This window comes from Aquarana catesbeiana, linkage group LG13 (genome assembly GCF_042186555.1).
Source record: "Aquarana catesbeiana isolate 2022-GZ linkage group LG13, ASM4218655v1, whole genome shotgun sequence".
Classification (NCBI taxonomy): domain Eukaryota; kingdom Metazoa; phylum Chordata; class Amphibia; order Anura; family Ranidae; genus Aquarana; species Aquarana catesbeiana.
Genome location: NC_133336.1, coordinates 127,032,233 through 127,176,411, shown reverse-complemented (window position 1 = coordinate 127,176,411; position 144,179 = coordinate 127,032,233). Strand labels below are relative to the sequence as shown.

General features: G+C 43.8%; 1 protein-coding gene across 1 annotated transcript; it reads right to left on the bottom strand.

The window, feature by feature from the left end:
• Window positions 1-40,748: 40,748 nt before the first annotated feature.
• Window positions 40,749-136,082, bottom strand: IVD (isovaleryl-CoA dehydrogenase). Its single transcript, XM_073609970.1, has 12 exons — window positions 135,882-136,082; window positions 108,205-108,294; window positions 105,462-105,513; window positions 104,238-104,407; window positions 100,722-100,815; window positions 87,145-87,281; window positions 86,756-86,852; window positions 82,111-82,204; window positions 81,668-81,749; window positions 74,900-75,004; window positions 58,275-58,347; window positions 40,749-41,156 (listed from the first exon to the last, which is right to left on the bottom strand). The coding sequence occupies exons 1-12, from the start codon at window positions 136,017-136,019 to the stop codon at window positions 41,023-41,025; spliced, it is 1,266 nt and encodes a 421-aa protein (XP_073466071.1). The 5' UTR covers window positions 136,020-136,082; the 3' UTR covers window positions 40,749-41,022.
• Window positions 136,083-144,179: the final 8,097 nt, after the last annotated feature.

The following is a 144,179-nucleotide window of genomic DNA, read 5'->3' as shown; positions in this document are numbered from 1 at the left end:
TTACCGGAGGTCTGCTGTTTGGTCGGAGGAAGAAGCATCTGCAGCTTTCAAGACACAGCATGGGCTCTCTGAGAAGCATGAGATGGTGAGTGCTCAATATAGCCCCCAGTGGTGACACACAGGCATGACAGTATTTACTAAATTAAAGGAGACATTCATAAGAAACATTTTTAAAAATCTCTTAGAAAACTCCACTTACCTTTCCCGCAGGGTTTTCTCTGGTAAACCAACAGACCCAATCTTCACCCTTCACGGTGGGTTCCATTAAACCTTCAGGAGCTGGGGATCGTCAAGGAAACCCACAATCATGGACCTGTAATAGCACCACTGCCAGAAAAAACTTTATGGCCTTAATACCAAAAAGTACTGGATCCCGGGGTGAAGAGAAGTGTTACAGGCACACCTCGTTTCTTTGGATACTAGGCCTGGGTACCATTCAATTCAGCCAAAAAGACACTTTGAATGGATCCGGCTGCATGGCTAGCCCCAGCAAGGATTGCTCCAGAGGAGCTCAGCACAGCACACCTTTACTCGTGACCAACACCTTAGACACTGGCGAAAAAACGGAGGTACTCCCACCAGTGAGAGGGGTTATAGAGGGAGTGCACTTTTTAATTTAGGGCGTGCCAGTGTCCATCACCTGAAGGTGGCCTATAACCCACATAGTAACTACTATGGCTCTGTGTCCCGTGATGTACGATAAGAAATACATGATACAAGCATATGGTCCACGCAGGGAGTATTTTATCACCTCCTAAAAGACAGACACCTCAAAACTTTAGATTCACTTAGAGAAGAATTTACAATTCAAAACCGAATGTTTATTAGATTTTTACAACTCTGCCACACGACACAATTGCAATTTCCTGACTCCGTCCCACACCCTACACCCAATGTCATTATGGCAGTAATTAAGAGCATGGACCCCCACAAACTAATCTCAGCATTTTACAATATGCTCTCCACCCCCATCTCTACCAAAATAGCATACGATCTGAAACCCAGATGGGAGAGAGAGATGGGACCAATAGAGGATGAGGAGTGTGAGGAGGCACTGGAGTCCTGTGAGGCTGTATCCCCCAAACTATCTGATCAACTATCACAACTTTATATTCTACACAGGGCATACCTCACACCCCTCAGAGTGGCAAGATACAAACGCACCCAATCTACAACATGCCTGATGTGTAGACAAGAGACAGGCAAATTTTTCCACCTGATCTGGACATGCCCCAAGATACAAGGCTTGTGGAGGCAAATCGTGACATTTCTACATGATACAATGGGCTCACCCCTAGCATTAGACCCAAAACAATGCCTTCTTGGTATATTACCAGACACAATTGATAAGTATACAAAAATATTTCTTCATGAGATGCTGGAAAATTATAGCTAAAAAATGGATGAGACAAACACCTCCCAAGATAGTAGAATGGAAAATAGAAGTGAATAATACCCTGCCATACAACAAACGTATATATATTAACAGAGGTTTCCCCAATAAATATAACAAGATGTGGGACCGCTGGCTACAAGAGTCTGATACCTGTGTATAACAAAACCATGTCAGTTTGGAATGAATATTTAGACACGTCTCACTATGTAGTCTTTATGTGTAAAATGTGTACTCACTGAACATACCCACATGGCAAAAAACAATGTACCTGTTATCCTACCTACAAAATGTATAACATTCAATGTATCAGTTACCAAGTTTATATGCAAAGCAAACATAACATGTATGCACCATTTGATCAATAAAACCTTTGTTCAACGTTTAAAAAGGTCAAGGAAAAAGGTGTTTAAGGGCCATGTCCTGTTTGGATGATGTCACTTGCAAGCTTTGATAACAATAATATGACATCACTTCTGGTTTCAGGAAATGGTATTTCCCAGACAATATCTTGTTAAGGCTGAAATCAACCCATATTTTATCCCTCTTGTCATTCCTTGATAAAACGAAGCTTCAACGGGTAAAAAAATTAAAAAAAAAAATTTGGGGCGGTTTCTGGTGGTTGTGTCCCTATAAATTTACACGGTTTTACACAAATTCTTAGGGAGGATGAAAAGGTATTAAAAAAAGGCTCAAATGTCCCCAAAATAGATTCAAAAAGGCTTAAAATGCAAAAGGGTAAGGGAGAAAGTTATTTAACCTCTTGACCACTGGGCACTTAAACCCCCTTAATAACCAGACCAATTTTCAGCTTTCGGTGCTCTCACATTTTGAATGACAATTACTCAGTCATGCAACACTGTACCTATATGAAAAATTTGTCCTTTTTTTCACACAAATAGAGCTTTCTTTTGGTAGTGTTTAATCACCGATGGGTTCTTTATTTTTTGCGCTATAAAAGAAAAAAAGACCGAAAATTCTGTAAAAAAATGCATTTTTCTTCCTTTCTTTTAAAAATTTTGGAAATTAGTAATTTTTCTTCATATATTTTGGCCAAAATTTATACCGCTACATATCTTTGGTAAAAATAATCCAAATTGGTGGATATTATTTGGTCTTTGTGAAAGTTATAGAGTCCAAAAGCTATGGTGCCAATATCTGAAAATTGATCACACCTGAAGTACTGACGGCCTATCTAATTTCTTGAGACCCTAACATGCCAGAAAAGTACAAATACCCCCCAAATGACCCCTTTTTGGAAAGAAGACGTTCCAAGGTACTTAGAAAGATGCATGATGAGTTTTTTGAAGTTGTCATTTTTTCCCACAATTCTTTGGAAAATCAAGATTTTTTTTTTTTTTTTTTCACAAAATTGTCATATTAGCAGGTTATTTCTCACACACAACATATGCATACCACAAATTACACCCCAAAACACATTCTGCTATTACTCCGATACCACATATGTGGTACCACATTACAGATACACATACCACATTACAGCGATACCACATGTGTGAGACTTTTACACAGCGTGGCCACATACAGAGGCCCAACATTATTATTATTATTATTATACAGGATTTATATAGCGCCGACAGTTTACGCAGCGCTTTACAACAACATTAGGGCAGACAGTACAAGTACAGTACAATTCAATACAGGAGGAATCAGAGGGCCCTGCTCGTTAGAGCTTACAATCTAGGAGGGAGGGTCAAATTATACAAAAGGGTAATAGCTGTGGGGGATGAGCTAATGGAGAAAATAATGCAGTTGTTAGATGGAGGCAGGATAGGCTTCTCTGAAGAGGAAAGTCTTCAGGGATCGCCTAAAAGTGGATAAATTTGGAGACAGTCTGACAGATTGGGGTAGGGAATTCCAGAGGATGGGTGAGGCTCGGGAGAAGTCCTGGAGGCGGATATGGGAGGAGGTGATGAGGGAGCTAGAGAGCAGGAGATCTTGGGAGGAACGGAGATGGCGTTTAGGTTGGTATTTTGAGACTAGGTTAGTGATGTAGCTGGGGGCACAGTTGTGGATGGCTTTGTAACTTATTGTTAGTATTTTGAATTTAATTCGTTGGGCGAGTGGTAGCCAATGGAGGGATTGGCAGAGAGGGGTAGCAGACACTGATCGGTTTGTAAGGTGGATGAGTCTGGCAGCAGCATTCATGATGGACTGAAGGGGGGATAGTCTATTTAAAGGTAAGCCAATGAGGAGTGAGTTGCAGTAGTCAAGGCGAGAGATAACCAGGGAGTGAATCAGGAGCTTTGTAGTTTCACTGGTTAGAAAGGGACGTAGTTTAGAGATGTTGCGGAGGTTGAGGCGGCAAGCTTTGGAAAGTGATTGGATGTGGGGCTGAAAGGAGAGTTCAGAATCTAGGATAACACCTAGCACCCTGACATGTGGGGACGGGTGGATGGTTTTGCCATTGCTCTTCACAGAGAAGTCAGGGGAAGAGGCACGTGGGGGAGGAAATATTATAAGCTCGGTTTTGGACAAGTTGAGTTTGAGGAAGTGGTGTGACATCCATACAGATATGTCGGTTAGTAAGTTAGTGATGCGTGAGGAGACTGATGGAGTGAGTTGAGGGGTGGAGAGATAGATTTGTGTGTCATCAGCATAGAAATGATATTGAAAGCCATGAGAGGCTATCAGCTGACCCAGGGAAGAGGTGTAGATTGAAAATAAAAGAGGTCCAAGAACAGAACCTTGGGGGACCCCGACAGAGAAGGGAAGAGGAGTGGAGGAAGTAGAATTGTAAGTGACACTGAAGGTGTGTTGGGATAGGTAGGATGAGAGCCACTGAAGAGCACAGTCACGGAGACCGATGGAGTGAAGTTTTTTGAGGAGGAGGGGGTGGTCAACCGTGTCAAAGGCAGCTGAAAGATCCAGAAGTAGGAGTACAGAATAGTGTCCGTTGGTTTTTGCAGTTAGTAGGTCATTTGTGAGTTTTAAAAGAGCAGATTCTGTGGAGTGTTGAGGGCGAAATCCAGATTGAAGAGGATCAAGAAGGTTGTTTTTAATGAGGTGGTCACTCAGTTGGTTGTAAACCAGGCGTTCAAGGAGTTTAGAGGAAAAGGGGAGCAAGGAGATGGGGCGTAGGTTATTAAGATTGGTAGGGTCCAAGGATGTTTTTTTGAGTATGGGAGTGACCAGTGCATGTTTTAGAGCATCGGGGAAGACGCCAGAGGTGAGGGAGAGATTGAAGATGTGGGTTAGAGAGTGTAGGATGGGGTCAGAGGGTGACCGTAGCATTTGAGAGGGAACAGGGTCCAGGGGACAGGTAGTTAGGTGGGCGATAGAAAGGAGTTTAGCAACTTCGTCTGGAGTAGTAGATTTGAATAGAGGTAGTGTCAGTTGTATCTGTTGACATGGGGTCTTAGCTGGGGGAGATACCTGTAGAGTGGAGATTTCATCACGGATTGTATCAATCTTGTTTTTGAAGTGATTAGCGATTTCCTGGGCAGTGAGTAAATCAGTGGGGGGAGGCGGTGGAGGACAAAGTAGAGAGTTGAAGGTAGAGAAGAGTTTACGGGGATTGGATGAGAAGGTATTAATAAGAGTTGTAAAATAGGTTTGCTTGGCAGTGTGGAGGAAAGAATAGTATTTTTGGAGGGCAGATTTGTATTGGTTGAAGTCTTTGAGAGACTTAGTCTTGTGCCACAGACGCTCAAGAGCGCGACTACGCTTTTTGAGAATTTTAGTGTCATCTGTTTGCCAGGGTTGTAGGGGTCGAGGCCTGATTCTGCGTGTAGTGAGGGGAGCGAGCTTGTCCAGGGTGGAGGACAGAGATTTATTGTAGATGGATATGGCTTGGTTGGGGCAGGACAGGGGGGAGATTTTGTCATAGAGGTGGTCGGTAGCAGAGTAGAGGAGAGAGGAGTTGAAGTTGCGAAAGTTTCTACGGGTGACGGTTAGGCGATTGGAGGGAAAGGTGGTGGAAGACAGGGGGAGAGAGAAGCTAATAAGGTGGTGGTCGGAGAGAGGAAAAGGATTGTTTGAGAAGTTGCACGGAGTGCATAGGTAAGAGAATACAAGGTCAAGGGTGTTGCCATCAGAGTGAGTAGAAGCCTGTACCCATTGCTTCAGGTCAAATGAAGAGGTTAGACTAAGAAGTTTAGAAGTAGCAGGAATGTTTGTATTAGCAGGGATGTTGAAATCACCGAGAAGGATTGTGGGAATTTCCGAAGAGAGAAAGTAGGGTACCCAGGCAGAAAACTCATCAAGGAAAGTCGATAATGGTCCAGGGGGCCGGTAGATCACAGCAATTCTTAGGGAAGTGGGAGAGGATAGACGTATACAGTGGGCTTCGAATGATGAGAGTGAAAAAGAGGGAGGAGGGTGAATAACCTGGAAGGTGCTCTGGGGGGATAGGAGGAATCCCACTCCACCTCCCTTGCGTCCATTAGGCCTGGGAGAGTGAGTCCAGTGAAGGCCACCCTGGGAGAGGGAAGCAGGAGAAGGGGTGTCATATTCGTGGAGCCAGGTTTCTGTGAGAGCAAGTAGATTAAAGGAATTAGTGACAAAGAGGTCATGAACAGCAGTGAGTTTGTTGCAGACAGAGCGGGCGTTCCAGAGGGCGCAGGAGAGAGTGAGGCTGGTGTTGGCAAGAAGAGGAATGGAGACTAGATTGTGTAGATTGCGACTACTGCCAGAGGGTGTAGGGTGATGGTGATGGGTGTGTTGGGCACAGTTAAATAAAGTGGGCCCAGGGTTTGGGGAAATATCTCCAGCGATTAGGAGAAGCAGAAGAGTGAGGGAGGTAATATGAGAATATGATTTGTATGAGGGGACATGCTTCAGTATCCTGGGGGGTATGTTAGCAAGTGGGCTTAGAGTTAGAAAGAGGTGATGAGTGCAGTAATAGGGGGAGGGGAGAAGTGAGGGTGATATGTACAGGTTGTGGGGTGGAGCAGAGGGATGTAGAAAAGAGAGTTTGAGGAGAGAGGCAGCAATTGTGAAAAGGAGGAGAGGTAAAGAGTGCATGTTTCAGAGAGGAAGATGATAAAATTAGGAAATGGGGTCACCTGCAGTCTTTTATAGTTTGCTTTGTGCAAATCACTGAAGTGCAAGAGCAGAAGTGCCACTTATTTTAAGAACGCCACTTCTTTGGAAGAACCCCCTGTATGTGCAGCCCCCTGTATGTGTTCCCCCGTAAGGAAGGCCTTGTTTTTATACTGTGTGTTGGGTGTGGGTTGAATCTGGCAATTAATCAATTAGGAGGGCATATTAGCAACACAGCTAGCAGGGCATAACTTTCACACCACAATCAAACTGCAAGGGGACTAAAAGGCCAAAATTGTAAAGATAAGGAAACCCATAATTTAGGTAAGACTTAATGGCTAAATAAACATTGAAATAATGTGAGCATGGCTACAGATGGAGTTGAAACAGTGGTGACAAACAGATTTACCCAATAAGCTTTTTTGCAGTCATGCAATGTTCAGTTTTAAGGTATGTGGAGATATAAACGCAGGTTTACCCAATAAGCTTTTTTGCAGTCATGCAATGTTCAGTTTTAAGGTATGTGGAGATATAAACGCAGGTTTACCCAATAAGCTTTTTTGCAGTCATGCAATGTTCAGTTTTAAGGTATGTGGAGATATAAACGCAGGTTTACCCAATAAGCTTTTTTGCAGTCATGCAATGTTCAGTTTTAAGGTATGTGGAGATATAAACGCATGGCATGGAGCACCTTCAGGCGTTCTGGAGTGCCCAGGCCAATTCTGACATTTCTCTCCTACATGTAAAAATCATCATTTACAGTGGCTTGCGAAAGTATTCGGCCCCCTTGAACTTTTCAACCTTTTGCCATATTTCAGGCTTCAAACATAAAGATATAAAATTTTTATTTTTTGTGAAGAATCACCAACAAGTAGGACACAATTGTGAAGTGGAACGAAATCTTTTGGATTTTTGAAACTTTTTTAACTAATAAAAAAATGAAAAGTGGGGCGTGCAAAATTATTCGGCCCCCTTGCGTTAATACTTTGTAGAGCCACCTTTTGCTGCGATTACAGCTGCAAGTCGCTTGGGGTATGTCTCTATCAGTTTTGCACATCGAGAGACTGAAATTCTTGCCCATTCTTCCTTGCAAAACAGCTCGAGCTCAGTGAGGTTGGATAGAGAGCGTTTGTGAACAGCAGTTTTCAGCTCTTTCCACAGATTCTCGATTGGATTCAGGTCTGGACTTTGACTTGGCCATTCTAACACCTGCATACGTTTATTTGTGAACCATTCCTTTGTAGATTTTGCTGTATGTTTGGGATCATTGTCTTGTTGGAAGATAAATCTCCGTCCCAGTTTCAGGTCTTTTGCAGACTCCAACAGGTTTTCATCTAGAATGGTCCTGTATTTGGCTGCATCCATCTTCCCCTCAATTTTAACCATCTTCCCTGTCCCTGCTGAAGAAAAGCAGGCCCAAACCATGATGCTGCCACCACCATGTTTGACAGTGGCAGTGGAAAAGCCGCTATGATCATTCTTATGGTGTAGAGAATCGCCAGCTGAAAAGGCTGATATCTGAATGATGCCTGAAGCTGCAGGCATCATTCAGATATCCCCGCACAAAGTCAAGGACGTCATATGACGGCCGGCGGGAAGTGGTTAAAACGCATTTTTTTAACACAAAGTTCTCCATTTATACAATATTTCTAACACGTAGCATGTTCATACCAAAAATGTCATCCCAAAATAGATTCTCCTACTCCTCCTGAGTACGGCGATACCACATGTGTGAGACTTCCACAGTCTGGCCACATACAGAGGCCGAGTACAGCCGAGTACGGCTGAGCATGGCAGAGTATGGCTGAGCATGGCAAAGTATGGCTGGGTATCACCGAGTATTGCAGAGTATAGCTGGGTATGGCAGAGTATGGCTGGGTATGGCAGAGTATGGCTGGGTTTTGCAGAGTATGGCAGGGTATGGCAGATTATTGCAGGGTATTGCGGGGTATTGCAGAGTATTGCGGGGTATTGCGGAGTATTGCGGGGTATTGCAGAGTATTGCAGGGTATTGCAGGGCATTGCAGGGCATTGCAGGGCATTGCAGGGCATTGCAGGGTATTGCAGAGTATTGCAGGGTATTGCAGAGTATTGCGGAGTATGGCAGGGTATTGCAGAGTATTGCAGAGTATTGTGGGGTATTGCGGGGTATTGCAGGGTATTGCAGAGTATTGCAGAGTATTGCAGAGTATTGCGGGGTATTGCAGAGTATTGCAGGGTATTGCGGGGTATTGCAGGGTATTGCAGAGTACTGCACAGGAAATTGCAGAGTATTGCACAGGGAATTGCAGAGTAGTGCAGGGCAATGCTGAGCATGGAGGGATGGCTGGGAATGGATGGATGGCTCCATGGCTGTGACTGCACATGTCACTGAGCAGCGCTGTGGGCACTATACATCCAGCCCACAGCGCTGCTGCCATCCGATTCCTCCCCCTCTGTACCGATCATTACAGAGAGGGGAGGGAGGGTTTGTTTACATGTGATCGCTCCGTCGCTCCGTCATTTAACGCTTTAAAATTTTTTACTGGTTACATGTTTTGAGTTACAGAGAAGGTCTAGGGCCAAAATTATTGATCTCGCTCTATCGATCGTAGCGATACCTCACATGTGTGGTTTGAACACCATTTTCATTTGTGGGGGCGGGACTTACGTATGCGTTTGCTTCTGCATGCGAGCACACGGGGGAAATTTTTTTTTTTTTATTGTTCATTTTACTTTATTTATATTAGTTTGATGCTTTTGTCCAAAAAATACATTTTTTGATCACTTTTATCACTTTTATTCCTATTACAAGGAATGTAAATCCTTGTAATAGGAATGTGGCATGACAGGTCCTCTTTACAGTGAGATATGGGGTCAGCAAGACCCCACATCTCACCTCTAGGCTGGGAAGCCTGAAATTAAAAAAAACAAAAAAAAACAAACAATCCTGGCTTCGATCGTAGCAGTGAGTCGATAGAAGCACCTGAGGGCGGCGGGAGGGGAGGAGTCCCCTCTCGCCTCCCGTAAGAACGATCAAGCAGTGGAAAAAACGCTATGATCATTCTTATGGTGTAGAGAATCGCCGGCTGAAAAAGCTGATATCTGAATGATGCCTGAAGCTGCAGGCATCATTCAGATATCCCCGCACAAAGTCAAGGACGTCATATGACGGCCGGCGGGAAGTGGTTAAAACGCATTTTTTTAACACAAAGTTGTCCATTTATACAATATTTCTAACACGTAGCATGTACATACCAAAAATGTCATCCCAAAATAGATTCTCCTACTCCTCCTGAGTACGGCGATACCACATGTGTGAGACTTCCACAGTCTGGCCACATACAGAGGCCGAGTACAGCCGAGTACGGCTGAGCATGGCAGAGTATGGCTGAGCATGGCAAAGTATGGCTGGGTATCACCGAGTATTGCAGAGTATGGCTGGGTATGGCAGAGTATGGCTGGGTATGGCAGAGTATGGCTGGGTTTTGCAGAGTATGGCAGGGTATGGCAGATTATTGCGGGGTATTGCGGGGTATTGCAGAGTATTGCGGGGTATTGCGGAGTATTGCGGGGTATTGCAGAGTATTGCAGGGTATTGCAGGGCATTGCAGGGCATTGCAGGGTATTGCGGGGTATTGCAGAGTATTGCGGGGTATTGCAGAGTATTGCGGGGTATTGCAGGGTATTGCAGAGTATTGCAGGGTATTGCAGAGTATTGCGGGGTATTGCAGAGTATTGCAGAGTATTGCGGGGTATTGCAGGGTATTGCAGAGTATTGCACAGGAAATTGCAGAGTATTGCACAGGGAATTGCAGAGTAGTGCAGGGCAATGCTGAGCATGGAGGGATGGTTGAGCATGGATGGATGGCTCCATGGCTGTGACTGCACATGTCACTGAGCAGCGCTGTGGGCACTATACATCCAGCCCACAGCGCTGCTGCCATCCGATTCCTCCCCCTCTGTACCGATCAGTACAGAGAGGGGAGGGAGGGTTTGTTTACATGTGATCGCTCCATCATTTAACGGAGCGATCACAGGGTAAACGTCCGCGATCAGCGGCCGTTAACCATGATCCGTGATGCGCCGGGTCCACGGATGTTCCCATGTGTGCGCCCCAGGCGGCGCGCGGGAGCAGTTTTCTGGGATCACGTCATAGTACATAATCCCAGAGTTATCCAACCGCCCTGCAGCCATCATTTGGCTATGGGCCGGTTGGTAACTGGTTAAGGTCCACTTCCTGTTTTGATGTTGTCTCTTCCAATTATGTCACTCCCGGTTTTGATGAAGTCACCTCAAGTTTCAGGAAATTGCCATTTTCCAGCCAATTTCTTGACTTTTTAGCTCTGGTTCAAACCGGTGTGGCTTTGAAATCACGCTACATCAGCGTGATTTCAAAGCCGCAGATCAGTGCGATCTTGATGTGCGATTTCATTACAGCTTGCGACTTCATTTAACTAAAGTCAATGCAAGTCACAATGAAATCACAGAAAAGTCCCCAAAACAGATGCATCAAGGCTTAAAATGCAAAAAGGTCATGGAGAAAGGTGTTTAAGGGCCACTTCCTGTTTTGGTGACATTGGTCACATTGATGTCACTTCCGGTTTCAGGAAGCGGCAGTTTCCCTGTCAATTTCTTGGCTGTAACTCATATTTCATTCCCCTGGTCATTCCTTGGTAAAAGGAAGCCGCAGTGGGTAAAAAGGCAGAAAATGCTTTTCATCAGTTTTGGGGTGTGCCCCTGTGAAAACAGATGCAACAAGGCTTAAAATACAAAAAGGTCAAGGAGAAAGGAGTTTAACCCCTTCACCCCGACCGTGCACAAATATGTGGCCTCGGCTTGAAGGGGTTGTACCGGGGTGATGCATGCAGCTGCTCGCTTTAATAATTGTTTACATTCCTTGTGACAGCAATAAAAATGACCAGACATTTTTTAAAGAAACAGTTTAAAAATAAAAAAGCGTCGCCTATGGAGAATTTTAATTACCATAGTTTGTCGCCATTCCACGAGTGTGCGTAATTTCAAAGCATGACATGTTGGGTATCTATTTACTGGGCATAACATAATCTTTCACATACAAACTGGGCTAACTTTTTACAGTTTTGTTTTTTTTTTTTAAATAGGATTTTTTTAACAGCTTACCTGTAAAATCCTTTTCTTAGAGTACATCACGGGACACAGAGCCATAGTAGTAACTATATGGGACGTCCCATAGTGATGCTATTTGAGGGGAGGGAGACACAACCCATCGGGCAATCCCCAGACTTGAGGACCTATACTGCTGCCTGCAGCACACTGCACCCAAAGGCGATATCTTCATGCATTCCACCTGATAAAACCTGGTGAATGTATGTACTGAAGACCAAGTACTACAGTACATACATTCAGTACACACAGTCGCAACCTTACAGATCTGAGCCATGGAGGCCTGGTGATGCACTGCCCATGAAGCACTAACTGCTCTGGTAGAGTGCGCTTTGACTTGAAAAGGTGGAATCTTACCTTTTAAACCATAAGCCTGAATTATAACTTGCCAAAACCACTTAGCGACAGTGGATTTCGATGCTGCCTGGCCTTTCCTAGGACCTTCTGGCAGCACAAATAAGACATCAGTCTTCCGGATCTGAGCAGTCATCTTTAAATAGACTTTGACCGCTCTCACCACATCAAGACAATGTAGTGACTTCTCTTCCCTAGAACATGGTTTTGGAAAAAACGATGGCAGGATAATATCTTGGTTCAGGTGAAAACCTGAGACCACTTTTGGCAGAAAACTTGGAGGATACAACACAACTCTGTCCTCATAAATAATCAAATATGGCTCTTTACAAGAAAGAGCAGCCAATTCCGAAACACTCCTTGCTGAGGATATAGCAACCAAGAACACTAACTTCCTTGTCAGAAGGACTAAGGGAGTATGCTGTATTGGTTCAAATGGCTGTTTTTGTAACACTGACAAAACAAAGTTCAAGTCCCAAGGGTTCAAAGGAGGTCTAACTGGCCGATTAAGCTGCATCACCCCATGCATAAAAACCCGGACCAAAGAATGCGAAGCAAGCGGTCTTTGAAATAAGACCAATAAAGCTGAGACCTGGCCTTTAACAGTACTCAAGCCCAGCTTCATCTCTACCCCTAATTGTAGAAAGGCAAGAATCCTACCTATGTTATACTTCCGAGGGTGCCAACCCTTGGACTCACACCAGGAGATAAGCCCTCCAGACTCTATAATATATAGTTCTGGAAGCTGGCTTCCTTGCATTAATCAAGGTAGAGATAACTGACCCGGAAAGCCCACGCTTCTTCAGAATAGCAATAGCCAAGCCGTTAAATTTAGAGTTTGTAAGGTAGGATGGAATATCGGCCCCTGTGAGAGTAGGTCTGGAAGGGACCATGGATCCCACACCGCCATCTTTACGATTTCTGCATACCAGGACCTTCTGGGCCATGCTGGGGCTACAATTACTGGCTTTCTTTACAGCTTGATCCTGCAAAGAAGTCGTGGCAGCCACTGAATGGGGGGATCCCATGGGGTCACCAACGCATCCGTTCTGCATGCGAATGGATCCCTCGTCCTGGACACAAAGTTGACCAACTTCATGCTAAACCTGGATGCCAGAAGATCTATGTCCGGAGTCCCCCATTTCTGGCAAACAGCCCAAAAAATGTTGGGGTGAAGGGACCATTCCCCCCAGGAGCAACTGCTGGTGGCTCAAGAAGTCTGCCTGCCAATTCTCTTCTCCCGGAATGAAAATTGCTGATAGGCACGGAACATTCCTCTCTGCCCAAGTTAGGATATGGTTCACCTCCCTCTGTGCTGCGAGACTCTTGGTGCCCCCTTGGTGATTGATGCAAGCCACAGCTGTGGCATTGTCAGATTGGATCCTGACAGGATAACCCCTTAACCTGAATGTCCAGGCCTTCAAAGCCAGACCCGCTGCCCTAATCTCTAGGATGTTGATGGGCAAGGTCCTTTTGGTTCTTGACCACTGTCCCTGGACAGTTATCTTTTCTAGTACTACTCCCCAACATGAACGACTGGCATCTATCTTTACCACCTTCCAGATAAGGTCTGAAGGATTTTCCTTTCAGCAGATTCCGGGTTACCAACCACCAAATGAGGCTCTGGGACACCCTTGGGGACAGCCGGATTGGCAAGTCTAAAGCTTGAACGGTTTTGTTCCAAGCCGACAGGATACTGTTTTGTGGTCTTGAACGCCCAGTTCCATTTGAACGGTCTCAAATGGAACTGGGCATAGGGAACCGCTTTGAAATGAAGCCACCATCTTTCCTAACAATCTCATGCAAAGGCGAATGGAGGGATCTCTTTTCGACCTGACCATCTGCGCCAGCTCTCTTAAGGCGTTGATCTTTACCTGAGGCAAGAACACCTTTTTCTGGGCTTTGTCTATGATCAGAGCCAAGTACCCCAGTCTTTTTGGTGGTTTTAAGGAAGACTTCTCTAGGTTGAGAATCCAACCCAGATTTTCCAGGTATTTGGTTGTAATGCGTATGCTTTGCTCCAAACGGCCACCGACTCACCGACTGGTCTATTAGCAATAGAACGTCTAGGTACGCCAAGACCGTTATGTCCTGTGCCCTTAACCTAGATAGAGGTGGAGCCAGAACTTTTGTAAACACCCGGGGTGCTTTAGCTAGCCCGAAAGGCAGGGCTACAAACTGATAATGATGCTGTTCTATCTCAAACTGCAGAAACCTTTGGTGAGCGGGAAATATAGGGACATGCAGATATGCATCCCTGATGTCGATAGACGCCAGAAGTTCTCCTCCTTGTAGGATAGAAACCACTGACCTGATCGTCTCCATGTGAAAGGAGCGGATCTTCAGGAACCGATTTAGATTCTTTAGATCTAGAATGGGTCTGACATCTCCATTCTGTTTTGGTACTGTAAAGTGGTTTGAATAAAACCCCAAACCTTGCTCTTCTGTTGGGGATTTGTATGATCATCCCCTGAGCCAGTAATCGGTCTAGTGCCCGAAACAGAGATGGTCTTTTCCCTGGATCTTTGGGAACGTTTGACCTCAGAAAACGAGACGCTATCATGCTTCCTATCCCTTGTATGGAGGATGTGATTACAGTCGCTAATCTTCCCTGTAGCCCCAACAGGGCGGAGGAAAAGGCATCTTCAGTCACATATACAGGGATTGGTTCCAATGACTCGCCCTGGCTTGCTACCTCTGGTATTTCAGGAGAGGATGACAGTGTGGAGGTACGACTGGAGTTCCCAGTGCCTGGGGGTGAAGTTTTTGGTACCTTTTTTGAGGTCTTCGTGGTGTCTTTTTTGGGAGGCATAGTCCTAAGCACAAAAGCAGAGGCACTAAGTAAATGCACTACTTGCTGGGCAATAGTCTAGCAATACAATGCCACTAATAAAGTTCAGCTTGGTGCTGAGTAAAATGTATTTCTTCTACTGGAAATGCCTGTATGCATTGCCTTATGTGCCCTCACCGCTCCTGTGTTCTGTGTGACCAGACAGCCATACTCTCCAGCTCCTAGCTGAGGAAAGTATGTTTTCTCTGCTGGGCGTCCCCAGCACCTGCACCGTGTGTCCTCGTTGACGCTATGTCCCACACGGCGCTGCGCCTAAGCCACGCTCCCTCCACTCATTAACCTGCCCCCCCTCTTGTTTAAAACTACCAGCAGTCTGTGCGCTCAGACGGCATTTGGGTCTGCCAGTCGGCAGACCCAGCGAGAGGGGAGGAAAGGGAAGGCTGGTGAGGCGGGATCAAGCTCCCTCATGACGCTTTCTGGCTTCTGTGGGGAACATAAAAATCAGCATAGGGAAGCTGCCACACCCCCCGGGGGGGATAGGGGGGAGTACAAACTACTGTTGTACCTTCCGGCCCCTTAGTTCCCCCACTTCACTCGTGACCAACACCTTAGACACTGGCGAAAAAGCTGAGGTACTCCTGGTAGGAGGAGGGGTCATATAGGGAGTGAATTTCCTGTACTGGGTGTGCCAGTGTCCATCACCTGAAGGTGCCTATATACCCATGAAGTTACTACTACTACTCTGTGTCCTGTGATGTACGATAAAGAAAATTGCATTTGAAAGACCACTGCGCAAATACTGTGTGACATAAAATAACGATCGCTATTTTATTCTCTAGGGTCTCTGCTAAAAATATATATATAATGTTTGGGGGTTCTAAATTTCTAGCAAAAAATATAGATTTTAACTTGTAAGCAACAAATGTAAAAAAAAAAGCCTTAGGCATGAATGGGGTTAAGGGCCACTTCCTGTTTTAGTGATGTCACATTGATGACATAATTTCCGGTTTCAGGAAGTGGCAGTTTCCCAGCTAATTTATTGGCTGTTTAAGGCTGAAATCAACTCATATTTCGCCCCTCTAGTCATTCTTGGTAAAAGGAAGCCACAATGGGTAAAAAGATGCAAGAACATTTTTTATTGCCTTTGACCAACTGCTAAGAGGCAAAAAGGGTGTCAGATGCAACAAATCTTCAAATGCATAAAGGTCAAAGTGAAATGTGTTTAAGGAATACTTTCTGTTTTGATGATGTCACTTCCTGTTTCAGGAAATGGCAATTTCCCACCTAATTGCTGATTAAGGCTGAAATCAACTCATTTTTTTTTCCTCTAGTCTTGGTAAAAAGAAGCCACAATGGGTAAAAAGGCATAATACATTTTTTTGCCAGTTTGAGGGTTTGGCTCAAAAGTCTCCAAAACTGATGCAACAAGGATTAATATGGAAAAGTTGCAATGAGAAAGGTGTTTAATGTCCATTTTCTGTTTTGGTGACTTCACTTCCGATTTTCTTAGCTGTTAAAGGCTGAAATTAACTAATATTTTATCCCTCTGATCATTCCTTAATAAAAGAAAGCAGCAATGGGTAAAGAGGCGCAAACATTTTTTTGGGCAGGTGTACCATTTTAAATTTTCACACTTGTGACCAACTGCTCAGGGAGGCAAGACAAGGTGTAAATATGGGCTCAAAAGTCTCTAAAACAGATGCAACAAGGCTTAAAACGCAAAAAGGTCAAGGGGACAGGTGTTTAAGGCCACTTCCTGTTTTGATAATACTTTAGATTTTGAGGACATGACTATGATGTCACTTCCTGTTTCAGGAAATAACAGTTTCCTAACTCATTTTTGGCTGTTTAAGGGTGAAATCAAATAATATTTAATTTATCTTGACATTCATTCAAAAAAGTTCTCGCATTGAAGAAAATTCCCACATGTCAGTACCGACTTCTAGGGCGATTTCAGAGACATCTGTGTGGGTTTCTGCACAGATGTCTAGTGAAATCGCACCCTGAAATCGACAAAAGTAGTACAGAAACTACTTTTGGGAATTGCTGCGGCGTTGCACCAATTCGGACAGTGCCATAGCCAGCAATAGCCGTTGATTTGGTGCCATTGCAGGCAATAGCCACCAATTTGGCATGCGATTGGACATGTCCAATCGCATACCAAATCGATACGATGTGAACCAGGGCTTAACCAACTTCTCAGGGAGGCAAAAAAGGTATAAAAACTAGCTCAAATTCCCCAAAACAGAAGCAACAAGGCTTAAAACTCAAAAAGATCAAATAGGTGTTTAAGGGCCAATTCCTGTTTTGGTGACGCCACACTGATGAGATGTCACGTCCAATTTAAGAAAATGGCAGTTTCCCAGCTAATTTCTTGGCTGCTTAAGGCTAAAATAAACTCATATTTTATCCCTCTAGTCATTCCTTGGCAAATGTAAGCTACGACAGGTAAAAAGGTGCAGTTTTTGGGGTTATGCCCCTTTAGGTTTTTACACCTTTGACCAACTGCTCAGGGAGGCAGAAAAATTTTAAAAATGCAAGGTCAAGGAGAAAGGTTTAAGGGCCACGTCCTGTTTTGGTGATGTCACATTAATGACATCACTTCCAGTTTCAGGAAATGGCAGTTTCCTAACAAATTTTTGGCCATTTAAAAGGGATAAGTTCATCTTTGGGAATATGTTACATGTTCCACCTGTTTTTAGGGTGGAACATGTAACATGTTCCCAATGCTGCAGCTGCTGCCCGATTAATCCCCCCCCAATAACAGCAGTTCCCCATACTAGCTGTCACTTTTTGAAATCAGTGTGGCTGTGCGTGGCTCCACCCACATGGCCACGTCATTAATTCAGTCAGCTCTGTGTGTGACTGAGCAACATCCTTTGTGGCTGTCAGCTTGTAGTTCTCAGTTAACTACCACGGCGCTGTGGATCGCCGAGGTAGTATATTGATTCTTCCTGTCAGTGTATCTGCTTACAGATACACTAACAGATCTGCAGGAAACCTGCATGGCACCAGCATTCTGCTGATCGGCTGATCGCTGGTGCAATGCTTTACAGCCTTCAAAAAAAATAAAAAATAAAAAAAAAGTGAATTTATTATTTTTTTCTAAAAAGTGAACTTATCCTTTAAGGCTGAAGTCAACCCATATTTAATCCTTCTGGTCATTCCTGGGTAAAAGTTAGCTGCAACAGGAAAAAAAGTGCAGAATTGTTTTTTTTTTGTTTTTTTTTAGCAGTCTTTGGCGGGTGTGCCCCTTTACATTTTCCTGCCTTTGACCAACTGTCCAGGGAAGCAAAAAAGGTGTCAAAATGGGTTCAAAACTCCCCAAAATTCACGCAACAAGCTAAAAATGCAGGAAGTCCAGGAGAAAGGGGCTTAAGGAGCACTTTCTGTTTTAATAGCATGCAATGCCAAGCTGCAGTTTCCAAAGCGAGCAAAGTCCTTTCTTGTATTAAGAGAGGTATGGACTCCAGAGAGAGAGATATAATTTTGCCCCTGTTCAAATCATTAGTAAGACCTTATCTGGAATATGCAGTTCAGTTTTGGGCACCAGTTCTCAAAAAGGATATTGGGGAACTAGAGAAAATGCAGAGAAGGGCAACCAAACTGATAAGATGCATGGAGGAGCTCAGCTATGAGGAAAGATTAGAGGAACTGAATTTATTCACTCTTGAGAAGAGGAGAATAAGGGGGGATATGATCAACATGTTCAAATATATAAGGAATCCATATAGTGAAATTGGTGTCGAGTTATTCTCTTTACGGTCAACCCAGAGGACACAGGGCAAACTCTACATCTTGAGGAACAGAGATTTCATCTCCAAATACGGAAAAGTTTAGCTGTGAAAATGTGGAATAGACTCCCGCCAGAGGTGGTTCTGGCCAGCTCAGTAGATTGCTTTAAGAAAGGCCTGGATACTTTCCTAAATGTACATAATATAACTGGGTACTAACATTTATAGGTAAACTTTATGCAGGGAAAATCTGATTGCCTCTTAGGGGATCAAGAAGGAATTTTTTCCCCTGCTGTAGCAAATTGGAGCATTCTCTGCTTGGGTTTTTTGCCTTCCTCTGGATCAACTGTGGGTATAAAATTGGGTATATTGGATTGTACGATATTTTTTATTTTATTTATTTATTGTTTTTAAGGTTGAACTGGATGGACTTGTGTCTTTTTCCTACCTGACTAACTATGTAACTATAGTGACGTCACATTGATGATGCCACTTCCAGTTTCAGGAAATGGTAGTTATCAAACTAATTTCTTGGCTGGATTAAGGCTGAAATCAACTCATATCTCATTTCACTAGTCTTTGGTTGGGAGAAGGAAACCGCAATGAATAAAAAGGCGCAAGAAATTTTTTGGGCAGTTTTCGTGGGTGTGACCCTTTGAATTTTCACAAGTTTGAGCAACTGCTTAGGGAGTTAAAAACTTTTTTAAAAAGTGGCTCAAAAGTCCCTAAAACAGATGCAACAAGGCTTAAAAACACACAGGTCAAGGAGAAAGGTGCTTAGGGCCATTGAAGTCATTTCAGATTTTAGGAAATGGCAGTTTCCTAACTCATTTCTTGGTTGTTTAAGGTTTATATCAACTTCTATTTCATCCCTCTAGTCATTCTTTGGTAAAAGGAAGCTGCAATGTGTATAAAGGCTCAAGAAAATGTTGAAGTTTTTTGGGGGTGCGACCCTTTAAATCTTCATTACTTTGACCAACTGCTCAGGGAGGCAAAAGAGGTATCAAAACGGGATCAAAAGTCCCTAAAATGGATGCAACATGGCTTAAAATTCAAAAAGGGAAGGAGAAAGGTGTTAAAGAGCCACTTCCTGTTTTGATAACGTCACTGCCGGAGCTCTACAGAGCACAACTTCACTCGTGACCAACACCTTAAACACTGGCGAAAAAGCTGAGGTACTCCTGGTAGGTGGAGGGGTTATATAGGGAATGAACTTCCTGTATTGGGTGTGCCAGTGTCCATCACCTGAAGGTGCCTATATACCCATATAGTTACTACTACTTTTCTGTGTCCTGTGATGTATGATAAAGAAAATTGCGTTTGAAATGCCACTGCGCAAATACTGTGTGACATAAAATAACGATCGCTATTTTATTCTCTAGGGTCTCTGCTAAAAAAATATATATAATGTTTGGGGGTTCTAAATTTCTAGCAAAAAATATAGATTTTAACTTGTAAGCAACAAATGTCAGAAAAAAAAGCCTTAGGTATGAAGGGGTTAAGGGCCACTTCCTGTTTTAGTGACGTCACATTGATGACATAATTTCCGGTTTCAGGAAGTGGCAGTTTCCCTGCCAATTTGTTGGCTGTTTAAGGCTGAAATCAACTCATATTTCATCCCTCTGGTCATTGCTTGGTAAAAGGAAGCTACAAGGGGTAAAGGTGCAAAAAAAGTTACCTTTGTTCAATTAACCACTTCCCGCCCGCCGGCCGTCATATGACATCCTTGACTTTGTGCGAGTATATCTGAATGATGCCTGCAGCTACAGGCATCATTCATATATTGTCTTTTTCAGCCGGCGATTTGATAAACATCATAGGAATGATCATAGCGGCTGGTCAGCTGCGTGATCATTCTTATGGGCGGCGAGAGGGGAACCCCCCTCTCGCCGCCCTCAGCTGCTTCTACCGACTCACTGCTGCCATTAGTGAGTCGGAGAACGGATCCGCTGGCCCCGGATGTTTACCATAGAGATTTCTGGTGGACCAGATGGTCGCCGAAGCCTCTATGATCGCTCGGATGCCGGGCGCAATGTTATGACGTCACACCCGGCCTCTGCATTAAGACCCCTTTCACACTGAGGCGCTTTGCAGGTGCTATAGCATTAAAAATAGCGCCTGCAAAGCGCCCTGAAACAGCGGCTCCATTCACTCCAGTGTGAAAGCCCGAGGGCTTTCACACTGGAGCGGTGCGCTGGCAGGGCGTCAGAAACAGTCCTGCCCAGCAGCTTCTTTGGAGCGCATTAGGAGCGGTGAACTCACCGCTCCTAAAGCACCTCTGCCCATTGAAAACAATGGGCCAACGCTGCTATACCGCCGGCAAAGTGCCGCTGCAGCGGCGTTTTGCAGGCGGATTTAACCCCTTTTCGGCCACTAGTGGGGGTTAAAACCACCCCGCTAGTGGCCGAATAGCGCCGCTAAAACGACGGTAAAGCGGTGCTAAAAATAGCGCCGCTCTTCCGCTGACGCCCGGGGCGGCTCAGTGTGAAAGGGGTCTAAAACAAACGGCAGCGCCTCGGCTGTTTTTTTTTCTTTTTTTGTTTTTTTTTAATTTCAGCTCTCCCAGCCTAGAGGTGAGGTGTGGGGCTTTATTGACCCCACATCTCATTGTAAAGAGGACCGATCATGCCATATTCCTATTGCAAGGAATGTTTACACTCCTTGTAATAGGAATAAAAGTGATCAAAATTTTTATTTTTTTTAAAAGTGTCAAGCTAAAAAATTTTAAGTAAAATTAACAATAAAAAAAATTAAAGTGCCCTTGTCCCCATGTACTCGCATGCAGAAGCGAATGCATACGCAAGTCCCGCCCACATATGAAAACGGTGTTCAAACTACACATGTGAGGTGTCGCCACGAATGTTAGAGCGAGAGAAATAATTCTAGCCCTAGACCTCGCCTGTAACTCAAAACATGTAACCAGTAAAAAAATTTTAAAGCGTCGCCTATGGGGATTTTTAAGTACTGAAGTTTGGCGCCATTCCACGAGCGTGTGCAATTTTGAAGCGTGACATGTTAGGTATCTGTTTACTCAGCGTAACTTCATCTTTCAGATTTTGCAACAAAAATTAGGCTAACTTTACTGTTTTTTTTTTGTTTTTTTAAATGCTTGAAACTGTTTTTTTTCCAAAAAAAAGCATTAAAAAATTGCTGCACAAATACCGTGTGAGATAAAAAGTTGCAATGACCGCCATTGTATTCTCTGGGGTCTCTGCTAAAAAAACATATATCATGTTTGGGGGTTCTATGTAATTTTCGAGCAACAAAATTATGATTTTTACATGTAGGAGAGAAATGTCAGAATTGGCCTAGGTGGCAAGTGGTTAAAGCCAAGTACACACAGGCTGAATGTCGGATGACATTGGCTGGTTCAATAGAAACTGTCAGGGACCGGTGTGACCAGAAATGTATGGACTGCAACAGAGTGTACCAGACACAGGTAAAGTGTAAATAATATGATTTATTAAAAGATAAGTGAACAACAAAGAAAACGCCCCTCCAATACAGTAAATAGTGTAACCCAACCAGTGAACCAACAACCAGTGAACACAAAACAAATGACAGTCTAAATCCAATATGTACAGAGCATGGGATAACCAATCGGAATTGTACCAGAGCCAGGGTCAAACACGGGAGATCAAGCAGAGGGGAGCTGGGAACAAGACAGGTCAATTTTGTTTGGGAGCCACGTTGCACGACCGCGCAATTGTCAGTTAAAGCGACGCAGTGCCGAATCGCAAAAAGTGCTCTGGTCAGGAAGGGGGTAAATTCTTCCGGGGCTGAAGTGGTTAAATACCTCCTTTGGCTCTAGGTATACAAAGGAGCATAGAGGAACTCATGTCAATAATGGGGATTGTATTGACACAGCCCCAGATGATTCACAATGGCTCAAAATTGATATGGTCCAGAATTATTTAGACAGAATAAAGGTAAATAAAGCACCTGGACAAGATAGCATACACCAACGGGTCCTAAAAGAACTGAGCTTTGCTTCAATTTGTTCTTTCAAAGCCATTTTTTCTAATTTTTAAGGTCTCTTTAATGACTGGTATATTACCCACTGGATTGGCGTAAGGCCAACCTGGTGCAAATATTTAAAAAAAATGGGTCAAAGTCTTTACCAAAGAACTATAGGATTTGTTAGTTCAACTTCTATAGTTGGGAAGATACTGCTGAGTTTAACCTTTGTGGTGCCAGGCCCTGTGCTCCATTTTTAAACTTAGATGGTCAGACCATTTTTGCAATTTTTCCATTTTTTTTTTTTTATTTTTCCCTTACAATTTTCTAAAAGCACATGACCTATAGAATAAAAAAAATGTGCCACTGATTGTATAGGCTCTGTGATATTTGCGTGAATGTTTATCAAATAGCTATTTTCATTAAAAATACACTACAATCATTATTAGTGGAAACATACATAGCACAATTTACAAAATTCCTGCTAAATAAAGAAATTAAAACTGTATTGAGTTAATAAATATTTGAAGTTTTTAAATTGTGCCTTTTTGTGAAGTGGTGAAAACTGAAGGTGTGTCAAAACTATAAATAAAAACAAAATTACAGTAAAACCTTGGTTTGAGAGTAACTTGGTTTGAGAGTGTTTTGCAAGACAAGCAACATTTTAAAATACATTTTGACTTGATAATACAAGTGACGTCTTAATATATAAGTAGCGTCACATCAAAACTGAGTATAAAAGAGAAGAGTAGCGCCTCCAAGTGTAGCAATATGGTTACATTTAGTGAAGGTACAACATATAGCAACTCACATGGTTGATGATTAAAACAGGCACATCCAAGTATGCAGGCATCCGGGGTAAAGCTGTCCACATAGACCAGGGATATGCAATTAGCGGACCTCCAGCTGTTGCAGAACTAAAAGTCCCATGAGGCATAGCAAGACTCTGTCAGCCACAAGCATGACACCCAGAGGCAGAGGCATGATGGGACTTGTCCCGACATAGACCATCCTCTGCACCACCAACAACGTCATCCCTTCCACGCTGCACTCCATGAGCACTTCAAGTCTCGCTGTCAGGGTAGTCATGATTGCAGACGGACAGCGGTGAGAGCCGGCGGTGCGGAGGATGGTCTATGCGGACAGCTTTACCCTGGATGCCTGCATAATTAGATGTGCCTCTTCTAACCATCAACCATGTGAGTTGCTAAATGTTGTACCTTCATTAAATGTAACCGCATTGCTACACTTAGACGCGCCTCTCTTCTCTTTTATACTCTGTAGCTCCTGCTGGATTTTGTTTTATTATAATATTTTTATATGGACTATAAACGGAAGGACTTATGAATAAATGGTTGTGGAATGAATCACCTGAGTTTCCATTATTTCTTATGGGGAAATTTGGTTTGATATACAATCGCTTTGGATTACAAGCAAATTATGCTCGCAATCCAAGGTTTTACTGTACTCTAAAATTCTGAAGTTATAATTTTTCACTTACAGCTTTCAGAATTTGTAAAAGACGTCCCCCACATCTGGAATTCAGTTTCGGGCACCAGTTCACAAAAAGTATATTGGGGAACTGGAGAAAGTGTAGAGAAGAGCAACCAAACTGATAAGAGGCATGGAGGAGCTCAGGTATGAGGAAAGATTAGAGGAACTGACTTTATTCTATTTATAAGAGGCGATATGATCAACATGTATAAATACATCAGTAGTCCATATAGTGAACTTGGTGTAGAGTTATTCACCTTAACCACTTCCCGACCACCGCACGCTAATATACGTCGGCAGAATGGCACGGGTGGGCAAATGGGTGTACCTGAGCGTCCCTCCCTCGGGTCCCCCCCCAGGCCCACGGTGGTCGGGTTCGTTGGGGGAGCGATCAGTCCCCAAGGCCAGACCAATGATTTATCGTCTGGACCTGGTGATCGCTCTTGATGAATGAAAACCTTCCCCTGTCTGTGTAAGTGTAAACACAGACAGGAGGAAGTGATGTCATCTCTCCTCGTGGAGTCTTTTCGATTCCAGTGAGAGTGAGAGAGGACACCTAACCGTGAGTTGCACCAACAGTACACTGACATCAGCACACATAGGTACACTTTCCACCCCTTGATCACCCCCTGATCGGCCCCCCAATTAACCCTTTCACTCCCTGTCACTGTGTCACCAATTGCAGTTTTCAGATTTTTCACTGATCACTGCATTGGTGTCATTTGTGACTGAAATAAGTGTTAGGGCAGTTAGTATTAGCCCCCGTTAGGTCTAGGTTACCCCCTAAATCCCCCTAATAAAGGTTTAACCCCTTGATCGCCCCCCAGTTAACCCTTACACCCCCTGTCGCTAGTGTCACTAATCAATCGCCGTATTTGTGTCACTGGTGACGCTAGTTAGCCAGTTAGGTGATTAGTTTCACCGTCAGGTACCCCATATATACTACCTAATGGTTTTAACCCCCTGGTTAACCCTTTTACCCCCTGTCGCCAGTGTCACTAATCGATCGCCGTATCTGTGTCACTGGTGACACTCGTTAGCCAGTTAGTTTCACCGTCAGGTTTTATAGCATCAGGTACCCCCATATATTACCTAATAAAGGTTTTAACTCCCTGATTGCCCCCTAGTTAACCCTTTCACCAGTGATCACCATATTAGTGTTACGGGTGACGCTAGTTAGTTTGTTTTTTATAGCATTAGGGCACCCGCCGTATATTACCCAATAAAGGTTTAACCCCTGATCACCAGGCGGATGATATAAGTTAGGTTTTAGCATCAGTCAGGGTCTGCGTCACCTCAGGCAGCGTCAAATTAGTGCCAGTAGTTCTAACACACACCATACCCCTCCCTTAGTAGTATAGTGTCTGAACGGATCGATATCTGATTTGATCAGATCTATACTAGCGTCCCCAGCAGTTTAGGGTTTCCAAAAAGCAGTGTTAGCGGGATCAGCCCAGATACCTGCGTTTAGCCCCTCCGCCCAGCCCAGCCCAGCCCATCCCACCCAAGTGCAGTATCAATCGATCACTGTCACTTACAAAAACACAAAACACATAACTGCAGCTTTCGCAGAGTCAGGCCTGATCCCTGCGAACGCTAACAGTTTTTTGGTAGTGTTTGAATCAGTCGCTGACAGTCAGGAGCTCTTTTTCCTGTGAGTCTCACTAGTGTACCAGTAAATTTAGAGACCAAAATGTCAGATCGAAAGTACACTAATGAAGAGGCCTACACGTTTCTGAGCATGACAGATAGTGAAGAGGAAGTCACTCATCTGTCAGATTCAGGCTCAGAATAAGATCCTGTAGACAGCAGCGGCACCCTGACAGATAGCTCTGATGACGGAGTTGTGGTCCCTGCCAAGGTCAGGTGTACTGACCCCGTTCTGCTGTTGTTGAGGTGCAAGAACCGCAGGGCTCTCGTATGGAGCAGAGAGCCAGTACTAGTGCCGCTCATCCTTTTGGTGAACTGGCAAGCACCAGCGGCCTAGTACACCCTGGTCGTAGTCAAACACTGCAGTAACACGTGGTGACGTGGCGAGTCCCATAAGTGCAGTTCAAGCTGGTGCGGTGGCTAGCACAACTAGTGTCCTGCAGTCACCAAGAAGACAAACACAGGCCCGTCAAGCCCATAGCGCCCTTCCTGCTGCATTCGCCACCGCTTCGGTGGATGATCTTAAAAGAGAAATTTGGGGGGCTAAAAGAGGCTAAAAGAGTGTCTCTCCTCCGCCAGGACATTCAAAAAAAATCAGAGAGAGAACCACAGATGTGGAGGGGAGAGTGAGTGACATAGAGGACCAGATGCCCCATCTTACATAGTTACATAGTTACATAGTAGGTGAGGTTGAAAAAAGACACAAGTCCATCAAGTCCAACCTATGTGTGTGATTATGTGTCAGTATTACATTATATATCCCTGTATGTTGCGGTCATTCAGGTGATTATCTAATAGTTTCTTGAAGCTATCAATGCTCCCCGCTGAGACCACTGCCTGTGGAAGGGAATTCCACATCCTTGCCCCTCTTACAGTAAAGAACCCTCTACGTAGTTTAAGGTTAAACCTCTTTTCTTCTAATTGTAATGAGTGGCCACGAGTCTTATTAAACTCTCTTCTGCGAAAAAGTTTTATCCCTATTTTGGGGTCACCAGTACAGTATTTGTAAATTAAAATCATATCCCCTCTCAAGCGTCTCTTCTCCAGAGAGAATAAGTTCAGTGCTTGTAACCTTTCCTCATAACTAAGATCCTCCAGACCCTTTATTAGCTTTGTTGCCCTTCTTTGTACTCGCTCCATTTCCAGCACATCCTTCCTGAGGACTGGTGCCCAGAACTGGACAGCATACTCCAGGTGCGGCCGGACCAGAGCCTTGTAGAGTGGGAGAATTATTGTTTTATCTCTTGCATTGATCCCCCTTTTAATGCATGCCAATATTCTGTTTGCTTTATTAGCAGCAGCTTGGCATTGCATGCCATTGCTGAGCCTATCATCTACTAGGACCCCCAGGTCCTTTTCCATCCTAGATTCCCCCAGAGGTTCTCCCCCCCAGTGTATAGATTGCATTCATATTTTTGCCACCCAAATGCATTATTTTACATTTTTCTACATTGAACCTCATTTGCCATGTAGTCGCCCACCCCATTAATTTGTTCAGGTCTTTTTGCAAGGTTTCCACATCTGAACCGGGACGTGAGGGTGGCCGCTCAGCAAGCACACCAGGCGTTTGATAAAACCAATGACATTGAGAATCGCCTGAGACGCAACAATGTCCGCAGAGTGGGGCTCCCAGAGAAAGTGGAGGGCAGGGACCCTACTGCATTCATTGAAAGCTGGCTGCAAGAAGTGTTTGGTAAGGAGGCCTTCTCCTCCCTGTACACGGTGGAGCGGGCACACCGAGTTCCGCCACAACCTCTCCCGCCTAGCAGCCCCCCCCCGAGATCGGTGCTAGCCAGACTCCTAAATTACAGGGATCGTGAAGTAGTGCTACGACTGGCCAGAGAAAAGGGTGCTGTGCAACTCAATGGCACCAGAATATCCTTTTACTCAGATTTTTCAGCAGAAGTACAACGCAGAAGATCCAAGTTTGCCGACATAAAAAAAAGGCTACAATGGCTGCAGCTAAAATACGCAATGCTATTCCCAGCCAAGTTACGAATCACAGCCGGAGACCAAAATCACTTTTTTGAAAATGCACAAGACGCCGCAGGATGGCTGGACCACAATGAGCAAGGCCTTCGCCGCTGAGGGCCCAAAAATGGAGAAGGATGACAACGCTTTAACAGTTCCTACCGGGCATGATGGGCGCCCCATTACCTTTGCAGCTCCCACATGGTCTAAAGAGGACCTTTACAAGACACCCACTATCAGCGAGTGAAATTCCATCTAATATTTGTTTTCTACTGTTTTCAAGTTCATCCACTCAGACGGAATGCGATTATGCACATCACCTGAACTACACCTGATATGATATGGCACTTGTCTCTATGCCCTGTTGGCAAAATGTTGGCTGACAAAGATCATGCCTCGGACTCTTTGTAAATCCCCTGTTCTGCCCTGTTGGCAGGGAAGGGGCCACAGACTAAGTGCCAGTACTATACTTACTGTGAGGATGTTAGCTTGGCAGCGGGTGTGTGGGACCCCCTGGATGGGTTCACCACACAAAATTAGGCACAGCAGACAGCGTTATAGGTGAAAAAAACAAAGGTGCAGTTTATTTATACTATATGCATAGTTGCCAACAGTCCCGATTTTCCCGGGAAAATCCCAATTTTGGGACCCTCGTCCTGATCGGAGGCTGTCCTGAATCGGGATTTGCCCAGGGAAATCGTGAATGTTTGCATTTTACCATTTTTGAACAAGCAGGCTTCAGAAAGCAGGCTTCAGTCCCGCCGCCGCTACAACGCTCCCCCTTGTGTTCAGTAGAGAGGGGAAGGGGGCTCGATCTGTACAGCCAATGAACCGGCTTCTCCTCTCGCACGGATCGGCCCCTCCCCTCTCCACTGAACACACGGCGCTGTAATGGACATGTGCTGGGGCCTGGGGGGCGGTAATGGACATGTGCTGGGGCCTGGGGGGCGGTAATGGACATGTGCTGGGGCCTGGGGGGCGGTAATGGACATGATGTGCTGGGGCCTGGGTAGCGGTAATGGACATGTGCTGGGGCCTGGGGGGTGGTAATGGACATGATGTGCTGGGGCCTCGGGGCGGTAATGGACATGTGCTGGGGCCTGGGGGGCAGTAATGGACATGTGCTGGGGCCTGGGGGGCGGTAATGGACATGTGCTGGGGCCTGGGGGGCAGTAATGGACATGTGCTGGGGCCTGAGGGGGCGGTAATGGACATGTGCTGGGGCCTGGGGGGCGTTAAGAGAGGGGGGGTCTGCATTGAGGGGGGTCTGCTGAGGGCGTCTGCACTGATGGAGGGGGGTCTGCATTGATGGAGGGGGGTCTGCACTGAGGGCATCTGCACTGATGGAGGGGGGTCTGCATTGATGGAGGGGGGTCTGCATTGATGGAGGGGGGTCTGCACTGAGGGTGTCTGCACTGATAGAGGGGACCTGCATTGATGGAGGGGGGTCTGCATTGATGGAGGGGGTCTGTACTGATGGAGGGGGGTCTGCACTGATGGACGGGGGTCTGCATTGATGGAGGGGGTCTGCACTGATGGAGGGGTGTCTGCACTGATGGAGGGGGGTCTACATTGATGGAGGGGGGTCTGCATTGATGGAGGGGGGTCTGCACTGAGGGGGTCTGCACTGATGGAGGGGGGTCTGCACTGAGGGGGTCTGCATTGATGGAGGGGGTCTGCACTGAGGGCGTCTGCATTGATGGAGGGGGGGTCTGCATTGATGGAGGGGGTCTGCATTGATGGAGGGGGGTCTGCACTGAGGGCGTCTGCATTGATGGAGGGGGGTCTGCACTGAGGGGGTCTGCATTGATGGAGGGGGGTCTGCACTGAGGGGGTATGCATTGATGGAGGGGGGTCTGCATTGATGGAGAGGGTCTGCATTGATGGAGGGGGGTCTGCACTGAGGGGGTCTGCATTGATGGAGGGGGTCTGCACTGAGGGGGTCTGCATTGATGGAGGGGGGTCTGCATTAATGGAGGGGGGTCTGCACTGAGGGGGTCTGCATTGATGGAGGGGGGTCTGCACTGATGGAGGGGGGTCTGCATTGATGGAGGGGGTCTGCATTGATTGAGGGGGTCTGCACAGAGGGCGTCTGCATTGATGGAGGGGGGTCTGCACTGAGGGGGTCTGCATTGATGGAGGGGGGTCTGCATTGATGGAGGGGGTCTGTACTGATGGAGGGGGGTCTGCACTGATGGAGGGGGGTCTGCATTGATGGGGTCTGTATTGATGGAGGGGGTCTGCACTGAGGGCGTCTGCATTGATGGAGGGGGGTCTGCATTGATGGAGAGGGGTCTGCATTGATGGAGGGGGGTCTGCATTGATGGAGGGGGGTCTGCACTGAGGGGGTCTGCATTGATGGAGGGGGTCTGCATTGATGGAGGGGGTCTGCACTGAGGGCATCTGCATTGATGGAGGGTGGTCTGCACTGAGGGGGTCTGCATTGATGGAGGGGGTCTGCATTAATGGAGGGGGGTCTGCACTGAGGGGGTCTGCATTGATGGAGGGGGGTCTGCCTTGAGGGGGTCTGCATTGATGGAGGGGGTCTGCACTGAGGGGGTCTGCATTGATGGAGGGGGGTCTGCACTGAGGGGGTCTGCATTGATGGAGAGGGTCTGCATTTATGGAGGGGGTCTGCACTGAGGGCGTCTGCATTGATAGAGGGGGGTCTGCACTGAGAGGGTCTGCATTGATGGAAGGGGGTCTGCACTGATGGAGGGGGGTCTGCACTGATGGAGGGGGTCTGCATTGATGGAGGGGGTCTGCATTGATGGAGGGGGGTCTGCATTGATGGAGGGGGGTCTGCACTGAGGGGGTCTGTACTGATGGAGGGGGATCTGCACTGAGGGGGTCTGTACTGACTCTGCTGGGGGCACCTGATGCGAGGACGGACTCTGCTGGGGGCACCTGATACGAGGACAGACTCTGCTGGGGACACCTGATGCAAGGACGGACTCTGCTGGGGGCACCTGATGCAAGGACGGACTCTGCTGGGGGCACCTGATGCAAGGAAGGACTCTGCTGGGGGCACCTGATGCAAGGATGGACTCCGCTGGTGGCAGGCGACACGCTCAGGGATCCCACTGATTCGGCATTATGGTGAGTTGAATGATTTAATTTTATATTACAATGTAATAATAGAAATAATGCACTTCAATCATCCTGACACATAACAATCATGGTGTCGGTATGATTGAAGCGCTAACACCAGGTGTTTGGAGTATCTTCATCTGCTGATTGTTAAACTTTCTAGAATACAGATATTTCTATTGTTGTGTAGGATCTGGGGCTGCTGTCCCTTCATTCCTCTCTCCCCCTTTCCCTCTCCATCCCTCATTCATCTCAAACTCTAACCACACCCCCTTTGAGCCACGCCCATTTAAGCCACGCCCACTAAACCACGCCCACTTTTGCCGCGCTTCGCACGCCGCAGTTTTATTTATTTTTTGCTAAGTCACACCTACAAACGCATGTCCCACCCCCTAATTATTATAAGGCTCCGCCTACAGCCAAAAAAGTGTCCCACATATTTTTTTGCAATGTTGGCAACTATGCTATATGTAGTGAATAATATAACAGCAAAACAAAAAAGAAATATGAAAAGAAATCCTGGTCAGCTTGACCGCTTACTACACACGTAGATTCCCTATCTAACAACTAGGTGCAGCCTTGTGCTGCCCCAGTCCCTATCTCCCTGTTTTAGAAGTTTGCCACACAGGCGTTAACTCACAGGACAGGACGGGACAGGACAGGACAGGACAGGACAGGACAGGACAGGACAGGACAGGACAGGACAGGACAGGACAGGACAGGACAGGACAGGACAGGACAGATACCATACTCCCCAGTCTACACAAACACAGAACTGGTTCCAGGGTGGAGCATCTCCCTAAGCATACTGGGGTTTTTTATACAGGTCTTAATGAGCCCACTTACTTCAGCTGGGCTCATTAACTCTTCCCCTGCAGGACTCCCAGTACTCCCCCTAGTGGTATAAGTCTGCATAAAACCTGAATCTAGGGCATACATATTTTCCATCCTGGATGCAACCAGGTGATTTTACCTGCCTGCTGTCACATTACCTATTTGTTTACCTAGTTGAGTAGCTGTGCGAGTTGCCCCACATCAGTTTTTTGATGCATCTCCATTGCAACCCAGTATGGGCTATATTATATGCTAACTCCCTCAGACTGCTCACAGGCCACCTGCGGATGGTATGCGGGAACATTATCCAGACCAGCAGGACTCCCATATAAATATAGGTTGATATATAAATGTTTGGCATGTCTTCTACACCCATAGTGTATGGAATGTACGGGAGTGAATGACCCATTGAAGAGAACTATGATATCTGCGGGTAGGCGGAAGTTCCACCTGGCCATAATTGGCCTGCAGGAGACTCACCTGCAGGAAAATACAGTCAGCTTCTTGCAGTATGCTTGGGTTGGGAAGGCCTATCATTCCATTTGCTCCGCCTTTTCCCGTGGAGTGAGTGTACTGATACATAAAGCGCTAGCCTACCAGGAGCTGGACTCCCTTATAGATATATCTGGTAGATTTGTTTTTCTATATTGTAAACTGTACACCATTACAGTGATCTTAGCTTTAGTATACATACCACCCCCCGTTCTCGTGGGAGGTGCTGCAGTTGTTATTGTCTTACCTGGCTAACAAACCAGATATTCCGGTCCTAATTATGGGGGATTTTAACTGCTATCTAGACCCTAGACTAGACAGACATCCCCCTATATCACCCCCTAGGGGTGGTCAGGGCACTGCTCTTAGCCGCCTAATGGCGGAAGTGGGATGGACTGACATATGGCACATTTGCAATCCAGACAATAAACAGTTCTCGTGTTTTTCCAAAACGCACGGCTCACTGTCCCATATAGATACCCCGAACATGGTCGGCTACACCCCTAAAGTGGAATATTTCCCACGGGGAGTATCGGATCATTCCACGCTAGCTCTATGGCTGATCACTCAACCCCCCAGCTCATTATCCAGGGCCCCGTGGAAGCTGAACACCTTTTGGCTTAAGCTGTTCACCTCACAGGAACGGATAACATCTCATGTTCAGGACTGTTTTCGGTCACACCGGAAGTGCACTGATAACCTGCAGAAATGGGAAACCTTTAAAGCATATCTTAGGGGTGTATTTATACAGGAAATACAAATGGTTAAACGGAACACCTCGGCTCTGCTAGAGCATGGGGGACCTGGTGAGACAGCTAGCCACTGGAGCAGAGACCATCCCTATGGGTCTGGAGGTGCAAATGTTCACAAAATCCAACAAATAAACTCCAATGCTCTCACTAGTACAAAAAATATGGAATAAGGGCAGGCAAATCCAAGGATTGCAGGGATTTACAGATTTCAGTCCAATATGGGGTAATTGTACCTATGTGGAGCTGGCCAAGTTACAGTGGGAGCCCACATGGCGTACTTATTGTGTGATTATGCTATCTCACATATTCAGTGGCAATAAATTGATGTCCTTTACAGATCTACAAGCCAAATTTAACCTCCCCGATACCATGTTCTACTCATACCTTCAGCTTCGGCACGCTGTTGCTGCATAGGGGGACGCTGGAGAGTGGGAAGTATCGCCCACTCCGGTGTTTCATGTGCTGCAATCCAACAATGTAACAAAGGAGATTATATCCCAATGCTACCAAATGTTACTTACAAGACACCTAAGAGCATATCTCTGTAAGGCGGTGTCAGCGTGGGAGAGGGACCTGGGCCACGTTAGAGGGGATCAGTGGGAGGAAGCTTTACAATCCATATCCACATGTTCCCTAAATGTAGCACAAAAAGTCTCCCAACATTATATAATACTTGGAGTGCACTACACCCCAATAAAACTACACAGGATGGGCAGATTAGCAGACCCTTTGTGCTGCCGATGTCGGCAGCACAACGGGGACCTCATCCATATGTTGCGGCGCTGCCCGAAACTCCACAGGTACTGGCACGAGGTAGTTGGTACACTCAACGGGGGCTTTCAAACGAAGGTATCTATAGACCCTATGTGTTGCTTGCTGGGGGTTCTGGAGGATGTAATCCCTGAAGAATTGATCAGGGTCGCATTCTCCAGGGCACTGTTCCAGACTGTTCCGCCTACTAGTAGCGCCTGGATAACACACATGGGAAAAACCCTTATTATGGAAAAATACATATACCAACACAGAGGATGCCCGAACAGGTTTGAACGTTAATGGACACAGTGGTTAGATACACCAGGGTTAAGCCCTGGAGAACTGGTAATGACTAGGCTCCTACAGTGTCCCTAGAAGACACGACAAATATAGCATAAGCTGGCGGTAATTTCTATCTGTGGAGAGAGGGAGTAGGGAAAAACTGAATGTTTGGAGTAATGCTATGTGTAATACCACCAGAGGGAACCGCTATGTATATTTGCATATGGATGAAAAAGCCTTGTATATAAGTGTGCATTGGAAGATGTTGTTTATACAAATGTTCAATAAAAAACCTTTTTGATTTAAAAAAAGATGTATAAGCTCTGTGACAGTGCCACAGGCTATACATATAGTATTATGGTTTACGAGGGAAGAGATAGTCAAGTAGAGCCGGAGAACTGCCCAGATTACATAGGGAGCGCTGGTAAGATTGTGTGGGACTTGGTGTCACCTTTATTCGCAAAGGGGTACCATTTGTATGTGGACAATTATTAGACGAGCGTGCCACTTTTTAGTCACTTGTTTGATCATGGAATTGGCGCATGTGGCACCGTGCGCTCTAATCGCCGGGGCTTACCCCAGCGGCTTGTAGATTCCCGTCTTAGGCTGGGGGAGAGAGCCTGCTTGAAGTGTAATAACTTGCTTGCTGTGAAGTGGAGGGATAATCGGAATGTTTTTGCTCTGTCCTCCCTTCACGCAGACATGACAGTCCAAATTCCTATGGTGACTGGTGTTGTGGAGAAACCCCTCTGTGTCCACGAATATAACCTTAATATGGGAGGGGTGGACCTCAAAGACCAGTTGTTGGCGCCATACATAATTGTCCGTAAGGCCAGACACTGGTGCAAAAAAGTGTCTGTATACTTATTTCAATTGGCTCTGCTGAATGCTTATGTGCTATACAAAGCTTCAGGACGAACTGGATCCTTCCTTAAATTCCAGGAAGAGATCACAGCCCTTCTGTTTCCAGACGGTGCTGTGGCCTAACTTCCCAATCCAAATGCAGTAAGCTGGTTGCATGGGAGGCATTTTCCTTATGTCCTTCCTGGTACCCCTACCCAACGAGCCCCCCAAAGAAAATGTTGCGTCTGTAGAAAACGCGGATATAGGCGTGACACCCACTATTATTGTCCCTCCTGTCTGACCATCCTGGTCTTTGCATTGGTGAATGGTTTGAACGCTACCACACACTAGTGAAGTATTAGCGTAGGCTACAGCACTGCACAGACTAGGACACACATTCACAGGGTCTCCAAAGATGCCATCACATTTTGGGAGACCCCAACGTGGAACCGAACCGTTACAATTACAAATAAAAGTGTAACCCCCCCCCCCCAAAAAAAATAGAAAATAGAAAAAACAAAAATAGTTGTCGTTTCATTGTTCTCTTTCTCTCAATTCTCTCTGTATTGTTCTGCTCTTTTTTACTGTATTCTACAATGTAATGTGTTATTGTTACTATGTTTTATCATGTTTGCTTTTCAGGTATGTCATTCTTTTATACTTTACTGTGTTTTATTGTTAACCATTTTTTTGTTTTCAGGTATGCCATTCAGCTGCAGCACAGGTTTATTTATCTTGACAGCAACAGTGTTTGCTCCCACGATATGTAAAGCCGTGACTCCAGCGCTGTCAGAGGTGATTTCACCACCACAGTTAAAAAAAAGAGCATATATGCCGAAGCATGGGGGCAGGGGTGGAGGAGCGATTTGCTCCTAACATTAGGGGCAGATGCCCCCATGCGTTGGCATATATTTTAGGCACAGATTGTGTTAAAAAATGTTTTATTTTTACTATGTTTTATTGTATTTGCTTTGCAGGTATGGTAAGTCCTACTGTTATACTGTAATGTTACTTTGTTTTATCGTTAAACATCATTTGCTTAGCAGGTACGCCATTCAACTGCAGCATTGATTTATTTATCTTGACAGCAACAGAGTTTGCTCCCACGATACGTAAAAGCGGCTCCAGCGCTGTAGGAAGTGATTTCACCATCACAGTTAAAAAAAGAATGGTGCATGTATGCTCATCATTAGAAGTGGGAGGATGAAGGGCGGTATTCTAATGGTGGGCATACCCACCAATCAATCTCTTTTTTTTATTCAGCCCACAGACTGCATGAAAAAAAAAGAACATTACAATGTATGCCCAACAAGGACCAGCAACGTACTGGTGGTATGTTGCTGGACTTTGAGTGGTTATACCAGAATGATGCCTGCAGGTTAGGTATCATCTTGGTTTCATTCTTTTCACCCATTTGGTCGGCTTTCATGAAAAAGCAATCTTAGGGGCTAATTAGCCTCTAACCGGCTTTTATAAGCAGTGGGAGGGAACGTCCCCCCCTCCCACCGTCTTCCATGGTTTTCTTGAGCTCTCCTGTCCCAACAGGGAACCCGAGAATGCAGCCGGTGGCTCCGCCAGCTGACCATAGAGCTGATCAGAGACCAGAACGGCTCCAATCATCTCTATGGCTTAAGAAACCGGAAGCTACGAACATTTCATGACTTGGGTTTCGCCGGATATAAACAGCGCCAATGGGAAACTGGCACAGCATTTTATCACACCGATCTTAGTGTGGTCAGATGCTTTGAGGGCAGAGGAGAGATCTATTTTTTCCAATAAAGAGTACCTGTCACTACCTATTGCTATCATAAGTGATATTTACATTCCCTGAGATAATAATAAAAATTATTAAAAAAACAAAAAAACCAAAAGGGACAGTTTGAAAATATAATAAAAAAGCATAATATATATATATATATATATATAAAAAAAAAAAAAAAAAAAAAAAAAAAAAAAAAAAAAAAAAGCACCCCTGTCCCCCCGTGCTCACGCGCAAGGCGAACGCAAGCGTTGGTCTGGTGTGATATGTAAACAGCAATTGCACCATGCATGTGAGGTATCACCGCAAAGGTCAGATCGAGGGCAGTAATTTTAGCAGTAGCCCTCTTCTGTAAATCTAAAATGGTTACCTGTAAAGGCTTTTAAAAATGTATGTAGCTTGTCACCGCTGCACCATTTGTGCGCAATTTTAAAGCATGTCGTGTTTGGTATCCATGTACTCGGGTTAAGATCATGTTTTTTATTTCATCAAACATTTGGGTAATATAGTGCGTTTTAGTGCATTCAAATTAAAAAAAAGTATTTTTTTTTCCAAAAAACTGCGTTTGAAAAATCGCTGCGCAAATACTGTGTGAAAAAAAAATTGCAACACCCACCATTTTAATCTGTAGGGCCTTTGCTTTAAAAAAAATATATACTGTTTGGGGATTCAAAGTCATTTTTTATTATATAGTAATTATAGTTTTTCATGTAAACAAAAAGTGTCAGAAAGGGCTTTGTCTTCAAGTGGTTAGAAGAGTGGGTGATGCGTGACATAAGATTTTAAATGTTGTGCATAAAACGCCAGGACAGTTCAAAACCCCCACAAATGACCCCTTTTTGGAAAGTAGACACCCCAAGCTATTTGCTGATAGCCATGTTGAGTCCATGGAATATTTTATATTTTGCTACAAGTTTTGGGAAAATTATACTTTTTTTTTGCACAAAGTTGTCACTAAATGATATATTGTTCAAACATGGCATGGTTATATGTGGAATTACACCCCAAAATACATTCTGCTTCTTCTCCTGAGTACGGGGATACCACATGTGTGAGACTGTTTTGGAGCCTAGCCGCGTACAGGACCACAAAAACCAAGCACCGCCTTCAGGATTTCTAAGGGCGTTAAATTGTGATTTTACTTATCACTACCTATCACAGTTACGGAGGCCCTGAAATGTCCAGATAGCACAGAACCCCCCCCCCAAATGACCCCATTTTGGAAAGTGGACACCCCAAGGTATTTGCTAAGAAGCATGGCGAGTATTTTGCCGATCTTATTTTTTCAAATTTCAAAACTTTGTGACAAAAAGCGAGATCTTAACATGCCTCTCAGCAGATAGCTCGGGGTGTCTACTTTCCAAAATGGGGTCATTTTGGGGGGCTTTGTGCTATCTGGGAATTTCATGGCCTCCGAAATTGTGATAGGCAGTGAGGAGTGAAATCAAAAATGTACACCTTTAGAAAGCCTGAAGGCTGAAGTTCCACACATGTGGTATCCCCATACTCAGGAGAAGCAGCAGAATGTATTTTGGGGTGTAATTCCACATATAACCATGCCAAGTTTGAACAATATATCATTTAGTGACAATGTTGTGTAAAATAAAAAAATGTAATTTTCCCGAAACTTGTGGCAAAATATAAAATATTCCATGGACTCAGCATGCATATAAGGGAAATAGCTTGGGGTGTCTACTTTCCAAAATGGGGTCATTTGGGTTTTTTTTGTGCTATCTTGTCATTTCATGGCCTCCGAAACTGTGATAGGTAGTGAAGAAGTGAAATCACCATTTTACGCCCTTAGAAAGCCTGAAGGCAGTGCTTGGTTTTCGGGGTCCTGTACATGACTAGGCTCCCAAAAAGTCTCACACATGTGGTATACCCATACTCAGGAGAAGCAGCAGAATGTATTTTGGGGTGTAATTTCACATATGCCCATGGCATGTTTGAACAATAGATCATTTAGTGACAACTTTGTGCAAAAAAAAATTTTAATTTTCCTTGTGGCAAAATATAAAATATTCCATGGGCTCAACATGCCTCTCAGCAAATAGCTTGGGGTGTCTACTTTCCAAAATGGGGTCATTTGGGGGGGGGGGGGGTTGCCATCTTGGCATTTTATGGCCTTCAAAACTGTGATAGGTAGTGAGGAGTGAAATCAAAAATTTAGAAATGTAGAAATCCTGAAGGCGGTGGTTGGTTTTTTGGGGTTCTGTATGCGGCTAGGCTCCCAAAAAATCTCACACATGAGGTATCCCCATACTCAAGAGAAGCAGCAGAATGTATTTTGGGGTGCAATTCCACATATAACTATGGCATGTGTATGAGCAATATATCATTTAGTGACAACTTTATGTAATTGTTTTTTTTTTTTTGGTCATTTTTCAATCCCTTGTGACAAAAAAATAAAATATTCAATGGGCTCAACATTCTTCTTAGCAATTTCCTTGGGATGTCTACTTTCCAAAATGGGGTCATTTTAGGGGGAGTTTGTACTGCCCTGCCATTTTAGCACCTCAAGAAATGAGATAGGTAGTCAAACTAAAAACTGTGTAAATTCCAGAAAATGTACCCTAGTTTGTAGACGCTATAACTTTTGCGCAAACCAATAAATATATGCTTATTGACATTTATTTTACCAAAGACATGTGGATGAATACATTTTGGCCTAAATGTATGACTAAAATTGAGTTTATTACATTTTTTTAATAAAAAAAAAGTACATTTTTCAAAATTTTCTGTCTTTTTCCGTTGATATCGCAAAAAATTAAAATCGCAGAGGCAATTAAATACCATCAAAAGAAAGCTCTATTTGTGGGGAAAAAAAGGACGCAAATTTTGTTTGGGTATAGCATTGCATGACAGCGCAATTACCAGTTAAAGCAGCACAGTGCCAAATTATAAAAAGTGCTCTGGTCATTGAGCAGCCAAATCCCCCGAAGCTGAAGTAGTTAAAAGTTCACATTTTCCAAAAAATAATAAATGCACATTTTTATTGCAGGTAAAAAAACAAAAAAATGTGCATTTATTACTCTTTGTTTTAGGAGCCTGTAAAGCATTGCACTAGCGATCAGACCTATCAGTGTCCGATACATACTGTCAGGAAGACTCTAACTACCGCAGTGGTAGTTCATTAAAAACTACAAACCGACAGCCGCAAAGGCTGCCGAAGCTTGTAGTTTTCTATTTACATTACAATGTAAATGAGTGACGCGGCCGGCGGCTAGTGGGAAAGCAAGAATCCCCATTAGCTGTCAGATCAGGGAGATGGGGCCAGTCCATTCGTAACATGTTACACCCTGAATATGGGTGTAACAGGTTACGAAAGGTGAACTTTAAGGCAGTGGCCCGGGGGACTACATGTGGCCCAAGGAACCTTCTGATGTGGCCCGTGACCTCCTGCTCTGGGATGGTGGGCTGGCAAGCCCAGATCGCGGAGTTGCTGACCCCAGAGCATTAGTGTTGTGAACGAAGCCGGTGGTAGAGGAAGCAAGCGGCGGTGGTAGAGGAAGCAAAGCCGCATAAGCCGATGCTTCCTGCACAACGCTCCTGTCACAGGCGGAGTGATACCAAATGCACTCTGCCTGAGACAGCAACAGCTGGTGATACCTTAATGGAAAAATGGTTATTAAAGGTATGTTTATTACTAAAACCACAGTGTATATACGGGCATATTTCTTCTGCAGGTGTTACCGGGCTGCTTTCAAACTGATCTGCAGGTATAGCGCAGTGCACCTGTGGGTTACCTGCATCTGGGCAGATCAGATCGGAGGGCCCATAGTAGAGTGGGCTGCGTCCGTGTCTGCTCTGCATATGCAGAGTGGACATGGACCTGTCATCCGCCCGCTCTGCTCATTGTGGCCCATGACCGGTTACTAAGTCGCTTAAGTGGCCCTCTCTGGTTGATACATTAGCCTGCACACAGAAGCAAATGGTGTTAACCATACAGCTGCTCTGTACAACCAGTGCATTCTGGGATACCACTGAACTAGGAACCTCCAATGCCTCTCTCCCAATGCCCAGGTAACACTTCATAAATGCTTCACTAACACACCACAAATGTTATAGGTGCTGTTAAAGTGTGGTTACAGAGCATTACCACTGAAATCAATGGAGAAAGCAAAAAAAAAAAAAAAAGTGTTGATTCCTCATGAAAGTGACACGCCACTTAAATTTTCAACACAGCACTGTGCGATGCCATTCAAATAGTCGTGGCAGGCATTGAAGGGCCTTTATGAGGCTTAAAAAATGCAAAGTAAATGCCACAAACACGTGGTATTGACACACGTGTGAACGAGCCCATAGAGACAGCTCTTCTCACTTTCTGTTCTAGGGACATTCTTTTAACAGACAGGGAGTGAGGGAAAATCTAAACAAACAAAAATCCATCTATCTAGAACCATAAAAAAAAAAAAAAAAAAAACACATGCAACTTCCTAAAACAGACTATTTTGACAATCTCACAAACACAGATGTTAAAATATTCTTTATTTCAAAATTTTACAATCTTTTCCATGAGATTACATGTCTGTATGATTTTTGTGCATCCACAGTAGGAACCTCATTCACTCCTGGTAAGGGAAAAAAATTAGCAACAGCTTCTCTTTGTAGGGTCTTCTTGAATCTGTGTGTAGAGGGAGTGCACTGGATTCATTCTTGACAGATTCATGATTTTTACAGTGTTCGGTTTAAAGGGTCTTTTCTGCCACCAGAAGACAGCTTAGAAGCTTCACAGAGGTATCTGTTTATTTGTAAAGTGCATTGAAGGCTCTGCCTATGACAAGTCTCCGTACCTCACTAGTACCGGCACCTATCTCATACAGTTTGGCATCACGAAGGAAGCGTCCCATTGGGTAATCATTTATATAACCATTTCCTCCTGGGAAAAAAAAAATACAGGATTATGGGTTGAAGACCTGTAAGTGACTTATTTGAGTATTGAAAATCACTTAGAACCCCCTAACACATACACACAAAAAAATTGCACTTTTTTTGCCATCAATAGAAATTTAACCATCCCTTGTGATATCAATAAAGCATGACAGGTCCTCCTTATGGAGACATCTGGAGATCTCTCCTCTACCCTTGAAAGCATCAGATCAAAAAATTAAAACCCCACCTGCTGCTCTTAAAAATTGATCGAGCAGCTAATTAGCCGCTCAGATCGCTTTTAGTGAAAAGAGAATTGCCAGCTAAAACTTTTAATACCGGGGTCATGGCTGACAGCTGCAGCCATAGCCACTGTAGACCGCTTCAAAACCACAACATATACATACACACACTATATATATATATATATATATATATATATATATATATATATATATATATATACATACACACATACATACATACATACATACACACACATATATACATACATACGTATTTTTCTTCTTGAAGTGGTTAAAACAAAAGTTCCTGCTACTGAACCAGTGCTATACTGATGTTTTAATCAGGCCAGCCTCATTACCACAAATACCTCAGATCCAGGGGCACCAATTCGTTAATTCAACAGGTCAGTGCTATAATTAGATGCAAAGTTCAGTAACAGTGGAAGTCAATCAGAATTCCTTATTTTACTGATTTACCACAAAAAATAGGATTTTTATAACAGCTTACCTGTAAAATCCTTCTTGGAGTACATCATGAGACACAGAGCCATACTTATTAACTTAATGCGTATATAGGCACCTTCAGGTGATGGACAATGGTATACCCGATACAGGAAGTTCATTCCCTCCTCCTTCCAGGAGTACCTCAGTTTTTGTAGCAAAGCAATATATCTAAACCCCAAAAGAGGGGAGGGACCTCTGTGTCCCATGATGTACCCAAGAAAAGGATTTTACAGGTAAGCTGTTATAAAATCCTATTTTCTTTATCGTAAATCGTAAATCATGGGACACAGAGCCATAGTTATTAACTTAATGGGACGTCCCATAGCAAAGCTATTTGAGGGGAGGGAGAGACAACACGCAGGGTACCCCCAGACTTGAGGACTTATACTACTGCCTGCAACACACTGTGCCCAAAGGCCATATCCTCATGCCTCCTTACATCCACCTGATAAAATTTGGTGAATGTATGTACTGAAGACCAAGTTGCGGCCTTACAGATCTGAGCCATGGAGGCCTGGTGACGCACTGCCCAAGAAGCATTAACCGACCTGGTAGAGTGCGCTTTGACTTGAAAAGGGGGAATTTTACCCCTTAAATCATAAGTCTGAATTATAACTTGCCGAATCCACTTAGCGACAGTGGATTTCGACGCTGCCTGTCCTTTCTTAGGACCCTCTGGCAGAATAAATAAGACATCAGTCTTCCGAATCTAAGCAGTTATCTTTAAATAGACTTTGACTGCTCTCACCACATCAAGACAATGTAGTGACTTTTCTTCCCTGGAACATGGTTTTGGAAAAAACAATGGCAGGACAATATCTTGGTTCAGGTGAAAACATGAAATCTGGACGAGGGCATAACACCACTCTGTCCTCATGAATAATCAAATAGGGCTCTTTTGTAACACAGACAAAACTAAATTCAAGTCCCAAGGGTTCAAAGGTGATCTAACTGGCGGATTAATCCGCATCACCCCTTGCATAAAACCCCGGACTAAAGAATGTGTAGCAAGCGGTCTTTGAAATAAGACTGATAAAGCTGAGACTTGGCCTTTAATAGTACTCAAGGCCAACTTCATCTCTACCCCTAATTGTAGAAAGGCAAGAATTCTGCCTATGATATATCTCTGAGGGTGCCAACCCTTGGATTCACACCAGGAAACATAAGCCCTCCAGACTCTATATTATATAGTTCTGGAAGCTGGCTTCTTTGCAATAAAGTGGAGATAACTGACCCGGAAAGCCCACACTTCTTCAGAATGTGGGTTTCAATAGCCAAGCTGTTAAATTTAGCGTTTGTAAGGTAGGATGGAATATCGGCCCCTGTGAGAGTAGGTCTGGCCGTAGTGGAAGGGACCACGGATCCTCCACTGCCATCTTTACGATTTCTGCATACCATGACCTTCTGGGCCATGCTGGTGCTACCAGAATTACCGGCTTTCTTTCAAGCTTGATTCTGCAAAGAAGTTGAGGTAGCAACTGAATAGGGGGAAATGCATAGATCAGTGAGAACTTATCCCACGGGGTCACCAACGCATCTGTTCTGTATGCAAGTGGATCCCTTGTCCTGGACACAAAGTTGACTAACTTCATGTTGAATCTGGACGCTAGAAGATTTACGTACGGAGATCCCGGAGATCTTTGGCAAACAGCCCGAAAAATGTCGGGGAGAAGAGACCATTCCCCTGGGAATAACTGCTGGCGACTCAAGTAGTCTGCTTGCCAATTCTCTATTCCCGGAATGAAGACTGCCGGAATATTCTTTTCTGCCCAAGTTAGAATATGATTCACCTCTGTCTGCGCTGCAAGACTCTTGGTGCCCCCTAGGTGATTGATATAGGCCACCGCTGTGGCATTGTCGGATTGGATCCTGATAAGACAATCCCGTAACCTGGAAGTCCAGGCCTTCAGAGCCAGACGCACTGCCCAAATCTCTAGGATATGATGGGCAAGGCTCTTTCGGTTCTTGACCGCTGTCCCTGGACAGTTGTCTTCTCAAGTACTGCTCCCCAGCCTGAAAGGCTGGCGTCAGTCGTTAACCGCTTTCCAGATAACTGGTCTGAAGGCTTTTCCTTTCTGCAGATTCTGGGTTAGTAACCACCAATTGAGGCTTTGGGACACCCTTTGGGACAGCCGCATTGGCAAGTCTAAAGCTTGGATCGTTTTGTTCCAAGCAGATAGAATACTGTTTTGCAACATTCTCATAGGGAACTGCTTCCAATGAAGCCACCATCTTTCCCAACAACCTCATGCAAAGGCGAATGGAGGGATCTCCTTTTGACCTGACCACCAGCTCTCTTATGGAGTTGATTTTTGCCTGAGGCAAGAACACCTTTTTCTGGGCTGTATCTATGATCAGACTCAATCACTCTAGTTTTTTAGCAGTTTTAAGGAAGACTTCTCTAGGTTGAGAATCCAACCCAGACTTTTCAGGTAATTGGTTGTAATGCACTTTGCTCCAAACGAGCCACCGATTAGTCTATTAGCAATAGATTGTCTATGTACACCAAGACTGTTAGCCCTGTTTCACACTTGTGCGGTGCGAATTGAAGCTCAGGTTTCACTGGTGAGATAAAAATCTCCTGTTCAAAGGATTCATTGCGTTTTTGCTCAGGATTAGAGAACAGGGAGAGGGGGAGGGAGGAGGGGGGGAGAGGGGGAGGTGTAGTGAGGAGAAGTAGAAATTCCTTGTTCAGAACGCAATGCATCTGCGAATCAGATGCGTTCCCATAGGAGATAATAGGCTTGTAGTTCGCACCGCAATGCCCAAAAAACGCACACGTTTTTTGTGCAATGCGCAGTGCGAATGCAACGCACATATGTGAACCAGATGCATTCATATGAATGTATTTTAAAATGTCCTGCGAATTAGATGCAGTGTAAGCCGCATCTAATTCGCATAGGTGTGAACCCGGGCTTATGCCCTGTGCCCTTAACCTGGCTAGAGGTGGGGCCAGTACCTTTGTGAACACCTGGGGTGCTGTAGCTAGCCCAAAGGGCAAGGCTACAAACTGGAAGTGCTGCTGTTCTACTTCGAATCGCAGAAACCTTTGGTGAGCAGGGAAATATAGGGACATGCAGATATGCATCCCTGATGTCGATAGGCGCCAAAAGTTCTCCTCCTTGTAGGATAGAAACTACTGATCCGATCGACTCCATGCAAAAGGAGCGGATCTTCAGGAACTGATTTAGATTCTTTAGATCTAGAATGGGTCTGACATCTCCATACGGTTTTGGTACCGTAAATAGGTTTGAATAAAACCCCAAACCTTGCTCTTCTGTGAGGATCTGTATGATCACCCCCTGAGCTAGTAATCGATCTAATGCCCGAAACAGATTGCCTTTTCCCTGGATCTTTGGGAACGTTTGATCTCAGAAAACAAGACGGTGGAAACTCCTGAAATTCAGGTTTGAATCTTAGAGACACCATAGAGCTGACCCATCTGTCCCGATTTCCTCTTGCCAGACTTCTAAGTATTGCAGAAGTCTCCCCCCCCCCACTCTGGTGAGGGGGGCGCCTCTTCATAATGAGGCTTTAGAATTCTGCTTTGCAGATTTCCAGCCCCAGGTCTTCTGTGCCTGACCCTGAGGCTTTTCCTCTAGAGTCTGATGGTGGAGGCCGTCGCCACTGCCTAGAATAAATTTAGTTCCTCTAATCTTTCTGCATAACGGAGTTCCACCATGCCTCTTATCACTTTGGTTGCCCTTCTTTGCACTTTCTCCAGTTCCCCAACATCCTTTTTGAGAATTGGTGCCCAAAACTGAACTGCATATTCCAGATGAGGTCTTACTAATGATTTGTACAGGGGCAAAATAATCTCTCTCTCTCTCTCTCTCTCTGGAGTCCATACTTTCCTTAATACAAGAAAGGACTTTGCTCACTTTGTAAACCGTAGCTTGGCATTGCATGCTATTATTAAGCTTATGATCTACCAAAACTCCCAGATCCTTCTCCACCATTGATTTCCCCAGTTGTATTCCCCCTAGTATGTATGATGCAAGCATATTCTTAGCCCCCAAGTCCATAACTTTACATTTATCAACATTAAACCTCATTTGCCACACAGTTGCCTAATTAAACAGTGCATTGAGGTCAGCTTGTAAGTTGGAGACATCCTGTACGAATGTTATTTCAGTGCATAGCTTGGTGTCATCTGCAAACACTGAAATTATACTTTTAATCTCACACCCTATATCAATGATAAAGGTATTAAAAAGTAGGGGTCCCAACACTGAACCCTGGGGTACACCACTGATAACCTTAGACCATTCAGAGTAAGAATCATTAACCACTACTCTCTGAATTCTGTCTTTTAGCCAGTTTTCTATCCATTTACAAATTGATATACCACGTCCACAGCCACCCCTTTGTCCAAGGTTTAACTTACCTCCTCATAAAAAGAAATCATGTTTGTTTGACAACTTCTGTCTTTCATGAATCCATGCTGTCTGTTGCTTAATTTTTTTATTTTCAGTAAGAGCTCATCTATGTGGTCTTTTATTAAACTCTCCCATATCTTCCAAACTATAGAAGTTAAACTAACAGGTCTATAGTTACTTGGTAAAGACTTTGATTCCTTTTTAAATATGGCCACCACATTGGCTCTACGCCAATCCAGTGGTACCATTCCAGTCATTAAGGAGCATCAATACCATCCCCCATATATTTGAAGATTTTTTGGGGGTTTGTCTTACTACATTTTGCAATCTGTCATTCGTTCTGAATTTTTTAGGCTTGATTTCATTTTTTACATATTCTATTATATTCTTTGTAACATTAAAAACAATGATAATGTTCCTTCATTTTTATATTTTTTTAAAAGCCTTTTTCTTATTATTTATAACTTTTTTAATGTTATGTCATGAGCCACATTATTTTTAGCCCTTTAACCACTTCAGATCTGGGCCATTGCCAAATGACGGCAACAGCGCGGATCTACATTACCCGGACTACGTCTATTGACGTCGTCCCCTTTCCTCGTTCCCAGCGCGCTCTCATGAGCGCGCCTCGGGGAAAAGCTGTTGGCCGTGTCCCTTGGACACAGCCAATCACAGATCGCTGTAAACGGCCAATCACAGCAGCCGTTTACAGCACGATCGCCGCCTCCAATGAGAGATGATCTGAAATGTAAACAATTGAGATCATCTCTCATTGCCGGCTCTCTCTCCTCACACAAAGACAGCGTGTGAGGAGAGAGAGCTTCTGTGAGTAAATTTGTGACAGTATTAAAGTGAAGTGTGCCCAAAAAGTGCCCAACAGTGCCCACAGTGACATCTAGTGCCATCTGTGCGCATCAGTGTCCACTTGTGCCATCAGTGCCCGTCTGTGCCCATCAGAGCCCATCTGCAATCAGTGTGCATCTGTGCAATCAGTGCCCATCTGTGCCACCTCATCAGTGCCCATCTGTGCCACCTCATCAGTGCCCATCTGTGCCACCTCATCAGTGCCCATCTGTGCCACCTCAGTGCACACCTGTGCAATCAGTGCCCATCTGTGCAATCAGTGCCCATCTGTGCCGCCTCATCAGTGCCCATCTGTGCCACATCAGTGCATATCTGTGCCCACCTGTGCCGCCTCATTAGTGTAAATCTGTGCAATCAGTGCACATCTGTGCTGCTTCCTCAGTGCCCATCTGTGCTGCCTCAGTTCCCATCTGTGCTGCCTCATCAGTGCCCATTTGTGCCGCCTCATCAGTGCCCATCTGTGCGTTCAGTGCCCATCTGTGCCGCCTCATCAGTGCACATCTGTGCCATCAATCAGTGCCACCTCAGCACACACCTGTGCAATCTCATAACCAACAGCAGCCATGTCCAAAAAAAGCTTTTCTGTCGAGGAGGCATACCAAATTCTTTCTACGGCCGACGAGAGCAACGGGGAGCTCTCTTTTTCAGAATCCCTTTCCAATTCGGATTCTGATGTAAATTACGAGCCAGTCCTCAGTAGTGGAACACTAACAGACTCAGAGGAGGAAGAAACTCGGCCCCCCAAACGAAGGCGTTCTGGTGGGAAGGCAGTGGCATCCACCAGCAACGCAGTGGCATCCACCAGCACCGCAGTACCTCGGCAAGAAAGGCCAAGTACCAGTGGGGTGTCACCTCAGCCCCAAAGGGTAAGGTCCCATGCCAGCCTTCCCTATGCCCTCCAGAACCCCTTGTGGCTTCCTCCTAATTCAGGAGAAGCTAGCGTTCCCCCTTTCACTGCCCAGCCAGGAGTCCAGGTGGATACAGAGAACTTTACCCCAATTAATTTTTTTTATTTAATTTTTACAGAGAACATGTTGGAGTCAATTGTTACCCAGTGCAACCTGTATGCACAGCAATTTATTTTGCAAAATCCCACATCATATTACGCCCGTCCCTATGAGTGGAGAGACCTGACAGTGGAGGAGTTCAAGGTTTTTTTGGGCCTCACATTTAATATGGGGCTCACCAAAAAAAACGAACTCTGTTCCTATTGGTCAACCCACCCCCTCCACCACATGCCGCTCTTCTCCGCGGTAATGCCCAGAACCAGGTATCTGATGATAATGAGGTTCCTACATTTCAGCGACAATACCCAGTGCCCTCCCCGAAATGATCCAAATTATGACAAGCTTTACAAAATTCGGCCAATATTAAATTTTTTTTCTGAATTATTCCCCCAGCTGTTCACCCCGGACCAACACATATGTGTGCATGAGTCCCTTGTTAAATTTAGCGGCAGGCTTAAAATTAAGCAATTTATCCCCAGCAAAAGGGCCCGCTATGGGGTGAAGGTGTACAAACTATGTGACCGAGCCACAGGTACACATATTCCTTCACAGTGCACGAAGGGAAGGACACACAGCTGCAGCCCCCTAATTGCCTGGACTACTTGGGATCCAGCAGGAAAGTTGTTTGGGACCTCATATACCCCCTACTTGACAAAGGATACCACCTGTATGTAGACAACTTCTACACTTCTCTGCCCCTGTTCCACAACCTTCATCGGAAGAAGACGCCAGCATGTGGCACCGTAAAAAAGAATGGGAAGAGCTTTCCTCAAAGTCTTGTTAATAAGAAGTTGAGAAAAGGAGAAACGGCAAATCTGCGTAACAAAGAGATTCTGGAAGTGGAGGGACAGAAGGGATGTGTACATGTTGTCTTCCATCCACAATAACACCTATGTGGAAATCCCCAGAAGGAATGGCCCCATCCAGAAACCCACATGCATCCATGAATACAATTCGTTTATGGGGGGAATCGACTTCAACGATCAAATGTTGGAACCATACCTTGCCACAAGACGGACATACCATTGGTACAAAAAAGTAGCAATTGATTTTTTTCAATTGGCCATATTCAATTCCTATCATTTACCGCAACTCCACCCAAAACCCCCAACCCTTCCTTGGCTACCAGGAGGAAATTTACACTGCCCTTATATTCCCGAACGGCCCACCAGAAAACATCCGATCAGATGTTCTTAGTCGACTCTCCGAACGCCACTTTCCAGATAAACTCCTTCCCAAACCAACAGGCCAAAGACGTCAAAAAAGATGTAAGGTGTGTACCAGAGCAGGAGTCAGAAGAGACACATCTTATTATTGTGTCCTTCCCAACCAGGCCTCTGCATAGGTGAATGTTTCCGCCGTTACCATACTTCACTAAATTATTAGTGAAGTATGGTAAACGTAATCCTCAGTTCCTGCCTTCATACCCATTATGCCACTGCCTGCTCTAACTGACCCTGGCTTGTTATTCGACCACGCTTCTGCCTGCCGATTTTGTACATACCGCTGCCTCATCTGGAACTGACCCTGGACTGTTATTCAACCATGCTTCTGCCTAACGATTCTGTACATACCTCTGCCTGATCTGGAACTGACCTTGGACTGTTTGACCATGCCTCTTGGACTGATCTTGTACCCTGCAACTGGACTAGTGGGATTCAACACAGGGGTCTCACATATGTGAGGGGCTCCAGAATAGTTTTTCTGGATGAAGAAAACAATTTTATTTGTTTTCTCATTCCTAGATTAGGGTCTGGAGACTCGGAGGCTTCAAAGAGATTTGGGTGGGAGAAGCCTCTACCCCTGTCCCCATTCTGTCCTCAACGAGGCCCTACTTCTGCCTACTGCCTGTAGGACTTACTGCTGTCATGCCTCTGTTTGTTGCACTGGCCACAGCACATGGACCATGTTCCTGCCTGCTACCAAGACCAATATTTTGGCACTGCTGACAATCTCTGCCTGCACTGACCCTGCACTGCACTGACCTATGGACAGTATTTCTGCCTGCTGCCTGAAAAATTGTGTTCGCTGTTGCTGACCAAGTCCCTGCCTGCTGCCTGGACCAGTGCTATCCTCCTGTGGACAACTGTACTACTAAAACCACAGGTAATCTTTTGTTTCTCTTTGCTCAGCATAATGTATTTTGGGGTGTAATTCTTGGTATGTGCATGCTATGTGTCCCTGGAACACCTGATGGTGTTCCTTGCATGTTGGATCTCTGGATGTGGTCCGGCTGTGTAAAAGTCTTACACATGTGGTATCGTTTTACTCAGGAGGAGTAGCAGAATGTATTTCGGGGTGTTATTTTTGCTATGTAAATGCTATGTGTTGGAAATATCTTATAAACGGACAACTTTGTGTAAAAAAAAAAAAAAAAAATGCGTTTTAATTTTTTTATTTTTTTTTTTTTACACATTTTCCAAAAACTTCTGGAAAAAAATGAACCGTTCAAAAGACTCATTATGCCTCATAGATTATACATTGGGGTGTTAGCTTTCCAAAATGGGGTCATTTTGTGGGCGTTTCCATTGTCCTGGTGCTCTAGGGCCTTCAAAAGTGTAATAGGTAGTCAACAAGTTAGATGGGTAATTTATGCTCCTTGAACACCTGATGATGCTCCCTGCATGTTGGGCCTCTGTATGTGGCCAGTTAGTGAAAAAGTCCCACATATGTGGTATTGTAATACTCAGGAGGAGTAGCCGAATGTATTTTGGGGTGTCATTTGTGGTATGCACATTCCATGTGAGAGAAATAAGCTATTACAATGACAATTTTCTGAAAAAAATATAAAAAATATAAAAAAACCTTAATTTGCAAAGAATTGTGGGAAAAAATGACAACTTCAAATAACTCACCATGCCTCTTACTAAATACCCTGGAATGTCTACTTTCCAAAAAGGGGTCATTTGTACTTTCCTGGCTTGTTAGGGTCTCAAGAAATGAGATGGGCCTCAGTACATCAGGTGTGATCAGATGTGATCATTTTTTTATGATTTGCACCATAGCTTGTAGACTCTATAAATTTCACACAGACCACATAATATCCACTAATTTGGGTTATTTTTACCAAAGATATGTAGCAGTATAAATTATGGCCATTTATGAAGAAAAATTGCTAATTTGCAAAATTTTATCACAGAAACAAAGAAAAAAGCATTTTTTTTCAAAATTTTCGGTCTTTTTTCATTTATAGCGCAAAAATTAAAAAACCCAGAGGTGATCAAATACCACCAAATGAAAGCTCTATTTGTATGAAAAAAAGGACAAAAAAATCATTTGGGTACAGTGTTGCATGACTGAGTAATTGTCATTCAAAGTGTGAGAGCACTGAAAGCTGAAAATTGGTCTGGGCAGGAGGGGGGTTTAAGTGCCCAGTAAGCAAGTGGTTAAACTTATTGCCCATGGGAATATGCTTTGCAGTGAGTTCACATACAGTCTGTTTGAAGAATTACCATTTTGGTTCTGTGTTCATCGATGTCAATATCCCCTCCTAGTCTAAGTCTTAGAGAGCTGCTCTCATCCTTGGAAAATTTGCTCTCTTAAAGCGGAGTTTCGCTATAATTTTTTTTTAGATGTCAGCAGCTGCAAATACTGCAGCTGCTGACTTTTAAAATAAGGACACTTACCTGTCCCGGGGTCCAGTGATGTCGGCACCCGAGGCCGAACCGTCCCTCGATCCTCGGATGCTGCCGCCGCCATTCTCACTGAGGGAATCGGGAAGTGAAGCGTTGCGGCTTCACTGCCCGGTTCCCTACTGCGCATGCGCGAGTCGCGCTGCGCGTCTACACTGGTCCCCGTTGTATTGTGGGAACTGTGTATTTCCCACAACACAACGGGGGTGGGCGGGGACTCTGCGGCTAGCTATACCCGGAAGTGGGTGCAGATACCTGTATTATACAGGTATCTGCACCCCCCTCCCCCCTGAAAGGTGCCAATTATGACACCGGAGGGGGGGAGGAATTCGATGAGCGGAAGTTCCACTTTAGGGTGGAACTCCGCTTTAAAGTGTTTTTATCTTTCCCGTATATGTTTCTTGCTTACAGCTAACATTAAATGAAATCATGTTATGGTCACTGCTACCCAGATGTTCTTTTATATGAATATTGGTAATAAGCTCTGCATGGTTTGAGATTACCAGGTCTAACAGAGCATCATTCCTAGTCGGGGCCTCAAACTGGACCATAAAGTTGTCTTGTAATAGGTTTATACATTTTTGCCCTTTAACTGTCCCAGCAGTGCCATTACTCCAGTCAGTTTTTGGGTAGTTAAAATCTCCCATTATTATCACCGTCACAGCCCTTGCAGCCCTTTCCATGTGCAAGGAGCTCAGTCTCCACCTTCTCATTAACACTGGGAGGTCTATAACAAACTCCAATGATACATGAAAGAAAGATGTGGGGGAGGGGAGATGGGAATGTGCAAGTTATTCACTGATAGGTGGTCAAATGTAATAGGTGACCAACCACTGATCATTCACCTAGGTTGGTGTTGTTGCTGTAACCACTGAACATATAATAGAACACAGGGAAAAGAATTACCTGGTTGGGAAAGGCCAGATAACAAAAGAGGGTTACTATTAGCAACAGAAATTGATCAAAACTGAAGTATCAAAAAGTATCAAATTTATTGATTAAAATCAAGTTATCATTAAGTTATTTGGTTGAACAAATCATTCAAGTGCATTGATGTATTCTATAAATACAAACGTCCGAGATTAAACTAACTAGAGCAGTGTACACTACCAGTGAAGTCGCAGCGTGCTGGAGGTGAAAGTGAATTTCCACAGCTAAAGAGCTATGTTAACCATGCCGCTGACTGCACTTAAATGGACCTTTGGAGCTGACTTCTCCCCAATAGGGTGGTAATGTACAGATTTACTGTGTATTATACCAGCATAAATGATTGTATTGCTAGCCTGCACTTTGAGCTATATAATCTGTAGTTACCCAATTCAAATACTGCAGTGACATAAACTACTCACATAAGGGCCAGGATATCTATAACCAGCTATAGCTAGTGATCCAATTTATGCAATCCATGCTGCTATGAACTATCTCCCTTATGAGTGATTAGCTGCCTATGAAATCCAAGGAAGATTTAACCACCAGATTGAAAGTTAATCTGCCATCTGCAAGGCCCACTACAATCCACACTCACCTGACCCATATGGGACTATTTTTGCAGTTCCTCATCTTTTATAAGGTTACCAAGTGTACCTGCATGACGATTCTCCCTTGGAACATCCCCTGGCACCCCAATTCTGCAGTCTCCCCCCCCCCCCCCAACAGCTTTTCTATCTATTCTGTCGCCCCTTCATTTGTGCTGATCAGTGCCAGTTATCATATAAAAAAATAAAACATTTTTTTGAGATTTATGTGATCAATTATGATCCTCTCAGGTGATAATTTTCACCTCAACTGATGTAGATACTGGATCGCTGACCACCACAAAGCGTCCGGACTGTGTTCAGCGTTGTCTTGTATTTTGTGTGTGTTGTCTCGTTTGTTTACTATTGCCTTTTGATTACTTGCCTAATACCATACTGTTATTGTTTTCATGGAATACAGCAATGCACGTGAATGATTTGTTCAACCAAATAACTTAATGATTTGATTAATTTTAATCAATAAATTTGATACTTTAGTTTTGATCAATTTCTGTTGCTAATAGTAACCCTCTTGTTACCCGGCCTTTCCCAACCGGGTAATTCTTTTCCCTCTGTTCTATTAAACTCCAATAAACCAGAGAAAGATACCCCCCTTTTTTTGGGACTTTAACAGACCACCAACTCTTAAGTTAAAAAATATATTTTAATGGTATACAATAAAAAAGACACACAAATGTCTTGACTTGAAGATGTTTTACAAATGTACAGGTTCAATCTATATTGGGCGAGTATAATTAGGGCAGACCATTGTTGGAGCCTGTGTGATAAAGGCTTTACAACGGGCGGATGAATATCCAACCATCCCCCTGTGAGTGTGGGTGCCCTCTGTGTATATATATATATATATATATATATATATATATATATATATATATATATATATATATATATATATATATATATATATACATACACACACACACATACATACACACATATATACACACATATATACATATTATATATATATATATATATACACATACATACATATATATATATATATATATATATATATATATATATATATATATATATATATATATATATATATATATATATATATATATATATATATATATATATATATATATAGCACATATACACGGAGGGCACTCACGCATCGGACTTCCTGAGGATACACTCACAGGGGGATGGTTGGATATTCATCCGCCCGTTGTAAAGCCTTTATCACACAGGCTCCAACGATCGTCTGCCCTAATTATGCTCGCCCAATATGGATTGAACCTGTACATTTGTAAAACATCTTCAACTCTCAAACACCTGATGAAGGTATCAGAATACTGGAAACGTGTCGGGTACTAGGGTACACCTACCCTTGGAGAGTATTTTTAACACGATTATTGTTCATTTGTAGATCTGCGTTCTGTTTCTATATGGAATGTACATTTTTCATATGTTGTAGACATTTGTATGTCTTTTTTATTTTATACCATTAAAATATATTTTTTAACTTAAGAGTTGGTGGTCTGTTAAAGTCCCAAAAAAAGGGGGGTATCTTTCTGTGGTTTATCACATTAGGGATGGGACCACCATACTCTTCATTTGGTATGATGGAAGCCTCTTTTTTTCCTTATATTAAACTCCAATGATAACCTTTGTAGGACGCACACCCATGTACAGTTCCATAATGCTTCAGACTCATCACACAACTAGGTCCTCTTTCACATTCGCTTTCAGATCACTTCTCACATAAAGACAGACACCACCACCCCTCCATTTTACCCTGTCTTTCCGAAAGAGCATAGTTAGGAATATTAATAGCACAGTCATGTGAAGCATGAAGCTAAGATTCAGCAATACCAATTAAATCATAGTTCTCCTTGTGCACCAGAACTTCCAACTCACCTATTATTCTTGGCACGCTGCTGGCATTGGTGAATAAACACTTTAATTCATTGTCACATTTTGCACACATGTTGCATATTTTTTGAGTACAAACAGTAACATTTCCAATGATTGTTTGTAACATAGGAACCGTCATATTATCTGCTATAGCCCTCCCCCCATCCTTCTCCATTCCACCCACCAATAGGGGCTGACCCCTGTTTGACCTGTCTGCCCTATTATAATCTAATTCACCCTTCCCCCCAATCCTAGTTTAAAGCGGAGTTCCACCCATAAAAATAATTTTACATAAATGTGCAGCAAATAACATAACAAATGAGATTTGGAGAACATTTTTTCTCTTTTTTACTTACCTTTTAATCCCTGTTGCTATGTGGTCCCTTCTAAGCTTACCCTTCCTCACCGTGGCTCCTGACGTCACTTCCTTCGGCTCCTCTGCTCGCTACTGCTCCTGGGAGATGTGTGTCATCATTTCCCAGTAGTCAGTGGGCAGTGCCGAGGGCTAGGTTGCCATAACAACGGTGCAGGCACTTCTGATGACGCCGCCTGTTGTGATGGCAACCTGTTTAGTTTACAGCGCCGCTACGTGCTATTACTGCGCATGCACGAGAACGGGCGGTGCATGCTGGGAATACAGCAGCGCCGTATCCAGGAAGAATATGCTTGTGGGCTTCTCCTGCCCACAAGCAAGATGGGAATCCACAAGAAGGAAAAAATCTAAGGTATTTTTGAAGATAAATATAGAATAAAGGCAGCGCTAATGACAAGAATAAGAATAGCTTGACATGCATTATGCAAGATTAATAGTAATTAAAAAAAAAAAAATACATCAAAGATATGGGTAGAACTCCTCCTTAAATGCTCCTCCAGCCCACATACCTCTCCCCCAGCACAGCAGACCCTTTTCAATTTAGGTGCAAACCATCCTTAGCATAAAGGTTGTACACCCCCATGAAAAGTCGATGCAGTGCTCTAAAAACCCAAATTCCTCCTCCTTACACCAGGTCTTTAGCCATGCATTCAGGTCTCTATTCTCCCCCTACCTTTCCTGTGTTGCGCATGGCACAGGCAATATTTCAGAGAATATCACCTTGTGGTCCTTCCCTTCAACTTGCAGCCTAGTTCTTTAAATTATCAGTCCTTCTGATTACAGAATCCCCTATTACCACCAACTGTCTAGGCCTACCTGCACTACCCTCACCACCCCCACTAGACGGGCTGCTCTCCCAGCTGTTAGGGGTAGCAGTGACATGTAGGGATGCCACCTCTTAGCTTGCCACCCACACATCTTCACCCAACTTGGCAAAGTTGATGGGCTTTTGTTCATGTCATAACTGCATTTGTCTATGGGAAAAGCCTCCCAAAGCAGATCAAATGCAGGTCAGGTCAACTCCAGGTCAAATGCACCAGACAAATTGTGAATGATCTCAAAACTGATGACAAAAGCATCCCTATTGACATAAGGCTGTTATAAAGCCTGATGAGAAATATCAACTCAAGGAAAAACTCCACACACAAAGAAGAAATTCACCACCCCCCCTCTATTTTTCAGAGTTGTCTAGTATCAGCCACTGCTCCATTTCCACAGTGCAGCAGATATTGCCCCATCTATTTGCAGTGCGGCAGAGAATGACCTCAGTTTCTCAGGAGGCTATGGGTGCTAGGTGCAGGTTTTAAAGTCCTACGATGTTACAGCAAGTTCAGCCATTTTATTTATAACTCCAAACAATGAACTTTTCTCCTAATAAAAAATCTACCATTAAAAAAGTTTTGCTATATCTTTTTGGTAAGTGCAAATAATTTCATGCTGCCAGAAGAAATGCAGTGAGCCAATATCGAAGCAACGCTAAGTGTTCTCTACCTGTGCTGCACCATCAGCTCCATCAGTTATTAGACCCGCCCATTTGAATTCTGTGGACCACAGAACACCTCCTTCCTCCATGTTATGGAAATCAGAAGAGGGATGCTCTAGAGCAGGGGTCTCCAAACTGCAGCCCGAGGGCCAGATATGGCCCTTTGCTAGCCTTTATCCGGCCCTTGGGGCACTATTCCTTCCACCGATTTGAGGCACTATTCCTCCCACAGATTTGAGGCACTATTCCTCCCACTGACACCAACAAGGGGGCACTATTTCTTCCACTGATACCAATGATGCAATACTATTCCTCAATCTGGCCCTCCTAAAGTCTGCAGGACAATAAACTGGCCCTTTATTTGAAAAGTTTGGAGACCCCTGCTCTAGAGTCCTGTCCCAGGGCGATAACACTGCTCCTCCACAGATACAGTACAGAAGGTGTGAGGCGCGCTACTGGTAGAATAACCAGGTGAATATAAAGGAAAAGGGAATGAAAAAATAAAAATAAAAAAATGAATACAGTCACAGAATCTATGGACTGGTAAGCTGCAATACATTCTACTTTTCTTTGGTTTAGATACATAGAACCCAATAATAACTTTGTGGGATTTAGGTTGAGTAGACATTTTAAAAGAAACTGGCAGTGAGTATTGTATAGGCTGACATTAATGACCTCTCCTTTTTTAAGTGCCAGTTTCCTGGCTGTCATGCTGATTTAGTGATTTCAGTACTTTCCAAGTCGTTATCTGAAGCATAGGTCGGCAGAAGTTCTGACTTCACTATACTTTTCTAATCTTGATGCATATTCTAAGTTAGCATTTCAGAGTTGGGCAGGAAAATACGTCTAATAGCAGTAGCCAAGATGCAAAGGCAGCTGAGGAAAGTATTTTTCTGGCAGAATATATGAAAAGAAGGCTTATCCCGGGAGATCTCTAAATAGCCATTCCTGCCTGTACAGAAAAGTATTACGTGACTCCGTAAACCTCTGCTATAAAATAATGTTCCGTTTTCCCTTGTGCTGGCAGTCAGCTGGTGACAACAGACTATCTATACCATTCTGTCTCATCAAACCTCTATGTATGAATGCTTATAACATATGCCTGACAGTTCTGTTATTTCAGCACAAAAACAGGTGTATTTTTGTACCTCAATGTACACATCAGAAATCAAATCAAAAATTGTTTCTGGAAATAAAATTAGGAACAAACTTAATCTGGGCCTGTCAATAAAAGCCGTACCTAAACACTGGATGCCATCAAGAGCCACCTGTGTAGCACATTCAGCAGAATAAAGGATTACTCCAGCACAGTCCTGTAAAACAAATTAAACAATACAATTACAGAGAGCAAACAAATGCATACTTTTATAAAAAAGAGCTAGCTTTACCCAATTCACTACTGGCCAATACTCCCATGAACGGCTGTGATCTGAACAGTCATTAGAGGGCTCAGATCACAGACGCAATGCACAGAGCCAATTGGAGTGGCTCTGTACCTTGTGTTCACTGTGATGCCCACTCATAAATGATCATAAATGTAAAAAACACTCTAGTATTTACATTTGAGAGGCCTTACCTCCTCTCACAACTGAGGAAAAAAGGTAGAAGTGAGAATTTATCAATAAAAGGGAAACAAAAGAAGGGATCTTAGATAGCAGCAGATTAATGGCGAGGAATTTTAATTAGGGCTGCTAAAAAAAAACAACTTTTTTTAATTATAAGTCAAGAAAAGAGGGTAAAGGGATTTTATCGGTGCAGATAAACAAAACATAGAAGATTTTTTGTTTTAAAAATACAAAATTTTTTAATTCAAACATTTTAAAAGAACCATACAATTTATACACAATTCATGAAATTTCAATGTTGATAAAAATACGGTGGTCAAGTGGGATATGAGTGTGCATATCATTTAGGAGATGATATATTTGCATACTAGCCCGACATGTTTCACAGTGTTGCTTTTTCAAGGGATATGCAAACTGAAGATGATATCAACCAACACTCTTAATGATTCTAAAAAATAAAGAAATACAAAATAGTATTCATTGTGGTATACATAAGAAAACAAAGTTATACAAAAACTTTACAAATACTGGCGCAATGTCTTCACTGAGACAGCACTGATAGGTGCTTACCCCCGTAATGACCCAAAGCCCCGTCACTCCCCACATGCACCAACCGAAACCGGACTAACGATGAGGCCAATGTGCAACCACAGGGGACAGAAAGGTGGAGCTATATTTGGGAGATATAAATGCATTGTATCAAAAATGGGCTGTTTAATAATGTTGGACAAATTGTATGTAATTAAATATTTGGATGTCAATACAGTGAAATATTATTTTCACTTATGGAGATTCTGATAGACTGTTGCAGAGGGTGTGTATAAGGAAAGTTATTAAACTCAATAATAGAACGCTATCAGACACTTATTCTATTAATTGATCAGAGCAACACCTGTGGGGTGGAGGCAGTCGTCAACACTTGTTAGGTTGTAGTTACAAGGGGTGATTGTATAGTGCTAATAAATAAAACAAAAATAAAGAAATAAGCACATGAAATTGGAATTTTACTGGGGATGATAGATTTTGAAAAACTAGGAAATGTAAGCAGGAATAGAGTATAGTATACACATCAAATTGATGAAGATTTAGGTATAAATCATCCAGTAAAACAGCTGGATAGTAGTGGACACAATGTCTCAATAATTACAAATTAAAACAAGAAAGTCAGCAATTTGAGTGCTTACAACACTAGGGTAGGATATTAAGTGGTAAAAAGTAAGTGAAAAGGTATACATGTCACAAATTCAATATGTATAATAGCTGTATTCTGTAATCATAAATCTTTGCATTTTCTGTTATCATTTTTTGTGTTTTTTCCAGGCGCTCTGTCTCTCTGTTTCACCGATCGGATTGGAATGCATGTGGTCCTTTCCTATCCGATCGGTTGCCTCTTGGATCCCCCTGAGCCTTGTCGCTTCTAGCTCTCTTCCCCTACCGATGACGGGGGGGGCCTCTCGCAACCATACGGACGTCCGGGGCACATCCCTGTGATGTGCCCACATCGCGCCGCGCTCCCTGTGGGATCGGACCATCAGTGGGTCTCCCATCCCTGCAGCCCGGGCACGGTGGAGCCGGGATCGGAATCGTCATGCGGCGCTATTGCGCATGTCGGCTCTGCGCTTGGCCGCTCTGCCCCATGGGATATGTAGTCAGTTGGGATTCCCGGCTCCCCGGGCATGCGCACTGGCGCCCTCATGTCCGCATCGAGCTGGTGACGTCACACGCCAGCTCGATGGGGGACAGCACATAAGCCGGCATAACTGACAGTGTATTCTGTCAGCGCCGGAGGGTGGAACTCATCTCTTGGCAGTGCTAGTGACTGGTAAGCTTACCACACACTGCTAAAAACTGCTGTTTGCGTTCATGTATACCTTTCACTTACTTTTTACCACTTAATATCCTACCCTAGTGTTGTAAGCACTCAAATTGCTGACTTTCTTGTTTTAATTTGTAATTATTGAGACATTGTGTCCACTACTATCCAGCTATGTTTTACTGGATGATTTATACCTAAATCTTCATCAATTTGATGTGTATACTATACTCTATTCCTGCTTACATTTCCTAGTTTTTCAAAATCTATCATCCCCAGTAAAATTCCAATTTCATGTGCTTATTTCTTTATTTTTGTTTTATTTATTAGCACTATACAATCACCCCTTGTAACTACAACCTAACAAGTGTTGACGACTGCCTCCACCCCACAGGTGTTGCTCTGATCAATTAATAGAGTAAGTGTCTGATAGCGTTCTATTATTGAGTTTAATAACTTTCCTTATACACACCCTCTGCGACAGTCTATCAGAATCTCCATAAGTGAAAATAATATTTCACTGTATTGACATCCATATATTTAATTACATACAATTTGTCCAACATTATTAAACAGCCCATTTTTGATACAATGCATTTATATCTCCCAAATATAGCTCCACCTTTCTGTCCCCTGTGGTTGCACATCGGCCTCATCGTTAGTCCGGTTTCGGTTGGTGCATGTGGGGAGTGACTGGGCTTTGGGTCATTACGGGGGTAAGCACCTATCAGTGCTGTCTCAGTGAAGACATTGCGCCAGTATTTGTAAAGTTTTTGTATAACTTTGTTTTCTTATGTATACCACAATGAATACTATTTTGTATTTCTTTATTTTTTAGAATTATTAAGAGTGTTGGTTGTTATCATCTTCAGTTTGCATATCCCTTGAAAAAGCGACACTGCGAAACATGTCGGGCTAGTATGCAAATATATCATCTCCTAAATGATATGCACACTCATATCCCACTTGACCACCGTATTTTTATCAACATTGAAATTTCATGAATTGTGTATAAATTGTATGGTTCTTTTAAAATGTTTGAATTAAAAAATTTAGTATTTTTAAAAAAAAAAAATCTTCTATGTTTTGTTTATCTGCACCGATACAATCCCTTTACCCTCTATTCGTGACTTATAATTATGTCCAGGGATGTGGTGCCTACCTCCTAGGGTGTTTTACCTGTATTCGGAACCAAAACTTTAGTACACAACTTTTTTTAATGTTGTGTGACGGTGGCACTAATATGCAGCACTGATAGGTGGCACTGATGAGGCATAGACTTGTCAATTTATTTTATTTTTTAAAATTTTTTATTTATTTTTGTTCTCAAAAGTTCAGTTACACTTCTTCCAGCTTCGTAACTGTCTGCCATATGGAGGTACAGGCAGGTAAGCTGGAGGCACTGGCTGAAGGACCCTAAAATTTTCAAAGATCTAGGTATCGTAGATACAATGCTCTGCAGGCTCATGAGAAAAAAATAAAATGAATGCACATTTTTTTCCAGCAAAAAATATTGCATTTAATATTTTTTTTCCACAGCCTTTAACCCCTTCACTTTTCCATGCTTCAGGTTTTAAGTCAGTACCAGAATGTTCTTTTATCTGCAAAAGGGCAGAAGGTTTTTAATCTTAATGCATTAAGATAAAAAGCCTACTGTGTGCAGCAGCCTACCCTCAGCCCCCCTGTCCAGCGATGTCCACGAGTGTCTCAGCCATCCGGATTCTCATTCCCGATTGGCTGAGACACAGCAACGGCGCCATTGGCTCCTGCTGCTGTCAAAGTCAGCTAACCAATCAGGGGAGAGAGGGGGTGGGGCCAGGACTCTGTCTGAATGGACACAGGGAGCTGTGACTCAGCTCGGGTGCCCCCATAGCAAGCTGCTTGCTGTGGGGGCATGAAATAGGAGGGGTGGGCCAGGATCACAGAAGACGGACCTAAGAAGGGAAGCATCCGGTCTGCTCTGTGCAAATCCACTGCAACAGAGCAGGTAAGTAAAAGATGTTTGTTACTTTTATAAGAAAAAAAACGAGCCTTTACAATCAATCAATCACTTTAAACCTGAACTCCAAACACAAAATATGATTTTTATAACAGATTACCTGTAAAATCCTTTTTCTTTGAAGTACATCACGGGACACAGAGCCATAGTAGTTACTATGTGGGTTATAGGCCACCTACAGATGATGGACACTGGTACGCCCTAGATTAAAAAGTGCACTTCCTATATAACCCCTCCCACTGGTGGGAGTACCTCAGTTTTGTAGCAAAGCAATACACGTGTACACCAAAGAAGGGAGGGACCTCTGTGTCCCGTGATGTACTTCAAAGAAAAGGATTTTGCAGGTAAGCGGTTATAAAAATCCTATTTTCTTATAGTACATCACGGGACACAGAGCCATAGTAGTTACTATGTGGGATGTCCCATAGCAATGCCAACTGAAGAGAGGGAGACACAACAAAAGTAGGGCACCAAGAGACTAGAGAACTCATACTGCAGCCTGCAGTACACTGTGCCCAAAGGCGATATCCTCATGATCTTTTACATCTACTTGATAGAATCTGGTAAATGTATGGACTGAAGACCAAGTTGCAGCCTTGCAGATCTGAGCCATGGAGGCTTGGTGATGCACTGCCCAAGAAGCACTAACAGCCCTGGTGGAGTGCGCTTTAATATGAAAAGGAGGAATTTTCCTCTTCAAACCACAAGCTTGAACAATCACTTGACGAATCTATTTAGAAATAGTAGATTTTGACACTGCCTGTCCTCTTTTAGGACCGTCTGGCAACACAAACAAAACATCTGTTTTACGAATCTGAGTGGTCACTTTCAAATAGACCTTGACCACTCTCACCACATCAAGAGAATGTAGTGACCTCTCTTCCACAGAACGAGGTTCTGGAAAAAAAGAAGGCAGAATATCCTGGTTTAAATGAAAACCTGACACTACCTTCGGTAGGAATATAGGATGAGGCCGCAATACAACCTTATCCTTAATAATAATCAAATTGGCTGCTCTTTACAAGAAAGAGCAGCCAGCTCTGATACTCTTCCTGCAGAAGATATGGCAACCAAGAAATTTTTCTCCTTAAGAGGACCAAGGGAATATCTCGTATTGGCTCAAAAGACTGCTTCTGTAAAGTCGACAGGACTAAATTTAGGTCCCAAGGGTTCAGGTGTGACCTGACCTGAATCCACGTTACCCCCTGAATAAATTTATGAACCAGAGAGTGTGAAGCAAGTGGTTGTTTAAAAAAAAACACAGACAAAGCTGACATCTGGCCTTGACAGTACTCAAGGCCAGCTTCATTTCTAATCCTATTTGTAGGAATTCAGGGATCCTACCTATGACATATTTCCTGGGGTGCCAGCCCCTGGATTTACACCAGGAGACATATGCCTTACAGACTCTATAGTATATGACTCTGGAGGCTGGCTTCCTAGCATTAACCAAGTAGAAACTACTGAAGCTAACAGCCCACGATCTTTTAGAATGTGGGTCTCAATAGCCAAACCGCTAAATTTAGCGTTTGTAAGGTAGGATGGAATACTGGACCTTGCGAGAGAAAGTCTGGCCATAGCGGTAGGGTCCAAGGTTCCCCTACCGCCATTTTTACGATCTCGGCAAACCAAGATCTCCTGGGCCACAAGAATCGCCTCCTTCCCTTCTTGCTTGATCCTGCGAGAAGGCGCTGAAGCAGCAGAACAGGAGGGAACACATAGATCAGTGAAAAACTGATCCCACGGAAAAAACAAGATATCTGTTCCGTATGCCATCGGATCCCTTGTCCTTGACACAAAGTTGTCGATCTTGTTGTTGAACCTGGACGCAAACAGATCCACACCCGGAACTCCTCATTTTTGGCATATTGACAGAAAGATGTCAAGGTGAAGGGACCATTCTCCCAGGAACAATTGTTGGCGACTCAAGTAGTCTGCCTGCCAATTCTCTCTTCCTGGAATGAAAATTGCTGATAGGCAAGGAATGTGGTTTTCCCAAGATAGAATATGATTCACCTCTCTCTGGGCTGCACGACTTCTCATGCCCCCTTGGTGATTGATATGGGCCACAGCTGTGGCATTGCCGGATTGGATCCTGACAGGACAATTCCGTAGTCTGAGTGTCCAGGCCTCCAGGGCCAGACGTACTGCCCGAATCTCTAGAATATTGATGAGTAAGGTCATCTCTGATTTGGACCATTTCCCTTGGACAGGTGGTGCTTTCAGGACTGCTCCCCAGCCCAGAAGGCTTGCATCTGTTACCACTTTCCAGGTAACTGGTAGAAAGGGATTTTCCTTTTTCAAGATTTCTGGATATTAACCACCAATTGAGGCTCTGACGCACCCTGGGGGATCAACGCTTTGGGAATTCCAGAGCTTGGACCTTCTTGTTCCAAGTTGACAGGATACTGTTTTGCAGCAGTCTTGAATGAAACTGCGCATAAGGAACAGCCTTGAAAGAAACCACCATCTTTCCCAACAATTTCATGCAAAATCAAATATGATTCTTCTTTGTTTTGATCAACTGAATCAGTTCCCTTTCCTGGGGCAAAAACACCCTCTTCTGAGCTGTATCTATGGTCAGCCCCAAGTACTGCAATCTCCTTCATGGTTTTTAAGGAGGATTTTTCTAGGCTGAGAACCCAACCTAGGTATTCCAGGTAGCTGACTGCGGTGACCAAACTTTGGTTTTAAGCGGGCTACCGATTGATCTATCAAGAGTAGATCGTCTAAGTAGGCTAGTATAGTTATACCTTGAGCCCCTAACCTGGCTAAAGGAGGAGCCAGGACATTTGTAAACATGAGGTGCAGTAGCTAGACCGAAGGCAGAGCTACAAACTGGAATGAAGATTTTCTACCTTGAAGCGTAGAAATTTCAGGTGAGCGGGGAAAAATCGGCACATGGAGAAAAGCCTTCTTGATGTCGATTGACGCCAGAAGTTCTCCCCCTTATAGGATGGAGACTACTGATCGGATTGACTCCATGCAAAAAGAAGGGAAAACGGTTTAGATCTTTGAGATCTAAAATGGGTCTGACATCCCTGTTTGGCTTTGGAACCATGAAAAAGTTTGAATAAAAACCCTAACCCTTGCTCTTCCAAGGGAACCACCAACATCACTCTTTGAGACAAAAGATGATCCAAAGCTAGAAAGAGAGACTTCTTTTTTCACTGGATCTCTGGGAACGTTTGATCTGAGATAATGAGGAGACGGGAACCCTCGAAACTCTAGTTTGTAACCTAGAGAAATTTAGGAAGCCACCCGTCTGTCTTGACATTGTTCCTGCCAGACCCTTGAAAAATGTAGAAGCCTTCCCCCACTCTTGAGCGAGCAGGGGTGCCCCTTCATAAAGAGGCTTTAGTATTTTGCTTTGTGGGTTTCCTCCCCTAGGTCCTCTTTTGGCCCTGGGACTGACCCTGAGGTTTACCTCATGAACCTGACGGTGGAGGCCGTCATGACTGCCTGGAGGCTAATGCCCCTGGCACCGGAGAAGAAGCATGTTTTAAACTTCCTTTTAACCAGTAAAAGGGAACTTTTCCCACTAGAAATTCTTTGGATATACCTATCCAGATCGTCTCCAAATAACCATTCACCATGAAATGGGAAACTGGCAAAGAGCTTTTGCATGGCGCTTTGGCTGACCACTTTTTCAATCATAGGATTTTAAGCACACGTACCAGCTCTAGCACGAGCCGTGAGGCCTGGAGAATAGAATCTTTCATAGCATCTACTGTAAAACACAACACTTCTGATATCCCGGCCAAATCTTGGGCCTGCTGATGAGGAATAATCTTGAGTACCTCCATAAACTGGTCCTTTAAGGACTGAGATACACTGCTACCAGCGCAGGCTGAACCTGTAAGCGAAATATAACTTTTAAAAAGGAATTCCAACTTCTTCTTTGTTGGATCCTTTAGCATATGAGCATTGTCTACTGGACAAGACAGTTACAGAGGATATAGCAACTGCTGGAAATCCCCATTTCTTATAGAAATGTTCCTTTATAGGATAAAGTATTGAAAACTTTTTTGAAGGAAAAAAAATGTTTCTGGGTGCTCCCACTCAGAATACATAAGCTTTTTTAGCCATGAATGGATAGGAAATGCATGAACAGATTGAGGAGGTTTTAGTAAACCCAAACCAGAGTTGGGCTCATCGATTGACTGCGCTTATTGGAAGTAAAAATGTGGAGCGGACCAATTCAGTGAGAGACTGTACCAACCACCTTTCCTGCGAACCTGATCTTTTCGTATTAGGTTCTTCAGACATCAGCCTCTTTCTGGTCCCTTGAGAGAAATTTGTCATCTCTCGCCCCTTGTTCCTCAGCATGAGGGTCTTGAGCAATGGACGGGGACCTTTTTATGCTTAGTCCCACTCTGGGATGCGATTAAAGCATCAATTTTTTGCTCCAAAAGAGTGGTTGGAGAAAAAACCTCCTTAGTCATATATACAGGGGCTGCAACGCTAAAAGCAGCTGCAACACTTGCCCCTCCTGATGGCTCATTCTGACCAGCCATATTACTCTCAGGGGAGGATGCCATCTTTTCTGAGATGGTTCTAGGCTCCCTAGTGACTATAGTCTTTCTAGAGCCCCTTTTTTGAGGTGATTTTAACCTCCCTTCTGACCATAGCCCGATGCACAAAGCAGAGGTACTACCAGAAGGAATGCATGCATTGCTTGAGCAATAGTCCAGCTCTGCTGCTGCTGCTATTAATGCTCAGCCTGATGCAGTAGTAAATGTGTCAAAGGAATGCCTGTGTCACCAAACCTCATGTATACCTACGCTCTTGTGACCCTCTGCAGCTTGCCAGCAACAATGGTGCCTTTTAAACACACATTCCCCACACTGGGCGTTGGAGGATGCCAACGCCATGCTAAGCCCCGCCCCCGCCCCCCCCCCCCCCCCCCCCCCCGTCGCTACGGCCCTTCCTCTCTCCTTTCAAATGAAAGCTTTTCCCGTGCTCAGATCCTATTGGATCAACAGATAGAAATGGCAGAGGGGGGGCCAGGAAGCCGCCGAGAAGCGCGCTGTTCGCGCTTCTTTTTGCTGCCGGCCGGAGGAAGAGAAAACTGCCGTTTCCTGGACACATCGTGGGCTCTCTGAGAAGCATGAGACATAAGTGCTCTATACAGCCCCCCAGTGGTGACACATAGTCATGACAAGATTTACTAATTAAAGGAGACATTCATAAGAAAATTTTGAACATTTCTTAGAAAAACTCTACTTACCTTTCCCGCCACAGGGTTTTCTGTGGTAAACCAAAAGACCCAATCCTTACCCTTCGTGGTGGGTTCCATTAAACCTTCAGGAACTGGGGATCCTCGGGGGAACCCACAATCCTGGACCTGTAAAAGCACCACCGCCAGTAAAACTTTATGGCCTTAATACCAAAAAGTACTGGATCCCGGAGTCCAGCTCTCTAAAAAGAGAAGCGTTACAGGCAAGACCTCGTTTCTTCTGATACAAGGCCCGGGTACCATTCAATTTGGCCAAAAAGACACTTTGAATGGATCCGGCTGCATGGCTAGCCCCAGCAAGGATTGCTTCAGTGGAGCTCAGCACAGCACATCTTTACTCGTATATGTCTCCTGGTATAAATCCAGGGGCTGGCACCTCAGGAAATATGTCATAGGTAGGATCCTTGAATTCCTACAGATAGAATTAGAAATGAAGCTGGCCTTGAGTACTGTCAAGGCCAGATGTCAGCTTTATCTGCGTTTTTTAAACAACCACTTGCTTCACACTCTCTGGTTCATAACTTTATTCAGGGGGTAACGCGGATTAATCCTCCAGTCAGGTCACCCCTGAACCCTTGGGACTTAAATTTAGTCCTGTTGGCTTTACAGAAGCAGCCTTTTGAGCCAATACGAGATATTCCCTTGGTCTTCTTAAGGAGGAAAAATAATTTTCTTGGTTGCCATATCTTCTGCAGGAAGAGTATCAGAGCTGGCTGCTCTTTTTTGTAAAGAGCAGCCAATTTGATTATTAATAAGGATAAGGTTGTATTGCGGTCTCATCCTATATTCCTACCGAAGGTAGTGTCAGGTTTTAATTTAAGCCAGGATATTGTTCTGCCTTCTTTTTTTCCAGAACCTTGTTCTGTGGAAGAGAGGTCACTACATTCTATTGATGTGGTGAGAGTGGTCAAGGTCTACTTGAAAGTGACCACTCAGATTCGTAAGACAGATGTTTTGTTTGTGTTGCCAGACGGTCCTAAAAGAGGACAGGCAGCGTCAAAATCTACTATTTCTAAATGGATTTGTCAAGTGATTGTTCAAGCTGATGGTTTAAAGAGGAAAATTCCTCCTTTTCATATTAAAGCGCACTCCACCAGGACTGTTATTGCTTCTTGGGCAGTGCATCACCAAGCCTCCATGGCTCAGATCTGCAAGGCCGCAACTTGGTCTTCAGTCCATACATTTACCAGATTCTATCAAGTAGATGTAAAAGATCATGAGGATATCGCCTTTGGGCGCAGTGTACTGCAGGCTGCAGTATGAGTCCTCTAGTCTCTTGGTCCCCTACTTTTGTTGTGTCTCCCTCCCCTCAGTTGGCATTGCTATGGGACATCCCACATAGTAACTACTATGGCTCTGTGTCCCGTGATGTACGAAAAGAAAAAATGCAAGTTAGACTTACTGGTAACTTGTTTTCCAATAGGCTTTCAGGACAGCACCCGAGAGATCATGGCTCCTCCTCCCACAGGAAACACCTCCTCAATTAAGTCTTTAATTGGAGTCCTCCATGTTGCCTCGTCAGTTGTTTGTAGAGAACTCCAGCTGCAGCTGCAACACATAAGCGACAGTTATATCATAGTATTACAGCAACAGCATAAAAAAAGGGCGGGTTACTGTTGTCCTGAAAGCCTATTGGAAAACAAGTTACCGGTAAGTCTAACTTGCATTTTTCCAAAACGTCTTTCAGGACAGCACCCGAGAGGATAAATCGAGACTTACTCCATTTAGGGTGGGACAACAGCCTGTAAGACTTTTCTTCCAAAAGCCTGGTCCCCAGGCGTCATGAGGTCTAACCTATAATGACGGGCAAAGGTTGTCAGACTTGTCCAAGTAGCTGCCTTACAGATTTGTTCGGGGGTGGAGCCAGCTTTTTCTGCCCAAATCACCGCCGAAGCTCTTGAAGAATGAGCCCGGACGTTCACTGGACTCTTGACCTGTAAGGGAATAGGCTTCGGAGATAGCCATTTTCAACCATCTGGCAATGGTTCCTCTGGAAGCTTGTTTTCCTTTTTTATTACCGGAAAATAAAACAAAAAGAGCATCTGAACATCTAAAGTCTTTAGTGTTTTCCAAGTAACTCAAGACTGCTCTTTTAACATCCAGGGTATGGAATTATTCTTCCTTCTTACCCGATGGATTAGAACAAAAGGTAGGAAGTATTATCTCCTGAGTTCGATTCTGGACCGAGGCGACCTTCGGTAAAAAATTACGATCCATCTTCAGAACACTTCGGTCTGAAAAAAAATGGAAAATAATGGCTCCCTGGTTGATAAGGCTTGCAGCTCACTGACTCTTCGAGCTGTTGTAACAGCCACTAAAAAAACTGTTTTCAAAGTAACTAATTTCAGGGAGGCTAAATTTATGGGTTCAAAAGGTTCCCTGGGCAGGGCCTGTAGAACAACTAATAAGTCCCATGCTGGACAGCTTTTGATCACCACTGGTCTAGACCGGGTGAGAGCTTTGAAGAATCTAATCACTAAGGGTTCTGATGAAATGGATTTTTCCAGAAATACCCCAGCGCAGCAACTTGAACCTTGAGAGTGCTGACTGCTAAGTCCTTGTCCGCTCCTTCTTGCAGAAATTCAAGAACAGAGCAAATTTGTTTTGGTGATCTGTCAGATGCTGTGCACCAGGAGTTGAAGACTGATCTGTCAGATGCTGTGCACCAGGAGTTGAAGACTTTCCACACTTTGGAATATATTGCTCTTGTAACCTTCTTTCTGCTGGATAGGAGGGTAGCCACCAATCTATCCGAAAAACCTTTTCTCCTAAAGAGCTGTTCCTCAGTAGCCAGGTCGTGAGTTTTAGCTTTGCTACTTCCTGGTGAAGCAGAGTCTGACAGGATCTGAGTATGCTGTCCCTGGACTTCTTTTGCAAAGGTCAGTAAGGCTATCTCTATAGCTTTTAGTTCCCTCCAATTTGAGGAACTCAGTGCATCTTTTGTGGACCACGAGCCCTGGGCCCACCAACCATTCATATGAGCCCCCCAACCCCAGGAACTGGCATCGGTTGTTAACCTTACCTGGGTTGGAGGGGACCATAACAGACCCTCTGAATACCTTGTCTGGTTCTTCCACCACCAAAGACTCCTTTTCACCGATGTAGGGATCTTCACTAGTAAATCTAGTGAATCCTGCTGGTGATTCCAGGTTTTTAAACAGGAAACTTAGCAGAGGTCTGAAATGGAGCTTTGCCCACTGGACGGCCGGTATGGAAGAGGTCAGGGTTCCTAAGGCTGACATGACCTTCCTGATGGACAGAATCTGATTGGACTGTAGCAGTGACACCACTTGTACCAACTTTTTCTGTTTTTCCTCTGGAAGAAAATTTTTTTGCTCCAAAGAGTTGATACGGAAGCCCAGGAATAACACTTCCGGTGAGGGAATCAGATTTGATTTTTGAAGGTTTAAGATCCACCCAATGGACTCTAGGTGAACACAGGCTCTGAGCAAGTTTTCTTGAAGACCTTCTCTGGTTTGTGCAAAAAACAGATCATCCAGATAAGGAATAACTGAGATTCCTTCTAGATGCAGAGGCGCCAATGCTTCGGCCATTAATTTCGTGAACACCCTTGGGGATGATGACAGACCAAACGGAAGTGCTCTGAATTGCAGATGTACCACCTGCTTCCCTTCTTTCAGTGCTAACCTCAGATATTTCTGTGACCTGGCGGTTATAGGAATGTGGAAGTAGGCATCTTGTAAATCTATTGATGTCATGTAGCACCCTTGATACAGGAGGTTTCTTACTGAAAAAATTGAAACCTTCTGTACTCTACTGATTTGTTCAGCACTTTGAGATTCAGGATGAGGCAGAACTTTCCTGAAGGTTTCTGAATGAGGAATACATGTGAGTAGAAACCCTGGAAGAACTCCTGTCGGGACCGGAACAATGACTTTCTGGGTTTTCAGTTCCTGAATTAGGGACTTCATGGCGAAAGCCTTGATCGGATCCCTTGGGATGTTTGTAATCAAGAATTTTTTTGGAGGTTCTGTGAACTCTATCACATACCCCTGGGAGAGCATATTTACAATAAACTGGTTTGAAGTGATGGCTCTCCACTGAGGAAGAAACTCTTGGAGTCTTCCCCCAACCTTGAGGGAGTCAGTGCAATTTTCGGAGGTCGCAGAAGGATTGAAGAGCACTCCACTCCTACCTTTGGGCTTCTGAGAAGACCATGGCTTCTTCTTGCCCTGCGTTTTTCCTTCCTGCTGCCCATTTTGGGGGTGAAAAAAAACGCTTACGGGTTTGCACCTGTTTCTTCTTGACTGGAAACTTCTTATCTGCCGTACGGTCAAGAATGGACTCTAGCTCCGAACCAAATAACAGATCACCTGCAAAAGGAATACCACACAGTCTATTTTTAGATGCAGCATCCCCTGGCCAAGTCTTCAGCCATAAGGCCCTCCTGGCAGAATTAGTTAAAGCTGCTGACCTGGCTGACATGCGGATTGATTCCGCAGACGCATCCAAAATTTATGATATTGCTGCAGACAGAGTCGTAAAGGAGTCTAGAATCTCCTGTTTTGAGGAATCCGCTGTAACATAGGCCTTCAGCTGGTTAACCCAGTGATCTAAATTCCTTGCAAAACAGGTTGTTGCCATTGCTGGTTTTAGATTGTTCACCACTGATTGCCAGGTTCTTTTAAGAAGCAGGTCCATCCTTTTATCCATGGGCTCCTTCAGAGTGCCCATATCCTCAAATGCGAGGTCCGTAGACTTTGAGACCTGAGAAAAGGCAGAGTCCAATTTTGGAACCTTGTTGCATATAGAATCAGGATTTTCCTCAAATGGAAATCTTTTGTGAGCCCTGGAAAAGAATGGCTTTTTGTCAGGTTCCAGCCACTCTTTTTTAATCATATCAGTGATAACTGAATGGGCTGGAAAAGAACGGCCTTTTGAGTCTCCTAAACCAGCATACATGCGGTCATGCAGGGAGAGCTCCTTCTTTTCCTCTTCTATCCCCAAAGTGGCATAGATTACTTTCAGGAGTCCTCCAACCTCTTCTAGAGACATTTTGTACTTAGAAGCAGCATCTGTTTCATTTTCCTCCTCTTCAGAATCTGTATCATCTGGAGTGAGGGAAACGGACCCTTGGGAAGTGTCCTGTAATATCAGACCCCCTAAAATTATTTGAGAGCCGCCTTGAAGTTCTGAAGATGGCTGCGGAACCGAAGGATCCCTTGAGGGACCTGGTTCCTCTCTTAGGTTTGACCTAAAAGCTTGAAAGGTGGCCCGGAGCTCAACCTATATTGTTGTAACCAAATCGCCACACATGGATGGAGACTCCTCCCTGACTAGATTTGCAATGCAATCTGCACAAAGCGTTTTGGTCCAAACATCGCTTAATTTCTTTGCAGACAGGGCACCATTTCTTGACTGGTTGGGCAGAACCTTTGGCCTGGACAAACAGAAAAGAGACAAGGAACCACGCTTAAAGGCTGCTACACAGCACAGATAAGACACTAGGGAAGACTAGGGAAGATAACATCCTTCTTCCATGTGCCCAGCAAGCGACCACCACCACCACCAAAAATCCCCTGTTGCTGGGCTGATATGCTAACACTAGCCACTGCAACATACATTACCAGGGAGATGGGGGGTGGGGGGAAAGGGTGAGTAACCCCCCACAGGAGAAAACGGCCCAGAGTAATAGAGGGCACAGTCCCTTACCTTAACCTTGCTGGCGCCTTGGCTTGCCCCCTTATCCGCTGCATCGCTATCCATAGCTGTCTGCGGACGCGTGGTGAAACGAACGGTTCCAGATTCGAAAACACCGCTGCGCTGACCTGGAACCGGAATTAAGGCATCAGGTGACCCTGCCCTCTCCCTCTGCGCTTTGCGGCTGGAAATGACGCGCGCGCCGACCCGGAAGTGCTGCTTCTTCCTATACAGGACGTAGCTGAAGGTGCTCCTCTGCCACCAGAAACATGGCGGCCACCACCGCTTGTTCCGCAAATGCAGCCAGCAGGGAACGGAGGACAACCGCCTGTCTGGCAAGAATGGAAGCAGCACTCCCAGGCGTACAGGCTCTCCCCGAGCAAGGAAGAGGGAGAGGGAGCCCACGGGACCGTCCATCTGGGAGGCAAGTGGGAGGATCACTCTCCTAGCAAAAAAAAGACCTAACAGGTGAGAACCTGTGTCTCCCAGGAAAGCCCTGAGAGATCATGGCTCCCACCAGAGGTGTTCCTCCAGCTGGAGGAAACACAAAAAACTGACGAGGCAACATGGAGGACTCCAATTAAAGACTTAATTGAGGACGTGTTTCCTGTGGGAGGAGGAGCCGCCATGATCTCTCGGGTGCTGTCCTGAAAGACGTTTTGGAAATAGGATTTTTATAACAGCTTACCTGTAAAATCCTTTTCTTTGAAGTACATCAAGGGACACAGAGGTCCCTCCCTTCTTTGGTATACACGTGTATTGTTTTGCTACAAAACTGAGGTATCCCCACCAGTGGGAGGGGTTATATAGGGAGTGCACTTTTTAATCTAGGGAGTACCAGTGTCCATCACCTGAAGGTGGCCTATAACCCACATAGTAACTACTATGGCTCTGAGTCCCGTGATGTACGATAAGAAATAATTTTTTTTTCACAATCCTAAAGGTCTCTAGTCCGGTTTCATATTTGTTATAATCAAGAAAACAGGTTATTCTTGTGACCTGTTATCAGGGCTGCTATTGCAGGGACTTCCTGGAGTGAGCAATACCCCTGTGCCATGGCCTCATTGAAGCAGCACTAGGTGTCACACCTCTGTATCACAACTAAACATCAATATCATGCGGTATGTCTAGCTGCTGTTTAATCACCATTCATAACATGCCTAGTTTCTAGATTCATCTAGGGGTTAGACAAGCCCCACACCTCAATATGCATCTAGTTTCCTTCCTCGCAACACCCATGTACTGCTAATGGTTGCTAAAGTTAATAACGGAACATCAAGAAAACATAGTACCAGCATAAACTTCTATTGCACCTCACAGTACACAATAATAACTCCCAAAGCCTGGTGAAGAAGTGATGGATTCAGCCATATGTCACATGAATGGAAAATTATTGAGTGGAAATAAGATACTTGGAAAATGTATTTTTAATTTTAAAAAATTGGGAAATTATTGTAAAATGGAAACAACAATTTTAGGGACATATGATTTAAATATGCTCAGAGTTCAGCTTTAGACCCTTAATGGTAGTTCATTAGGGAAAAATTAGACAGGAAAGAATTCCTGAAAGCATTAAAAATCAGCTTACCTTAGCATTGACGTGTCCCTGGTCGCAGGCTCTTGCCACATTATAAACATACTGACGACAAGCAGTCAGACGTGTGTACATATCAGCCATCTTACCCTGCATCAGCTGCCAAACAAAATGTTTTTGACATATTTAGAGTTACTCCAAAAATGGGATGATTAACCAGTAAACTATTACTCCATTTTGATCACATCTAGTATGATACCATATCTTGCCTACAAGCCCATTCTAAAATAACCCAAATATATTTTACCACAATTCAATTAGATGATTGCAGTTTTAACTTTCACCCTTAGAAAACAGCAACCGTTTCTGGACAAATCAAACTATGAAACTGTCCAGAAGCACAATTCTGATGCCCCACCTATCTGTGAGGGACACAAGAAAATCACTGGCACGTGCAGTATATACATCAGCATTATCCATGCTTTTCTAATTCTATCACATTGGATCCTGATCCAATAAGTTTATTGCACACTCCATACAGCAAGAGCTGGTTTCACTAGAGAGCGACCATAGGTAGGCAAATATCTCACCAAAAAAACCCCCACAAACTGACACAAGTACAAAAAACAGAATTTGGGAGGAATGGGACTTCTTACTACAAACACATGTCACACAGTAAATGTGTAAAAAGATTAATTTTATTACATAGAAATAACATTGATAAAAATCACTATAATACATCCACACCTGATTGGAAGAGAGGACACATTGTAAGCTGTTAAATTGTCGTTTTCCGACGCTAATATTCTACATGTTTCGCCTTATGGCTTCCTTTAGGAAAAGCGTGGACTCCCATCTACTAAACAGATAAATATATATATGTCAACCAAACATTAATACAACATTCCAGAGAAATTTCTATATATAAAAATAACATATAGCGATAGATAAAGAGATATATATATATACACACACACACCGCACAAAAGGCAAGCATCCCCAGACAACAATGGTTCCTGCTATATGTTGTTGTTTATATATAGAATTTTCTCTGGAATTTTGTATTTTTGTTTGGTTCACATACACATATGTGGTATCGCTGCGATGGTCAGGAGCAGAATTTATTTTGGGTTGGTGGAAGGTTATGATAGTAGCAGGAAATATACAGCTAAATTAAAAAAAGAGGTTTTTTTTTTTTGGTGAGTCATTTAATAAAAATACAAACAAAAACACACACACACAGGAGATATCCATTACCATTTAGCACCATATGGTGCACCATATGGAAGCCCGATTTGTCCTAAAAAAAAAATGCGGTATAATCCACCCCTATACACAAAGTAGTTGTGATATGTAACGATTTAGTAACATGTCAAAGTTGCAAAATTGTGCTTAGGCATTAAAATGGTTTTAAAAGGCAGAAGGTTTTTATATCTTAATGCATTCTATTTATATATAAGATAAAAACCCTTCTGTGTACAGCAGCCCCCCGTTAATACTTACATGAGCCCCATCTTTATCCAGCGATGTTGCACGAGAGTTTTAGCTGTCTGGGACTCTCCCTCCTCATTGGCTGAGACCGCAGCGGGCACCATTGGTTCCCGCTGCTGTCAAAGTCAGTGAGCCAATAAGGAGAGAGAGGGGGCAGCTGAATGGACACAGAGCAGCGGCTCAGCTCGGGTGCCCCCATAACTAGCTGCTTGCTGTGTGGGCCAGGGTTCCCTGCACCGGTGAGGAGGATCTGGGCTGCTCCGTGCAAAACTTTTGCACAGACCAGGTAAGTATGACGTTATTGATAAAAAACAAAAAACCAAACACACACACACAAAGACTTTAATATCACTTTAAGATTTGTTTTACCATTAGGAGTGAAGGGGTTAGGATAACAATACAATACATATTTTTATTGGGTGCAAACCAGGCTCCTTTAGTAATATTATCTTGCAAAATTACTGTATAGAGCAGGGATCTCCAAACTTTCAAAACAAAGGGCCAGTTTACTGCCCTTCAAACTTTTGGGAGGCTGGACTATGGTCAGTAGGAGTAGAAAATGCCCTGGCATCGGTGGGATTAAACAATGCCATAGGGTTGGGCATCAGTGGGAGGAATAGTGGCCCATAATTGGTGTCAATGAAGAATTAGTTCCCCATTTTTTAGATCAGTGGAAGGAATAGTATCACATTGCTGGTGTCAGTGGGAGGTATAGTACCCCATTGTTTGAGTCAGTGGGAGGAATAATGCCCCATCTTTGGAGTCAATGGAAGCAATAGTGCCCCAAGGGCTGGATAAAGGCAAGTAAAGGGTCACATCCAGCCCACTGGACGCAGTTTGGAGACCAACAGTATAGCTTATGTCATCCCTTCACAGTGCATTGTGCATGTGCCAGTGACCTCACCGGCTGCAGAAATAGACAATATCTATTCTGTGTACATTGAGGAGATATTTCTTGTACCGACAGGGAAGCTTTATTATAAGCCTACCAGTAGGTACAAATCACCAAGCAGTCTTTACTACCACTTTAACTGATGACATACAGTATGCAGATCATAGGTCTGCTGGGAAGGAGGAACAGGGTTTACAACATATGCCCAAAGTATTTAAATATGCTCTTAGGGCATTGTTTTGCGCCCAAAGCCCACAACTGGTTGAAGGACATTATGGGGTTGATTTACTAAAGGCAAATCCACTTTGCACTACAAGTGCACTTGGAAGAGCAGTGGCTTTAGATCTGAGGGGTAGATCTGAAATGAGGGGAAGCTCTGCTGATTTTATCATCCAATCATGTACAAGCTAAAATGCTGTTTTTTATTTTCCTTGCATGTCCCCCTCAGATCTACAGCGACTGAAATTCCAAGTGCACTTGTAGTGCAAAGTGGTTTTTCCTTTAGTAAATAAACCCCTATCTCAGGAAAGAATTATAGGAGCTTCTACATGAATTTGTAGGCTCCTGGGCAGTCATTGTATTTTTTTTTTCAATATCTAGTGGTCATGGTCCTAGGAAAAGCCAATAAAAAGCTCCTGACCTGCATAATTGTTCAAGGTAAAATGATCTCAGCCTCAGAGATTGTACCCTTATGCCGCATACACACGATCGGACTTTCCGCCAAAAAAAAAACGTGGATTTTTGTTCGAAGGTTGTTGGCTCAAACTTGTCTTGCACACACACAGTCACACAATTGTTGGCCAACAATTACAAACATAGTGATGTACTAGACGTACTACGTGGTTTTTCAGCTCTTTAGCGCCACCCTTTGGGCTCCTTCTGCTAATTTCGTGTTAGTAGAAGTTTGGCGAGTGTTGATTTGCGCTTTTCTTTTTGCGTTTTTTTTATTTTGCGCTATTATTATTCTTGATATCACTTGAAAAAAAAAAAAGCCTTTCAAAAATTGTTTGCAATAACTCCATCAGTATCACCAGCAAAGCAGCTTCATTATTATCCCATTAAAGAAGAAAACTGTGCGCTGCATTTCGAGATTTCCTAACTTGCCACGTTACGAATGTTAATTCTCCATTACGAACGCTAGTTTCCAAGACCGTTTACAAGATCATTAGCTTTAATTACTTATGCATTTTTTATGAGCACAATCACGTTCATGATGGAGGGATAAGTTCAGTGTTTCTTTATATATTATATTTTATAAGGATTTCTTCAGATTCTTAAGATCACTTGGAGGTGTTTTATTATTTTAGAAGGATAGTTTTTTAATTTATCACTAATTGTAATGGTAATAAGAGGATAATATTAGCGCAATTAACTACCTTCTAGTTTACAAGAACGTCCGCTTCTACTTCCGAGCATGCGTGGACTTTTGTGCGACGAACTTGTGTACACACGATCGGACTTTCCGACAACAAAGTTTTGTTGCTGGAAAATTTGAGAACCTGCTAGCAAACATTTGTTGGCGGAAAGTCAGACAGCAAATGTTCGATGGAGCATACACATGGTTAGACTTTCCGACAACAAGCACACATTCAACATTTTCTGTCAGAATATCCGACCGTGTGTACGCAGCATTAGGGTTTGATGTACTAAAGGCAAAATAGGCTGTTCACACATTGCAAGGGAATTTTTCCAAGAGCTTAGCTAGTGTGATGAAATTTCACTTTGCAAAGAATGCCCAATCGTGTGCAAAGAAAATAAACATTTTTGCTTGCACATGATAGGATGATGGGAGTCAGCATGACTTCACCTCATTCATTAAAGTGATTTTAAAGTCTTGTATTTTTTCTATTAAAATAACAAACATGTTATACTTACCTGCTCTGTGGAGATGGATTTGCCAATAAGGTTTCTCAGCCAATAAGGAGGGAGAGTCCCAGGTGGCTGAGACACTCTTGGACATCCCTGGACAGAAATGGGGCTAAGGTAAGTATTAGGGGGGCCACTGCACACAGGTTTATTAATCTTTATACATAGTATGCATAAAGATAAAAAAAATGTCTACCTTTTCAACCACTTTAAGCTAACAGTAAATTTCATTGCAAAGTGAACAGTCTATTTGCCTGCAGTAATTAAAACAAGTCAACAATTTGAGATCCTCTTTCTCTCCTGACCGAATCATCTTGAAACTCTTAAAGTGTTACTAAACCCAGAACCGTGCATATATCTGATCTCCCACACTACACAGAACCTGAAAATGAAATTGTGTTAGTAAATATAAACTGCCAAATACCTTTTCTCAGCAGTATATAGCAGTCTTGTGACTTCTATCAGTTCCTGGTTAAAGCTTGGAGGAGGAGTTTTCATACTACACTGAGCTGTCCTATCAGGATACAGGACCCCTGACCCTCTGTCTAGACAGTATTTATTGGCCCTGTGCTGATCACATGAAAAAAAAATCTCTGGCAATACACACCAAACTGAGCATGTGCAGCCTGACTCCAGTAACTCTGTCTTATTCAGACCGGTTTTGGAGTCAGTGGAAGGAGGATCTGTGCATACAGGATCAAGCAGTCTTTTTACACAATGCAGAGGATTAACCCCTTAGGTTCCACAGTGAGTATAACAAGCATGCTTTAGTAACACTTTAAGGAGTTTAGAAGACAGTAAAGCTCTACACTTCCCGGTTCCTAGAATTTGCTTAGCTTCATGCTGATCAATGTCACTTGGCCGCTGACAGATTCTCCTTTTAAACAGCTAAAATTTGCAATACTGATAAACATCACAGAAATTTCTATTTTGGCTTATCAGTCAAAACTTGAACATTCTGTAACACATTTTAAGAATCAATACTAGACGTATGTTAAAGTTTCAATTATTTAACATTATTTGCGTCCCTTAACTAGATTCCAGATTTTAAATATGTTCCTTTTACAGAATTTGCATGTTAAACTGAAATTCAGAGAAGACTTAGGACGCACCATAACAAATATCTTATTTGAATCCTTGATAAAGAAATCAGAGGTACTATCCAACAGATCTAAGGAACATCAACACATAGTAATGAATGGAGGCCATAACTTACTGATATTACACTCATTTAAATAATGTTGGTATATTAATATATTCTATTACTAAATAAACTTAGTTTAACGGGTTTTATAAGAAATAATGGTCTGAGATGTGTTACATTTTCCATTTGGTCAGCATTAGTAGTAGTTAGTAGTTAATTTACATTTCTCTATATTTAAAGTGGAACTCCAGGAAATAGATTTTTTAATTCTGCTTGGTCCAGAGACATTATCTTGAATGCTGTGTATGTTACATCCGGATGGCAACCTTTGACTCTGTAATCCTAAAACTGCTATTATTATAATGCTGGATACTACAGTTGGCCTTGAGTTTCAGGCAATATGGCTGCCGTGTACAGTATTGGATAGAGTCAATTGCTTTCCCCCTTCCTCTCACTTCACCCATTTATAATAAGCATTCTTAAGGGCATTCTGTGATTGGACGAGGGGAGGGTAGAGGTGAGTGAATCACAGGACCTCTTAGTTCATTCACAGAACGCCTTATATTGAGTGAAAAGGATACAAGTCTCTCTCTGAATGAAAAAGAAGAGGAAGGTGGAAAATGAGCAACTCGATCCTTCACTGTACAAGCGCGCTGATGGAAGTAAATGGCATAATACTATTGTTTGCATCCTCAGCCACCATCTGGACATCGTATACACAGCATTAAAAATAAAACTTCTTTGGACCAACCAAAATTTTAAAAAACTCATTCTACTTTAATAGAAATGTAAAAGTAAGGAAGATTAAGCTTGAAAAATGTGAAAACACATTAAAATTTACTTTAGGGCCCAGTTAGAACATGGAATATTGTAGCACACAGTTTTTGCTGCCAAGTAAATTTTGAATGAGCCTAAAAGCAGAGGATATATTATAAAAAAAAAAAAAAAAAAAAGCGCTTCTGGTGTATTTTCACCATAGACCAACACTCATGTGGTGGTCTGCAGTTGCTTTGTATTGTGCATGGTGTGTAGCCATCCACAGTAGTAACATGCCTTCTACCATAAATTTCTGCAATGCGGTAAAGAAAATTGCTGCAATAATAACTGAAATTATAAACTCAATGAAAATACACTATGCTTTACCTTCAAAGTGATTTGTAAATTGCATACAGTAGGGGCATATTTATAAAGCCCTAAATGAGAAATTCATTAAAATGTCCAGAATCAATCACTGTAAAACGCATGCATCAGGAAGATTACTCTGCATCTATCATTCATGTCTTTAAAAATATGCCCCTATATTCCTCCAGCCACTCTCTGGTGCACTTCTGCTACCTGTAAAGATTAATGTCCTGACTTGTTTAGAGCAAAGCACTAGAGGCATTCATGAAAAGATGGCAGTGGTTAAGCACTAACAAGGTGGTTTTACCTGGAAATATCCAATTTTTTGACCGAAGGCTTCTCTTGTGTGCAAATAAGGGAATGCATGATCCATAACAGCCTGCATGATGCTAGATGAATACAGATAAAAAAAAATACTCTTCAAAAGGCCACAAAATCTATTGTATTCATAGTACATCTTCTGTGCATGATGCCGCTAATTTAAAAGTATTTCCAAGCAAACTTAATAGAGATAAGGGTTTCATTTAGTGGCATATGATTTCTCTGTTTGAGGTTTAAAAACAGTATGAATAATGCTGCCATCATATAGATTATAACACGGTGTTACGATTATAAGGTCTAATAAAATCAGGGAAAATATGAACAGGATACTCCAGCCCTCGTCACCAGTATAATATGCTGTAAAATACATATTTGGACCCATCAACACCCATCTAAGATGAAAAGCATTATACTGCATATCAGCATTACCCTAGTGGGCCTGCACTGAGAATGACCCTCTCAAGATCCAACCCACTCATCAGTACGTAGACTCCTTTTCCAATGTGTCCAAGCATGTTCTTTTCTGAAAATAAAAGAAAAAACTAAATTTATAAAAAAAAAGTAGTTGTTTGAAATACCCATCGATTTCTGCCAGACAGCTAGACAGCTGAGTAGCTGGTAGTATCACCATTCTGGCTGTAAAGTGTTACAGACATGTATGAATAACAGGGTAGCTGCAAAGATTTATACAGTTTGGCAGGTAAATATATTTCAATAATACATTTGGCTTTTTGACTGACACGCTACTTCACTAAAACTAAATCTGTGTTGGATTTCCTCTAAAAAAAAAAAAAAAAAAAATACCATGCTAAATAAAAATGTAAGCTGGTCTACTGGGTCAAAGCAAAATATCCTTTACTATTTATACTTGAATTTGTGGCGCAAGTTAAGGACATGCTGGGACTTGCATTCCATTACACATTATATTTTATTAAAAATATAAAAAAAGTTTGAGATCATAATGCATAATAAAACATTCTTGAAACAAGAAAAAAAAAACAACTTTTATTATGGTACATTCAAAAAAGGTTATGCTCATTTTCACCTATTACCCCACCTATTTTTCACATATTGCCCTGGTTGCCCCACCCTTCAAAACTTTACACATGAGTAAGATATGCCAATCTTACTGTACGCTATAAATATTAGAAAAAGAACATTTGAAATGTATTCTCACTGGACAAGAGACGCTTGAGAGGGGACATGATAGCGATTTACAAATACCTCAATGGTGAGCCCCGCGTAGGAAAAAACTATATAGTCCAGGGCATGTAAGAGGACACAGAGCCACACAATGAGATTGGAGGAGAAGGGGTTTAACCTTAAGCTGCACAGAGTTTTTTTCACTTTCAGGGTGGTAAGGATGTGGAACTCTCTTCCACAATTGGTGGTGTCTGCAGGGAGTATTGATATTTTTATCTCTTGGACATGCATCTTAAAGAACACATAATTATTGACATAATTATCGACACTGACATGTACACCTACACAGGTTGAACTGGATGAACTATTGTCTTTATTCAACCTTCAACCTTATGATGTACCTGTGTAAACTATAAAAATTAAAGTGGTTCTAAAGGCAGAAGGTTTTTTATCTTATTGCATTCCATTCTTCCCTTCTCTGTGTGCAGCAGCCCCCCTAATACTTACCTGAGCCCCATCTCGATCCAGAGGCACCTTGGCTGTCCGGGACTCTCCCTCCTGATTGTCTGAAACATGGCAGTGGGCGCCATTTGATCCCACTGCTGTCAAAGTCAGTGAGCCAGTGAGCAGACAGAGGGGCAGGGCCGAGCTGCGGCTCTGTGTCTGAATCTTTCAGGGATTTCAGCACAAAGATATTTCCACTTGGGTTACCGCTACCCACCTACCACACTTGCACTCTCTATAACCTCTACTTATTTAATATCATAAAGCAGGGCTAAAAATTTCAAGTCCTGAGCTACTAGCCAGGCCTTAAGGGTTACTTGCCACCAGTTGCCCCATCCAACCCTTACCATGCCCTGTCCCTAAATTATACTTAAATGTTTTATGCAGAATTAAGTTACAAAAATAAATATTAACAACAACTTTATCAGTGCCCTTCAGTGCAGTCTCATCAGTTCCCATCAATGCAGCGTAACCAGTGCCCATCAATGCAGCGTAACCAGTGCCCATCAATGCAGCGTAACCAGTGCTCATCAATGCAGCCTCACCTGTGCAGAGGAAGAGGTGAGCCTGCCGGATCACAGAACGGCGATTGCCCGCTTTCTTTTGAATTGCCGGGTGTTCCCGACACTCACCGTTACACAGGCTCGCCCCCTGGGCTGGTGCCTTTGATGACATCACATGTCCTGGCATGCGCCGGGCCAGGAGGCAGGATTGTGTGACGTTGAGAGCCATGAACACCCGGCAATTCAAAAGAAAACTGTTACAGTGGGCAATCCCTGCTCTCTGATGATCTGGCCAGCTCGCCTCTTCCTCTGCTCTCTTTTCCCCTGGCTGGGAGAACGGCTCCCATTCAACCCTGCCTGCATCTGAAATTGCTTACAAAAATGTACAATTAAATTGGTGCTATTATAGTCAAAAGGTGCAATATGGAAGCTGCTCTGATCAATTTCAAAGCAGCAAAGAGTGGAAAGGTGCATATGGGCAATGCATTATAAAAAACCATGCAAAAGTTCCTGTTCTTAGAGAAGAGATCTCTTAAAAGTCAGCAGGACAGATGCCCCATTTTAAACATTTTCCTCCCCATCTCCTGTCCTGGTGGTGGCTGTAATAGTCTGCATCTCCCATAACTTTCTCTGTCAGTCACAATGGTTAACAAAGAAAAACAAAAAGAGGTTCCTCTACAGGGCTCATTTATAAACAGACATTGCCAATTTGCTCTCCGTTTTACTCAGTGTTGATACACACACCATGGCTTGGCCATAGCGTGCAGCCAACAGAGGTTTCTCTCTGATTAAAAGGCTTCTATAGTCTAATTCCGCGTACACATGGTTGGATTTTCCGACGGGAAATGTTCGATGGGAGCTTGTTGTCGGAAATTCCGATTGTGTGTAGGCTCCATCGGACATTTTCCGTCGGAATTTCCGACAAACAAAATTTGAGATCTGGATCTCAAATTTTCTGACAACAAAATCCGTTGTCGTAAATTCCGATCGTGTGTACACAATTCCGATGCACAAAGCTCCGCGCATGCTCGGAATCAAGCAGAAGAGCCGCACTGGCTATTGAACTTAATATTTCTCGTCTCGTCGTACGTGTTGTACGTCACCGCGTTCTTGGCGATCGGAATTTACGACAAGATTTGTGTGACCGTGTGTATGCAAGACAAGTTTGAGCCAACATTCGTCGGAAAAAAGCACGGATTTTGTTGTCGGAATGTGCGATCGTGTGTACGTGGCATAAGTTTTTTTTTTTTACCTAAATTTATTCCCTGCATCAACCCCTTGCCGACAGCGCTATAGCCAGTTCTGACGTCCTCCCATGATTGCACCTGCAGATTGAGGTAAAGAGCCAATCAGCAGCTCTCTATCATGTAATCAGCTGTGTCCAATCACAGCTGATCACGTTGTAAAGAGAAGCTGGTTGTTGGCACTTTTCTAATGCTGACAGCATGAGGAGAGGAGAAGAGAGCCGATAACCAGCTTTTGTAAAAAGGGACATTTACACTGATAATCATTGTCCTAATTATCAGTGCAGTCCCAACAGTGCTGCCAATCAGTGCAGCCTCATCAGTGAAGGAGAAAAAGTACCTGTTTGCAAAATTTTATGAGAAAACTATGAAAAACATTTTTTTTTTTTTCAAAGTTTTCAGTCTATTTTTGTTTAGCAAAAAATAAAAAACCCAGTGGTGATCACATATCACCAAAAGAAAGCTCTATTTGTGTGAAAAAATGATAAAACATTTACAGTGTTGGATGACTGCGCAATTGTCATTTAAGCTGTGACAGCGCTGGAAGCTGAAAATTGGCTTGGGCAGAGAAGGGGTGAAAGTGTCCAGTAGGCAAGTGGTTATGTAAAAAACACCATACTACGTTTCTCGCCGCGCCCCCTTCCCCCCCTTCCCCCCTTCCCTAAACACTTACTTGCCTCCTCTCACCGATCCAACCCTGAGCCAGTTACTTTATTGCTCTCCTCTCTTCCTGGTCCCACAAGAGTCAAAGCCAGCAGTGGGAGTTACGGGCTTGCTGAGGAAGCACTCGGAAGGAGTGGGGAGTGCCAGTGGGGGACTCCAGAAGAAAATGGAATTTAAGCAACCACTGCAAACAGCAAGTACATATAACATCTTTACTTTAAATAAATAAAAAAAAATAATAATATTCTTTACAATGGCTTTAATGGAGCAGAAATTGTTCCATGTACTGTGGCCATACCACTGCTTTTTGAAAGTGTCTCTAATAAGCCGGGAAAAAAAACAGATAAATGTAAATGTTCCCTGGTAGAAATAACGTATTCAATCGGCATATAACACCACACTTTTTCCCCCTCAAAATCAGGGGAAAATCGTGTGTGTGCGCGTTGTACGCCGAACGGCTGCCTCGGAGGGGAAGGAGGGAATGAGCGCCGCCGAAATAGACAGAGCCGAATCTCCTGTGAACTCGGCTCTGCTAAAATCTCAAGCAGTGCCCAAGTTCTCCACTTCTGGCTTTTAGAACACATCCCCTTTTTCTTGTGGGCTTGCACATATTTTTTGCACCTGAAAAACTCCCCTCCTCTAAGACTGCTCTTCTTCCCCTTGTTCAGCACACAAAACAAATACCTGAAGCTTGATATACACCCAAAAAAAATAAAAAGCACACCGATTGTAAAAAGCCCACACAGTGCTCTTCAAAAAGCATTAGGAATATGCTCTGCTTATGCTCTGCTCAGGTGTTTTGTCAGATCAGCAGGTGTTTTTCTCTACTTGCAGCAGAGGGAAATATGTATGTATTGCATAGATCACATGAATAGGTTTTATTTTTGCCCAGACATGCATGTTAAATGACCATGTATGGGTCGCTAGACTTTTCTTTCGGAGTGTGCGAGTGATACTTTAAGGTTTTTTTCCCCAAATTTAAAACACTGTGTATAGATATGCCTTTGATCAACTCACCCGGAATCTTGCAGTCCTCAAACACCAGTTCGCAAGTGTTTGACCCTCTCATGCCTAGTTTGTCAAGTTTCTGGGCTGTGCTAAATCCTGGAGTGCCCTACAAATAAATTAAAGTAATTAAACATGTGGTGAGAAAATATTGGGTCTTCAATTGCTAACCTTCTGATAAGGGGTTCAGCCTGACACTCAACCACTTTTTAATTTTTTTGTAAAGTAGGGGTCAGCATTTGCAATCGCCATCTTATTCTCACAACAGGTTTCCTTTAAGAAATACACAGACACACCAGGAATCCTGTGGACTTCCAGAGATTACTAAATTTTTATGGCACACCATGCCGGGAAGCTGACTTTTACGGAGGATCAGATGGCAAAGGAGAAAAAAAACATACCCTTTCTACAATGAAAGCAGTAATGCCATGTGAGGCTGGTTTAATATTGCTGTCTGTCTTGGCATAGACGATCACCACATCTGCATCAGGCCCGTTTGTAATCCAGAATTTGTTGCCGTTAAGGATATAATAGTCACCTAGCAAAATACAAAAATATATTCATAAACTTCTACTAAAGAATATAATTATATATATATATATATATATATATATATATATATATATATATATATATATATATATATATATATATATATATATATATATATAGACACAGGCATCAATAAAACATAAAAAGCTCTACCCCTTCCCTTACTTTATTGAAAAAAAATAGTCCTCATTACCACCTGTGCTTGTTTTCCCCTCACATACTGCTCTGAAATCCATAACCCAGACAGAAAGGGAGAAGAAAAAAAAAAAAAAAAAAAAAAAAACAGCTATAAAATAAATAATGGTTTTTAAATTGAAAAGCAATATCCAAATATCGTCCCTACATGGGATATACTTGAAACCCAGCGCAAAAGGAGCAAGACCAGTATCCAACCCTCAGAGGTGAAAGGGGTTATTAGTAGTGAACCTCAAGGCAATGTTTATGCAAAGGGGGGGAGGGGAGAGCACACCACTGTCTAAATGAAGTAGTAGGAAAGTCATAAAAAAAAAACCTGGATGAAAAGTATTGCACTCACATATACATGGATAAAACACAGCATATAAATATGTTCAGTGAATACATCAATGGATGGCAGCTTCTTAAGAATACTAAGATGATGGATATAAAATGATAAGAGGAGAGGTGGAAGCGCAACACTCTCAATATAGTATTATTAAATGGCAATGTACAAAAAATTTATTAAGCGATGCACTCACATGAAAATAGTGTAACACTGGCATTACTCAATGTGTCCCAGCAGGTGGTGTCCTTCTGATGGTCCCCAATGGAGATGTATAGGGGGTGGATAGGGAACTGCTCCTGGTGGGTGGTCACATCAGTGGATGTAAAAGTACGGTGGCAATAACCAAAGGGAGTGTGGGTTGCTCCAAGTAGTAATATTTATTAAATAAAAAATAAATTATAAAAATGCACTAAGTAAAGCAACAGGCAATATACCAAAAACTTTCAGCCAGTGGCATTATATCATGGGTCCCAAAGGATAGCTAGTCTTGGATGGTCACAGGTGAATAAGGATACCAAGAAGCATTACAGTGGGGATGGAAAGTATTCAGACCCCCTTAAATTTTTCACTCTTTGTTATATTGCAGCCATTTGCTAAAATCATTTAAGTTCATTTTTTTCCTCATTAATGTACACACAGCACCCCATATTGACCAAAAAAAAAAAAAAAAAAAAAAAAAAAAAAAAAAACAGACTTGTTGACATTTTTGCAGATTTATTAAAAAAGAGAAACTGAAATATCACATGGTCCTAAGTATTCAGGCCCTTTGCTCAGTATTTAGTAGAAGCACCCTTTTGATCTAATACAGCCATGAGTCTTTTTGGGAAAGATGCAACAAGTTTTTACACCTGGATTTGGGGATCCTCTGCCATTCCTCCCTGCGGATCCTCTCCAGTTCTGTCAGGTTGGATGGTAAATGTTGGTTGACAGCCATTTTTAGGTCTCTCCAGAGATGCTTAATAGGGTTTAAGTCAGGGCTCTGGTTGGGCCATTCAAGAACAGTCATGGAGTTGTTGTGAAGCCACTCCATTATTTTAGCTGTGCGCTTAGGGTCATTGTCTTGTTGGAAGGTAAACCTTCGGCCCAGTCTGAGGTCTTGAGCACTCTGGAGAAGGTTTTCGTGCAGGATATCCCTGTACTTGGCCGCATTCATCTTTCCCTCGATTGCAACCAGTCGTCCTGTCCCTGCAACTGAAAAACACCCCCACAGCATGATGCTGCCACCACCATGCTTCACTGTTGGGACTGTATTGGACCGGTGATGAGCAGTGCCTGGTTTTCTCCACACACATCGCTTAGAACTAAGGCCAAAAAGTTCTATCTTGGTCTCATCAGACCAAAGAATCTTATTTCTCATCTTGGAGTCCTTCAGGTGTTTTTTAAACTCCATGCGGGCTTTCTTGTGTCTTGCACTGAGGAGAGGCTTCCGTCGGGCCACTCTGCCATAAAGCCCCGACTGGTGGAGGGCTGCAGTGATGGTTGACTTTCTACAACTTTCTCTCATCTCCCGACTGCATCTCTGGAGCTCAGCCACAGTGATCTTTGGGTTCTTCTGTACCTCTCTCACCAAGGCTCTTCTCGCCCGATAGCTCAGTTTGGCCGGACAGCCAGCTCTAGGAAGGGTTCTGGTCGTCCCAAATGTCTTCCATTTAAGGATTATGGAGGCCATTGTGCTTTTAGGAACCTTAAGTGCAGCAGAATTTTTTTTGTAACTTTGGCCAGAGCTGTGCCTTGCCACAATTCTGTCTCTGAGCTCTTCAGGCAGTTCCTTTGACCTCATGATTCTCATTTGACATGCACTGTGAGCTGTAAGGTCTTATATAGACAGGTGTGTGGCTTTCCTAATCAAGTCCAATCAGTATAATCAAACACAGCTGGACTCAATTGAAGGTGTAGAACCATCTCAAGGATGATCAGAAGAAATGGACAGCACCTGAGTTAAATATATGAGTGTCACAGCAAAGGGTCTGAATACTTAGGACCATGGTGTCCTTTTATGAAACTGAGATCAGCGGCGATCCCGAGTCTCACCGCTGATCTCAGCGCTTTACCAGTTTATGAAACTGAGATAATCAGCGGAGAACATGTTCTCCGCTGATTATCTCAGCACAGTGAGAATTCACAGAAACAGCCAGTTTATGAAGGTGCGATCTCCACACCTCACTGGTGATCTGTGACAGAATTCTCACTTTCTGATTCACCATTTCAGAAGTGGAGAATCAGAGTGAGAAGCCTGAAACTGGCTGATATTCTGGAGAAAGAAAGAAGTCTTTTGACTTCTTTCTTTCACCAAACAGTCAGAGCACACCTTCCCCACCATTACACACCCCAAAACCAGCAGGATAGGAATTTATAGTGTGTGTGTGTGTGTGTGTGTGTGTGTGTGTGTGTATGTATGTATGTATGTATGTATGTATGTATGTATGTATGTATATATATATATATATATATATATATATATATGTATATATACACACACACACACACACACACACACACATACAGAGATATATATATATATATATATATATATATATATTATTTATTTATTTATTTATTTTTTTTAGATGTTCACGTCTCTGGCTGGGTTCACACTTGTGCGATGCGTGAACCAGCGTGATTCCTGTGCGGGTTTTCACATCGCGCCTACATTGACATCTGCGCACCACTGCGGGTGTCAATGTAAAGTTAATGACACCCCCAGATCATTTCACAGATCGCAGTGCGAACTATGTAATGGTGCAGGAATCGGATCGCATGGGTGTTCACACCCATGCGATCCGATTCCAGTGCGGACCAAATAAAGGGTCCTGTACCATTTTGGTGCAAATGCAATATGATTTAGGGCCAGTTCCCACTGCTGCGGTGTCCGAGATCGGATGTGATTCGCACCGCAGTGCAAAATCACATCCGATCTCTGTGCGATGCGATTTCAGCCATACAGATAGTATTGCTAAATTTGCATTGCCCTCGGACCAAACTCTTACAGGACCCTTTTTTTGGTCCACAGCAGAATCGGATTGCATGGGTGTTCACACCCATGCGATTCGATTACTGTCCGAGTTTGCAGATCGCACTGCGATATGCGAACTGATTTGGGGGTGTTAACTTTTAGGCCCAGTTCACACTTGTGCGATGCCGGACATCGCACAGGCATCGCATGTTATTTGCAGCACACTGCCATTCACATTACATGCGATGTCTGTGCGGTGCGATATCAGCTGTACAGATAGTATGGCTGATATCGCACCGCATTCGGTGCAAACACGCACAGGACCCTTTTTTCTGTTGGGACCAGAATCGGATCGCATGTGTGTTCACACATATGCGATCCGATTCATGTCCGAACTGTCAGTTCGCAGTGAGATATGCAAGCTGATCTGGGGGTGTCCTTAACAATGTATTGACACTCCCCAGCGATTCGCATATGGCAGTGTGAACTGACATGCGAGTCGGTGCGATGCGGGAACCCGCAGTGGATTCGCAGTGTTCTCGCATCGCACCAGTTTATCAATTTTTATGTTTATCTATAATGAAATATATTTTATTTTAATTTATTAATAAATATTTATACTTGTATACTTTATTAAAATTATTTTTTTAATGATTATAAATGTATTTTGCATTTATATGAATGGTGTATAGCTGCATTACATATGTGCATTACATTCATTTACTATACACCATTCACATTTAAATAGGAACATGTATGATCTTTAAATATTGATAAAAACAATGTTTTTTTTATAATTAGGTTAATGTATATTGTGTAGGGGGAATTTATCTTTATTATTTTATTAATATGTTGGGGAATAATGTGTGCTGATTTGTGTTAAACTTTTGTATTTTATGGTTCCTCATACTGTAATCCCGCTATATCACACGAGATTACAGTGAGAGGAGCCATTCTCAGGAGTTCCCGGCGTTTGTAGATCGCTCCTCAACTCAACATGAGAAGCGATCTACACACTTTCATAAACAGGCACTCAGAGGAGAGCGATCTCCTCTGAGAATGCCTGAGAACTGAAAAGCGGTATTTTACCGCACTTTCATAAAAGGACACCTATGTGATATTTCAGTTTTTCTTTTTTAATAAATCTGCAAAAATGTCAACAATTCTGTGCTTTTCTGTCAATATGGGGTGCTGGTTGTACATTAATGAGGAAAAAAAAATGAACTTAAATGATTTTAGCAAATGGCTGCAATATAACAAAGAGTGAAACATTTAAGGGGGTCTGAATACTTTACGTCCCCACTCTATATAGTTTCTCATAGAATGAGAACCAGGAAGAACCCACATTGGTGTGTATGATTGGAATATGGAAAAGAATGGAATCGCGCTAAAAGACTGATATACATACAAATAATCACTAGTTCAGCAATAAATTCCCGAATGTATATCAAGTAAATGTGAACATTTGAAGAGTGTCATATCACCAAAATCATTGAATAATTGTTATAAACAATTAAAAATAATTGATAAATATAAACGTGAGTCCACACACATAAATGGTTATATCACCCATGTGATAAATAAATAGATGTGAAAAGTCCATCAAAATAGCTGTGAAATCCTTGTTGTTATAAAAATAGTGCTCGATCCACCACCAAAAGATGTAAGTTGGCTGCTTACCAGAGGCTCATGATCCCCCACTACAGAAGATCAGAGAGAGCCTGAGTAGAAATCATTCCTCCAGACCACATCCGATAAGCCAGGGTCTTTAGGATATAACACCATAACCAGAACGTAACCGCCGGAACATATGTGTTTCAAACTGTCACGTATTGACACCAACTCGCAGATGGATGGATGCACCATAAAATATAAAAGGCCCCGATAGTGTAAAACCTTAAACCTTTATTTAATTTAAATATATTGCACTCACATAAACCTTGTAAAATAAGCACCTGAAATGACTGGAGCACCGGCTGGTAAGCTCACAGACTAACCCGTCCTGCTGGTAACCACAACAGCGATGAGAGGTGAAGCAAGCTCGTCGCTCCGCCCTACTTGTTTTGTAATAGAGTTACGTCGTCCAGGGGCACAGGCGGCGCACTGCGTCACCTCCCTTTGTACCAAAGCAACCTAACCAAGCCTCGCTCGGAGTCTCATTACATCAGCGGACATGCGCATTGTGCCTAAATTTGTAAACGATCATATACTACTTGGCGGCACAAACAAAACCCATAGCCTATGTTGGTCAGCTCAATAAAGTCAACATATCCCTAGCGACCAATAAATGCCGAGCTGTACACCACAAATCCATAACAAACATCTGAATATGAATGCAGAATAGTAAGGATAATAAAAAAAAAAATTGCACAAACCTGGCACATGTGAATTAAAACAAAAACAAAAACCAAAAAAAAAAAAAAACACAAAAAGTGCCGCCAAAATTTGTGAGGGACACATAATCCTTCCTCAATGGACAGTAGTAAAGGCCAATAACATCGAACATAACCAAATCCCAAAATTTGAAAAATTATGGAATCCTTGGATAAGACAACAATTTCTGTCAAATTTCAATGACTCAGTCCTTTTGCCATGGTAGCAGATTAAGTAACTTATAGAAACATCCATTTCAATGCTTCAGGAAGAAGCCAATGGACGATAAAATGACGGGCGGGTCGACCTTGTGGACTATATCTTTAATCTTCCTATCCTTTTTCTTCCTTTTTTCCTTTCCTCCACCTCATGATCAAAGCTCTTTATTAGAATACATCTGATCTGTACACATATTACCAACAGTTAATATCTATAGGTGATATAGATTTCTTAAATAACTCTAAAAGAAATTGATGTATTACTTTCCACCTTTATTTTAGGTTTTGTGTACCTAATTTTTATTATCTGATAATTTCAAGTTAAATACTTATACGAATTCTAATGTATAACAATGAGCTTACTTTATAGATCCTTGTAAACGAACTTCATGTATCTTTATATTATTGTATGTTCAATAAACTTTTTGACAAGGAAAAAATATAGTGCTTGTGTAAATAAACCTAATGTCTAGAGGGGCCAAAAAAACAAATGTGTACACTGTCCATCCTCAAGCATTATTGATAAAGGCATTTACGTCCGTATCGACGTTCATGCCGAAAGGTACATACGTTTTGAGTCTATGGATCCAAGACATTTCTTGTTTCGAGATTTCTCTAACCAATAAACTGCCTCGCCAGTGTGGTCTGTATTTGTCAATCCCTACATATAGCATGTTGGAGGGATCCCTTTTGTGTATTTGGTCATAATGTCTTGACACTGGATGTTTGTCATAACCTCTCCTTATATTCCCTATGTGTTCATTCAATCGAACACGCAGTGCCCTTTTGGTCCTCCCAACATATTGTAGCCCGCTAGGGCATTGTATGAGGTAGACCACACCTTCAGATGTACAAGTAATAAAAGGTTCGATCGCATAGGATCGTGGGGTACTAGTGGACGTGAACGTACTGATCCGTCTTTCCCTACATGCATTAAGGGAACAGACCTGACACTTCCCACATCTATAATAACCGGTGAGATTCCGAAGAAAACATCTGTTTTCCTTCGGAGGGTCCTGGACAGAGGGGGCTATTCTACTTCCCAAGGAAGCAGCCCCTTTGAAAACAACCCTAGGTCTGGCAGGTAAAACAGCGCCAAGGACTTGGTCACTGGTTAACACATGCCTGTGTTTTTGGATTAATTGTTTAATGGTGCGGTGTTGTACCGAAAAAGTTGTAATAAATGGTGAAATATTGGAGACGTCTTCCCTTTGTGGGGGTGCATTAGACAGGAGTGAAGATTTATCCCTATCTCGTGCTGTTTTAACAGCCTGAGACAGGAAACCTTGACCTAAAAATTCAGATTATTGATGACAAGTTTGTAACATCTACTTTTTTAAGGCAACCGACAGGAATTCATACATCTCGGTAGATAGTTGCCATTATGACCCTTGGCTTAAGGCAATTCATCAAGGCCAGTTTTTACGCCTTAGACGTAACTGCACAGAAATCAATACCTTCGAAGAACAGGCTGCTATCCTCACCAGCAGATTTATCGAGAAGGGCTATGATCAAGGTTTCCTGCCTCAGGCTGTTAAAACAGCACGAGATAGGGATAGATCTTCACTTCTGTCTAATGAACCCCCCACAAAGGGAAGACGTCTCCATTATTTCACCATTAATTTCAACTTTTTCAGTACATCATTAAACAATTAATTTAAAATCTTTTATATTTGGCCTCTATTGCTCTGAGCCTTTATTCGTCTGGATGCTTTTTACATTTATATATAGGCTGCCTATGTTTATTTTTTGGTATTATTTAATTTTTCCAATTTTATAATTTTTCGTGGATGATTGTTGGGATTGGCCTTTACTACTGTCCATTGAGGATTATGTGTCCCTCACAAATTTTGGCGGCACTTTTTGTGGTTTTTTTTGTTTTAATTCACATGTGCCAGGTTTGTGCAATTTTTTATCCATACTATTCTGCATTCATATTCAGATGTTTGTTATGGATTTGTGGTGTATAATCATATGTTTCTAAGCTGATATTTGCAATCTAAATTTGACCTATTAGGGACTGCAATATATTTCTATGTCATTATACATTCTGGTCGAAGTTTTTGATTTTTATCAATATCTTGGTGGCTATCAACGATTTACGCTTTTTGTGCTGACGTACTGTTTTACATTTAGACAGCTGCCATAAGTTAGTGGCCTCTAAGTTCTGGCCACATTTTAAACTCTAACATGGATTTGAGTGCAGTTTAGTGGTTTTTAGGTTCGCCCATGTTCTCAAATTCTGATATGGATTTGAGCATAAGTGTTGTCTGCAATTTTTAGTTTGGCCACTGGGTGGCTTTCGAATTTTATGAGCACGTCCCCCTCGTAGTCTTTTGCATTGTTTCCAGGCTTCGATGTGGATTCTGGCTGCCGACGCATGTCTATGTCCGAACACCTGTTTTATGTTTTGGAGACTCTCAAGTCCTTACCTAGATTTATAAGTAGCAGCTTGGATTTGTTATGGATTTTTATTTTTTTATTTTTATTCGTATTTTAGTTGTAAGTATTTTTGGCCACTGGGTGTCGCCTGTGTGCTTTGTGGAGAGTGACACAGGTTTGTACATTCATTTTACTTCCGCCTAGGTAGGGCGGTGTCATGCAATGTGATTTTTGTTTTCCTTGTTCTGATCTCTACAGCTCGGCATTTATTGGTCGCTAGGGATATGTTGACTTTATTGACTATATTGAGCTGACCGACATAGGCTATGGGTTTTGTTTGTGCCGTCAAGTAATATATGATAGTTTACCAATTTAGGCACAATGCGCATGTCCGCCGATGTAATGAGACTCAGAGCGAGGCTTGGTTAGGTTGTTTTGGTACAAAGGGAGGTGACGCAGTGCGCCACCCGTGCCCCTGGACGACGTAACTATATTACGAAACGCGTAGGGCGGAGCAACACGCTTGCGTCACCTCTCCTCGCTGTTGTGGTTACCAGCAGGACGGGTTAGTCTGTGAGCTTACTGGCCGGTGCTCCAGACGTTTCAGGCGCTTATTTTACCAGGTTTATGTGAGTGCAATATTGTATTTAATTTTAAATAAAGGTTTAAGGTTTTACACTATCGGAGCCTTTTATCTTTTATGGTGCATCCATCCATCTGCGAGTTGGTGTCAATACGTGGCAGTTTGAAACACATATGTTCCGGAGCTGATATTCAGGTTATGGTGTTATATCCTAAAGACCCTGGCTTATCGGATGTGGTCCGGAGGAATGATTCCTAATCAGGCTCTCTCTGATCTTCTGTAGTGGGAGATCATGAGCCTTACATCTTTTGGTGGTGGATCGAGCACTATTTTTATAACAAGGACAGCTTTTTGATGGACTTTTCACATCAATTTACTTATTTATCACATGGGTGATATAATCATTTATGTGTGTGGACTCACGTTTATATTTATCAATTATTTTTAATTGTTTATAACAATAATTATTCAATGATTTTGGTGATACGACACTCTTCAAATGTTCACATTTACTTGATATACATTTAGGAATTTATTGCTGAACTAGTGATTTGTATGTATATCAGTCTTTTAGCGGGATTCCATTCTTTTCCATTTTCGTTATACACTGTGTTTATGTTGCGCAGAGGAATTGCTGCTTCTTAATTTGCGCAACTATTCGTTTCACTACTCAGGGTTTTGATAGTTTACCAGAGCGCAGTTTCTCCCCCTTTTTTTTTCCCATTTGTGTATGTTTGGAGGCCACTATGGCTATCAGGAAGCAAGAAAGTTATAATGACACTGAATGGAAGTTTTTGTTATATTGCCTATTGCTTTACTTACTAAATGCAAGTGCATGTTTATTATTTATTTTTTTTAGTTCATAAATACTACTACACTAATGCCCCATACACACGGTCGGATTTTCCGACGGAAAATGTGTGATAGGACCTTGTTGTCAGAAATTCCGACCGTGTGTGGGCTCCATCACACATTTTCCATCGGAATTTCCGACACACAAAGTTTGAGAGCAGGATATAAAATTTTCCGACAACAAAATCCATTGTCGGAAATTCCGATCGTGTGTACACAAATCCGACGCACAAAGTGCCACGTGTGCTTAGAATAAATAAAGAGATAAAAGCTATTGGCCACTGCCCCGTTTATAGTCCCGACGTACGTGTTTTACGTCACCGCGTTTAGAACGATCGGATTTTCCGACAACTTTGTGTGACCGTGTGTATGCAAGACAAGTTTGAGCCAACATCCGTCGGAAAAAATCCATGGATTTTGTTGTTGGAATGTCCGAACAAAGTCCGACTGTGTGTACGGGGCATTAGAGTTTTTTGCCAATGTATTTCTACATCCACTGACGAGACCATCCACCAGGAGCAGCTCCCTATCTACCCTCTGTACATCTCCACTGGAGACCATCAGAAGGTCACTACCTTCATGTGTCTTAATTAAAAGAAGTATAGCCAGTGGGGTAAGATGCAGCTGGGATCGGTGCTGCAGCTAGCTAGGCTAGAATGAATTGTTTTGTAACTCCCATACCTCTTAATTTTTTGTACATTGCCTTTTAATACTACACAGAATGGTGCGATTCCCCCCTCTATCGTTTTATATCCATCTGCGTATTTTTTTTTAAGAAGCTGCCATCTGTTGAGGTCTTCACTGAAAATATTGATATACTCTTTTTTTATACTGTGTTGACCTACCCCCCCCCCCCCACCCCCACTACCACCAGGGCTGTCTTTAAGGCAGGGCAAAAGGGGCAGCTGCCCTGGGCCCTGTCATTGTTGTGGGGCCCAAAGCAGCTGCCTCATATTTGCCAACTATCCTGGTTTAAATTCCCTTGTCCCTTGAAGTTTTAGTCCTGTGCTGTGTCCCGATATCTCAGTGTAAAGTGCTGCTACTAATGCTGCCCAGCTCTGCCCTATTGTTATGTATGGATGACTCACCTGCAGACCCTATGTTTACATGTAAATAACCGTCATTCATATGTAAATAGTGGCAGCATTCATATGTAAATAGTGGTGGCCAGCAGCATCGATATGTATATCATGTCCCCCTGAGGTCATATCCACCATCACTTCTGCTGAATGCTGCCCACTGGGGAGGTAAAAGGGCATGCTTGAAACTCCTGCCTACAACTGTGGTCATTAAGCCTAACATCAGCCTGTTGTGCAAAGGTAAGCAAATTGTTGGGGTGCGCAGAGGTAGGCAGAGAAGGAATTACAGTTTGGGGTGCACAGGTGAGCAAGGAGGGGATGTATAGAGGTAAGGAAGGTGGGTGCAAAGATGAGCATAGGAGGCAGGTAGAGTTAAAGGGAGGGTTGGAGTGGAGAGGATGGGGGAGGTTTGGGATGCAGAGGTTAGCAGGGTTTGAGGATGTAAAGGTGTACTGACAGGGTGGATAAAGATGTAGGTCACCTGTAGGGCAGCCCATTCATTTCAATGGGCTGCTCCATGTGCTAGAAATGCGGAGGAAAGTCCCAAACTTTTTCAAAATCACATGGTGCCAAGGCACATGTCAGCAGATACGTGAGGGTGTCATTACCAATTGATGGCACTGCTGTGTATCTGCTAAGGGCCAGCACATTTCTGTGGTGTCAGGAAAGCGATTTTGCATGCGTTCCCGACAAATTCAAATGTTAACGCAGGCTAAATGTCTCAGTTACATTGATGGTCGGTGTAAATCTTCTCATTACATTGGGGCTTGGTGTAGAATCCTTTCATTCACACTAGTGGCCAGTGTGAATGTTCACCTTACATTAGTGGTCACTGTAAATCCCTCCTTACATTTGTGGTTACTGTGAATGCTTCTATTACATTATTGGTCAGTGTAAATCTCTATTACATTGGTGGCCAATGTTGAAACTCCTCTTTATACTGGTAGTTGGTAAAAAAATCAGTATTGCCATTGATCACACCCTCCCCTCCCCCGAGCACTGCCACTGATCCCAGGAGTCCTAGGATCCCTAGGAGTTTTCTGTCTATTGATGGGTCCGCTCGCTTCCCCAGACAGTGAGATGATTTGCTGTAACCTCCAGCAATCAATCAGTGAGCAGTGTTACTGTATAGTAATCTCTAGCAACCAATAACAAGCAGAAACCATGTGCCGTAACCTCTAGCAACCAGTCAGTGAGCGGTAATGATATGCTGTAACCTCTGACAACCAATCGCAATTGTTGCCTGATCTGATACAGTAAACTGATTTTGAGTCTAGCTGCTACTTATTTTATGTCTCAGAGCTGGCTGAGAGTGAAATTGCATGGGGGGGGGGGGGGCCAAGAACATTTTTGCCCAGGGTCCAATCAGTATTAAAGACGGCCCTGACTACCACCGCACGCTAAGATACTGTGGTGGGCTTTCCAGATTCACATACAAGCCCCCTGCTTTCACCGGCGCCACCTTACAGTGTGGCCTGCCCTCACCTTCTATGCACGGTTGAGCAAAGCGGACCAGGGAAGGGAGGAAGCGGCTGGACAGAGAAAATGCTGCATGGGGAAAGGGCTTGCCAGGTCACCTTGTGTAGGTGAAATCAGAAACTCAGAGGGCCAGGGATGGGCCCCTGCCCGGCCAGCCAAGGCCCCTCAGAGTTTACGCAGTGTGAACCAGTGAAAGTCTTCCTGTGTTCCTCAATGAACGAAAAATGTATTTTTTAGGATTTTGTGAGATCTTGTGGGATTATTAATCATATAGGTCTAGGACTAGATCAAATAACATGGTCTGAAATGGTTAACTGACATTTCAGGCAGGAAGGATGATGCTAGATCCCTGGTGAAAAGCCTTTAATGTTTGTACAGGCTATCAGCTAAACTGGAACGTTTGGAAGATTTCCTAAAACACCAACCTAAATATAGGTACTCACAGCACTTTTATTGGTGAGTTTTGACAGGGACAGTTCAGTATACTGATTAATGCACAGCCTAATCAAGCTGGCCAGCCAATCTATGCTTCAAATCCCAAGATTAACTCCTTGTAGTAAACACTAGCAAATGCTTTAAAACTTTTAGACTTATTTGATCAGGACTTTGTCCGCACTTTAACAAAAGTATTACCCCACTAATATCTAAATTTAATAAAAATGTTCAATTGATTCTCAACAATTCAATTTGTGTTTGACTTCAACACACAAAGGAAGAGAGCATTACCCCAGCACTAATTTGTCCCCTACAGCAGTTCCCCAATAACATGCTGGCAGGTAGTGAGAAAGAAGGCTAAAAAAAAAAAAAAAAAAAAAAAAAAAAAAAACAGTGCAAGGGGCTGGAGCCCCAAAACTGAACAACTGAACACTAGCTCTGCTGTACGTCTGTCTGCTTCTTGGCAGGCTCCAATACTCTTGTGGAAAGTATGAACTGCAAGCTTAAAAGAGAATTTTTTTTAAGTGAATTTTTTACAGTGAAACCAACCTTTCTTCTCGGCCTTCAACTTCATGGAGACCACATCAGAACCAGAATTGGGCTCACTCATGGCAAGTGCTCCTATATGTTCTCCACTGATTAGCTGTTGATAAAACATCAGTGGATGAGTGGAAAACCAGCAACTGAACACAAAAGATTTGGATTGCACAGTTACTAGAGGACAATACATTATAGTTAAGGAATAATAATTATAATAACTTAATAAACATTTTAGAATACAAATACTTTATTAATGCACATAAATTTAGCTTGTACTCCACAGACAGGCGGTGGTAGAACTTAGCTGAGAAAGACTGATAATGAATACCATGGGCAAAGCATACATAAGCCAGATGCCTGTCTCCCAAACACTCAGGCAGCTTTGATAGAACTGACTATACAGATGTTGCTGCCTGCTACTTACCTAAACATATGTGAAACATATACAGGCTCTGTACACAACACCACAACAGAGAACAGCTTTGTCTATCCACAAATTTAATCGTTTAAAAGCAAATATCTTCGTAATATCCCCTATTTGTTTTAATTGTTATCCCAACAATAGTTTGTTCTTTTAAAATATATTGGCATATACTTTTTCTTTCAGGACGGAATCCCTAAAATATATGTTGGTAAGTAGACTGGCTCCTTTAAATGCTTTACATTCGATCTGGATCCTGCAGGATGGAAAGAAGGGAGAAGCTTGTCCGATCCTGTCACTGCTCCAACTGACCCTTGAGGGGACCCTCCTATCAGACCACTGGAGCCCTACCATTTCCCCACCCCTCTCCTCACCAATAAGAATTTATTTTCTATTCCCCTGGGTCCCCCTTGCTGAGTGCTTTGATCCGCTGGACGGAGGGTTCCTGCTTGTCTTTCACTTTTGAGGAGGTCGAATGTGTTGTCCCCATTGAGTGGATATCCATATACAAGCTGGTTTATAGCTTGCCTTTGGTAAGCGTGCATTTTTATAGGTGGTGGATTCTTCACTGGGTGTTTTTTGATTAATTTTGACTAATCACCATTGGACATTGATTTGGCTTCGGGGACTTTTCTTTCCGGTCATCGTTATTTATTTTCACAATATATGTTATCACAAATGATTTTGGTTATTCACCATTGGATACCGATTTGGTTCTGGGACTTTTTTTCTCTGTTCAATGTCATATAATTTTATTATTTATGTCACTTTAATTGATTGATTTTTTATGAATACTTGTATTCAATCTTATTTTGTATTTTTTAATTTTTATTTTTTGGTTTTACTTTTAGTAGTAGATCAATTCAATCTTGTAGCGCAGTTCCATTATCAATCAACTGTGTTTACCCTTTTTAAATCATAATGACAATAGAAACTACCCAAATGACCCTGATAAAAAAGTTTACATACCTCAGTTCTTAATATCGTGTATTGTCCCCTTTAGAATCAATGACAGCTTGAAGTCTTTTGTGGTATTTGTGGATGAGGCCCTTTATCTTCTCAGATGGTAAAGCTGCCCATTCCACTTGGCAAAAAGCCTCCAGTTCCTGTAAATTCATGAGCTGTCTTGCACGTCTGAGACCTCCCCAGAGTGGCTCAATGATATTGAGGTCAGGAGACTGAGATGGCCACTCCAGAACCTTCACTTTATTCTGCTGTAGCCAATGACAGGTCCACTTGGCCTTGTGTTCTGAATCATTGTCATGTTGGAATGTCCAAGTACGTCCCATGCGCAGCTTCCTGGCCGATGAATGCAAATGTTCCTCCAGTATTTTTTGATAACTTACTGCATTCATCTTGTCAACAATTTTGACCAAATTTCCTGTGCCTTTGTAGCTCATACATCCCCAAAACATCAGCGACCCACCTCTGTACCTTTCATCATAGGCCTTGTTGACTCCACTCCAAATGTAGCGTTTATGGTTGTGGCCAAAAAGCTAAATTTTGGTCTCTTCACTCCAAATTACTTTGTGCCAGAAGGTTTGAGGCTTGTCTCTGTGCCTTTTGGCATATTGTAAGCAGGATACTTTGTTCCATTTGCGTAGTAATGACTTTCATTTGGCAGCTCGACCATGCAGCCCATCTTTCTTCAAGTGCCTCCTTATTGTGCATCTTGAAACAGCCACACCACATGTTTTCAGAGTCCTGTATGTCACCTGAAGTTATTTGTGGGTTTTTCTTTGCATCCCAAACAATTTTCCTGGCAGTTGTGGCTGAAATTTTAGTTGGTCTACCTGACTGTGGTTTGGTTTCAACAGAACCCCTAATTTTCCAATTCTTGATTAGAGTTTGAACACTGCTGATTGGCATTCTAAATTCCTTGGATATCTTTTTATATCCCTTTCCTGTTTTATACAGTTCAACTACCTTTTCCCGCAGATCCTTTGACAATTCTTTTGCTTTCCCCATGACTCAGAAACCAGAAATGTCAGTGCGGCACTGGATGAAAGAAGCAAGGGTCTGTCAGGAGTCCAGAAACTCATTGACCTTTTATACACAAACACCAATTACAAGCAAACAGATCACAGGTGAGGATGGTTACCTTTAATAGCCATTTAAACCCTTTTGCGTCAACTTCTGTGCATGTTATCAGGCCAAAATCACTAGAGTATGTAAACTTTGGTTTAGGGTCATTTGGGTAGTTTCTGTTGTCATTATGATTTAAAAAGAGTAAACACAGTTGATTGATAATAAATGGCTTCAGACACTAACCATGAGTGAAAGGAAAGCTTTTGTATTATCATTCATATTCTCTGAAAAATGGCCAAGAAATCATAAATTCTGACAGGGTATGTAAACTTATGAGCACAATTGTATGTATGTATTTTTTTTTTATCTTAACCATGGGGACTACCGTTTAAAAGCCCATTTTCTACAATACTTTTCATTCTACTATATATCAAGCTGGTGCCCCCTAGGTGTGGAGTGTGTGGAATATGGATCTCCATTAGGCCCTCACTCTAACAAACTCTTACCAAAAACACAGCCCCGCTGCTAAACTAAGAGGGAGGGGCCACCTGACGATGTCATCAGTTGACCCCACCCCATTTGTGACATCATCGACCCAGCATGCCCTGGTCAATAACATCACAGTTCTTTGGTTTCCATTCAGCTGACGAGTCATCTGTTAAGGAGGCAGCGGCAGCCAGCTTGACAGCTTGCTCCTCAACAACCAGCTATTCCCTGGTAGTTAAGGACGCCGGCAGCTGCCCGCTAAGAAGTAAATAAAAAAAGGGAGGAGCTGAAAAATGGTTTTAGCAGCGGTTAGGAGCTTGTAGGAGTTGCCGTTTTTTTTTTCTGCCGGCAAATTGCTCCCCAAAAATGTAAACAAAAGTTTTCCTGCTCCTAAACGCTGAAGCTTAAAAAAAGCCTCTAGACTAAAATAGGGTGCATGGACACATAGGATAACACTATTTGCTTCCATAAGCAGGAAAAAAAAGAAAAAAAAAAATAAATGTTCAAAAGCCGCTGCTAGAAGCGTTTTTTTTTAAGCTAGTGTGCATGGAGCCTTAGATATTAACATTGGGTATCACTGTAGAGCGTACCTTAGGAAGATATTTTTCTTTTTGTGCTTCACTCCCATTTCTCACCAGCTGGTTTATACAGAGGTTGGAATGGGCACCATAACTTAGACCAATGGCTCCAGATACACGCGAGATTTCCTCCACTACCAAAACATGTTCCATGTAACCCATGCCAGCGCCTCCATATTCAGCTGCAAAATGATTGAAACAATGTTATATTAGGGTAGAAGGTATTTAAGGCCGGGTTCACACTATTGCGAATTGTATTCTGTTTTTCTGCATCCAATTCGCATAGCAGAAGATTGTGCCCGACTCTCTATGAAGCCGAGTCACACAGCTCCGGAGCAGCTCCGGTGCGAATTGCACAGGAGCCCTGTGTGTCTTTTGAACCATTTCAGGTCAGAATTCAGCTAAAAATTCGGGCTGAAATCGGACCTGGGTGAACAAGGACGCACCGTACTCCTGCTGTGAGCCGCTCCGTGCTTCAGTGTGAACCCAGCCTAAAGCTTGACTAATATTGCAATCTAATAAGCACTAAAAGCTCCCACACTGAGCTAAGAGTCTGTCAGCTCTGTCAATCCATGCCTGTGATCATATCCAAAGACTCAGGCTTCCAACATTCAATAATTCAAAAAGTAGCAGAATTGTCTGTACAATGAGACAGCAGCAATTCTGCCATCAACCATTGCCACTGCTAGCATATTATAGTTGATCACACATGCCAAGTATCAAAGTAATTAGCCACAAAAATAGCAATTTTCATAAATCAAGGCTATTTAGGAAGTAAAAAAAAGAAGGGGGGAAGCATGCAGACATGAGGGCACTGTCTGTACAATCTAAAAGATGGGGAAACAGTAGTGCATATTTAGAGAAGAGAGACTTTTAATAGTTTGTTTTCTAAGGATTAAAGTAATTGTATAGACAAAAAAAAAAAAAAAAACTGTGCGATTTGGCTCCACTAAATATGCTAATCACATCCAAAGTTGCAATGCATAATTGCACTGAAAATCGCATCAAAATTGCCTTAGTGATCAGAACTACTACGTTTTCCTAAACAAGATGACTTTACACAGACAGGATTGCCTGGGGTAGGAAGAAGATAGAAAAAAAAAAAAAAAACACACACACACACACCTACACGACACCACAGCAGTCTCCCCGCACATTCCCCTGTTCAATGTTTAGGTTTGGTAGAAGTGTGCCTTTAATAATGTATTTTTTAGTGAATAACTACTGTATACTTACTTGGAGCGGTTATTCCAAGAACTCCCAAATCTCCAAGTTTCTTCCAAAAGTTCTGAAAAACAGATTTGCAAGGTAGCTCAGATTTACATTACAATATGTAGTAAAATATATGTTCAACTATTTGAAGTGACACACACACACACACACACACACACACACACACACACACACACACACACACACACACACCTTCTTGCCTTACCTTTTTTTTCCCCTTCTTCCCTTCTTTTATTTACAATTGTTGCATGACAATTTATTTTGAGAATAAATCTATTGCATTTTGTACTAAATGCAATTTTAATGTTGCTATGTTTTTAACCACCTCACACTTTCATCCCCTTTCTGCCCAGACCAATTTTTAGATTTCAGAGCTGTCACACAACACTGCACCCAAATGAAATTTTTAGTATATTTTTGAAACAGATAGGGCTCTCTTTGGTGGTATTTAAACACCACTGTTTTATTTTTTGTTATATGAACAAATAAATAAAACATTTTTTCTTAGTTTTTGTTATATAATTTTGCAAATTATCTTTAGTCATAAATTTAGGCCAAAATGTATTCTGGCAAAAATAACCCAAACTAGTGTATATTTAATCTGTGTGAAAGTTAGGTCTCTTTCGAACATACGGACCCCATTCAGGTCCGCCTGTCAGTTTTTCAGGAGGACCTAAACGGATGCTCCATTCACCTCTATGGAACAACAGATGTCAGCGGTGACATCTAACATCGGATCCGCTAACATCGGATCCGCTAAATCCAGACAGATGTAAACCCTATTTTCCATCCGTCTGTCGTTTTCATCCGATCCCCCATAGAGAAGAGAAGAGCTTTGACAGGTCCATCTCTGGACAGACGGACCTGTCATTCGTCGGCTCAGCAAACAGAGTCTGTGAAGGCGGACATACACGTCTGAAAGAGCCCTTATAGAGTCTGCAAACTATGGTATCTATATTTGAAAATTGATGAGTTCTGATGTACTGACTGCCCATCTCATTTCTTGAGGCCCTAAATAGCCAGGACAGTACAAATGATCCTTTTTGGAAAGTACACAGACCAGGGTATTTAGTAAGTGGCATGATGAGTTTTAATTTAATTTTTTTTTTTACACTTCCAATAAAAGTTTTTTACCCACGAAGTTGCCATTCTAACAAGTTGTTTCTCAAACACAGCATAGGCATACTTAGAATTACACCCCAAAACACATTCTGTGATGCCTCTTGAGTATGGAGATACCACATTACACGTAAATTACGCATCTAATTTCCTGACTACCTGTCACATTTTTTGGAGTTCCTGGAGCACCAGGACAGTGGAAACACCCACAAAATGACCTAATTTTGGAAAGCAAACACTCCAAAGTATTTTCTGAAAACATCATTTTTTTGCCACAGGTTTTTGGAAAATGCAGGAAAGAAAAAGAAAATGTATTTTAACACAAAGTTATCAAGTAAGAAGGTATTTCATGCACACATCATTGTAATACTTAGAATTAACCCCAAAACACATTCTGGCTCTCCTCCTGAGTATGGCGATACCACATGTGTGAGACTTTCACAGCCTAGTCATATAGAGGGGCCCAGAATCCAAGGAGCACTTTCAGGTGCATAATGTAGGAACATAAATCACGTATCTGATTTCCCGACTACCCATCACATTTTTGGAGGCCCTGGAGCATAAGGACAGTAGAAACACCCACCAACTGTCCACATTTTGGAGAGTAAATACCCCAAGGTATTTAAGGGGCATTTTTTTCTCTCACAGGCAGCAGGGACATACTTAGAATTACTTACCAAAACACCTTTAGCTACTCCTCCCGAAAATGGCGATACCACGTGTGAGACTTTCGGGCCTGGTTCACACCTATGTATTCTTTAGTGCTTTTTGCATTTTTCAGATTTGCACTGCAGTCCGTTTTACATGGTTTTCCTATGGAACATGTTCTTTAGGGCCCTTTCACACTGGGGCGGGGGCGGCGTTGGCGGTAAAGCGCCGCTATTGTAAGCGGCGCTTTACCGTCGGTATTCATCCGCTAGCGGGGGCGGTTTTACCCCCACTATCGGCCGAGAAAGGGTTAAAAACCACTGCAAAGCGCCTCTGCAGAGGCGCTTTGCAGGCGGTATAGCCACGCTGTCCCATTGATTTCAATGGGCAGGAGTGGTGAAGGAGCGGTATACACCGCTCCGAAGATGCTGCTAGCAGGACTTTTTTTTACCATCCTGCTAGCGCACTGCTCCAGTGTGAAAGCCCTCGGGGCTTTCACACTGGAGACAAAGAAGCGGCACTTTCGGGTCGGTTTGCAGGCGCTATTATTAGAGCAATAGCACCTGCAAACCGCCCCAGTGTGAAAGGGCCCTTAGTGCAAATCTGCAAAATGCAAAAAGCACTAAAAAATACATAGGTGTGAATCAGGGCTCACTGTCTGGACTGATTATGTACTAGGCATTGTATCTTGTGTATTAAACAAATTAACCAATTGTGTCAAAAACAAAACAATTGAAATGGTCAGGGAATATAGCTTACTGTAGTGTCACCTACAGCTGTTATGCAAACATAAAAATATATAATAGTAACTCAAATTCAGCTAAATAACACACGGAACAAACTTCTGTGTATTTTAGTTATTCCCCCACATTTAAAATTCTAAACAATTACACGTCAATAAGAAGGCATGATACATCGGTGCACAAGTAGCTACCATTAAGAACACTGCTACAGCTGTAACAACAACAGTAGTACTCACTCTCAGGTCTTTGAATTCATTTTGTTGATCGATTTCATTGGCTTTAGGTGCCAGATGGTCCTGGAGGAACCTGTGTACAGTGTGCCGAAGCTGAATGGAAGAGAAACATAAAGGCCTCCTGGTTAATAAAAGTAGTCTTGGCAGATACATTATCCCGACAACTACAGCACTACTGACATACTTGTCTGTCTACAGCCAGCATCCGTTTTTTTGACTAATGAAAAATAGGGCTTTCATCCGTTTAAAAAAAATGGATGTTGACAGAAGCGGATGAAAATGAATGATCATCCATTGTTATCAGTTTCTCCATAGGAATGCATTGATGTCTGTTTTTCATTCGTCAACAGATAGATGAAAAACGGACGAATGGTCCGTATGTGTGAAAGGGGCCAAATAACTAAAAGATTCTTTTGTTTATAGTTATCTCGCAGCGCTGATAATCATTTGTTTGCTTTTTTTTTGGACAGCTGTGAGTAGAGAACAGCTCTGCACTGTATGAATCGTGGAAATGCTGGGTTAAGATCGTGGGGGGTTGAATCAAGATCGCAATTTTCTAACAATTAATCGTGCAGCTCTACTTACACTGCTCACCAACTTTGTGTACTCCCACAAGCATCACAGGATTTTCTACTCCCAACTGCCAAAATTTGTGAATTTACTATTTGTTTACAAAGTTTTAGGACCCTTGATCTGGGAGTTGCAAATAGGCAAAGCAAAACCTTGTTCAAGATAAATAGTACTCTACTACTTTATAAAGTATTAGGGCTCATGCACACTGGACATTAAAATAACGTTATAAAAACGGCAGTAGCTTTGCAGTGAGTTTTTCAACGTTTTTGCAATAGCGTTTAACGTTTATCCGCATCAGTGTTTAAAAAAAAAATTAACAGCTTACCCGTAAAATCCTTTTCTTGGGAGTACATCACGGGACACAGAGCACCATAGTAATCACTATGTGGGTATATAGGCACCTTCAGGTGATGGGACACTGGTATACCCAATACAGGAAGTTCACTCCCTATATAACCCCTCCTCCTACCAGGAGTACCTCAGTTTTTGTAGCAAAGCAATATACATAAATCCCAAAAAAAGGGAGGGACCTCTGTGTCCCGTGATGTACTCCAAGAAAAGGGTTTTACAGGTAAGCTGTTATAAAAATCCTATTTTCTTTATCGTACATCATGGGATACAGAGCACCATAGTAAATCACTATGTAGGACGTCCGACAGCAATGCTATTTGAGGGGAGGGAGAAACAACCCATAGGGCACCCCCAGACTTGAGGACCTATACTGCTGCCTGCAGCACACTGCGCCCAAAGGCGATATCCTCATTCCTTCTTACAGCCACCTGATAAAACTTGGTGAATGTATGTACTGAAGACCAAGTTGCAGCCTTACAGATCTGAGCCATGGAGGCCTGGTAACGCAATGGCCGGACAATATCTTAGTTCAGGTGAAAACCTAAGACCACTTTTGGCAGAAACCCTGGACGAGGGCGCAGCACCACTCTGTCCTTGTGAATAATCTAGTATGGCTCTTTACAAGAAAGAGCAGCCAATTCCGAAACCCTCCTTGCTGAGGATATAGCAACCAAGAACATTAACTTCCTTTTTAGAAGGACTAAGGGAATATGCTGTATCGGTTCAAATGGCTGTTTTTGTAACACTGACAAAATTAAGTTCAAGTCCCAAGGGTTCAAAGGAGGTCTAACTGGCGGATTAAGCCGCATCACCCCTTGCATAAAACCCCAGACTAAAGAATGTGTAGCAAGCGGTCTTTGAAATAAGACAAAGCCGAGACTTGGCCCTTAATAGTACTCAAGGCCAACTTCATCTCTACCTCTAATTGTAGAAAGGCAAGAATTCTGCAGATGATATACCTCCAAGGGTGCCAACCCTTGGATTCACACCAGGAAACATTAGCCCTCCAGACTCTATAATATATAGTTCTGGAAGCTGGCTTCCTTGCATTAATCAAGGCAGAGATAACAGACCCGGAAAGCCCATGTTTCTTCAGAATGTGGGTTTCAATAGCCAAGCCCTTAAATTAAGAGTTTGTAAGGTAGGATGGAATATCGGCCCCTGTGAGATTAGGTCTGGCCATAGTGGAGGGGACCATGGATCCTTCACCGCCATCTTTACGATTTCTGCATACCAGGACCTTCTGGGCCACGCTGGGGCTACCAGAATTACTGGCTTTCTTTCCAGATTGATCCTGCAAAGGAGTCGTGGCAGCAACTGAAGAACTGATTCCATGGGGTCACCAACGCATCTGTTCCGCATGCGAGTGGATCCCTCATCCTGGACACAAAGTTGACCAACTTCGTGTTGGACCTGGACGCCAGAAGATCTACGTCCGGAGTCCCCCATTTCTGGCAAACAGCCCAAAAAATGTCGAGGTGAAGAGACCATTCCCCCAGGAGCAACTGCTGGTGGCTCAAGTCCGTCTCCAAATTCTCTACTCCCGGAATGAAAACTGCTGATAGGCACGGAACATTCCTTTCTGCCCAAGTTAGATATGGTTCACCTCCCTCTGTGCTGCAAGACTCCTGGTGCCCCCTTGGTGATTAATGTAAGCCACAGCTGTGGCATTATCGGATTGAATCCTGACAGGACAACCCCGTAACCTGCATGTCCAGGCCTTTAGAGCCAGACCTGCTGCCCGGATCTCTAGGATGTTGATGGGCAAGGTCCTTTCTGTCCTTGACCACTGTCCCTGGACAGTTGTCTTTTCTAGCACTGCTCCCCAGCCTGAAAGGCTGGCATCTGTCGTTACCACCTTCCAGATAACTGGTCTGAAGGATTTTCCTTTCAGCATATTCTGGGTTAGTAACCACCAACTGAGGCTTTGGGACACCCTTTGGGACAGCCGCATTGGCAAGTCTAAAGCTTGAATTGTTTTGTTCCAAGCAGACAGGATACTGTTTTGCAACAGTCTCAAATGGAACTGGGCATAGAGAACCACTTCAAATGAAGCCACCATCTTTCCTAACAACCTCATGCAAAGGCGAATGGAGGGATCTCCTTTCAACCTGACCATCTGCACCAGCTCTGTTATGGAGTTGATCTTTGCCTGAGGCAAGAACACCTTTTTCTGAGCTGTGTCTATGATCAGACCCAAGTACTCCAGCCTTTTTAGCAGTTTTAAGGAAGACTTCTCTAGGCTGAGAATCCAACCTAGACTTTCCAGGTAACTGGTTGTAATGCGCACGCTTTGCTCCAAACGAGCCACCGATTGATCTATTAGCAATAGATCGTCTAGGTACGCCAAGACTTATGCCCCGTGCCCTTAACCTGGCTAGAGGTGGGGCAAGAACGTTTGTAAACACCCGGGGTGCTAGAGCTAGCCTGAAGGGCAAGGCTACAAACCGAAAACGATGCTGTTCTATCTTGAACCGCAGAAACCTTTGGTGAGCGGGAAATATAGGGACATGCAGATAAGCATCCCTGATGTCGATAGACACCAGAAGTTCTCCTCCTTGTAGGATAGAAACCACTGACCTGATCGACTCCATGCGAAAGGAGTGGATCTTCAGGAACCGATTTTGATTCTTTAGATCTAGAATGGGTCTTACATCTCCATTCGGTTTTGGTACCGTAAAGAAGTTTGAATAAAACCCCAAACTTTGCTCCTCTGTGGGGATTTGTATGATCACCCCTTGAACCAGTAATCGGTCCAGTGCCGAAACAGAAATTGCCTTTTCCCTGGATCTTTGGGAATGTTTGACCTCAGAAAATGAGACAGTGGAAAGTCCCAAAATTCTCGTTTGTATCCTAGAGACAACGTAGAGATGATCCATCTGTCCTGAATTTCCTCTTGCCAGACTTCTGAGTATTGCAGGAGTCTTCCCCCGCCCCTTCATAATGAGACTTTAGAATTCTGTTTTGCAGGTTTCCGCCCCCAGGACTTGTTTTGTGCCTGGGCCTGACCCAGAGGCCGTCGCCCCTGCCTAGAGGCGGATGCCCCTGGCGCAGGAGAAAGAGTCCGCTTGAATGAAGGGCGTTTATTCCTTCTCTTAACTGGCAAAAGAGTACTTTTCCCACTTTAAATCGTTTGGATGTATTTGTCCAAATCATCCCAAAATAGCCGATCCCCATGAAAGGGAAAACTAGTCAGGAGCTTTTTTTGCATTGTGCTTCGGCTGACCAATTTTTTAACCACAGGATTCTACGCATGTGTACTAGCACAAGGCAGGCAGCCTGGTGAATAGAATCTTTAATGGCGTCTATGGCAAAACATAATGCTCTTGGTAGTTTGGCCAAATCCCGGGCTTGCTGTACAGGAACCTCTTTAAGGGCTAAACTGGTCCTTTAGGGATTGACAGATGCCTACTGCAGCGACTGCAGGCTGTGTAATGCCACCTGCTAAAGAAAAAGAGGATCTTAACAGGAATTCCAACCTTTTATCTGTTGGATCCTTAAGCATTTGAGCACTGTCTACTGGACAAGTTAGGCTTTTATGCACACTGGAAATCGCAGCGTCAACTGCTGGTACATTCCATTTTTTTGGTGACTTTCACCTCCATGGGATATCTCTTTGGAGGGAGAAAATGCTTAACTGGGTGATCCCATTCAGCATAAATAAGCTGTTCTATTAATGCATGGACAGGAAATGCATGCAAAGGCTGTGAAGGTTTTAAGGAACCCAAGGAAGAAACCAAACTTTCAGCTGACTCCATTAGGGGTAGCTTGAAAGTGGAATGAACCGTTTCCGTAAGGGACTGAACCAGCAATTTCTCAGATTGCGAAGCTGAAAAAGGTTTATCCACCGTTGTTTCCTCTGCAGAGGAGTAATCGGTTTGTCTTTCCTCCTGATCGCCTGAGGGTAACACCTCATTCTCTACCCACTGTCCCCTTGGCAAAGGGTCTAATGTGGGGGAGGGGGATCGAACATGCTTCCTACAGGGGCGGATTCAGAGTCTAGTCTCGGGAGGGGCACTGGCAGAAAAAAAAAAGGTGTTGCTTACAGGGCCAGATTAAGAGCAACATGGGCCTGGTGCTAAGGATTTTGGTGGGCCTTTTTATGGAAATAAATAAAATGAAAATACAAACAATTTTTTGTTAAATTTAAATTAAAGAGAGAGAGGGGTGTGAGACAGTGGTTGGGGGGGGGGGGGTGATAGCGAGATGGTTGGGTTGAAAGAGAGGGGATGAGAGGGAGGGGGAAAGAGAGAGAAAGGGGGTGAATAAGAGAGAGTGGGGGTGAGAGAGAGGGGACGAGAGAGAGGGGGTGAGAAAAAGGGGAACAGAAAGAGGGTGAAAGAGAGAGAGAGAGAGAGAGGGTGGTAGGGGGTGAAGGGGGTGAGAGAGAGAACAGGGCGAAAGAGAGGGGGATGAGAGAGAGAGAGGGTGAAAGAGAGAGGGGGGTGGGAGTGAGTGGGTGAGTCTGTGGGAGGCACAGCATAGTACATAACACGGGGGGGGGGGGGGGGGGAAATAGCACAGTACATTACATGGTTGGCACAACACATTACATGGTGGATACATGGATACAGCACATTTAAATGGTGGGCAAAGCACAGTACACGGTTGGCACTGCCCAATACAGCACATTACAAGGTAGGCATAGTTCATTATATGGTGGGCACAGCACATGACATGGTTGGTACTACACAGCACATTGCATGGTGGGCACAACACAGCACATGCACACGGTGGGCACAGGACCTTATATGATGGGCACAGCAATGCACATGACATGGTGGGCACAGCACATTACATGGGGGCACTGCAAGGCACAGCACAACATAGTGGGCACTGCAATGCACAGCACATGACATAGTGGGCACTGCACATGACATGGTGGGCACTGCAATGCACAGCACATGACATAGTGGGCACAGCACATTACTTGGTTGCACTGCAATGCACATGACATGACATGGTGGGCACAGCACATTACATGGGGGCACTGCAAGGCACAGCACAACATAGTGGGCACTGCAATGCACAGCACATGACATGGTGGGCACTGGGCACAAGAGAGCACATTACATGGGGGGAAGCTGACAGTCTGTCCCCTAGCACAATAATTACACAACACCTCCCTAACAAATGTACTAACCTTATCATAACAGCATGTAAGATGTCCTTCCTCCCGGGCTCCTGCTGGTTAGGGGAACATCAGCACCCCTCCCCCAGACAGCTCCCAGACACTGAGGATCTGTGTCAGTGTAACAGATGCTGTGATAGGAGTCAGGCATCGGTAGGCATGCTGTTTGTATATGTTAAGTGAAAAGTGGCATGCATAGTGCATACAATCCTCTCACCTCTCTACAGCCAAGGAAGTTCCCCTCCCTCACTCACTCATCACGCCACGCTGGAGCTGTCCCTGGAGAAGATAGAGGGAGGAGGTGGGTGGAGCCAACATTCACACACTAGGCGTGGAGGAGGAAGAAGTTAAATCCTCCTCCGCTCGCTCCACTCTGAAAGCTGGGACTTCCCTCTCCTCCTCCTTGGCTCTGACATGACATCACTGGTTGCTACACACCAGGCGGGCAGGCGTTAGCAACCAGTGAGAGTCCAGGCCAGAAGCGTGGCCGTTCAACAACACCGGCGCTGCTGCTGATTCTAAACAGTGAGAGAGACACTCGGCAGTCAGTAATATTTATCGGGGGGAGCAATTGCCCCAGTTGCCCCCCCCCCCCGGTATCCGCCCCTGGCTTCCGATCCTTTTGGATGGAGGATGCGATTAATGCCGCTAATCTTCCCTCTAGGCCCAGCAGGGTGGAGGAAAACCAATTTGTTCCAATGACTCACCCTGGCTTGCCATATCTGGCATTTCAGGTGAGGATGACAGTGTGGAGGCAAGACTGCAGTTCCTAGCACCTGGGGTGAAATCTTTGGTACCTTTTTGGTCTTTGTGGTGTGGTGAGAGAGAGATTTAATTATCCACTAAACTTTGAAATTTTCTTTTCAGGTTTTGTGAAGAGGGATAGTATGTCTAATACAGATTAATGTATTGAAAATGTAAGGCGGAGATACCAACTTTTGTAAAAATGTAATAATTAACAAGGCTGTTTAACCCGAATAACCTATACCAATAAAAAAAAGAATATACAAAAAAGATAACATGATGGGGAGTTTATTGACTGTAGAAAAAAAGTCTGAAGCCAAAGACAGCAGCTGTGAAAATGTCCAGTGCACATGAGGCCTAACAAGGACTTTAGCCAACCTTGCTTTAAAGCGGAGTTCCACACAAAAATGGAACTTCCGCTTTTCGGAACCCTCCCCCCCTCTGGTGTCACATTTGGCACCTTTCAGGAGGGAGGGGGGTGCAGATACCTGTCTAAGACAGGTATTTGCACTCACTTCTGGCATAGACTCCCATGGGAGTCTATGCCTCTTCCCGTCCCGACCGCGCTGTCTGCTGGGAACACACAGCTCCCAGGAGAGAGCGGGGACCACTAGGGACGCGCAGCGCGATTCGCGCATGCGCAGTAGGGAACCGGGAAGTGAAGCCGCAACGCTTCACTTCCTGATTCCCTCACCTAGGATGGCGGCGGCAGGTGCCGAGAACCGAGCGGGTTCTCGGCGTCCCCTGCCGACATCGCTGGACCCTGGGACAGGTGAGTGGGCATGTATTAAAAGTCAGCAGCTGCAGTATTTGTAGCTGCTGGCTTTTAATATTTTTTTTTTTTTGGCGGTGTGGGTGAACCCCCGCTTTAAATCCTTGCCTTTTTCTACAATGTTGATATGGAGAAAAGCTGCACTTGATGATAAGAGTGTCCAGTGCAAGATTTTGCCACCACAGGACAGATTTCCTGCACTGCATCCGATGACCCACTGGATAGATTTTCTTAACTTCTTGTCCTGATGACCGCACAGGACAACTTTCCTGCACTCCTTGTCCTGACGACCACAGAGAACAGATTTCCTGCATGCCTGGTCTTGATGACCCCACAGGACAGATTTTTGCAATTCTTGTCCCAGTTGTCCTAAAAGACAGATTTCTTCTACTTCTTGTCCCAGTGACCCCACAGGACAGATTTTCTCTACTTCTTGTCTAGATAACCACCACAGCATGAACTTCCAACTTTTTGTCAGGATGACCCCGCAGGATTGAATTTCCACCACTTCTTGTTCATGACCACAGTTAGGGAAGATAATCTCATCAAACAGGGAACATAAAAGCAATAAATAATATAATGGGAAGCTTGTGGTGTGCAGTGCAATCAGCGAAGCATTTTCAGTACAAGAAAGGAGACTGTAGAACTGCGCACGATTGAAGGTAGGGCTGGAATTCAGCTTTAATATGCCCAATTCCTATAAGCCCACTGCAGCAAACTCATCCACTTCATTGCCTCCTGTACCTTAAAACGTAAAACCCTCATAACCCTTCTACTCCTCACTCAACTTTTATAAGCCAACGACCCACAACATATGTCTTCTCCTTCGCAGGAAGCATCTTTCAGAGTTCAACCACCTCTAATGACATAAGGAGTAGTAATCGATTCTTCTGTTCAAAGTGCATTTTCCATAAAAATAGGTCTATTTTGACACTTTTCTTACAGACTCCTAGCTGTGTTAGCCAGTCAGAGAGTGGGGAGTGCACAGCATATCAATCGTTCAGCACAGAGGAGCTGTAAGTTTGACTTTGACCCTGGGGAGTAATTGCAATAAAGTTGGTGTCTGAAAATGGCTATCAACCCTACCAGTAGCCAAGGCTTAGTTGAACCTGGAACCTCTGCTGCCCTTGTTCCTACACCTCTGTAGGATAATAGTTTTTTTTTTTTTAATCATTCTGTAGTTTCTGTATAAATGTATTGCTCTAAGGCAGGAACTGTATAGTTCTTGAATAAAAAAAAAGCCAGCGAGTTTTTAAGCCTTAGGGCTCTTTCTTTTGATGATCCGCCCCGTGAACACCCGCTTGCTCAGCGGGGATCGCTCCGCCGATCCCCGCTGAGCAGGAAGATGACAGGTCCATCGCTGCACACCGTTTGCCTCCGTTACACTTTTCGGATCGGAGCGGGTCGGATGTCAGCGGACATGTCACCGCTGACATCCGACGCTCCATAGGGATACATGTATGTCCATTTTTCATCCGAAAACGGAAGGATGAAAAACGGACATACGGATCCCTCGTGTGAAAGAGGCCTTAAAATTTTTATCTACAGTTGCAATCTGAAACCAGTGCAAACTGACCAAAGAAAAAGATGAAGAAACAGCTGTTTGTCGATCTGGATGGACGTTTTTTTTTTTCAACTGGATTAACTATGTAGCTGGAAGTCCGATTTAGAAACTCTCAGGAATAGGAGAATAAATGCTTTACTGAATAATACCAAACAAAATAAGAAACATAAAACACAATCCAAAAACTTGTTATGCCCCATAGTATGCTTTTTCTACATGGTGAAATGTTCTGGTAATAGACTTCTGTGTGAACATGGCCGAGAACATCCTTGAAGGACTTAATCACAATGGTAGCTCTTAAAGGTTGGAGATCACGCTAGACTCACTCACTCAGTTGAGGATCTGTGAGTGGGTGATGGTGGGGGGTGGGTTGGGAGAGTTTGTTCCCAATAATTCTGGCCCAACTTAACGGAAGGGAAGCGGTGGGACCTTTTTGAGGGCTTGGGCTGCTACCTCTGGGTATGGCCACAAGGCCGTTTCCACGCATACTTGTAGGGGTAGGTAACTATATCCAATTAGAAGCAAAATAAAGGTGAATATGTAGTCAATTTATTGAAAGTAGCAAAAACTGATCAAGCCAACACGTTTCGGGGGAACAAAGTCTCCCCCCTTTGCTGCCACCACCAAATGAACCAGCAACTGTCCAGCCCTAAAGAAGGGGGAGTCATGGAGACGCTATCCAATATCATGGCTTGGACGTATAGCCTCGATCAAAATGACCATACTACCTAAAATACTGTATTGCTTCATGACCCTCCCAGTGCCCATCCCACCAGCACAGCTTAGGAAACTCCAGACAGATCTTTTAAATTTTGCATGGAACTAAAAGCAGCACCGCCTAGCTTGCTCGATACATTATGCCTCCCGGAACGAGGGGGGTTTAGCGTTCCCAAACCTCATCCGCTACTACCATGCTGCCCAGTTGAGAGCAATCGCATCCTGGGTCACTCTTCCGGCCTACAATCGATGGACCCAAATAGACAAAATTATGGATAGCCCCCATCCACTCGAACAATTTATTGTGGAACGCAAACGCTGATCTCCCTTCCACATCCCTATGACACACTATGAGCTTACCGTGCTCCATATGGAAACAACTGAATCGTAGCAACCCCCTCCAATCCGAGGCCTCCTTAGTCACAGCCTCTCTCTATAACCCTAAGTTACCCGATAGCCTAACCCACCAAATGATCTCACCCTGGTTACAGAAGAATCTCTTCCACTACGGACATCTAGTGAACCCGGTAATTAGGGTATTACTACCCTTCGACGAACTTAGAACCAAACACAACCTCCCCCACACTGCTTTCTTGGGGTACCTCCAGATACGGGACTACACTCTTACCATCGCCCTGACCCTACAGTTCTCCACACTCTCCCCATTTGAAAGAGTGGTCCTATCTGGCCCTTCACAGAGGACTGATCTCGGATATATATATAAAAGTCTAAACTCAAATGGGAAGAAAATCTTGGAGAAGAACTGTTTTCTGAACAATGGAGAACTGTATGGTCTTGTGCAGCTAAAAGCTCTATATGTACACTTTACAAAGAAAACACCTACAAGGTGCTCCCGGGCTGGTACCTAACACCATCTCGCTTATGCACCATATACCCTTCGGCCTCGGATTGCCGTTGGAGATGCCATCGAGACCGTGGCACGCTATTCCATATTTACTGGAACTGCCCAGCTCTTCAGCCCTACCGGCGTTCAGTACAGAGCCTTCTCCTGCAGTTGTCTGAGGTAGAGATCCCCCTCTCCCCTAAGCTGTTTCTACTCGGCCTTCTCCCTCCTAAACTTCCCGGACCAACAAAAAAAACTCACCACACACATACTCACAGCGGCAAGGTGCTAAGTGGTGTTGCACTGGAAAAACTGACACCCCCAACATTTTCGGACTTCTATGCCAGAATTAAAGATGTAGAACTCATGGAGTCTATGTTGGCCTGCATAGATCGTATGGCTAGACATACGGCAGTATGGGGGGCTTGGTACCTCTGGGTGGAACCCCCTTAGTGGATGGGACAATCCCGCCATGTGGACCGAGTCTGCGCAGGACCCTCGAGTGCCAAGTCTAGCTGGTTGGAAAAACTCTACTATACACTTATCCTCCTCCCTCTCCCCCCCCCCCCCCCCTTTCTTTCCTTTGGTTTCTTTTTGGGAAAACGCAGACCGAGCAAAAATAGGATAATTTTCACCCTGATAGTATGTATAACTGTCGATTGAGACCCGCCTATAGGCGTTACTACTGTGTTATGTTTACACTCTTCCTGAACCATACTCAACCTCTTTCTACTAAGCGACTATGCCTTATGCTTGATAACTGCGGGATGCATCCACACCATCTACAGAAGTCTGTCGATCCATCATTACTTTCCATTTCCCTTATTGTTTTATTTCATCACTCCTTCTTGTACCTGTGCCTTATATTTTTTGTATTGAAACGTTCAAAATTTAATAAAAAAAAAAAAAAAAAAAAGAAGGAAGAAAGAAGGGGGAATCTTTCTTCCCCCGAAACTGTTGGCTTGATCAGTTTTTGCTACTTTCAATACATCGACTACATATGCACCTCCATTTTGCCTCTAGGTGGATACCGGGTGCTCCGTTTACCTACCCCTACTAATCACAAGGGGACAGCTATAGGAAAACACTCCAGTAGGGGACCAGCCTAGACCAGCCTTTGGTAGAATTTTAGGGTTCCTTCAAAAGGTTACTAGGGGTTCCTAGAACTATGATGAACTAATCTTTCACATACACTAACCACCAATACAACGGAGTAATTTTCAACAGATCACCAATGTAATGGGTTATATCTACACTAAGCATACAGTGGGGCAAAAAAGTATTTAGTCTGCCACCAACTGTGCAAGTTCTCCCACTTAAAAAGATGAGACAGGCCTGTAATTGTCATCATAGGTATACCTCAACTATGGAAACAAATCCAGACAGACAATCACATTGTCTGATTTTTGAAAGAATTTATTTGCAAATTATGGTGGAAAATAAGTATTTGGTCACCTACAAACAAGCAAGATTTCTGGCTCTCACAGACCTGTATCTTCTTCTTTAAGAGGCTCCTCTGTCCTCCACTCATTACCTGTATTAATGGCACCTGTTTGAACTTGTTATCAGTATAAAAGACACCTGTCCACAACCTCAAACAGTCACACTCCAAACTTCACTATGGTGAAGACCAAAGAGCTTTCAAAGGACACCAGAAACAAAATTGTGGACCTGCACCAGGCTGGGAAGACTGAATCTGCAATAGGTAAGCAGCTTGGTGTGAAGAAATCAACTGTGGGAGCAATAATTAGAAAATGGAAGACATACAAGACCACTGATAATCTCCCTCGATCTGGGGCTCCATGCAAGTTCTCACCCTGTGGGGTCAAAATGATCACAAGAACGGTGAGCAAAAATAAAAAAAAAGTATAATCACTTTTAGCAGCGGCGATCACCCAAGAGTTTTTTAAAGGTTCCTCCAGGGTTAAAAAATTATTAAAGTGATTTTACACCCTCTGGACTTTCAGCAGCTAATTTAATCACTTACTGAGTATGCACCATCTTTATCTTTTATCACTAGTCTATGTTCCAGTTAAGCTAGTGCACAGTCACGGCCCCAGGTTTCCTGTTTCATGGTGCCTACATTTTCTTGCAGCATCCTATGGCGCTACTCTTGCATGCAGGGACTAGGGTTGTGTTTTCCTGCGATGTGTGCATTCCTCCTCTTCTGCCCATTCTTCAACCTAACAGACTGATTCCAGATCGCACTGTTTATCGTTAACTCAGTTTCAAAGGTTATCTCATTTTAAGGAGATATACACATTCTAAATGGGTCCAGAACCTTTGGGTTTTTTTTTTTTGATATACCAAACCCATAGCTTCCAACTTTCTGACAGGAAAGGGACATCTTTTAGACCTCATTCACATGATTAGGGCTGGTCTGCGCATTCTAGTGGCAAGAATCAGTGGATTCTTGGAGCCAGAATCACCTTTATGTTTAGCTGCAGCCACTCTGCCCGTGTGAATAACAAGTTAACAGCAGCTGTGGCTGTCCGTGGGTAAGGCCGGGTTCACACTGGTACGACAAACGCTCCAACATTGGGAGCTCATGTCGCATGACGTGTGAAAATCAATATTTCCCCATGGGAGCCGTCTTAACTGGTCCGACACAAGTAGGTCCAACTTTGAAAATACTCCCTGCACTACTTTGATCCTACTTCAGCCCACTGAATATCACTGAAGTCAGATCAAAGTTGGATCGCAGGTCTTAACTGACCCGACTTTGGCATGCGACTTGTGCTCTGAGGATCCTGAAGGGGAACTCCACGCCAAATTTAAAAAAACAAAAAATCAACAGCATGGGTTCCCCTCCAATATCATACCAGGCCCTTCGGTCTGGTATGGATTTTCAGGGGAACCCCCCACGCCGAAAAAACGGTGTTGGGGTCCCCCCAAAATCCATACCAGACACTTATCCGAGCACACAGCCCGGCAGATCAGAAAAGGGGGTGGGGACGAGTGAGCACCCCCCCTCCTGAACCGTACCAGGATGCATGCTCTCAACATGGGGGGGGGGTGTGCTTTGGGGCAGGCGGGGCCCTGCGCCCCCTACCCCAAAGCACCTTGTCCCCAGGTTGATGAGGACAAGGCCCTCTCCCCGACAACCCTGGCTGTTAGTTGTCGGGGTCTGCGGGTAGGGGCTTATCTGTATCTGGAAGCCCTGTTTAACAAGGGGGCCCCCAGATTCCGGCCCCCACCCTATGTGAATGAGTATGGGGTACATTGAACCCCTACCCATTTACCCCAAAAAAAAAAAAAAAAAAAAACACACATTACACAGGTTTTTAAAGTAATTTATTAAGGCAGCTCTGTTGTCTCTTCCAATTTCTTCTCCCCTCTCCGGCTCTTCTGCCTCCTCCACTAATGTCTTCTGCCTCCGCCGGTTCTTCTCCGCTGATGTCTTCCATCCCCCTCCGTTCTTCCCCCTCTGTCCACTGTCTTCTCCGCTATCGTCTCACTCTTTTGCTGGGTCTTCTCTGCTGTCTTCTCCCTTTGTTGTTCTTCTGATGTTGTCTCAACACTCTCTCCAGCTCTAATGCTGGGTGCGTGGTGTGCCACTACTTATATTAGGCATGTGGCGGGGTCACCGGAGACCCGCCCTTATGACGTCACCACTCATCATGCCCCATGCGGTGACGTCATAAGGGGCAGGGGCCACCGGATGATGTTAAGGGAACCCCCCACGCCGAAAAAACGGCATGGGAGTCGTCCCGTCCCCCCCCCCCCCCGCCAAAATCCATACCAGACCCTTATCCAAGCATACAGCCTGGCAGGTCAGGAAAGAGGGTGGGGATGAGCAAATGCCCCCTTCCTGAACTGTACCAGGTTGCATGCCCTCAACATGGGGGGTGGGTGAGCTCTGTGCCCCCCCACCCCAAAGCACCTTGTCCCCATGTTGATGAGGACAACGGCCTCTTCCCTGGCCTATGGTTAGCAGGCGGGGGCTTATCAGAATCTGGAAGCTCCCTTTGACAAGGGGGCGCCCAAATGCCGGCCACCCACCCTATGTGAATGAGTGTGGGATACATTGTACCCCTACCCATTCACCTGAAAAAGTGTCAAAAATAAAATGCAGCATACAGGGTGTTAAAGTAATTTATTAAGGCAGCTCTGGCCTCTCTCCCGACTTCTCCCCCGCTGATGTCTTCTAGCCCTCTCCAGTTCTTCTCCGCTATCTTCTCGCTCTAATGCCCAGCGCGCGGTGTGCCACTCATATTGGCATGGGGCGGGGGCCACCGGATGATGTTACACGGTGACCCCGCCCCATGCCAATATAAGTAGTGGCACACCGCGTGCTGGGCATTAGAGCGAGAAGATAGCGGAGAAGACCCAGACAGCAGGAGAAGAACTGGAGGGGGCTAGAAGACATCAGCGGAGAAGACCCGGAGAGGGGAGAAGCCGGAAGAGACGCCAGAGCTGCCTTAATAAATTACTTTAACACCCTGTATGCTGCGTTTTATTTTTGACACTTTTTCAGGTGAATGGGTAGGGGTACAATGTATCCCACACTCATTCACATAGGGTGGGTGGCCAGCATTTGGGGGCCCCCTTGTCAAAGGGGGCTTCCAGATTCTGATAAGTCCCCGCCCGCTAACCAAGGGCCAGGGAAGAGGCCATTGTCCTCATCAACATGGGGACAAGGTGCTTTGGGGTGGGGGGGCACAGAGCTCACCCCTTGCCCCAAAGCATGTTGAGGGCATGCAACCTGGTACAGTTCAGGTGGGGGGCATTTGCTCGTCCCCACCCTCTTTCCTGACCTGCCAGGCTGTGTGCTTGGATAAGGGTCTGGTATGGATTTGGAGGGGGGGGGAACGGGACGACTCCCATGCCGTTTTTTCGGCGTGGGGGGTTCCCTTAAAATTCATACCAGACCGAAGGGCCTGGTATGCTCTTGGAGGGGGAACCAATGCTTTTTTTCCCCTTTTTTTTTAATTTGGCATGGAGTTCCCCCTAAAGATTCATAAACACAGTGCCTGGTATCGTCAGGGATCAAAGTCGGATCCCTGTTCATTGAAGTCGGATGCATGTCGGACTTCAAGTCGCAGGGCAAAGTCTGATCCAAAGTGGTACGACTGTCGTGTCATACCAGTGTGAACCTGGCCAAAACATGCTGTTTTTAGAGACAGATGATTGCCATTGAATGCAGAAAGATACATCCAGGCTTAGACATTTGTCCCTAACTGCAGGTAACCCCTACAAGTGTGGACACATGCAAATAGAGGCAGCTCCTCTCAACCTCAAGTAGCCGCCATTGTTCGCATACACCCATGATCCCAGCTGCAAGAATCTGCTGATTTTAGCTTAGAATACTGTGTATGCCCCTAGTTACCCCTGTGAAGGAGGCCTTATCACAAAGTATGTGGTCAAACACACACTCCTCGACACCCCCAGTTAAAGCGGAAGTAAACCTATCCATAAAACAGTTTCATTTCCGGCACATGCAGGAAATGTTACACTCCGATTGGTTGTGCTCTCAACCAAACTGAGAAACCATCCAATGGCTGGTGTCATCACTGATCACATGTGCAGCATCATAACAGTTGTAGATTAAACAGAGGCAAAGATGGCAGCTTCCTTGGCTGAAAACGATAGGGGGGTTTACTTACACTTTAAGTGGACCATGAAGAATTAATATGACAAAAAAATGACTGATTAAGCCACAAGTGTTTATAAAGTGGAACTCCGGGGAATAATTAAACTACCCTTTAAAAGAGCAGTAAAGAATTTTTTTTCCTGTTCATACTTACCTAGGTGGATGCAGCATGGATCCGATGCTGCATCTGTCCCCCGGTGCCTCTGCACTGAGAAGCGAGCAATCGGAAACTACCAATTACTCAGTTTTCACAGCTTCATGAGCAGAGAACTGTAGACTGTCAGTCACAGCTCTCTGCTCTTCTCCCTCCTCCCTCATTGGAGCGCTGAGCTGTTAAGGGGGCAGAGCGGTCATCTCAGGCTCTCAGCAGATTGCTGAGAGGCTGAGCCGGTTGTCAGTCCAGGCACGTCGAAGATCCTGGCTCTGTGGTCCGGATGACGCGGTGCCTGGTCTGACATTGGTGACGTCAACAGAGAGGGTTCTTGAGTCCCCTCTCTACTGAAAATGGGTCACAGGAGTGTAAAACGAATTGCACTCCTGTGATCCATAGGAGAAGTACAGCGAAATGAGCTTCAGCTGGACTTCTCCTTTAAAGCACTGCAAGAGGTAAATTATCATTTTTATCTAGGGTTCCCTTAATTGCAGTTTTACCATCCCATTACCCCTTCAGCATGCTCACTTACAATAAGGGACTGCTGGACCTGCATTATACGTGACAAGGTCATGAGTGTCACTGCAGAAAGGAGCACCAAAAGGGAAGTGGCCCGAGTACCAGGAGCATGTTTTAGGAGTACCGGACTGTGGCCAACGGGAGTAGAAACGCTGCATAGAAAATAGAGAAATAGTTTCTCGTCTACGGTGTCAGTGGAAGAAATAGTTTCTCGTCACCGGTGTCAGGGGGAGAAATGGGGTCCCGTCACCGGTTTTAGGGGGAGGAATGGTTTCCTATCATTGGTGTCCATTAGAGGATTAGTGCACCAAACGCCAGATAAAGGCAAGCAAAGGGCCACAGTTTGAAGAACATTGGTGTAGAGCAAGAGGAAAGGAGGTGATACAACACCTCGCCACCTGTCAAATGCGCACAGATTTCAGATCAGAGAGCAACGCTATAGTAAACTAGCCCTTAAAACAACGCTACACAAAGGGCTTGTTTATACTTGCAATGCTCTTTAAAAAGACAGTGTGCGGCGGATCGCTGTTCAGAGCGGTGCAGGGGCAGCTAATATGCATTCAAAAAGCAATACTGCTCCCTCCCGAATGCTCCTTTTTTTGATAGCTGAATATGGTTTGGCTTGTGGTTGCTGTGCAGCCATATTTAAGTACACCCATGTTTGCCATGCTTAAAGTAAAGCATGTATGTAACCCCGTCCGGGCAACTTAAGATGGATGGCAAAAATACAGCTGTAACCCCAAAAGCACAAGTGTACACTATGCCAAAACCAAGCTTTTGGCCCTTGCAATGTGGGGGCCGGGGGAGGGTTTGCCGCGGAGGTGTTACTGTACATCCCCGTGCAGGCAGTCCCATTGATGTAAATTAGGACACAATGGCTGGACACACACAGTCACTGCCCCCAACTTGACAGTCACGTGAGTGTAAGGCCCCGTATACAGCAGAGGGCAGGGGATCCCCGACCCCCCCCCCCCCCCCCATGTCTCCATAAAGAGGACCAGAAATCTGCTCATGCTATCACATAGGTGGCTTGTTAGCCCCCATGTTATAGCTATAGGGTTCAATAAGAAAAAAAAAAAAAACAACAACAACGTAAAAAAATTGAATTTGAATTAAATATCAAATAAAGCGCACACGCAAATGTGCACACAAGTCCCACGTATGTATTTAAACAATGATTGCAGCACATACAGGTAAAAGCCAGTAAATTAGAATATTTTGAAAAACTTGATTTATTTCAGTAATTGCATTTAAAAGGTGTAACTTGTACATTATATTTATTCATTGCACACAGACTGATGCATTCAAATGTTTATTTCATTTAATTTTGATGATTTGAAGTGGCAACAAATGAAAATCCAAAATTCCGTGTGTCACAAAATTAGAATATTACTTAAGGCTAATACAAAAAAGGGATTTTTTAGAAATGTTGGCCAACTGAAAAGTATGAAAATGAAAAATATGAGCATGTACAATACTCAATACTTGGTTGGAGCTCCTTTTGCCTCAATTACTGCATTAATGCGGCGTGGCATGGAGTCGATGAGTTTCTGGCACTGCTCAGGTGTTATGAGAGCCCAGGTTGCTCTGATAGTGGCCTTCAACTCTTCTGCGTTGTTGGGTCTGGCATTCTGCATCTTCCTTTTCACAATACCCCACAGATTTTCTATGGGGCTAAGGTCAGGGGAGTTGGCTGGCCAATTTAGAACAGAAATACCATGGTCCGTAAACCAGGCACGGGTAGATTTTGCGCTGTGTGCAGGCGCCAAGTCCTGTTGGAACCTGAAATCTCCATCTCCATAGAGCAGGTCAGCAGCAGGAAGCATGAAGTGCTCTAAAACTTGCTGGTAGACGGCTGCGTTGACCCTGGATCTCAGGAAACAGAGTGGACCGACACCAGCAGATGACATGGCACCCCAAACCATCACTGATGGTGGAAACTTTACACTAGACTTCAGGCAACGTGGATCCTGTGCCTCTCCTGTCTTCCTCCAGACTCTGGGACCTCGATTTCCAAAGGAAATGCAAAATTTGCTTTTGTCAGAAAGCATGACTTTGGACCACTCAGCAGCAGTCCAGCTCTTTTTTTCCTTAGCCCAGGTGAGACGGTTTTCGCGCTGTTTCTTGGTCAACAGTGGCTTGACACGAGGTATGCGGCAGTTGAAACCCATGTCTTTCAAGCGTCTCTTGGTGGTGGATCTTGAAGCACTGACTCCAGCAGCTGTCCACTCCTTGTGAATCTCCCCATTTTTGAATGGGTTTTTTTTCACAATCTTGACTAGGGCGCGGTGATCCCTATCGCTTGTACACTTTTTCTGACCACAGTTTTTCCTTCCCTTTGCCTCTCTATTAATGTGTTTGGACACAGAGCTCGGAGAACAGCCAGCCTCTTCAGCAATAACCTTTTGTGTCTTTCCCTCCTTGTGCAATGTGTCGATGGTCGCCTTTTGGACAGCTGTCAAATCTGAAGTCTTCCCCATATTTGTGTAGGCTTCAGAACTGGACTGAGAGACCATTTAAAGCCCTTTGCAGGTGTTTTGAGTTAATCAGCTGATTAGTTTGTAGCACCAGGTGTCTTCAAAATTTAACCCTTACACAATATTCTAATTTTGTCACACACGGAATTTTGGATTTTCATTTGTTGCCACTTCAAATCATCAAAATTAAATGAAATAAACATTTGAATGCATCAGTCTGTGTGCAATGAATAAATATAATGTACAAGTTACACCTTTTGAATGCAATTACTGAAATAAATCAAGTTTTTCAAAATATTCTAATTTACTGGCTTTTACGTGTATGTGAGGGATTGCTGTGACATCAGAGCATAGCAATATTTCTTCTTCCTGAACATTGTACTCTGGGCCGGCGCTACCGCTAAGCAAACTAGGCAGCCAGGGCTGCTGGGAGGGAGGAGGTGGGGAACATCCGTGACGCACCTTTACCTAGCTCACAACAGCAGACAGTGACAGGCAGCACAGCCCCGGTGCTGTGAATTTTAGCTGCTGCCTCCATACACTTCCATCTGCTCTCCCAACCCCTCCTCCCCTCTGTCAGATGCAGGGCAGACAATCGCCTTTCGTTTCTAAACACTCCCTTCGCTCCCTCGAGCACGCCCTATGAACAATCCCCTCCCATGGAGTACCACCTCCAGTCCAGCACAGAGGCAATCCCCGCTAAACTGGAGGCAAGTGAGATGAGGAGGAGCCCGGAAGGAGTGGAGTCAGACCAAAGGGAGGGGCTGAGACCAGGGGGCGGGGCCAGCAGGCACAGGAGCTGGAATGGCATGGATGACGATCCTCAAAAGGAAGGTAGGGCAAGGCTTAGGTGTCTCATTCTGTCTTACTGTCTGTGTTCTAATTGTAGAGCCTGCTGTATCATGGGGATGCTCTAGACGTGATCACATGAAGATTAGATGGGGACAGAGAAGGGGACATAGAGCAAGAAAAAAATAAATAAATAAATAAAAAGACAGAGGCAGTTAAATAAGCTACATGAGGACAGAGCAAAGGAGATGGGGACAAAACAGAAGACCCTGACAATAAGGCCCCTTTCACACAGGGTGGACCTTGCTCAGCAGGGATCTGTGCTAGTACATTACATAATATATAGTATCTCACAAAAGTGAATACAATACAATGTATAGGAAAAGCTTTCATGTTATAGGAGGAGTACAGTGCACTTGTAGTGCAAAGTGGATTTTCCTTTAGTAAATAACCCCCTGTATCTCACAAAAGTAAGTACACCCTTCGCATTTGTGTAAATATTTTATTCTAACTTTTCATGTGACAACACTGAAGAAATGACACTTTGCTACAATGTAAAGTAGTGAGTGTACAGCTTGTATAACAGTGTAAATTTGCTGTCCCCTCAAAATAACTCAACACACTGCCTTTAATGTCTAAACCGCTGGCAACAACAGTGTGTGGCCACCATTATTTTCCAGCACTGCCTTAACCCTCTTGAGCATGGAAGTCACCGGAGCCTCACAGGTTGCCACTGGAGTCCTCTTCCACAACTCCATGATGACATCACGGAGCTGGTGGATGTTAGAGACCTTGCACTCCTCCACCTTCCATTTGAGGATGCCCACAGCTGTTTAATAGGGTTTAGGTCTGGAGACATGCTTGGCCAGTCCATCACCTTTACCCTCAGCTTCTTTGGCAAGGCTGTGGTCATCTTGGAGGTGTGTTTGGGGTTGTTATGTTGGAATACTGCCCTGGGGCCTAGTCTCCAAAGGGAGGGGATCATGCTCTGCTTCATTATATCACAGTACATGCCGGCATTCATGGTTCCTTCAATGAACTGTAGCTCCCCAGTTCCGGAAGCATTCAAGCAGCCCAAGACCATGACACTCCCACCACCATGCTTGTATGTAGGCAAGACATACTTGTCTTTGTATTCCTCACCTGGTTGCCGCCCCACACGCTTGACACCATCTGAACCAAATAAGTTTATCTTGGTCTCATCAAACCACAGGACATGGTTCTAGAGATCCATGTCCTTAGTCTGCTTGTTTTCAGCAAACTGTTTGTGGGCTTTCTTGTGCATCATCTTTAGGAGAGGCTTCCTTCTGGGACAACAGCCATTCAGACCAATTTGATGCAGTGTGCGGGGTGTGGTCTGAGCACTGACAGGCTAACCCCCCCACATCTTCAACCTCTGCAGCAATGCTGGCAGCACTCACGTCTATTTCCCAAAGACACCCTCTGGATATGATGCTGATCACGTGCACTCAACTCCTCTGGTCAACCATGGCGAGGCCTGTTCTGCGTGGAACCTGTCCTGGTAAACTGTTGCATGGTGTTGGCCACCGTGCTGCAGCTCAGTTTCAGGGTCTTGGCAATCTTCTTATAGCCTAGGCCATCTTCATGTAGAGCAACAATTCTTTTTTTCAAATCCTCAGAGAGTTCTTTGCCATGAGGTGCCATGCTGAAATTCCAGTGACCAGTATGAGAGCGATAACACCAAATTTAACACACCTGATCCCCATTCACACCTGAGACCAACACTAACAAGTCACATGACACCAGGGAGGGAAAATGGCTAATTGGGCTCAATTTGGACATTTTCACTTAGGGGTGTACTCACTTTTGTTGCCAACGGTTTAGACATTAATGGCTGTGTGTTGAGTTATTTTGAGGGGACGGCAAATTTACACTGTTATACAAGCTGTACACTCACTAATTTACATTGTAGCAAAGTGTCATTACATGAAAAGTTAGAATAAAATATTTACACAAATGCGAAGGGCGTACTTACTTGTGAGATACAGGGGGTTATTTACTAAAGGAAAATCCACTTTGCACTACAAGTGCACTGTACTCCTCCTATTACATGAAAGCTCTTCCTATACATTGTATTGTTTTCCTATTACATGGAAGCTCTTCCTATACATTGTATTCTTTTCCTATTACATGGAAACTCTTCCTAAAAATTTTACTCTTTTCCTATTACATGGAAGCTCTTCCTATACATTATTATTATTATAATACAGGATTTATATAGCGCCGACAGTTTACGCAGCGCTTTACAACATTAGGGAAGACAGTACAAGTACAATACAATTCAATACAGGAGGAAACAGAGGGCCCTGCTCGTTAGTGCTTACAATCTAGGAGGGAGGGTCAAGTTATACAAAAGGGTAATAGCTGTGGGGGATGAGCTAATGGAGAAAATAGTGCAGTTGTTAGATGGAGGCAGGATAGGCTTCTCTAAAGAGGAAAGTTTTCAGGGATCGCCTAAAAGTGGATACATTTGGAGACAGTCTGACAGATTGGGGTAGGGAATTCCAGAGGACTGGCGAGGCTCGGGAGAAGTCCTGGAGGCGGATATGGGAGGAGGTGATGAGGGAGCTAGAGAGCAGGAGGTCTTGGGAGGAACGGAGAGGGCGATTAGGTTGGTATTTTGAGACTAGGTTAGTGATGTAGCTGAGGGCAGAGTTGTGGATGGCTTTGTAACTTGTTAGTATTTTGAATTTAATTCGTTGGGCGAGTGGTAGCCAATGGAGGGATTGGCAGAGAGGGGTAGCAGACACTGAGCGGTTTGTAAGGTGGATGAGTCTGGCAGCAGCATTCATGATGGACTGAAGGGGGGATAGTATGTTTAAAAGGTAAGCCAAAGAGGAGCGAGTTGCAGTAGTCAAGGCGAGAGATAACCAGGGAGTGAATCAGGAGCTTTGTGGTTTCATTGGTTAGAAAGGGACGTAGTTTAGAGATGTTGCGGAGGTTGAGGCAACAAGCTTTGGAAAGTGATTGGATGTGGGGCTGAAAGGAGAGTTCAGAATCCAGGATAACACCTAGCACCCTGACATGTGGGGACGGGTAGATGGTTTTGCCATTGCTCTTGACAGAGAAGTCAGGGGAAGAGGCACGTGGGGGAGGAAATATTATAAGCTCGGTTTTGGACAAGTTGAGTTTGAGGAAGTGGTGTGACATCCATACAGATATGGCGGTTAGTAAGTTAGTGATGCGTGAGGAGATTGATGGAGTGAGTTGAGGGGTGAAGAGATAGATTTGTGTGTCGTCAGCATAGAAATGATATTGAAAGCCATGAGAGGCTATCAGCTGACCCAGGGAAGAGGTGTAGATTGAAAATAAAAGGAGGTCCAAGAACAGAACCTTGGGGGACCCCGACAGAGAAGGGAAGAGGAGTGGAGGAAGTAGAATTGTAAGTGACACTGAAGGTGCGTTGGGATAGGTAGGATGAGAGCCACTGAAGAGCACAGTCACGGAGACCGAGGGAATAAAAGTTTTTTGACGAGGAGGGGGTGGTCAACCGTGTCAAAGGCAGCTGAAAGATCCAGAAGTAGGAGTACAGAATAGTGTCCGTTGTTTTTTGCAGTTAGTAGGTCATTTGTGAGTTTTAAAAGAGCAGTTTCTGTGGAGGGTTGAGGGCGAAATCCAGATTGAAGGGGATCAAGAAGGTTGTTTTTAATGAGGTGGTCACTCAGTTGGTTGTAAACCAGGCGTTCAAGGAGTTTAGAGGAAAAGGGGAGCAAGGAGATAGGGCGTAGGTTGTTAAGATTGGTAGGGTCCAAGGACGGCTTTTTGAGTATAGGGGTGACCAGTGCATGTTTTAGAGCATCGGGGAGGATGCCAGAGGTGAGGGAGAGATTGAAGATGTGGGTTAGAGAGTGTAGGATGGGGTCAGAGGGTGACCGTAGCATTAGAGAGGGAATAGGGTCCAGGGGACAGGTGGTTAGGTGCGCGACAGAAAGGAGTTTAGCAACTTCATCTGTAGTAGCAGATTTGAATAGGGGGAGTGTCAGTTGTACCTGTTGACATGGGGTCTTAGCTGGGGGAGATACCTGTAGAATGGAGATTTCATCACGGATTGTATCAATCTTGTTTTTGAAGTGATTAGCGATTTCCTGGGCAGTGAGTAAGTCAGTGGGTGGAGGCGGTGGAGGACAAAGTAGAGAGTTGAAGGTAGAGAAGAGTTTACGGGGATTGGATGAGAATGTGTTAATAAGAGTTGTAAAATAGGTTTGCTTGGCAGTGTAGAGGAAAGAATAGTATTTTTGGAGGGCAGATTTGTATTGGTTGAAGTCTTTGAGAGACTTAGTCTTGTGCCACAGACGCTCAAGAGCGCGACTACGTTTTTTGAGAATTTTAGTGTCATCTGTTTGCCAGGGTTTTAGGGGTCGAGGCCTGATTCTGCATGTAGTGAGGGGAGTGAGCTTGTCCAGGGTGGAGGACAGAGATTTATTGTAGATGGATATGGCTTGGTTGGGGCAGGACAGGGGAGAGATTTTGTCATAGAGGTGGTCAGTAGCAGAATAGAGGAGAGAGGAGTTGAAGTTGCCAAAGTTTCTATGGGTGATGGTTAGGCGATTGGAGGGAAAGGTGGTGGAAGACAGGGGGAGAGAGAAACTAATAAGGTGGTGGTCGGAGAGAGGAAAAGGATTGTTTGAGAAGTTGCATGGAGTACATAGGTAGGAGAATACAAGGTCAAGGGTGTTGCCATCAGAGTGAGTAGAAGCCTGTACCCATTGCTTCAGGTCAAAAGAAGAGGTTAGACTAAGAAGTTTAGAAATAGCAGGAGTGTTTGTATTAGCAGGGATGTTGAAACCACCGAGAAGGATTGTTGGAATATCCGAAGAGAGAAAGTAGGGTAGCCAGGCAGAAAACTCATCAAGGAAAGTCGATAATGGTCCAGGGGGCCGGTAGATCACAGCAATTCTTAGAGAAGTAGGAGAGAATAGACGTATACAGTGGGCTTCGAATGATGAGAGGGAAAAAGAGGGAGGAGGGTGAATAACCTGGAAGGTGCTCTGGGGGGATAGGAGGAATCCCACTCCACCTCCCTTGCGTCCATTAGGCCTAGGGGAGTGAGTCCAGTGAAGACCACCCTGGGAGAGGGAAGCAGCAGAAGGGGTGTCATATTCGTGGAGCCAGGTTTCGGTGAGAGCAAGTAGATTAAAGGAATTAGTGACAAAGAGGTCATGAACAGCAGTGAGTTTGTTGCAGACAGAGCGGGCGTTCCAGAGGGCGCAGGAGAGAGGGAGGCTGGTGTTGGGAAGAAGAGGAATGGAGACTAAATTGTGTAGATTGCGACTACTGCCAGAGGGTGTAGGGTGATGGTGATGGGTGTGTTGGGCACAGTTAAATAAGGGAGGCCCAGGGTTTGGGGAAATATCTCCAGCGATTAGGAGAAGCAGAAGAGTGAGGGAGGTAATATGAGAATATGATTTGTATGAGTGGACATGCTTCAGTGTCCTGGGGGGTTTGTTAGCAAGAGGGCTTAGAGTTAGAAAGAGGTGATGAGTGCAGTAATAGGGGGAGGGGAGAAGTGAGGGTGATATGTACAGATTGTGTGGTGGAGCAGAGGGATGTAGAAAAGAGAGTTTGAGGAGAGAGGCAGCAATTGTGAAAAGGAGGATAGGTAAAGAGTGCATGTTTCAGAGAAAGTGAGATAATATGAAAATGAGGTCACCTGCAGTCTGTTATAGTTAGCTTTGTGCAAATCACTGAAGTGCAACAGCAGAAGTGCCACTTATTTAAAGAACCCCACTTCTTTGGAAGAACCCCCTGTATGTGCTCCCCGTAAAGAAGGCCTTGTTTTTATACTGTGTGTTGGGTGTGGGTTGAATCTGGCAATTAATCAATTAGGAGGGCATATTAGGAACACAGCTAGCAGGGCATAACTTTCACACCACAATCAAACTGCAAGGGACTAAAAGGCCAAAATTGTAAAGATAAGGGAACCCATAATTTAGGTAAGACTTAATGGCTAAATAAACATTGAAATAATGTGAGCATGGCTACAGATGGAGTTGAGACAGCGGTGACAAACAGATTTACCAAAAATGTATATAAGCGGTCAGTCAATTTTCAGTTTGCAGGACATGGGAATATAAACGTATTCTTTTCCTATTACATGGAAGCTCTTCCTATACATTGTATTGTTTTCCTATTACATGGAAGCTCTTCCTATACATTGTATTGTTTTCCTATTACATGGAAGCTCTTCCTATACATTGTATTGTTTTCCTATTACATGGAAGCTCTTCCTATACACTGTATTCATTTCCTATTACATGGAAGCTCTTCCTATACACTGTATTCATTTCCTATTACATGGAAGCTCTTCCGATACATTGTACTATTTTCCTATAACATGGAAGCTCTTCCTATACATTGTATTGTTTTCCTATTACATGGAAGCTCTTCCTATACATTGTATTGTTTTCCTATTACATGGAAGCTCTTCCTATACATTGTATTGTTTTCCTATTACATGGAAGCTCTTCCTATACATTGTATTGTTTTCCTATTACATGGAAGCTCTTCCTATACATTGTATTCATTTCCTATTACATGGAAGCTCTTCCTATACACTGTATTCATTTCCTATTACATGGAAGCTCTTCCGATACATTGTACTATTTTCCTATAACATGGAAGCTCTTCCTATACATTGTATTGTTTTCCTATTACATGGAAGCTCTTCCTATACATTGTATTGTTTTCCTATTACATGGAAGCTCTTCCTATACATTGTATTGTTTTCCTATTACATGGAAGCTCTTCCTATACACTGTATTCATTTCCTATTACATGGAAGCTCTTCCTATACACTGTATTCATTTCCTATTACATGGAAGCTCTTCCGATACATTGTACTATTTTCCTATAACATGGAAGCTCTTCCTATACATTGTATTGTTTTCCTATTACATGGAAGCTCTTCCTATACATTGTATTGTTTTCCTATTACATGGAAGCTCTTCCTATACATTGTATTGTTTTCCTATTACATGGAAGCTCTTCCTATACATTGTATTGTTTTCCTATTACATGGAAGCTCTTCCTATACATTGTATTCATTTCCTATTACATGGAAGCTCTTCCTATACACTGTATTCATTTCCTATTACATGGAAGCTCTTCCGATACATTGTACTATTTTCCTATAACATGGAAGCTCTTCCTATACATTGTATTGTTTTCCTATTACATGGAAGCTCTTCCTATACATTGTATTGTTTTCCTATTACATGGAAGCTCCTTCTATACATTGTATTGTTTTCCTATTACATGGAAGCTCTTCCTATACATTGTATTGTTTTCCTATTACATGGAAGCTCCTTCTATACATTGTATTGTTCTCCTATTACATGGAAGCTCTTCCTATACACTGTATTGTGCTCGCTCTATCTATAGCTTTCCCAGCAGTCAGGTAACCCCGATGATGAACAATGGTTAGGGGTGCCGCACCTGCCTCTGCTCATCGCTGAGCCCGTTCACAGTGTCATCTATGGGCACGGAGGTCCCGGAACACCCCCGGCCACTGGGGGCCAGTACAGACCATCCTCGGCGACAACCAACAACCACTCTACGAAGGAGAACGGCCATGATCTTTAGGAACGTCCCGGAGCCTGCCGTCCAATGAGAACGCAGAGAGAAAGGGGTGGGGAATAACAGCCAATAGGATTATCGCAGCTGATAGATAACCCCGCCCATACCATACGTCTCCCTCTGGTCACATGAGGCGGCTCACCTTGGAGGAGAGTGGGGCACACAGATGTCATGTGATGTCTGGGTGTAGAGTTCATATCTATACCGGAGTGCGATCAGATCGGGACATTCCCTGACCTCTGCTGGGACTGCGCTCTTCATCATTGATTTGTACACACTGGGATGTGTGATACAATTGTGTACGGACATATACCTAGGGATGGAGTCCGGGGTCACATCGGTGCAGAGTTTGCACTGACCCTGGATGACCAATTTGCCGCCCGAAGCTCTTGCTGGACCCAGGGGCGGATCGGGGGGGGGGGCAACTGCTCCCCCCGAGAAATATTACTGACTGCCGAGTGTCTCTCAGCAGCAGCGCCGGTGTTGTTGAGTGAGGGAGGGGAACTCCCTTGGCTGTAGAGAGGTGAGAGGATTGTATGCACTATGCATGCCACTTTTCACTTAACATATACAAACAGCATGCCTACCGATGCCTGACTCCTATCACAGCATCTGTTACACTGACACAGATCCTCAGTGTCTGGGAGCTGTCTGGGGGAGGGGTGCTGATGTTCCCCTACCCAGCAGGAGCCCGGGAGGAAGGACATCTTACATGCTGTTATGATAAGGTTAGTACATTTGTTAGGGAGGTGTTGTGTAATTATTGTGCTAGGGGACAGACTGCCAGCTTCCCCCCATGTAATGTGCTCTCTTGTGCCCAGTGCCCACCATGTCATGTGCTGTGCATTGCAGTGCCCACTATGTTGTGCTGTGCCTTGCAGTGCCCCCATGTAATGTGCTGTGCCCACCATGTCATGTCATGTGCATTGCAGTGCCCACCATGTCATGTGCAGTGCCCACTATGTCATGTGCTGTGCATTGCAGTGCCCACCATGTCATGTGCATTGCAGTGCCCCCATGTAATGTGCTGTGCCCACCATGTCATGTCATGTGCATTGCAGTGCCCCCATGTAATGTGCTGTGCCCATCATATAAGGTCCTGTGCCCACCATGCAATGTGCTGTGTTGTGTAGTACCAACCATGTCGTCATGTGCTGTGCCCACCATATAATGAACTGTGCCTACCTTGTAATGTGCTGTATTGGGCAGTGCCAACCGTGTACTGTGCTGTGCCCACCATGTAATGTACTGTGCTTTGCCCACCATTAAATGTGCTGTATCCATGTATCCACCATGTAATGTGTTGTGCCAACCATGTAATGTACTGTGCTATTCCCCCCCCCACCCGTGTTATGTACTATGCTGTGCCTCCCACAGACTCACCCACTCACTCCCACCCCCCTCTCTCTCTCATCCCCTCTCTTTCGCCCTGTTCTGTCTCTCACCCCCTTCACCCTCTCTCTCTTTCACACTCTCTCTCGTCCCCTCTCTCTCGTCCCCTCTCTCTCGTCCCCTCTCTCTCGTCCCCTCTCTCTCGTCCCCTCTCTCTCGTCCCCTCTCTCTCGTCCCCTCTCTCTCGTCCCCTCTCTCTCGTCCCCTCTCTCTCTCTCTCTTATTCACCCCCTTTCTCTCTCTCTTATTCACCCCCTTTCTCTCTCTTTCCCCCTCCCTCTCATCCCCTCTCTTTCAACCCCCCCATCTCGCTATCACCCCCCCCCCCTCAACCACTGTCTCACACCCCTCTCTCTAATTTAAATTTAACAAAATATTTTTGTGTTTTCATTTTATTTATTTCCATAAAAAGGCCCACTAAAATCCTTAGCACCAGGCCCATGTTGCTCTTAATCTGGCCCTGTAAGCAACGCCTTTTTTTCTGCCAGTGCCCCTCCCGAGACTAGACTCTGGATCCGCCCCTGGCTGGACCTGCAGGAACTCATTCATTCATTGGTGGGATTGCTACCACTAATAAATGACCTCTTGCCAATGCCCAGCGTCATTGGCTGCTAAGATGCAGGCAGCAAGAAATCATTAGTGGTTTCTAAGATGAAAGTGGCAAGAAAGCATCACTGGTTGCTAAGACTCTAGTGGGATAAAAGCATCTTAGGTTCCTAAGATGCTAGCAGCCAGAAAGAAGCATTGATTGCTAAGACACTAGTTTCTGAAAAGTGTTATTGGCTGCTAAGATGCTATTGGCTGGAAGGTGGCATTGGTTGCTATGACGCAGACAGAAAGCATAATTGGTTGCTAAGATGCAAGTGGCTTGTAACCATTATTGGTTAGTAAGATGCTAGTGTCAAGAAAACATTGATTGCTAAGATGCTAATGGCTAAAAAGTGTCATTGGTTGCTAAGACGCTAGCAACCAGAAAACATAATTGGTTGCTAAGATGCAAGTGGAAAGAAAGGATCATTAGTTGTTAAGACTTTAGAGGGATAAAAGCATAGTCGGTTTCTAAGATGCTAGCAGCCAGAAACCTTAATTGGTTGGAAAGTGTCATTGGTTGCTAAAGATGCTAGTAGCTGGAAAGTGTATTTGGTTGCTATGACACAGACAGTCAGAAAGCATAATTGGTTGCTAAGATGCAGGTGGCCAGTAAGCATTGTCGGTAAGTAAGAAGCTAGTGGCAAGAAGGCGTCATTAGTTGCTGAGACACTAGTAAATGGAAATTGTTGTTGGTTGCCAAGACGATAGTGACCGGAAAGCCTCCTTGGTTGCTAAGGTGCTAGCGACCGAAAAAGTCCCATTGGTTGCTAAGACGCTAGCGGCTGCACAGCATCATTGGTTGTTAGAATGCTAGCGGTCGGAAAGCGTCATTGGTTGTCAAGCTGCTAGCGTCTGGAAAGCGTCATAGCGGCCATTGTTTTCTATGTGCCCTGTTCACACCAAAACACCGGTGTAATGTAGAGCTGTATTATGCAGCCTGTCAGCATTTTCCCCACAGCTCTGCACATGAAAATGTAAACTGTGCAGAAAACACTCTACATGAAAAAAACATCCTCACACCTGTTCAGTCCTACTTGTCCATCTCATATAACATTGTCCTGATGTCGTCTGAATGTAACAAATGTGTCAATGATGTCAGTTACCATATATGGCCAATTATGTCGCCCCCTCCCCCACCCATATTTGTATACATTCGATCAATATCCGGCAATGTTATATGAGGCCAGAGAAGTGTCACTTATTGTCCTCTTCATGACCAGTGGGGGGATGTACAACGCTTATCCTTTTTTTTTTTTTTGTGCGGTGGGGAAGGGGGGCGTTATTTTCCTCCAATAAAGAATATTTTACCAGTGTCTGTGTCTTCGGCCTCAGGTGTTCTGTACATCCGTTGTTCAGGCAGTCCCATTCATATCTATAGGGATGCAGGGGCTGCACAGACACAACTGCTGCTCCCAATTTGACATCTATGTGGGTGCAGTGTGACCCATGTCAGATTGGAAAAGAGACCATTGTCTGTGCAGCTGTTGCTTCCCAATACAACACTGGGACTGCCTGCACATGCAAGCACAGGAAGCCAGGCAAACATGGCTCTTCACACAGGTGTGAACACTTATTTCCATAAAGGACTTTCTCTAAGGTGCGATTGTGTTTATGTACATTCTAAGTTATGCCCCCTTTACTAAATGATGCAGGGGGAATATCTGGGGGCCTCCTTATTTTAAAGGGGGCTTTCAGATTCTAATACTCTCCTTGCCCACAGACCCCCACAACCACTGGTCCAGAGTCATGGGGAAGGGGTCCTTGTCCTCACCAACATGGGGATAGGGTGGTGTCACATACCTGGTAGTAGATCCTGATATGCAGAGGCCTCTCTTACTCCTCTGACTCGGGGCCCCTGATAGAGCAGACAGGAAGCACAGGAATGCAGAGTCGCACGAGTGCCTGGCAGGATCTTGACAGCAGAGCTGGGCTGGGACTCTGGGAAGAGCTGTGAAGGAGTGCAGACACGGCAAAAGTCCAGGAACAACAGGAAGCTGGAACAAGCTGGTACTGGAACACCACAGGCAGAGGAGCTGATGCAGCTGCAACAAGGCTGGGAGCTCTTCCAAGGCTGAAGAGAAGGTAGGTACAGGCAGGCCGGGTTATACACAGGCGGGCACGTCAGGATACAGGCTGGGTCGGTAATGGGCTGGCAGCGAAGTAGCAGAAGGAGCAGGCAGGTGCAGAGGCAGGAACAAGCCAGGGTCGGATGCAGGTAGAGGGCAGGAACGTCAGGAAGCAAGCTGGGTCACAATGGAGCAGATATCAGATCGGCTAGGCAAAGACACACAGGGAACCCTGTAGAGCAGACAGCATTGAGTCTGGGTACGCAAGCGCTCGCAAGCACACCCGCGGCATTCTAACGGGAACTGAGATTCCGTGACCACCATCTTGGTTGCTGGCATGCCCTTCCTGACATTGCGCCCCCCCCCCCCCCCCTCAATGGGCAGCCTCAGGATGCCCAATTTAGCCAACTTGCAGCATGGGAGTTCTTGAAGGCTTGAATTAATTCTTGAGCATGAATATTACCAGCAGTTGTCCTCTGGCCCATACCCTCTCCATTTTATTAGGTACTGAACCCGATTTCCCCTCTTCCTGCAATCAAAGATCGTTTCAATTTCAAATTCTTATTCTCCGTCGATGGTTATGGGTTCAGGTGGACCAGTATTTCGTGCTGGAAAAGGTTAAGAGATAGCGGGTTTCAGCACGGTTATATGGAACGCGGGATGAATCCTAAGTGAATCTGGCTGTTTCAACTCATAATCAACCTCATTAATCCATCTTTTCACCGGAAAAGGCCCCACAAACTTAGGGCCTAGTTTCTTCGAAGGGCAGGCTAGTTTTAGATTTGTTGCTGCCAACCACACTTGGTGACCAGGGTTCAGGATCAATTCGGAGATCCAGAAATTCGGAGATCCTTTGGTATGAAGACCTTGTCTTTGTACCAAAGCAGCCCATCTCTCACTAACAGGGTGATTGATCCCAAGTGGTGGGGAGCTTCCTACTAATGTTTGCTTAACCACTTAAGGACTAGCCTCGTTTTGGAATTTAGGTTTTTTTTGCTAGAAAATTACTTAAAACCCCCAAACATTATGGGGTTGATTTACTTAAGGCAAATAGACTGTGCACTTTGCAAGGTCCAGTTGCACTCTGTTAATGCAGTTGCTCCAAAGCTTAGTAAATGAGCAAAAGCTCTGCTGAGTTCCATCATCCAATCATATGCAAGCAAAAATGCGTTTTTTTTAATTTCCCTTGCATGTGATTGGGTATTCTTTGAAAAGTGAAGCTTTGCCTCATTTACTAAGCTCTGGAGCAACTGCATTTGCAGAGTGCAATTGCACTTTGCAAAGTGCACAGTCTATTTGCCTTTAGTAAAATCAACCCCTATATATTGTTTTTTTTCTAACACCCTAGAGAATAAAATGGCGGTCATTGCAATACTTTTTTTCACACCGTATTTGCGCAGCGGTCTTACAAGCGTGCTTTTTTTGGAAAAAATTCACTTTTTTGAATAAAAAAAATAAGACAACAGTAACATTAGCCCAATTTTTTTATAATGTGAAAGATAATGTTACGCTGAGTAAATTGATACCCAACATGTCACGCTTCAAAATTGCGCCTGCTCGTGGAATGGCGTCAAACTTTTACCCTCAAAAATCTCCATAGGCGACGTTTAAAAAATTCTACAGGTTGCATGTTTTGTGTTACAGAAGAGGTCTAGGGCTAGAATTATTGCTCTCGCTCTAACGATTGCGGCGATACCTCACATGTGTGGTTTGACCACCGTTTTCATATGTGGGCGCTACTCACGTATGCGTTCGCTTCTGCGCGCGAGCTCGACGGGACGGGGGGGGGTTTAAAAATGTTTTTTTTTATTTTTATTATTTATTTTACATGATTTTATTTATTTTTACACTGTTTAAAAAAAAAAATGTGTCACTTTTATTCCTATTACAAGGAATATAAACATCCCTTGTAATAGAAAAAAGCATGACAGGTCCTCCTAAATATGAGATCTGGGGTCAAAAAGACCTCAGATCTCATATTTACACTAAAATTCAAAGAAAAAAAAAAGTCATTTAAAAAAATGACATTGAAAAAAATGGGCGGAAGTGACGTTTTGACGTCGCTTCCGCTCAGCAGTGTCATGGAGACGAGTGGGCGCCATCTTAGCCTCACTCGTCTCCAGGCACAGCAGGGAGACAGATGCGATTGCCTCCGTTGCTACCGACGGCTCTGGTAAGCGGCGGAGGGCACCGGATCGCCGCGGGAGGGGAGCCCCTCTCCCGCCACCGATAAAAGTGATCTCGCTGCGAATCCGCCGCAGAGACCACTTTTATCTGAAAGTCGACCGCCGCACAAAAACAGGGATACTGGGGTTATGCTAGCTAGCTGCTGCCATAACAATGATATCCGCCTCCAAACTTTGGACGTACATCGGAGTGCGGCGGTCAGCAAGTGATTAATCTGCTCCATCAGGTCTCCTTGTAGTAGAAGGAAGTTCCCGGAAGACAAAATGGTATCCGGGGGTGGAACTTCTTCAGGTCTACTAAACATGCGCGATAGCACATCAGGTTTTGTATTTTTGGATCCGGGCCTGTACGTTATATGGAATGCAAATCTAGAAAAGAATAGTGCCCACCTGGTTTGCCTGGGTTTCAACCTCTTTGCTGTCCTTAAATACTCAAGGTTCTTGTGATCTGTGTAGATCAGGATCGCTGCAGCTCCTTCTCCTTCTTCCTCTGTGGCCCAGTTGACATGTGGGTTATGAGCTTTTAACTAAGGCGTGCCAAGGATGACCGGAAGCACGCGCACAACACGCAAGTGCTCCCACGGCATTCTCCTAATGGGAACTGAGATTCTGTGACCACCATCTTGGTTGCTGGCATGCCCTTCCTGACAGGTGGTTTGCCACAGGGTTCTCCTGGCATGATACCTTCCCAACGTTAAGAACACGTGCCTAGTATTTTTCAGAAGGGGGGCTGCATAAATTATAACACGATGTAAGAATTCTAAAGAATATAGCAAGCTGAAGACAGCAGATATGCATGTAAAACTTATGTAGGGAGATTTGTTTCATCTATATGTATCATCTGAGGCTGTTCACTTCACTGGGTATATGTGAGGGTTTACATCCACTCTAAGGCATCCCCCAAGCTTGTTATTTAAAGAAATAAATGTTTAACTGTAAAGCGGAGATCCAGCTATTTTTGTGTTTATTAAAAGTCAGATGCGGCTACCCCAACCCATGATTCTCTCTCGCCTCTCCCCGGCATCACAAGAGTGGACACTCGGCTGTGAAAGCTTGTGGCTTCACAGCTGGGTGTGCCTGCGCGAATTGCACTACGCCTCCTTAACGGCCAGGCAATTTTCTTGGACCTGTGACGTGTCTCAGAAGATTGCAGGGGGGGGGGGGAGAGAACTTCTGCTCGAGTTGCCTAGACGGCCCAAGGGGAATGGGGACCAGGTACCTGTCAAAACTATGTACCTGCTTCCCCCCAATAAAAATTACATGCCAAATGTGGCATGTGAGGGGGGCAGGAGTCCTTAAAGCAGAACTTACACTTTTGGGTGGAACTCTGCTTTAAGTCAGTGTCAGAACTTCTGCCAGAGCCAGCCAAATGGCTCATATGAGCCTGGGGGCAGAGGGCAGCCCAGGCAGAACTAGATGGGGTAAGTTGTATCACTTAATATCCACCATTCCATTACTTGCGTGGCTGCTGGTATTGACTGTGGCCTCTGTTTCTCCCCTCCCACCTCCCTGTCAGTGCTGCTTTACATTTCTACAACCTACAGTAGTTGATATTTTGTTACATATATACCAAATACTTGAAAGTTGAAACTGTATCAGGAGAGTGTGTGCTTGCATTGGAAAGTGCACCATAAAAAGGTGATTTTCCCTGGGGTAAACTGCAGGCTGTTCTCTTGAGACAAAATCTCAGAACATAACTGCCAGACTCATCCACTTTACTAATCACTCAGTTTCTGGTACCCCTCTCTGTCCATCCCTCCACTGGTTTCCACTCACCCAACAAATGAAATTAAAAATACTAACAACTTACAAAGCCATCCACAACTCAGTCCCCAGCTACATCACTAACCTAGTCTCAAAATACCAACCTAATCGTTCCCTTCATTCCTTCCAAGACCTCCTGCCCTCTAACTCCCTTGCCA

Bases quoted from the DNA above. Each gene is read 5' to 3' on its own strand.
- IVD (XM_073609970.1), bottom strand. From the start codon at position 136,019: ATGGCCGTTCTCCTTCGTAGAGTGGTTGTTGGTTGTCGCCGAGGATGG. The intron at 100,816-104,237 runs GTACGCTCTACA...TTTTATCAACAG, and splicing joins AAGAAAAATATCTTCCTAAG to CTAATCAGTGGAGAACATAT. The intron at 41,157-58,274 runs GTACGGCTTTTA...TTTTTTTCCCAG, and splicing joins TGATGGCATCCAGTGTTTAG to GAGGAAATGGTTATATAAAT.